The sequence below is a fragment of the Ranitomeya imitator genome, chromosome 7, assembly GCF_032444005.1.
Source record: "Ranitomeya imitator isolate aRanImi1 chromosome 7, aRanImi1.pri, whole genome shotgun sequence".
Taxonomy (NCBI): Eukaryota; Metazoa; Chordata; class Amphibia; order Anura; family Dendrobatidae; genus Ranitomeya; species Ranitomeya imitator.
Genome location: NC_091288.1, coordinates 74,581,325 through 74,725,503, shown reverse-complemented (window position 1 = coordinate 74,725,503; position 144,179 = coordinate 74,581,325). Strand labels below are relative to the sequence as shown.

The 144,179-nt window shown below is 43.9% G+C and overlaps 1 protein-coding gene across 2 annotated transcripts; it reads right to left on the bottom strand.

Annotated features, from left to right (window-relative positions):
* Positions 1-71,152: 71,152 nt before the first annotated feature.
* Positions 71,153-128,207, bottom strand: UBE2G2 (ubiquitin conjugating enzyme E2 G2). 2 transcript variants are annotated; one of them, XM_069733526.1, is made up of 7 exons: positions 128,096-128,194; positions 99,461-99,620; positions 95,190-95,225; positions 94,042-94,087; positions 79,334-79,452; positions 75,116-75,256; positions 71,153-72,115 (listed from the first exon to the last, which is right to left on the bottom strand). In XM_069733526.1, coding segments are annotated over exons 4-7 (375 nt in total). In that variant the 5' UTR covers positions 94,044-94,087; positions 95,190-95,225; positions 99,461-99,620; positions 128,096-128,194; the 3' UTR covers positions 71,153-72,002. The 2 variants fall into 2 exon arrangements, with proteins under 2 accessions (XP_069589627.1, XP_069589626.1); XM_069733525.1 differs by lacking the exon at positions 99,461-99,620 and having other exon boundaries at positions 128,096-128,207.
* Positions 128,208-144,179: the final 15,972 nt, after the last annotated feature.

The window sequence follows — 144,179 nt, the reverse complement described above, 5'->3', positions numbered from 1 at the left end:
CTAGTCGTTATTAAACAATCTGATATATTCCCCATTGGCTGCTACTGGATTCGTGGTGTGATCAGAGCTAGTGCTAGGAGGGACAAAGTGAGCAATTGCTCAAGACTCCATTCCCAAAGAAGCTCCCTGCAATACCCCACACAGCTGCAGGCTCAGTGAGCTGGTTATATTATGAGGCCACCTCCTGCCCTCAAAAACTTGAAGCTACACTATTTCAATCCGACATTATTAATGCCATTTCCAAAGTTAGAAGGGTAGAAGTACCTCAGTTGATCTCATGGTCACATGACCATAAGAATTACACTTTGAGGAAGGGTGGTGGAAATAAAGAAAAGGAAACAGACTGTTGAGCTCTCCATACTGTCCCTGTACATAGTAGAAATGGTGTGCATATAGTATAGACTGTGTGTATATAGCATAAAATGCATGTGAAATACAGAGTGGAAGACAGAGTAGTGACTGCTCTCAGTACTGTCTGTGTATGTAAGCAGATTGCGGGATGCAGTGACACAAGGGAGTCAGAGCAAGGGTTAACAAATTAACAATTTAATTGGGACAATAGAGTAACTCCTCACAGGGAGAAAACAGTTAAATTGAAAAGGAGAAATTGCAATGTAACAACAGTCCAGTAATCAAACTTATCATGTCATTAAGGTCCTCAGCTGCAGCTGATCTGTTGGGGGTTGTAGTACTGGCAACGGCGGTGGAATGTCCTGAGATGGGGTCCCACAGATTATGGTCCAACTTCTGGCGGCAGCAGGTGGTCACCGGTTTTACCCGCTGAGTCCCTAGTCCATATGCCTGTGCTGCTAAAGCAAAGCAGAGCTGCCAAAATCCCGGTGTCAAGCGTGGGCTGCTGCGCTCTGGCCGGCGGAGCAGATTGTGACTTAATGTCCTGTAGCTGTCTCCAGTTTCCCTGTGCGAGCGAGGTATCGCTTTCAGCTGGGTGGGCGGTGCCCTCCAACCTCACCATCCTGCTTGAGTGTCCAGGAGAAGTCGGCCGCAGCACGTCACGGCACTGATGCTTGAGGTGCGGAGCGCGCTGCTCACCCTGCTGCACTCTCCCTGATGGCGGGAAACTGACTGCAGCTTCGCACGCATTCGGCTCTGTTTCCGGTTTAACCACGCCCCCTCGTCCCGGGTCAAGGGGCCTGTCTAGTCCCCTATTTCTTCCCTGGGCAACATTGGACGCAGCCTGTACAGTTCTGGGCCTGGCTCAATAGAGGTACCCGCAGCTTGGTCCGCCTCCTTACATGTATATTTTATAGATTGTATATAGCGAAGAGTGTATATAACATAGTTTGTATGTAGCATCGATTGTAAGCTACACACACACACAATCTAAGCTTTATACAATCTGTGTTAGCAAAATGCTCATTTGTAGACTTGGATTGTTTAAGCTAGCATTAAAGTCATCGTTAGTAGCACATCGGCCCTTGTAGACAGGAGATGGGCTGTCGTTAACATACTATATGTGAGGACAGAATGATATTAGCCATCGTCTTTTCACAGCATTATTTGTCAGCCTTTGTGGACAGTCCAGTAAGCGAGCAAAGATCATCTTGTATGTAGTCGAGCAGCGATTGTTTAACCAAAATTCGCAGTGTAAATGCACCATGAATGTTTCTGTGTGATGGGGCATTTGGGGCCAAAATGTTTATTTTTGGCCAGGAACACACTTTGTATAAAATTGGACCTGGGGATGATATAGGAGAACCACCTTCTGTTTACTACTTATTAGAATCAGGCTCGGACTGGCCCATAGGGTAACAAGGGAATTCCTTGGTGGGCCACTGTGCAGATCTGGGCCCCCAACACAACTGTATCAGCAGTACTTGGCATAATTCACTTAGTTCACTCTGTACAGAAAAAGGCAGCATCTCATCATTCATTAACCAAACTACCCTGTTTGTTATTATATAGAGATATAGGTACATTTGTGAATGAGGGAAGTGTAATATTTGTATGCAGGTGAAAAGTGGGCCCCCGAAAATCGATGTTTCTGGTGTTCACTTGGCATCCCAGTCTGGAATGTGAACATAAGACAGGATGGATGGCGGACACAAATGTCTTCCTGCAGTTCGAGCGGTGATATATGGAAAGAGCATGAGGTCTATCTCGTTCACGTTAGCAATGCTCGTTAACACTGAGAAAATTTGCTTGGCGCTTGTATTAGGGACACACTACAGGGAAGGCCAATTAGGAAGACATACTAGAGGTGAAGTAAAGGGTATTTTTCAGCTACTGTGTAGCTCTCTGCAGCCTAGAGCTACACTGTGCAGGGGTTACTGGATGTCACTGCAGTTTATTCAGCTGCAAAAAGGATTTCATGAAATCAGCTTTCCGTGGGGTGGGGAAAGATTTTCATTCATGTTCAAAGCTACTGCCGGCTCCCTTGTGTCACCGGCCACCAAGATAGTGTGGGAAAGTCCTGGTTTGAACTTGCAGTGAGTTCCACAAAGATCACTAGAATTACTATCACCCCCAGAATACTATGTACAGCACATGTGCCTAATATTTGTTTAGGATTCTAAAAAGAGAAAAAATACCTAATGAAAGGGAATGCTTCTAATCTATTGATATTCTTCAGACCTGATGTGATCCTGAGTTGTCTTTTGTGTATGGAAAATGCGTGTTTTGTAAAGAAGAATGTGACTTGACTTTAAAAGCAGGATATGGGATATGCAATCATGTGAGGCACACTGTTGTTAGGTAGTTGGTTAGATACAAAAATATTACTTCTGCAACTGTAATAACCCACAGAAAAAAGTAAATGCAATATTTACACCTCATCAAGCATAGCAATAGAAATGAAAAAAAACAATAGCAGAATTGCTGTTTTTGTTTTCAACCTTAACCCAGTTTTTAAAAATAAACAATAACTGATAAGTACTTGGTAGTAGTTAAAAAAAATCTTTACCCTCAATGGTAAAAAATAAAGAAATTGTGGGTCTTGGAATATGCAAAACAAAAATAATTTTTTTCACTAAAATGTTTTTATCAAGCTAAATTACTAAAGGGTGACAACAATATAAATTTTGAACTTTACCAATAAAACTGAGAGAAGACGAATGTATTTTTAGTCCAAATGCCATCCGACAAAACATCAGGTCTCACTCGGACCAGTGTTAACTTATGGGGCCGTGCACATGTCCGATTTTTTTCTTCAGACCGAGTAGTCAGAGGATACAAATTGCAGAACGCACGAGTTGCATCAGCAAATCGGAAACTTTTTCTTCCATCTTCTCTTCATCTGAGAAAATAACACACTGATTAAACTCTGATCATAGTAGGATTAACATAATCAGAACAATTCTCTCAGATGAGAGAATATATGCTCGTGTGACCCTATCCTAAAGGTGCATTTACACTGGTCAACCCGCAGCTGTAAAAAGACCATCTATTGGCTATAATAAAAGATGATCTTTGGTCATTTAATGCCCTATTAAAACAGGCCAACCACACTCCAGTGGGCCGAGAACAATCATTAATACCATGATAATAGACCAAATGACAGTGCCTCACACAGTGGTGAAAAATAAGCCTTACATTTTATTCTGCCTCCTGTGGAGACATTTTGGTTCGAAGACCTTTTTCAAACAAAAGGTCTTCGGACGGAAACGTCACCACAGGAGGCAGAATAAAATGTAAGGCTTATTTTTCACCACTGTGTGAGGCTCTGTCATTTGGTCTATTATCATGGAATACGTTCCCGGGATGGACTCCCTGGTCTTGACGTGCGCCTTTTTGTCTTAATTGACTTGGACTTTTGTAGGGTGTGGTTTAACTTTTTATATTTGGATATTAGCAATCATTAATACCAGTGTTCTGTTACCAAACAATATCATAGTTCTCTGCAGTACACTTACTGTTTAAGCAGAACGATGTGCTACATAGAACAATGATTTTTATGTTTTTTAGGGATGAGCAAATGTGCTCAGTGATACCCGGATATCACTTGAGTATCTGGCTTCTCGGTTATGCACAGCATTCGATGAGCATTGGCTGATGCTCAGATTTGAAGCTCAAATCACCACCCTGCAGGTTTGGTTCCTGTTATACAGGGAAAAAGCATGCAGAGATTGCCTGTCAATCATTTTAATGCGGTAGCCATCTTGGTAGTGACATTACTGTGATTGGCTGGCCCGCAATATCTCATCAGAGGTTATAAAATGACTGGCGCCACCGCGCTTGGCTCACTGATGCCATTGCACACTTCAATAACAGTTGTTTTTGGAGGGAAAGAGCAATTTTCCAGGCCTACGTTTGCACAGTTTAACTAATCAGTCTTCTACTCTCATAGAATCATAGAATGGTAGAGTTGGATGGACCTCCTGGGTCATCTGGTCCAACCCCCTGCTCAAAGCAGGATTCACTAAATCATCCCAGAGAGATGTCTGTCCAGCCTCTGTTTGAAGACTTCCATGGAAGGAGAACTCCCCACCTCTCGTGGCAGCCTGTTCCACTCATTGATCACTCTCACTGTCACAAAGTTTTTTATAATATCTAATCTGTCTCCTCCAATTCAGTTTCATCCCATTGCTTCCAGTCTTTCCTTGTGCAAATGAGAATAAAGATGATCCTTCTACAATGTGACAGCCCTTGAGATATTTGTAGACAGCTATTAAGTCTCCACTCAGTCTTCTTTTTTGCAAGCTAAACATTCCCAAATCCTGTTACCATTCCTCATAGGACATGATTTGCAGACCGGTCACCATTCTGGTCACTCTTCTCTGAACTTGATCCAGTTTGTTGATGTCTTTTTTAAAATGTGGTGCCCAAAACCAAAGAAGAGTAGAGGGCAATAATGACTTCACGTGATCTAGACTGTATGCTTCTGTGAATACATCCCAGAATTGCATTTGCCTTTTTTGCTGCTGCATCACACTGTTGACTCATGTCCTGTTTATGATCTATGAGTATACCCAAGTCTTTTTCACATGTGCTGTTGCTTAGTCCTATTCCTCCCATTCTGTATATGTTTTTTTTTTTCATTTTTATTGCCCAGGTATAGTACTTTGCATTTTTCCCTGTTAAAAATCATTCTGTTAGTTGCTGCCCACTGCTCCAGTTTATTTATATCTTTTTGAATCCTCTCTCTCTCTTCTCTAATATTAGCTACCCCTCCTAGCTTTGTGTCATCAGCAAATTTAATCAGTGTACCCACAATTCCTTCATCTAAATCATTGATAAAGATGTTGAACAATATAGGGCCCAGGACAGAACCCTGTTCTGCAGACAGAGTTATATTCTTCTTTAGATATGCCTCCCTCTTTCCATTTGATAAACATTTCTTTCTTCCTTTTTAGCATGTGTTTAAGTTATGTGTTCATCCATCCTGATTTCCTTAAATGCTTTGTATTCTTCCCTATTTTTGGAATTGTTAATGATTGTGCTTTGAGAATCTCATTTTTCAAGAATTCCCATCCTTCCTGGACATTTTTGTCCTTAAGGATATACAGACATTGGATCCCTCCGATTCTCTTTCGAAGTCCCTTAAAATCTGCCTTTCTGAAATCTAACCTTGAAGTCTGAGTCTTCACAGGTCTTCCTCCTCTAGTTATCCAAAATTCTAAAATAGCATGGTCGCTACCTCCTAGGGTCCCAGAGCCACTCTTTCCTCCTCAACCATTACCTCCCTGTTTATAAGGATTAGATCCAAGGTAGCAGATCCCCTTGATTTCTCCCCTACCTTTTGGAAGATAAAGTTGACAGCAAGAGAGGATAAGAATTTGTTTGACCTGTTAGTTTTACCTGAGAGAGATTCCCAGCAAATGTCTGGATAGTTGAAATCTCCCATGACAACCATGTCATATTTTTTGGAGAACTTGGCCATTTGTTGCATAAAGAGTTCATCCATATCTTCAGCTTGCAGAGGCGGCCTGTAATAAATGCCTACAATGCTGTCCTTTCCATTGTTCTCTCCTTGTATTCTTACCCAAACAGTTTCCACAGAACTCCCAGTCTCTGGAGCTTCAATCTCTGTGCAGATATATGCTTTTCTAACATACAATGCGACACCTCCTCCTCATTTATCAAGTCTGTTTCTTGCAAATAAGTTGTATTCTTCTAGCCTTGTATTCTAATCATGTGTATCGTCCCACCAAGTTTCAGTGATTCCAATTACATCATATTTCTTCTCCTGTGTTAGTATTTCCAATTTTCCTTGTTTGTTGCCCATGCTTTGTGCATTTGTATAGAAACATTTTAGTTTGTGATTGGTTTCTCTTCCTCCAATATTTTTATTATTTAGATTTTTTTGTCTTTGTTCTTCCTTTCCACTCCTAATAGCAGAGTTCTCAATAGTATTTGTCAGGTGTATGGCTTTTTCTTGCCTTTTGTTTCCCTTCCCACATTGTTCTAGTTTAAAGCTCTCCTGATGAGTGGAGCAAGACGACTTCCAAATACATGCTTTCCAGTCTTTATAAGGTGAACCCCCATCTCTAGCAAGCAGTCCATCATATAGGTAATTCACTCCATGATCCAGAAATCCAAATCCTTGCTGACGGCATCATCGACGTAGCCAGTTGTTCACCTGCAGAATCTTATTCCACCTCCTTGTTCCAAGGCCATCCACTGGGAGGATGGAAGAGAAGACCACCTGCGCTCCCAGTTCTTTCACTTTCTTACCTAAGTTTTCAAAGTCACTGCAGATGGTTTCCAGGTTGTTTCTTGTGGTGTCATTTGTCCCCACATGTATTAGCAGGAATGGTTGGTCGTTTGTAGGTCTGAAAGGTCCTAATATCCTGTCAGACACATCTTTAATTTTTGCACCTGGAAGACAGTACATTTCTCTTGAGGTTATATCCGGTCTGCAGATAGCGGCCTCTGTTCCTCTCAACAGAGAATCCCCTATGACAACAACTCTCCATTTCTTCTTCACAATATTTGTCTTTCTCCATCCAGGAGATAGTGGTGATAAGGGCTAATCTTTGCTTTGCTATTTGCATCAGATACATTCTGCATTTAGTCTAGGGACAGTTGCAGGAGCAGGGAGAGTGGCAGAATACAGCATTTAGGCAGGGCTTAGGGCTTTGCAGTCCCTTGCTAAATATATAGCTGCTGCACGTGACCACAGTCTTTTTTTTTGGGGGGGGGTGAAAAAATTGACTATATTGTAATCCATAAAGTTGTTATGATCCGGTGACCTTGGAGCTGCATGAGAACTTTCACTGGAGAAAGTAGAGACTATACTGACCGCAACCCTGAACTTAACACCGCAACTAGAAGTAGCCGTGGAGTGTACCTAACACACCTAGACACCTCGTCACAGCCGGAGGACTAAATACCCCTAAAGATGGAAATCAGAATACTATCTTGCCTTAGAGAAAATCCCCAAAGGATAGACAGCCCCCCACAAATATTGGCGGTGAGTCGGAGAGGAAAAAACATACACAGGCAGAAAAAACAGGATTTAGCACAGGAGGCCACTCTAGCTAGATAGGACAGAATAGGACAGAGTTCTGTGCGGTCAGTATTAAAACCCTTCAAAAAATCCACAGCAGAATATACAAAAAACTTCCTACAACTAACTAAAGATGTAGGAGCGTATATCTGCAACTCCAGTGAAACCAACCAGACTGAGAAAACACAGACACAGTCTAATCAGGACAAAAGAAAAACAAACGAACAGTACTGAAAATAAGCACACTGCATGTGTGCCACAGGAAAAGAAGCAGACACTTATCTTTGCTGAACTGGCAGATATGCAGGAGAGTCCAGGCAGAGATCCAACACTTTCAAAGAAACATTGACAACTGGAAAGGGCTAAAGGATCCTGCACACCTAAATATCCCAGTCAGAATTGTAATTATCCGATACACCTGGCCAGGACTGCGAGCCAGAGACAACTGTATTCCCACCAACAACCACTGGAGGGAACCCAAGAGCAGAATTCACAACATAAAGTATTATGTGCTTTATGTTATATTACTGTGGTACATAATACAAACAAAAACAGTTCAAAAAATTTTCTGTATTCAATTAGTCATCCATAGAGTATTGCGTGCTTTCTATAAAATTTCAGTGATATATAATATTCAAAAAAAAGTTCAGGATTCTTTTTTTGTACAAATTTCAGATTTTTTTTCATTACCCAAAAAATAACTTTCCAAGTCTGTAATTGCTGCAATTGTACTTAATTGATGAATTATTATGCCATGTAAATGTTACTGTGCACTGAATGCTGTAAAACTCAAACTCCAATAACAATGTTGGAATCATTTTTTTCTCCATATCATTACACTTGGGTTTTTTCCTATTTTCCAGTACATTGTATGAAAATTAATGGTGTAATTCAAAACTGCAGCATGTCTCTCAAAAAGCAGGTATGTTGATGGAAAAGTAAAAAAAATATATATTGCTCTTAGAAGGGGAGGAAAAAAATGAAAGTGCAAAAATGAAAATTTGCTGGTGCGGGAAGGGGGTCTATCTTCAGGGAGAAGGAGATTTTGATCCAGAAATGTCACCAATTTGCATTGATTGGCTGCTATGGTCATGTGATGTGATATTGTTAAAGGGGTTAAAGGGGGAGAAAAAAAGTCTCACAGCAAAAAATGCAATAAAATTAAAAGAAATAGATCCAGCTCAAACCCACGCCATTCCAGCACCCGACGCTATGGTGGTCCCTGTCAGTCAATGATGACTTCCCTGCAGCAAAAATGACACATATATTCACATGACCACTGCAGTCAATCCCTGACGTCAGCATTCTCATGCCATACTGTTCCTGCTGGCGTTATAGCATGTGCGCTGTAATGACTCAAATTTGTTCCATTATTATCAGTTTATAAAAATGTGAAATTTCTCAATTAATTCTAGATTTGATCCAATGTTGGACAATCACGGGAGCCAGAAGATATTCCAAATTAGATGAGACTTTCATTACATTTACATTGTAGTAGCTCTATGGCAAGTTAAGGCTAGCACCATGGCTTCTGTACATAGTCAGGACAGCTATGATGGATGTGAAATAAAAGGGATCCCAAAATATTATAATAGAGCCCATCACATTATTACTATTCTGAAACCTCCGACGAAAAACGGACAATACAAATGTAAATAGAGTCTTAGTCAAAACTGACAAATTCAAACTGTCAGTGTTTACTGAGGAGGCCAAAGAATTCTAAATTCCATGATCCTTTTTACAGCCGGCTCCATATAACAGAATGCAAACACAATGTTCTTGTGTTCTTCTACCACTCAAACCCTGAGTGCTACTTAAAGCTTTCTTCCTTCTACTGTCTGCCTCAGTTGATGTTATTTGGTAATGAGACTTATCCAGCTTCCTTCCATCTCTCCATCTAGTTATGGATGGCCTAAGGCACCTTCCCTCCCCTGCTCTCAGACATTTCTTATCAGGACACATGGCCTCTCCCACTGTCTTGTAAGAGCGGCCAAGAACTTGAAACACTAAGGAAATTGCTTTATGTTAAGTCAGAGGCAACACCCATGCTCCTGCTCTTATTTTGGCACACATATATATTTAGTCGGGGCATAAATTGAGGCACAGTTAAAATATATCAAAGCTAATCTACATAAATAATTCATGCATAATTTCTTCATTGCTTTGGGAGTTTATCCTTAGTTTACCCTGGCAGCCATTTTTTTAAACAGTTTCCGTAACTTTCCTTGTTATAATACTACATTTATGTGAATAAACTCTTTATTGTTTATTCTTTTGTAAAGGGAGTGTGGGGTGTTTTAGGGGAACATGCACAGGGGTATGGGGTACCCTCGGTAGTTTTCCTGTGTGAGCAAGATTGTGATCCTCGATGACTGATGGTATACATGGTTAAGCCGTACATGATGCCTGTGTGCAGTGGCACTACTAGAGTCTGATGGGCCTGGGTGCAAGATTTGGACAGAGCACCCCCATACTAAATTATATATATACACGCCCTCCATCCTGGTATATATCCTTGTATATACTGTATGTCCCTTAAGCTGACCCCATCCTGGTATATGTCACCCATTCTGTTATATGTCCCTTATCTTGGGCTCCATCCTGGCATATATATTCTCCATCTTGATATATATCCTCCATCTTGGTATATGTTCCCCGTTCTCCCACCACTGTTCTTTAATGTATAGAAAAAAATAAACCACTATACTCTGTTCTACGCATAACAGAGAAAACATATAAAGAGAGGCGTATAATGAACAATAAAATATAATACTTTATTTGACATTTCTTTAAAAAAAACAAGCAAACAGCACATTGAAAAATGCCAATAGTGCAAGGTGATGAGCCAATAAAATCAAGTGGCACCACTGGAGGACAGGTAAAGCACAGGATATAAATCTACTTCACAATGTAGTTTGAAAAAATTAAAAAAATAGGTAACTGGGTGCCCACTACATATCATGGAGTAGTACCATTCATAGACTATACAAAATATATACCCAAGGTACAGTATGGCTAAAGTGCCTGTGATATATGAAGGTACAACAATAAAATGTGGGTACAAGGTTTATAATATCCTACATTGGTGTCAAAAGTATAAACAACATGTCTCATCAAACCCAGGCGATGGTGCCACTTCCCTACGTGCATTTCGGCGGCATGCTTTTTTCAGGGGCAGTCAAAACACAAAAAAAGCCAACTAAAAAGAAAAAAAGTCGGGACTCAGATGAAAGGGGCAAAACTCAATGATTAATTTAATCCATCTGGTTGTAGAGTTTGCAGGGTCCAGATCCAATGTGCTTCTTTCTGTGCCAGCAGGCGGCCAAGGTTTCCTCTACGGACATTAGAATTAATTTGATTAATTCCCTCGATCCGGAGCCCTGATGAATCATAAGAGTGGTATTGTTTAAAGGGAACCTGTCACCCCGTTTTTTGAGATTGAGATATAAATACTGTTAAATAGGGCCTGCGCTGTGTGTTACTATAGTGTATGTAGTGTACCCCGATTCCCCACCTATGCTGAGAAATAACTTACCAAAGTCGCCGTTTTCGCCTGTCAATCAGGCTGGTCAGGTCGGGAGGGCGTGTTCACAGCGCTGGTTCTTCCTCAGCTTTACGTTGGTGGCGTAGTGGTGTCCGCATGTTGAGGTGACTAATCCACTGTGGGCACGTGAACAAGCAGCGCGCGATCTGCGCTGTCATCCCTTTCGTCGGTGGGGGCGGCCATCTTCCTGGGGCCACGCGTGCGCAGATCGAGTGCTCTGCTGCACGGGGCTTCAGGAAAATGGCCGCGGGATGCCGCGCGTGCGCATTAGAGATCGCAGCGGCCATTTTCCCAAAGCCGAGATGCAAACTCGGCTTTGGGAAAATGGCCGCCGCGATCTCTAATGCGCACGCGCGGCATCCCGCGGCCATTTTCCTGAAGCCCCGTGCAGCAGAGCACTCGATCTGCGCACGCGCGGCCCCAGGAAGATGGCCGCCCCCACCGACGAAAGGGATGACAGCGCAGATCGCGCGCTGCTTGTTCACGTGCCCACAGTGGATTAGTCACCTCAACATGCGGACACCACTACGCCACCAACGTAAAGTTGAGGAAGAACCAGCGCTGTGAACACGCCCTCCCGACCTGACCAGCCTGATTGACAGGCAAAAACGGCGACTTTGGTAAGTTATTTCTCAGCATAGGTGGGGAATCGGGGTACACTACATACACTATAGTAACACACAGCGCAGGCCCTATTTAACAGTATTTATAGCTCAATCTCAAAAAACGGGGTGACAGGTTCCCTTTAAAGTGCTTTGGAATGGTCTTCAATTGTTTCAAATCTTCCTCATTTGCGGCTGCCAAGATGTAGTCCAAATTTTTGCTGTTCCACATCCTTTATTGTTATGATCTGTGTTGTGAATTCTGTGGCCAAGCTTCCTCCTGTGGTCGTGAATGGTACTTCGGCTGGTTCTGTCTATGAGCTTCCTTTGGTGGATGAGAGTGGTACTGCGGCTTCTGAGTTTCCTTCCTCAGGTGATGAGGTTAAGTTGTTAGGTGCTGCTCTATTTAACTCCACCTAGTGCTTTGATCCTGGCCTCCAGTCAATGTTCTAGTATTGGTCTTGCTTTCTCCTGAATCGTTCCTGTGGCCTGTCTCTCCTGCATAAGCTAAGTTTTGCTTGTGTTATTTTTGTTTGCTATTTTTTCTGTCCAGCTTGCTTTATTGGTTTTTCTTGCTTGCTGGAAGCTCTGGGACGCAGAGGGAGCACCTCCATACCGTTAGTCGGTGCGGGGGTCTTTTTGCCCCCTCTGCGTGGTTGTTTGTAGGGTTTTGTGTTGACCGCAAAGCAATCTTTCCTATCTTCGGTCTGTTCAGTAAGTTGGGCCTCACTTTGCTAAATCTATTTCATCTCTGCGTTTGTATTTTCATCTGTACTCACAGTCATTATATGTGGGGGCTGCCTTTTCCTTTGGGGTATTTCTCTGAGGCAAGGTAGGCTTATTTTTCTTTCTTAGGGCTAGCTAGTTTTTCAGGCTGTGCTCGAGGCGCATAGGACTGGTCAGGAGCGCTCCACGGCTACCTTTAGTGTGGTTGGATAGGATTAGGGATTGCGGTCAGCAGAGTTCCCACGTCTCAGAGCTCGTCCTATGTTTTTGGTAATTGTCAGGTCACTTTATGTGCTCTGAACTTCAAGGCCCATTGTGGTTCTGAATCTCCTGTTCATAACAGATCTGGTGGCCTAGGAGCAGCATGAGACGTACTCTGGAGAAGGTGGTACCTGTACTGACCGCAAACCCTGAACTTAGCAGCGCAACTAGAAGTAGCCGTGGGGGTTACCTAACACTCCCTAGACCCCTCGACACAGCCTAAGAACTAACTTCCCCTAATGACAGAAACGGGAAAACTATCTTGCCTCAGAGAAAATCCCCAAAGGATAGACAGCCCCTCACAAATGTTGACTGTGAGAGGAGAGGGAAATAACATACGCATACGTGAAATCAGGATTTAGCATAGGAGGCCATACTAGCTAAAAAGAAAGAATAGGACAGAGTACTATGCGGTCAGTATTAAAACACTAGAAAATATCCACCACAGAAAATACAAAACACCACATCTGACTAAAGACATGGAGGGTATATCTGCATCTCCAGAGACACAGCTTGGCTGCAATAAATCCTTCAAAGACAAAGCTGGACAAGACAAAACATGAAAATGCACTGAACTATAAGGCCCACAGCATGTGGACAGCAAAAACAAAGCCAGGACTTATCTTTGTTGAAAAGCACAGCAAACAGGAGAGACCAGAAAGGGATGTGAATCCTCCAAAAACAATGGACAACTGGCACTGACTAAAGGATCAAGCAGGACTAAATAGCTGAGTCCAAATTGCAAAAAGTGAACACACCTGATAAATGCTGCGATCCAAAGACAGCAGCACTACCACTCATAACCATCGGAGGGAGCTCAAGAGCAGAATTCACAACACTTTATAGCCTGCTGAACAAATGCCCTATCTCCGGGTGTCCATCTTGACCTGTGGCTTGTGAATCCACTTCAGCATCTAAGCCTAACACCAACATAGTCCACCCAAAAGCGTATCTGAAGACGGATGCCTCCTTATTTTCCACCATAATTTGCAAAACAAATCTTGCCAAAACAGACAAGGTGATTTTCTAGATTTGTTTTCTCATTTTGACTCTCATAGTTGTGGTCTCACAGTTGTGGTTTTTCCTCTCTGTACAAGCAGATACTTTTCCATCATACAATACCCTGAGGGAGGCATCTGATAGGCTCCAAATTAAGTATGCAGCAGGACAACGAAAACATACAGCCAATGTCATTAAGAACTATGTTCAGCATAATCAAGAACAAGGAGACCTGGAAGTGATGAGACGGCCCTACCGAGCCCTGATCTCAACATCACCAAGTCTCTTTGGGATAATATGAAGAAACTGAAGGATTTGGGTAACCTATGTCGATAGAAGATCTGTGGTTGGTCCTCCAAGCTCCCTGTTGAGATCCTTCAAAATAAACTGTGTGCAAGTGTACCTAGAAGAATTTGATGCTTTGATGCTGTTTTGAAGACAAAAGGAAGGTCACACCAAATATTGATTTGATTTTGATTTCTCTTTAGACATTCAGTTTGCATTTTGTTATTTGATGAAAAACAAACAATTAACACGTCTGTTTTTTAATGCATTCTTACATTGCAGCAGTTTTTCCACACCTGCCTAATACGTTTGCACTTTACTGCACATATACATGAGTCACCCACCAGGGCAACAGGGATACTCGCTACCGGGTCCGGTCACAATTAAAGAGGTGGTCACGGTGGCAGCGACCCAGTCCGTGGCCCTGGGCACTCAAGGAAAAGGGGAAAGGTCTTTAAAGGGGTTTTAATAAAGTTTGTGTCCGTGACGCCACCTGTGGTTCTCGATCAGAGGGAACTGACACTGCTTAAAGGGGTCCTCTGGGGCGATGTTACTGCAGCAAAGATGGTGACGCTTCCCACAGGTGAATCGGGGTCCCCAGGGCTCCCAGTGTGTTTAGCAGGGATGGTGAATGCCAGCAAATAAATGGAGGACACAGGGTTGCAGTCTTTACCTGGTTTACTGATGCTGTAGTGAGCATCAGTCCAGGGTACCAGCAACAGGTGTGGATGAAGTCCAGGTAGCCCGAAAACAAGTGGGAATACCCTTGACAGGTCAATTTGGGTGCCTTCCACTATGCGCTGGTTTCTAGTCCCTGGCTGCCTGTGGTGTCCTAACAAGGTTCTCTTGCTCTCCTGTCCTGGGACAGTGTGGAGCGCCCCCAGACACAGGGCCACAAGTCACTCGGTACCGGTCCCTTCTCCTTCGGTTCTGCGGTTGTCACGGTGGCTGGACCCAGTCGTGACCCTGCTAAGGGGCGTCCAATGAAGGTGGTGGTACAGTCTGTCAAGGGTTTGTGACGCCACCTGTGGTGTTCGGTCAGGGTGACCGACGCTGCTGTGGGGTCCGCTGGGGTGATGGAATGGTAGCTGGATGGTGTACCTTCCCACAGGTGAAGTATATCCCCAGGGCTTCCCAGTAAGGTGGATGGTGATAGTGTGAGGTGCAGGCAATAACGAGGACACAAGGTTGCAGTCTCTTTACCTTTTTACTGAAGGCTTCAATATACTCAGTCCAGAGCACGTTCAACCGGGCTATCAGAGACCGGCCGGTCCGATGGGCACATCCAGAGTTTCCCTCGCAGATGGAAATCGTTGCCTACCAATAGCGCCTGTGTGTTGTAGTCCTACCCTGCTGAGCATTCGGAATAGTCCTCACAACTGCTGCTCTCGTTCGTTCGTTCTCTACAGCTTTCTCTCTCTCTCTCTCGTTCTTTGGTTCCAGATGTTGCTAGTTTCTAACGTCCCCCAGGTATATTTTGGCTAGGACGCCACCCGTTTGACGGGAAGGCTTGGAGGTCTTCCGGGACCCTATAGATGCCCCTCTCCCAATGTTGCCCCCTATGTCTTCGTAGATGTAGAAGGTAGACAGCCAACCTACAATCAACTGTCCAGCGGAATTTGAAGTAAGGCCTGAAGTCAGTTACTCCTACGGTGATCCGGCCACCGACTACGCGCCTCAGTAAGATGTTGCCTGTCTCTCTTGGCACGACTCTTACTGGCTCTCCTTTGTGCTGATCTCATTTACACTGTTCCACAATATTCTTCCCTTCTTGTCTCTCTCTTAGGATACCGCCGCAAGGTGTGCAGGCGCGGTTCCGTTACGTTCTGTTCTGTTCGCTAGGCACCTGCCAGGTTCCCACGCCTGATAGGGACCCCCCTGTGTCTTCTCCCTGCAACACCCCCTGCCACGGGATGTTGCCTGGTTCCAACCCAGTAGGCTTCTGACTAACTTCCTCCCCAGCCCCTAGTTTTACCAGTGTGAGGAGTGGCCCTATAAATAAAGCCTTTTTCTCCCCCTAGTGGCCGGAGTGTGAAGTGTAATGTGTTCTGGTGATACCTGGTCAGGAGAACTCCTTAGTGCCATCAGACGTACCGCTACTCTCCTTAGTGGCAGAGTGCCATACTGCAACGACCAGGTCTCTGGGGCGCTGCAAGTGCCTGTATGGTAGACAGCTTGAGCCGTTTCTCTGGGGTCTATGTACAAGGTGACTCCGGGCTCTGAAATGCTCCTGTATCTCAGGTTTAATGTGGGCAAGTCACTTTTAGCTTCCTGCCCTCCAATTTTGCTGTGGGACTTGCATTACCCCACAGCCTCGGGGCTCCCGGTGCACGGTTTCTGCGCTCTACTTGGAGGGGCCCAGTAGCAGCCCTCCTCTAGCTCCTAAGTTCCTCTGTGCTCCTTCACTGTCTGCTACCAACTGTCTATTGACTCCTCCTCCAGACCAGTATGTATATATCAGGGAAGCTCCCCTTAAACCGGGTTTTGAGCTCCCCCTTCTGTCCTGGAGTCAGAATGTGTTGAATGTAAGATTACCTGCTAAAGGGATCCCTCTTGTCTCCATGCAAAGCACTACCCTCCCCAAGAGGAAGGCAGCACCAGTGTGGTACCTGAACTCCTGGGGTGCCACATACACATCTGATAGCAGATTTGCAGATGGCAGTGCAAATAAAGAATAACACAGGCTTACAGACCTAGCAGATAAAAAAATATTAGTAAAAAAAGTGTCTCTTTAGTGACCCAAATGCAACGTTTCAGCTATACCCTATACTCTCACCATTGAGCAGAGCTTCACTATTATTAGGGAAGTGACTAATGCACACTTTGGTTATCCTTTGCACTTCCTTTTCTTTATAGTGATTATTAATGTGTAGTGTTTCCTCCAAAGTAAACCACTTTGTAAATTATTACAAGTATGTTCTTTGTTTTATAGCCTGTGATGAAGAAATAATTATCAGGGGGAAACAGGAATGAGACAGAGCTAGAGCCTCTTGTCTCGTTTGTTAATTAGTATTATTATTATAATTATTATAGAGAACAGCATCAATTGACAAGGCACCTGCATCCTTCCCTTTATATAATGATGGAGGGGAATGGGCTGCTGCATGTCAGGGCTAGAGAGATAAAATTATTGTAATCTATGTAACTCTATTACTAAAGGATCTGACCATACTGATTAGCTAACTATTGTTTCAGTAGCTCATGTGTTTATGTTGTCCCCATTGACCATTAATTACACTGGTCATTATAAGATCATAAGGTCACATATTAAAATAAACCTTCGATATCATTAAAAAAAAATATATATTACAGTATATTATACAATTAGATAGAACTGGGAAATCCATGATCACACAAACAAAAAGCAGGAGGCCAACACTGTTTTCAGATGGGCCAGTTTAACCTTTAAGGGCCTATCTCAGAAGTCCTTGCAGGGTGGTAACTCAGTAGCACTAGCCAATGATTATGTCATGACTACTTATGGCAATATCATGTCAGCCTGGATCGCAGCTACAGAGGTTCTCATCTTCAGCCCTCTCTCACATGAGCATATAGATCGGATGAGTGAAAGCATGCTGCGAGTGACTCTGCAAATCGGATCACGCACACCCGTGCAAGTCTATGTGTGCGTGTGAAACATTGGGCTGCACTCGGATGACATCCTAGTGCAGACCAATTTCCGGGGATACAGACAATGGACAGAATTGAGAAATCTTGGACTCCATCTTATCTGTGCTACGATTCTCTCACATTGAGCTGACACTTACAGTTGACTTAGTGTCAATTACGTAATCGATTTGATTATCTCATATGAGAGGATAAACGCTTGGGTGATCCCGACCTCAAATTGAGACCAGAATCAACTGTGTAGTCATGTCCCAGCCTGATAAACACTGACCACTTTAACTTTCGCTGCTTATTCTGGCATTGAGCATCCCAGTGAAGAAGACGGTCAATATCCGGGGCAATTTCTAAGATCACATCAGACAACAACAGGATAGTTCAACAGGGCCTTATTCTACATGCACGGCTCCTTTTGCTGAATCAATTGCATAAAGCAGAAAGTTGCTGTTTCAATTGCAACTTTTATAGATAGGTGCGGCAACCAAAAAAAAAATCACAATTCTGACTTCTCTATTTTTTCCGCTTTACAGCGTTTACAGTTTTGGTAAATTAATTTTAGATGTTTTTTAATTCTCTATTATTAATGGGAGAAAAGGGGGTGATTTAACTTTTTATATTTTTTTCCTTCTCTTAAAACATGTTGCTTTACTTTACTTTATCCACAGCAGGGCAACGGAAATTTCTCCTCTAAAGGTGCTGTAAGCATTTTGAACCAACAAGTGATTCACATAATTTTTAACACTGGGCCATGAAAACAAAAAAAATTTCTAAAAAATATGGCGTTTACATTTTCAGAATTAGTAATAGAAAAAAATGGAGTCCACAATGTGTTATGTAATTTCTACATCAATACCCTGTATGTGGTTGTATACTACTGTTTGGGCTCATGGCAGGGTTCACAAGGGAATGAGCAACGTTTGATTTTTGGAGAAAATCATTTTTCGGAATAGATTGTAGGTGCCATTAGAACTAGCAGAACTCCCCATTATATGACCCTATTTTGAATATTACACCACTGAAGGAATTCATCTAGGGGTGTAGTGAGTATTATTAACCCAAATGTTCCTCACGTAAATTTTATAACCCTCACAGAGACCTGATCTTAACATCATCGAGTCTTTGTAAGATTATGTAAGGAGATGGACAATTGCCCTGCTCCGCCTAGATCACATCAGTGCTGTGTATAATGTGATGTGTAATCTGAATAATATCCTGCGTCTTGTGACATATTTTGTCATGTAAGGTGTAAGGCCCCTTTCACACATCAGTTTTTTGGCATCAGTCACAATCCGTCGAATTTTGAAAAAATAGATAGACTTGTATTAGCGATGAATTGCGATGGATGGCCTCACGTTTCATCCGTTGTTTGCCAGATCCGTCGAAAATTGTTTGTCCGGTGGCCGGAGACAACGGACATAGTAACGTTTTTTGTGTCCATCGTAAAAACGGACAGCGCCGTCCATCGTTTGCTAGAATGGAAGCCTATGGACGCCGGATCCGTCAGATGATGGAATCCGGAGGCGGATTCCATTTTTTTTTAACTGAGAATGCTCCGATTTTTTTAGGATCCAATTAGCCGGATCAGCTAGTCGGATCCGTCGAAAAAAACGGATCCGTCGCATCAGTTTTTCACAATCTGCGTTTTTTTCAAAATTCGACGGATTGTGACTGATGGCAGAAAACTGATTGCGTTGAGAAACACGTGATGGTGTCTCCGCGGTGTTGGATGTTTTGGTCTCCCCGAGGCCAATCATCTGTGCCTTTATAGCCTTTTTACTAGGCACTGCTCCTAATAGCCAGATTCCTACTCCACACTGATGAGGGGCAAAAACCCCGAAACAGCTGTCAGGAGTGAGGTTTTCTGGAGGAATCCAAACTCTTTTGCAGAGAATTCTGTTTTTTTTCTGTGGTAGTTTATACCGACAGCTTTGAAGATGAGTTATGTGAAGAACACCATCCGAGTGACGTTGGAGCCATCTATCCGAGCAAGGAACAGCGTGGTCTTTATCGTTCGTGACCTTATACCCCACGGTATTCACGGTGGAAAATGAAATGCTAGGTGAAATCCCAAGAAACAATGAAAACCCTATATTAAGGGTCACCAATCTAACCCAAGAAGAGGTGCGAAACCGGCTAAATAAGATTAAAATAGATAATTCTCCGGGTCCGGATGGCATACACCCACGAGTACTAAGAGAACTAAGTAATGTAATAGATAAACCATTATTTCTTATTTTTAGGGACTCTATAGCGACAGGGTCTGTTCCGCAGGATTGGCGCATAGCAAATGTGGTGCCAATATTCAAAAAGGGCTCTAAAAGTGAACCTGGAAATTATAGGCCAGTAAGTCTAACCTCTATTGTTGGTAAAATATTTGAAGGGTTTCTGAGGGATGTTATTCTGGATTATCTCAATGAGAATAACTGTTTAACTCCATATCAGCATGGGTTTATGAGAAATCGCTCCTGTCAAACCAATCTAATCAGTTTTTATGAAGAGGTAAGCTATAGGCTGGACCACGGTGAGTCATTGGACGTGGCATATCTCGATTTTTCCAAAGCGTTTGATACCGTGCCCCACAAGAGGTTGGTACACAAAATGAGAATGCTTGGTCTGGGGGAAAATGTGTGTAAATGGGTTAGTAACTGGCTTAGTGATAGAAAGCAGAGGGTGGTTATAAATGGTATAGTCTCTAACTGGGTCGCTGTGACCAGTGGGGTACCGCAGGGGTCAGTATTGGGACCTGTTCTCTTCAACATATTCATTAATGATCTGGTAGAAGGTTTACACAGTAAAATATCGATATTTGCAGATAATACAAAACTATGTAAAGCAGTTAATACAAGAGAAGATAGTATTCTGCTACAGATGGATCTGGATAAGTTGGAAACTTGGGCTGAAAGGTGGCAGATGAGGTTTAACAATGATAAATGTAAGGTTATACACATGGGAAGAAGGAATCAATATCACCATTACACACTGAATGGGAAACCACTGGGTAAATCTGACAGGGAGAAGGACTTGGGGATCCTAGTTAATGATAAACTTACCTGGAGCAGCCAGTGCCAGGCAGCAGCTGCCAAGGCAAACAGGATCATGGGGTGCATTAAAAGAGGTCTGGATACACATGATGAGAGCATTATACTGCCTCTGTACAAATCCCTAGTTAGACCGCACATGGAGTACTGTGTCCAGTTTTGGTCACCGGTGCTCAGGAAGGATATAATGGAACTAGAGAGAGTACAAAGGAGGGCAACAAAATTAATAAAGGGGATGGGAGAACTACAATACCCAGATAGATTAGCGAAATTAGGATTATTTAGTCTAGAAAAAAGACGACTGAGGGGCGATCTAATAACCATGTATAAGTATATAAGGGGACAATACAAATATCTCGCTGAGGATCTCTTTATACCAAGGAAGGTGACGGGCACAAGGGGGCATTCTTTGCGTCTGGAGGAGAGAAGGTTTTTCCACCAACATAGAAGAGGATTCTTTACTGTTAGGGCAGTGAGAATCTGGAATTGCTTGCCTGAGGAGGTGGTGATGGCGAACTAAGTCGAGGGGTTCAAGAGAGGCCTGGATGTCTTCCTGGAGCAGAACAATATTGTATCATACAATTAGGTTCTGTAGAAGGACGTAGATCTGGGGATTTATTATGATGGATTATAGGCTGAACTGGATGGACAAATGTCTTTTTTCGGCCTTACTAACTATGTTACTATGTTATTGAGAAAAAGGCTGGAGGAAAACGGGAGAACATCTATAGTATCAATGAGTTCCCTAATCAAGGTAACTACGATAGAAATGACAAAAAAAGACTCGCACATCCAAGCCAGTGTGAATAGGTGCATACCAGGAGCAGCTACCTCCATACATGAATCTACAAAAAAGGTTGCACTCTATCGTGCAAAAGCATGTCTAATATGAAATATATGAAATATGAATCGCAAAATGGCATTTGAACATTAGGAAAATATTTAAGAGACGCTTTGCACAGAATTTGATATAATCAAATAGTGTGAGCCCATCAACCAATCGTCAAGGTGGTCTCATAACTGATGGGTCCCTGACCCCCCTGTCCAAATGTGAACACTTACCAAAGACCAATGTCTGTATGCCTGGGTGAATATGGACACCTCTGTTCAGCAAAGCCTACATATGAGTTGGCCGGGTCCAAGTGTGATGAGATGCAATTAAAAACCACATGGTGATGGGAGGAGTGCGCAGTCAGTAAGCTAACATAGAAATGACAAAAAAAGACTCGCACATCCAAGCCAGTGTGAATAGGTGCATACCAGGAGCAGCTACCTCCATACATGAATCTACAAAAAAGGTTGCACTCTATCGTGCAAAAGCATGTCTAATATGAAATATATGAAATATGAATCGCAAAATGGCATTTGAACATTAGGAAAATATTTAAGAGACGCTTTGCACAGAATTTGATATAATCAAATAGTGTGAGCCCATCAACCAATCGTCAAGGTGGTCTCATAACTGATGGGTCCCTGACCCCCCTGTCCAAATGTGAACACTTACCAAAGGCCAATGTCTGTATGCCTGGGTGAATATGGACACCTCTGTTCAGCAAAGCCTACATATGAGTTGGCCGGGACCAAGTGTGATGAGATGCAATTAAAAACCATTCTGTGCAAAGCGTCTCTTAAATATTTTCCTAATGTTCAAATGCCATTTTGCGATTCATATTTCATATATTTCATATTAGACATGCTTTTGCAAGATAGAGTGCAACCTTTTTTGTAGATTCAAGGTAACTACGATGTTACTTTTATGTCGGAGCATTATTGCCTGAATGTCTATGAGTGGTTTCGGAATCATGCCGGAGATCCCTGTTTGAAGGGAGTCAAATGTGAACCACTGTTTGGTCTTCAGGAAAGGCAGGTGACTATCACTGTCTATAACCCCTTTACTGAACCTGAATTGTTGGAGAGCTTTCTCTCACAGTACTGTGACTTTGTTTCAAAGGGAGAGAAGCAAGTGAACTGCTTAGGAATCTTCAATTGTCTATACAAGTATCGTGTAAGGTTCAGAAGAGATCCTGGCAGTGTGGGTGGGTTCAGACACCCTCCGGCGAACTTCTCTGTGGCAGGGCATAGGGGTTTCCTCACGTACCCTGGGCAGCCTCTGTTTTGCAGGAGATGTTTCTCTTTTGGACCTGTCCAGGCAGACTGCCAGAAGGGGCAGTGTTGCCGAAACTGCAAGAAGGAGGGGCATATGGCTGGTGATTGCCCGATGGCTAAGACCTGTGACGTGTGTGGTAGTAATGACCACATGTATAAGGATTGTCCGCGGAGGGCGCCTAGACGCTCAGAGAGTGAATGGAGAGAGGAGGAGAGAAGGAGGAGGTTGGCGATTATCAGAAAGGAATCTGAAAGAATGGAGAGAGAGGAAAGGAGGGAGAGGGAAAGACGCTCTGTGACTCCAGATGACATTGTGCTAGCACCCCGTGGTGCTATGAGTGATGCACAGAAGGAAGATAAGGAGTTTTGGTTGGAGGCAAAAAAAGTAGAGAAGGGGTTTAATAAGGAAGAAGATCAGGAAGAAGATGAGGAAGAAGATGATGACTCTACTGTGCCTGAAATGTTTTCTCTTGAGGAAGCAATGGATGCAACGGAGGAAAACGTGCGCATTTCTGAAGCTGAGAGCCCTGTGCACCCCTCAGATCCTCAGAATATTGGAGGGCTTTCTTCAGATGAGGACAGGGGTGGGAATAAGTGTCAGAGGGAGGAGGATGGGAAAGTGATGAGGCATGCAGTAGTATGCCTAAGAGGAAAATTGGGCCAGCTAAAAAAAAATGGAGTGAGCACGAAGGGGTTAGTGGTTCAGAGACTTGCTGTTCAGTCCGAATGGCAGAGGAGGACAATGGTGATACTGGGTAAAATGAAAGCTCAGTGGATCTGTTGTTTTTTTTCCTCTCCTTTCTGTGAGTCTTGACCTTTGTCAAGGGCTTTTTGTGTAATGTGTGTAGTTTTGTGGTAATTTTTGCATTGTTTTTTGTTCTTATAGTATGGGTTTTTCTATAGTTTCTCAAAATGTGAGAGTTTTTAAGAAAGCAAGGAGGAGAGCAGCAATTTTGGATTTTTTAGCTATGCAGAGTGCATCTATTTTTTGTTTGCAAGAATGTGGGATTGTGGATGGTGTGAAAGGGGATGAGTGGTCTTATGGTGCGTCTGTGTGGTCTGGTAGTGCAAATAATAGAAATGATGGTGTGGGTATTTTAGTTAAGGGGCAGGAGGTTGTTTTGAATAATTATTTGGTGGTGGAGGTGGGGAGGTGTATCTTAGCAAATTTTGAATATAAAAATGTTAAGTTTTGTGTTATCAATATTTATCCGCCAGTAGAAAAAAATGAGCGTAAGTTATTATTTGAAAAAGTGAAGCTTTTTGTTCCAGGAAGAGTGCCTGTGGTGATTGTGGGTGATATGAATTGTGATGTGGGGGGAGTGAATGTGGATGTGTCTGGAAAAGTTTTGCTGGAGTTAGTTACTGACTTTGATTTGAGTGATATGCAGCGTGTGTGTAAGGTTAACCCTTTGTTAGATACCTTTTTTTCTGATAGTGGAAGAGCACAGTCCAGGTTGGATTATTGTTTTATTTCTAAAAATATTATTCCTGTTTGATATAAGCAGGATAGGGTCGTTTTTTTGGACCATGTTTGTGTGTTGTGCGAGTTAGATATTAATGTTAGTGGTGTGTTTGGAAGGGGTTTGTGGAAATTAAATGTGAAATTGTTGGAAAATGAAGCTGTGAGGAAGGAGTATGTGAGAAAGTATGAACAGTGGTGTAAAAGTAAGGAAAGTTTTGGGAATGTTTGTGAGTGGTGGGATTGGGTTAAGAGGCAGACAAAAAAGATTTTTAAAAGTGTGGGGTATGAATTTGCGGCAATTAAGAGGGGAAAGTTTGTTAAGTTGAATGCCCGTTTATGTTTATTGTATAAATTGAGGGAAGGAGGAATGGAGGTGGAGGAGGGGATAAAAAAGGTTAAAAAAGAAATTAAAGAGTTTTTGGAAGAGAAAGAGGAGAGTATTATTTTTAGGGCAAAAATTGATAGAATGGAGCAAGATGAAAGGTGTTCGAGGTTTTTTTTTAAAAAAGGTTTTTGGGGAAAAAGCAGAGTATGGGTGTTTTGAATACAGAGGATGGAAGAGAGGTAAGTGGGGAGGATATGTGTGAACATGTGGCTAAGTTTTATGAGGAGCTGTATGCAGTGAAGTGGAGGGATGAGGCTTTGGAGGAGGATGTACTAAGTGTATTAGAAAATAAATTGAGTGAGATGGAGAGAGAGAGAGTGATGGGTGAGGTGACAGGTGATGAGGTATGGAAGGTAATGAATAGCATGGCGTTAAATAAGACTCCAGGAGAGGATGGTCTTCCTATAGAGGGGGGGGCTGTATGGGGCGCAGCTAAAAGGAGGCCCCCACATGACTGCGTTGCCATGGGAGCAGTGCAGTAGGTTTTTTTTTAAATTAGGAGAAAAGGGGCCCAGGGATTGGAAGAGTAGGATTGGGGGTGGGGATTTATGCAAAAAGGGAGGTGGGGGCTTGGGAAAGTGCGGGAAAAGGGAGATCAGTCACCTTAGACGGGCGAAGTGAGTGGACCTGCTGCCACAGCCTCTTACCATGTCTACCGTGGACAGCCTGGTCGCTCAGCTTCGCCGGGAGGCTAGATCCAGGAGGGCCGGATGGCTGGAGGAGCAGCTCACAGGGCTGCTCGGAGACAGTGGGAGCCAGGACAGCGGAAGCCGGGGCAGCAGAACCAGGCGGTCGAGGCCGCCAGACAGGCTGTCCCCCGACACTACACCGCGCGGCAGGCGCAGGCCGCGGAGCCCCTCCCGGGACCCTGCGGGGGCTGGGGGACGCGGCAGATCACCTTGCCCGCCCCCTCCCCCGGCAGGAATCCACCTGGCGGCCCTGCCGGCGCGAGGCGGCGCGGTGCTGGACGAGCGGTGCAGACGCGGCAGGACGCCGGCGCTGCACAGGATGCCAGGGCCGCACTTCCGGTGCGGCCTGGCAGAGGGCGCGGCGGCGCCGCAGCATCGAGAACGGCTGCTTCTACCCGCCGGGGAGCATCTCCCGCGGTGGCGGCGATGCGAGCGGCGGGACGGGGCAGGAGCCCAGCGGCGGCGGCAGCATCCACGAGGCAGGAGCCGGGGAGTATCGCGGCGGGTGCAATTGCGGCGGGTGCACCCGGATCCCATCCCCCCAGTGCACCTGGCTCTGCGACAGGACGGCAGAGCAGATTATCGGGCAGGACAGCGGCGGCATCACGGCAAGGAGCGGGTCGCGGTCGCACCGTAGGAGCGGCGTCCAGAGGAGACAGTCCAGCGTCTGGAAACAGAGGACTCACGGAGCCGGACAGATCCAGATCCAGCAGGAGGTCGAGGGACCGGTCGCCTTCGCCAGTCTCGGTCCCCCCTGGTGACGTGGAGGCCAGGGGCGCGGGCCTGGGGCAGATGAGCGGCAGCGATGATTCCGGGAACGAACATCGCGACGAAATGGACCAGCAGGATTCAGGAAGCACGGCTGGTGGGGACACAGCACCTGCACAGCCACGTGAGTACATGTCCAGTATTTCCCCAGTGCCGGGTGTTTCGGGTGTAGTGGAGCGGGGTGGGGGCAGTAATGAGGTTCCGGGGGTTAGAGAGCTTTTAGCGGGTATGTCGCAGATTTTGCGTAGATTGGATGGGGGCGGGGGTAGCTCAGTTGCTAATAGTGTGGGATCGTCGCCCGCTGGTGCCTGGGTGTCGGTTGCCGGGGGCGTAGCAGGGGGTTCGAGCGAGATTGCGAGCTCGGGTAGTGGGCCGCCCGTTCCTGCGGCGGGGGTGTCGGTGTCGGTACAAACGGAAACGGGAAAAGGTGATACCGTTAAGTTAGACGACAGGGCAAAAGGCGAGGTATATGTGTGTTTTGAGGGTCCACTGGGGCCCATTTGAAGAAGGAAGTCAGGGAAAGGATTTGGAAAGATGAATACGTAGAGATTTTCTCTCTCCTTCCTTTAGAAAAATTTAACTTGGATAAAGGAAAGAAAGACGACAGCAAAAAGGAGGAGGAAGAAAAGAGGCGTTGGCGCCTCATTCCTCAGACGTTCGTTAACTGGCAGCAGGCCTTTGCCATTCTAGAGAGTGTTATAGGGGAGAAATTCCCGGAGAATTGCTCAGGCCTGTTTTGTTATTTGGATGCTATTGGAGAAGCGCATCGTACCTACGGGGGCCAGGCTTGGCTGAGATACGATGAACAGTTCAGGCAGCGAAAAGCAGTGAGGCCGGAGATAAGGTGGGACCAAAAAGACATCGGGTTGTGGTTGAAGGTGATGGCTCCGGTGCGTTATGGGCAGTCCTTTCAGGGGGGAGCGGGGGGTAGCAGTCAGCAGTCAGGACAAAGTGGAGGACACGGGTCTCAGGGTTCAAAGGAAAAATCTGGGACATGCTGGCAGTTTAATGAGGGCCAGTGCAAGTATGGCACCACTTGTAAATTTAAACACGTGTGCTCCCACTGCAACGGGGCCTCTCACGAAGCCGCTAAGTGTTTCAAGAAATCACGGGGTAAGCCATCAGTGGGTGGCGGTCAAGGGGGTGACTCCGGTGAGGTTTCAAAAGATGGCCCCCTATCTAAGTAGATACCCGGATGTTAAAAAGGCGGAGGTTATTAGGGATGGTTTTCTTGAGGGGTTTAAGATCCCTCACCCGACGCATGTTGTTCCTTTTTCTACAAAAAATTTGAGATCAGCTAGCTTGCATGCGGAGGTTGTTTCGGCTAAATTGGCAAAAGAGGTTGAAATGGGAAGAATGGCGGGGCCTTTTAGTTCATTGCCCATGGCTGGCGTAATTGTTTCCCCGCTTGGGGTGGTGCCCAAGAAGGAGCCGAACAAGTTCCGGCTAATTCAGCATCTTTCGTATCCCAAAGGATCCTCAGTTAATGATGGGATTGCGGAGGAGTTGTGCTCCGTTGTTTACAGATCGTTTGATGCGGCTGTTCGGTGGGTGCGAATTTACGGGCCTGGAGCATTGCTGGCAAAAACGGACATCGAGTCGGCCTTTAGGCTCTTGCCGGTGCATCCGCAGAGCATTCCTCTGTTAGGTTGTTGGTGGGAGGGTGGTTTTTACTTGGATAGGTGTTTGCATATGGGATGTTCGATTTCCTGTGCATTGTTTGAAACTTTCAGTACCTTTTTGGAGTGGGTAGTGAGAGACGTATCGGCCGTTCCTTCTGTCATTCACTACTTGGATGACTTTTTGTTTGATTGGTCCACCGGATTCAGCAGTGTGCGGTCATTTACTTGGGACCATGGAATGGGTGGCCGGACAGTTTGGTGTTCCTTTGGCACAGGAAAAAACGGAGGGCCCCTGCACGGTCCTGAGTTTCTTAGGAATTCTCATTGATTCTGAGAAAATGGAGTGTAGGTTGCCGGATGATAAGTTGGAGTTGCTTAAGCAAGAGGTGAGTCGGATTGGAAAATTGCGGAAGACTTCATTGAAGGAGTTGCAGTCGCTGCTGGGCCGCCTGAATTTTGCTTGTCGTATTATGCCAATGGGCAGGATATTTTGCCGCAGATTGTCCAGGGCGACGGCTGGAGTCCGGTCGGCTCATCATTTTATTCGTTTGGGTAGAGAGCATAAGGATGACCTTCTTGTTTGGCAACGTTTTTTGGAAGGCTATAATGGCAGGTCGCTTATTCAGCAGGAGGATCTGAATGCTTTTGATTGCGAGATCTACACAGACGCAGCAGGTGGAGTTGGTTATGGGGCCTACTGTGGAGGAAAATGGAGCGTCGGGGTGTGGCCAGAGGATTGGCGAAAGAAGGGGCTTACCAAGAATTTGGCATTGTTGGAGTTGTTCCCGATTGTGGTGTCAGTGTTTGTTTGGGGTGACAGCTTTCGTGACCGGCGAGTACGTTTTCATTGCGATAACTCGAGCGTGGTGTCCGTGATTAACAGCCTATCTTCTTCTTCCCCCCCAGTAATTAGGTTGGTCAGGGAGTTGGTCTTGAGATGCTTGGAGTTAAATGCATGGATTTCGGCGGTGCACGTGCCAGGAGTTCAGAACAATATAGCTGATGCTTTGTCTCGTTTGCAGTGGGACCGATTCCGGGATTTGGCTCCAGATTCGGAGGCGGCAGGAGCAGCATGTCCTTTGCATCTGTGGCAGGTGGTTACGGAAGGGGAGGCCGATTGATCCAAGCCTCGGTGTCAAACAGGACATGGTCAGATTATGCGGCGTCATGGGCCATGTGGGAAAGTTGGTTGTTTCAATGCGGCTCGGCTGAGTCAGATAGCGACAGGGCAATGGCGTTATTGGCACTGGTAGGTAAGGTCGTGGAGTGGGGTTGGTCCGTGTCTAGGTTAAACAAGTTTATAGCAGGTTTGGCTTTTGGTTTTCAGTTGCAAGAATTGAGGGACGTCACAAAGGACTTTGTTATATGCCAGGCGTTGAAAGGTTTTCGTAAGGGTAATTCGACTTTTGATAAACGTAGGCCCATTTCTTTTGGGATGTTGCAGCGGTTAGGGGAGGCCTTGGGCGTCATTTGTTCATCTCAGTTCGAGGTGGTACTGTTTCGATTGGCCTTTTCTTTAGCGTTTTTTGGTGCTTTGCGTCTGGGTGAATTGGTTTCCCCGAGCAAGGACAGGTCGGGTGGTCTTTTGGCGGAAGATGTGGTAGCGGGATGTGTCCGCAACGCTGTTTAAAGGCATATTGGAATTTGTCATCGGTCAGGTCAGGCCCTCTGTAGCAACACCAAGAAGGGGATTTCTTGTCACGTTTCCAGTTTGTAGCCATTTTGAAGAAGGGCTTGGGTTTACTGGGTGTTAACCCGGAAAATTTCGGCTCGCACTCTTTTAGGATTGGGGCCGCGTCTGAGGCCGATGGTTTGGGCCTCGGGACGGAGGTGATCAAGAAAATAGGCAGGTGGAGTTCTAATCGTTACCTGTCTTATGTGCGGCATTAAATCAACAATGCGGGGTGAAGAAGTGCGTCTTTGCGGATTGTTAATTGTGGTTGTGTTTTTTCAGGTCGTGCCCCTCTTTTGGCGTGGATTGTCGGACACTCTTTCGTATATTGGGGCGCCCTCCGGGCCGATGCGCGCGCGAATGGTAGGCAACTGGGTTTCGGCCGGGAGGCAGTGATCATCCGTTGGATGGGGACTCGTGGTATGTCGTGGCGTAGTTTCTTGCCGGAATTCTCCCGCGCCGCCCGTCTGGATCGCCCCCGGATATTCTAGTGGTTCACTTGGGGGGTAATGATTTGGGGGCAAAACCGGTGAGGGAACTCATTCGGGATATCCGTTACGACTTGTTGAGGTTGTGGGTATCTTTTCCCGGTATGATGACAGTGTGGTCGGACATTGTGCCACGGAAGACGTGGCGGGAGGCCCGTTCCCATAAAGGGATTAACAGAGCCAGGGTAAAATTGAACAGGATGGTGGCGAGTTTTGTGTCCCGGAATGGGGGTATTGCCGTGAGGCATTTCGAGCTAGATGCAGGGGTCGGGAATTTTTGGAGGGATGATGGAGTGCATCTTAACGAGATCGGGATGGATTTATGGGCGCTCGGTCTACAGGAAGGAGTAGAAAGAGCTTTGGCGGTGGTGGGGCACTCACGAGCCTGAGGTGGTCAGGGCTGTTCGTGTGTGGCGGTGGGTGGGGTTCTTGGAGTTGGTGATGATGCTGATAGGGTTGATCTGGCTTTTGGTACGGGCTCTGGACGGGGTGTTTACCTCGGGAGCTTTGTGGTTGGTTTGCCCGAAATGGGTTACATGGTGCCCTCGAGCTGGTGGTTACGGCTGAGGGTAAATACGTGTTTTTTGGTCAAAATTTTGGGTAGGCTCTCTGCCTATTATGAGCCAGATTTTTTAGCTCCAAGAGCCCCCCCTCGAGGTTTTATATTTACTGTTTACATGTTGTTATTTATGTATTTGTTTGTTAATAAAATGGCCACTGTGGCCAAATTATCCAAAAAAGAAATTAACGTGGTGGTGTGTTTTCTTGAGTAATAAATGGAGGGGTTAAGAGGGGCAAGGTAGTTGGGGGTGGGGGATGCCTTACGGAAAGGATCCTTTATTGGCCATACGCGGTCAAGAGGGGGGGCTGTATGGGGCGCAGCTAAAAGGAGGCCCCCACATGACTGCGTTGCCATGGGAGCAGTGCAGTAGGTTTTTTTTAAAGTTAGGAGAAAAGGGGCCCGGGGATTGGAAGAGTAGGATTGGGGGTGGGGATTTATGCAAAAAGGGAGGTGGGGGCTTGGGAAAGTGCGGGAAAAGGGAGATCAGTCACCTTAGACGGGCGAAGTGAGTCCCTCCCACCCTCCCTGTTTTTAGTGGTACTATGAGGCAACGTAATTTTAGTCGAGATCGGCGAGTTCGTCAATTCTTAATGTAAAAAATAGAAAGAAAAAAAAAAGAAAAGAGAGGGGGTCTTTTAAATTGTTTTCTTTTCTGTTTGATTTATTGAAGGCAAGAATTCTGTATTATTGTCACAGTGGCGTTGGCGGGGGGTGGGGTTCTTGGAGTTGGTGATGATGCTGATAGGGTTGATCTGGCTTTTGGTACGGGCTCTGGACAGGGGGGTTTACCTCGGGAGCTTTGTGGTTGGTTTGCCCGAAATGGGTTACATGGTGCCCTCGAGCTGGTGGTTATGGCTGAGGGTAAATACGTGTTTTTTGGTCAAAATTTTGGGTAGGCTCTCTGCCTATTATGAGCCAGATTTTTTAGCTCCAAGAGCCCCCCCCTCGAGGTTTTATATTTACTGTTTACATGTTGTTATTTATGTATTTGTTTGTTAATAAAATGTCCGCTGTGGCCAAATTATCCAAAAAAGAAATTAACGTGGTGGTGTGTTTTCTTGGGTAATAAATGGAGGGGTTAAGAGGGGCAAGGTAGTTGGGGGTGGGGGATGCCTTACGGAAAGGATCCTTTATTGGCCATACGCGGTCAAGAGTTTTATAGGGTGATGTGGCATGTGATTGGTAAGGATTTTGTGGATATGTGTAAGTATATGTGGTCTAGTATGGAGGTGGCTGAGAGTATGCGTGCAGGGATGGTTGTGTTAATACCTAAAAAAGGAGATTTGAAGAGTTTAAAAAATTGGAGACCGATAACGTTGTTGAATTGCGATTATAAGATCTATGCGAAAGTAATGGCGAATAGGATGCGTGATGTGATAGAGAGTGTGATTGGGGATGAACAGTGTTGTGCAGTGCCTGGGAGACGTATACATGAGTGTGTGTGTATGTTGAGAGATTGTTTGTGGGACTGTATGAGTCGGAAGAAGAGTGTATTTGTTCTGAGTTTGGACTTTGAAAAGGCGTATGATCGGTTAGCACATAGTTTTTTGTTCCGGGTATTATTGAAAATGGGGTTTCCGCCTGATTTTGTTCGGAGGGTCAGGAGCTTATATAAAGACATTTATAGTTGTGTTTTGATGAATGGTTCTGTGGGTAGAAGAGTGAATGTTTTTTCAGGTGTGCGACAAGGTTGTCCTTTGTCTCCTGTGGTTTTTATTTGTGCGATTGAACCGTTGCTTTGTATGTTGAGGAAAGATAAAGTGATTAGAGGTGTCAAGTGCAAGGAGGTGGAGGGAGGGAATGGAAGTTTAGTGCTTATATGGATGACGTGTGTGTGTGTTGTGTGATTCAGAGTATTCTGTGAGGTGGGTGAAGTTATTAGCGTCTATTTTTTGTGGTGCGTCAGCATTTAAGGTGAATTGGGAGAAGAGTGAGTGTAAGGTTTTTGGGGGAGGGGTTTTAAGCAAGAATGTAGGAGTGAATGAGGTGACTGGGTCTATTAAGGTTTTGGGTGTGAAATTTTCAGAGAGTTTGGATGGGAAAGAAAGTTGGGATGATGCGAAAGGAAAGGTTGAGCGGAAGTTATGTTTTTGGAAGATGAGAAGTCTTTCGTTTTTTGGAAAAATCTTAGTTATTAAAAGTGTGATTTTGCCTATTTTCTTATATATTGCAGTGGTCTTTCCGCCGGGGTATATGTGTATGAGAGGGTTAAATAGGATTCTGTTTGTGTTTTTGTGGAATTCTAGAATGGAGAGGGCTAGGAGGGAGGTTTTGGTGAAACGTTTAGAAAAAGGCGGGTTGGGTTTTCCAAACCTCGAGGTGTTTTTTGGTGTAAATATTGTGGTTTTTGTGTTGAGGGTGATTAGGATGGATGGCAAGTTTTCTTGTCTGTGTAGGTTTTTGTTTGGGGCATATTTATTTCGTTTGAAGTGGCGAGAGAGGGATCTGAGGTATCCGGTTGCTTTTGACGTGCCTAGATGGTATGTGTGGGTTTATAAATTTTTGGTTAAGTATGAGTTGTGTGATGTGGATGTTAGGTTGTTGAGTAATAAGAAGGCTGTGTATAGGATGATTGAATGTAGAGAGACAGAGTGTGGAATAAACATGGTTAGAGGGAATGATATAGAAAAAGTATGGAAGAAAGTGCGGTTGGACGGTATGACGAAAAGGCAGAGTGAGATTGTGTGGCAGTCTTTGCATGGAGTGTTACCAGTTAGAGAATTTCAGAAGAATCGTGGGTTGGGGAGAAGTGATATGTGTCCGAGAGGTGGGTGTGGTGGAAGGGAAAGTGTAATACATGTGTTTTGGAATTGTCATTATGCTAGGGAGGTGATTGGAAGAATGGGACCGTTGTGTAAAGAATTGTGTGGTGTGAGCTTGTTATCATTCGAGTTGTTCATGTTTGGCTTGGGAATGTGTGATGGAGTGAAGGAGAGAGTGTTGTGGTTAATAGTTGCATGTATAAAGGAAGTATTATGGGATGTGAGGAATGTGTATGTTTTTAAGAGAAAGGAAATTGTAGTAAAGAATAGTCTAAAAGTGATTTTGGGGAAGATGTATGTGTGTATTCTATGGGATAAAAGAAGAAGGGGGGAGGTGGATGCCGATGGGATTTGGAAGGTGAAGAAGTGGAGATACCTTGTAAATATGTCTTGACTTGTTTTTTCTGATGTTGTAGTAAACTGAAATTTTCCGATGATGATGGGAACAGCTTTTCTGTTTTGGATTTGACGCAGCTGTTTGGGATTTTTCTTTGGTCTTGGATTTCTGGACCGTGGATTTTCCCATCTGAGGGAAAAAAAAAAAAAGAAACAGCTGTCTGTGGATGGATACCATGCTTGGCATAGGTGGCTTTCCTTTATAGGATGCTGCCCTTCCCGTGGTTGTTCCTTCCCGGGGAAAGGCCTGGCTATTCACTTCTTGCGTCGATAAACACGTGATGGTGTCTCCGCAGCTTCTTTACATGCATCTGCATATTTCCCATAAGGGATGGGGGCAGTGTTCTGGAATCACTGCGTTGAGAAACACGTGATGGTGTCTCCGCGGTGTGGGATGTTTTGGTCTCCCCGAGGCCAATCATCTGTGCCTTTATATACAACAACATATTCCGTAGCATTTTACAATTTATCAGGAACATATACAAACCCAGAAAAATCAAAACAAATTAAGACTATTTAAACAGTTACAGGAGGAGGGAGGGCCTTGCTCAACAGCGATTGCAATCTACATGGTGCCTCCTCTTTCTATTCCGCTTCCTTCACCATCCCCTCATCCAATTGGAAAGAGCGGGCAGTGAAAGCACGCTTTTGGCATCTTTCTGCGTTGCTGTAGGCTCCCTATAGACGGTTCCACATGAATTGACACACAGTCAATATTAACTGCAAACTGAACAACTTTAATGGTTTCTTTACACAGCACATCCATTGTCTTCACAGCATTAACAACAGGCTTCATATTGCACATTTATTCCTCTTTCCCTATACTTCCTTCACTGACACACGGCACGTACCTGGGTCGGACTGTCTCATACGGTCCCTCAGAGTCCTCCATGGCCAATTCTGCTATGCTTAGGCACTCTTGAGTCTGTTTCGCCCCAGACACTAGAACTGCAGCCCCCGACATCAGCTGCCACATAGTGAGTGACCTGCCCACATGCACCGTTCTGTATTGTTCTACGGCCTCCAGTACATTACGGGGACATAGCACCTTTAACGGTAACACAGCACCCTCTCTGCTTAAACTCACTGCGGTTGGGGATATGTAAGCTGTTTCGCACTGGATCTGAAGGCATCAGCCCATGCGATAAGTTGCCACATCATGGAGTCTCCTGCATCCCTATACTCTCCTGGCCTTTCCTTCAGAATAACACCACTTCAAGACCAATGAGTGTGCCTTCTTGCAGGATGTGTGTCTTGCTGTGCTTCTTTGAGTACTCCACAAATATGGCAAGTGCAGATGACACCATCATCAACATTACTATCCCACTTCTATGCCTCCTATTAAAACAAAGCTTCAGGTGATGATGGATGAGGTGGTGGCACAGGAGAAAGATAAGGAGGAGAAACAGGAACGATTCACACCATTTTCTGGCCAGGCGTCTACACATGTCTTGGTGAATGGGTTCCTGTAACAAAAGTGGCCAGGTACACAAATGTCTGGCCAAGAATAGAGATGGGCAGACACTTGGATGTTCGTGTGTGGCCGAACAGTACCCGGACCCCATTCACTTGAATGGGGGTCCCGAACATCCAGTGTTTGCCACACAGTTTTTCTCCTGGTGCTAGCGGAGATCTCACCGAGGTCACGGCAGTTCAGCCCGGCTGGGAACGCAGCCTCAGTGACCGGAGGTAACCTCGATGACGTCACCGCCGATCACTGAATCTGCGCATGCAGCAGCTCAGTCACCAGTGGTTCTCAGCCTGGACGGTCGCATTTTGGCACCGCTACAGGGCAAGTGGGAGGAGCCAGGCAAAGCACCATAATTGGTGCATCTAATAGATGTGCTTTTTCTGGGCAGCTGCGGCATGCTATTTTTAGACTGGGGGAGGGCCAATATCCAATGGCCCCTTACCTGCCTCAGAATTCCAGCCCCCAGCTGTCTACTTTAGCAAGGCTGGTTGTCAAAAATGGGGGGGACCCCACTACATTTTTTTAAATTATTTATTTAAATAATTAAAAAATATGGCGTGGGGACCCCTCTATTCATAACCAGCCTTGTTGAAGCTGAAAGCTGAAAGTTGCAGCCCCCAACTGTGAGTTTTGCCTGGCTGGTTATCAAAAATACAGGGAAACCCACAATAGGTTTTTTTTAATTATTTATTTACAGCACAGGAACCGGCTAATGAATGCACCCATCAGACGCTCCTGCTTTTGCTGTTATTAGCAGCAGCAGGTGTCGGATAATGGGAGCTGTAGTCCCATTCGCTGACAGCAGTGACCGGAGGTAAACTTTATACCTCCAATCACAGCTGAGCACTCACGCTGTCTTTTGGCAGTGTGGAAACCGTGGCTCTCTGACCGATGGAGAGGATTTCACCGCCGATCAGAAGCAATGTTTGCCACGCTGTCTTGCACATGACAGTGTGACAAACACCCAGTGTTCGGGCAGCTGAACACGAACAGTAACATGGACTTCCTGATGAAGTGCCTGAACAGTAGGTGTTCAGTACGGATGCCGAACTTTCCTGTTTAGGTTGGCCCATCTCTGTCAGGTGACAGTCTTGGAGTAGAAGGAGGAGGAGGATGAGAAACAACCATGCTCACCACTGGGTGATACTTAAACCAGACCACAGCATCATTGGAACATGGCTTTGGGTATACAGATGATACACCGCTCACTGGGGACAGCTTGTCGTTGCCTCTGCACAGCCTAACACACATGAGCCAAGAAATGCGGCTGTGCCTGTGCAACGACCTCCGAGTTGCCCGGGTGGTAGCCAACAAAGTTTTTTATATTTTTAATTTGAGGAGGAGGCATCCAAATGAAACAAATGGCAAATAGCGTTGAATACTGGCTTAGTGCGGCTGATATAGTTGTCTAGCCATCCAAAGGTATGGACAAGTCCTGTGGGATTCACACCTCGTTCTTTTTAAGGAATGTTAGCTTGCTTCCCCATGTTGGCTGTGGACAGGCAGATGCGCCTGTCTCTGATCACAACCCCTGCCATGCAAAACACATGTTCCGACAGTACACTTGCCGCAGGACAGGACCTCCAAGGCATAAAGGGCAAGCTCAGGCCATGGGTCCAATTTGGAGACCCAGAATTTAATAGGGGCTGACCCATCATTTAGTACATAAGATGTGTGGAAGGTACTCTTCAATCATGTTGTTGTAACTCTGCCTCCTGCTAATACAGACCATATGTTGTGCCGGATGGAGTGTCGGATGTTGTGGCGTGCTCATAAAGTTTTGCCACATTTTGGTCATGCTAACCCTGCCTTCCAAGATGCTGGCGGTGCCCCAGGTGCATTGGCGACTTCCTCCTCAGCCTCTGCCTTGTTCTTCCACTGAGTCCCTGCTGTCAGATAGGTAAACCATCAGTAGTTTCTCTATCAGCATGTGCTTGTACTCACGCATTTTACGATCACGCTTCAGTGACGGAAGTAATGATGATACGTTGTCCTTGTAGTGGTGATCCAGCAGGGTGGCTACCAGCACTGGTAACAATCCGGCCAATTCGCCGGATGTTAAGCAGGCACAGTGGTTTTTAGACACAGTATTGCAAAATAACGCTGCAGAGTACAATAATTTTTTGCACACACCACTCGCAAAATACAATGCAGTGGTCCAGAAACATTATTTGTTTGGCTTATAAAACGCCATCAATGAATACACATGTAGCTTAGAGACCGCTACCTGACCTTCAGATCCCCTGATGAGTTCCTTTTCCCAGAATGAAACGCGTAGGCAGGTGGTCCTGAGCAAGAGATGGTCTATGGAGTGTGATACTGAATTTTCTGAAACCTCCTGAATGACCGAGTGGTGGCGTGCACCCTGTGTATGGCTTCTTCAAGAACGGGTGAGACTGTTCCATACTATGTGGTGCACTGTTTGTGACTTTTGCAGATGCAGTTGATGATATTGTTTTGAGGTGATACCTCTGAGCAAAAGCACACAGGTACAAAGAGCAGCATTATTGTATATACCCTCCTTCAGCTGTGTTTCTGGAGCCCTGGGTAGGGATATGCTAGCAGGAAAAGCAGTTTTTAACTTTGATTTTTTTCTGCTTTAAGTACCGTTTTTTCTTTGCGATTTTTCTTGGATAACTGTCTGACCAACTGTTGGTATTTTACATGTTTGTCTATGTGTGTCGGGTTATGTCATTTTTAACTAGTATAATAAATGTTATGTTTTAGGTCCCCTTATTTTGCTATTTATATTTATATTTTTTGGGCACCCTTGGCTTGTATAAGTATTGTGGTTGGCCTCCACCATTTTGCTTATTTTTTTTGCTTATAAATAGCAACAAGATGACTGATGACAATATTTTTTTTCCCAGACTACGAAAAACACACAACAGTTTAGAGGACTGTACTCCCACAGACAGGTTTACAGAGTACATAAAGCAGCTTAAAGGACAGTAGTGCCACAAATAAGAGGGTACAGAGTACACACAGCAGCTTACAGGAACAGTACTCCCACAGCGCGGGGGGTACTGAGTACACACAGCAGCTTAAAGGACAGTACTCCCACAGATGGTGGGTACAGAGTATACAAGGAGGCTTATAGAACAGTATTCCCACAAGGGGGGTGCAGAGTTTACACAGAAGTTTAAAGACACAGTACTCCCACAAGCGGGGGGTGCAGAGTACACACAGGAGCTTAAAGGAACAGTACTCCCACAGGTGAGGGGTGTAGAGTATACACAGAGGCTTAAAGGACAATACTCTCACAAGGGGGGTGAGCACACACAGAATCTTTGAGGAACAGTAATACCACATGCGGAGTACAGAGTACAGAGTATACACAGCTCCTTAAAGGACAGTACTCCCACAGGCAGAGGGTGCAGAGTACGCACATCAACTAAAAGGCAAGTACTCTCACAGATGGGGGGTGCAGAGTACACACAGTGGCTATTAGCACAGTAGTAGCACAGATATGGGTTGCAAAGTATACACAGAGTTTTTTTTGCAGAGTGCAAAGTCAGAATCTGGCTTTCACTCCAGCTGCCCCTACTCATGAGACAGAGTATGCACACAAAATTATCCCAAAAGAGCTATGGAGACTTTTTATGTCTAGGAGCCTGCTATAAAGCAAATCTCTGAAGTTGATGGTAGAGGGGCCAGGTAGATGACTAGCAGGGGGACTTTTGTTTTCATGCTTACAGTTTTCTTTATAGACCAAATATAGTATGATGTGAGCCTCCAAACCAGGTGTGCTTGTCCTACGCTGACAGTTTTGGATTCCACTGTGAAATTCTTTCAAAATGAGTCAAGTCATACACAAGTGACATCATAACTCCCCAGAAGTTACATTCTGAAGGCATGAAGTTACCAGTCTCTAACCTCACATGTATGGTTATTTTCACAGGTTCTATGTAATGGGTATTGCTTTTTATTTAAAGAATTGTTGTTTTTTTTTAAATATACAGTACAATAGGTGTCATGCAAGGTCAACAGTCGCACCACATATGCCAATGAGATTAGGTATAATGTGAGCTTAAAAAAGGTAAAAAATAGTGATGAGCGAATATACTCTCGTTACTCGAGATTTCCCAGCTCCCGCGATGTCTCCTCTCTCCTCTCAGTGCCGGCAGCTTCTCCTTCGTGAGCGGTCACGTGGGCCCGCTCATTACAGTGAGAAATATGTGCATATTCCTCACTGTAATGAGCGGGCCCACGTGACCGCTCACACAGGAGAAGCTGCCGGCGCTGAGAGGAGAGAGGAGACATCGCGGGAGCAGGGTGAGTATTTCTATGCAGGGGGCCGGGCGGCACACGGGGGATGGAAGGGGGGCAGTCACACGCAAACTTTATTTTTAACAAAAAATAACAAAAACTTGATCTTTCATCTCTTCTCTCCTGCGGGGGAGAAGAGATGAATGCCGGCTTCAGCACCACACAGGGGGGACAGCGCTTAGTGTAGCGCTGTCTCTCCTGCACGGTCCGTGTGGTCCTCAGGCGGCACACGGATGCCACACGTGTGCCACACTGATGTGCTACATGAGCACACGGACACACGGACACGGATAATTCCGGTACCAATTTCTCCGGTACCGGAATTATCTGGACATCTGAAAGAGGCCTTATGTAGCTAGATATCGACTAATGTATTAGACCTGGTTGCAACTCTATTTGTGCCATTTGCACTTTGAGAATTTCTTTTTATTGTTATATTGTTTTTCTCTGTATGTTCTTATTGTTTTTCTTGTATATATGTACATGGTTTTTATTCGCTTACCCTTTGTCTTTTAGTAAACCCCATTATTAAGACCCGGGAGGGTCAAAACGTCGGGTGTCTCTACTTTACTGGGTTTTGGACCAATTTTTGTAACTTGGCAGTTATCTTCTTTCTCTAAAATAATATTCCACAGATGGCTGCAAATCATTCCTTTAGAGTGTGCGGTGAATTTTTGCTATTTATTTCAGGGACCACCATGGTCCGTTCTATTAGCACCTCGCTTCTACAGTCACCTTGAGTGCACACCGATGCGGAGTACACTCTGCTGTACTGTCCCGACATGTCCTGAAATCACAACGTGCATTGCCCGAGGCCTAGCCCAACACTGCAATGGCACTGTGCAGTCACATCAGAGTCCTACTTGGATCTGGAAGCCCTGGTTAAAAGTGAAGCAGTGGAGGCGTCAGGACAGGTGAGTACCCAGGTATTTCTTTTACAATTTTGCCCTCTACATTTCAGCAAAATGGCAGCCATTTACTGAATACTGAATACTCAACGAGAAAACTACAAAAAAATTCAGGTTTTGGAAAATCCAAATTTGTGTGCATTTTTCAGAGTTTGATTCTACTCAAACAAATTTTTCCTAATCTTTCATTCCCACACCTGGCAGCCCCCCTTGTGTAGTGCTGGCTCCGCACACTGCACAATGCCTGTTCTCATGTGCTGCCATTCTACTCCTATGGCCGGGGTCACACTTGCGAGTGTGATGTGAGAAACTTGTGCGAGTCTGTCGCATCAGTACACAGCAGGAGCGCAGTGTGCGGCTGCATATAAATACAAGCAGCCGCACACTCCGGTCCCAAGTGTCGGTGGCAGCGCCAAGTAGAGAAGCGAGAGACTCATGCGAGTTTCTTGCATCACACTTGCAAGTGTAACCCCGACCTATGGAAGTGAATAGGAGCTGAGCCATGGAGAGATCATCTATATATATATATATGTCCTGGCAACCCTTCTAACACCAGGGCCTTGTAGTTTATACGCAGTTTAGTTTCTTCTTTTTCTTATATCAGTCCACCACAGACACTAATAGGCGACCTGTTGCATGGGAAGTGCCGCAGGAAAAAAGGAGCATGGGACTGACTAAACACAAAAGTGAAACGTGAGAAGCATGATATTATTGCAGTATTATTATAGTATGACCAGTGTTGGTAGAAATCTTCAGATCCTTTGTTTCATCTATTATAATCGCCTCCCCGACACGTTAACCCTTACTCAGAATTGTCTAATCCTAATTACTTTGCTATGTAATGCCTTTGCTGCAAGATATACCTTTTCTTTCCATCATCGGTCTTAACCATATCACCTAGAGGGATATTTATATACAGGAAGAAACCCTTGAGATTTGAATAGATCTGTCAGATTAATATAAACCTTCCCTCTGGTGGGTCTCCACATACCTGGAGATTAAACCCTGAAGTCTACAGAATATACAAGAGAAAGCTATATTATAGGTAATATCTGTTACTTCACTGGAAGAACTTATATTGATAAAGCTGGTATAGAGGTAATTTTCAGAAACGTGTCAATGGTCCATGTACACCCTGCGGCCTACAGTTGTGAGGCTAGGAGCAGGGAATGCATTTTCATTACAAGGACTTAGGTCAAAGGTGATCTAATATCTCCCAATATCACAAAATCAATGTAATGGTAGCTCGGTGAGAGTAGATAAAACTTAACTTTCAATGTATCTAATATATAAAGCTGAATGTGTGTGTATGTGTGTGTGTGTGTGTGTATGTATGTCCGGGATTGGCATCTGCACCGTCGCAGCTACAGCCACAAAATTTTGCACAGTCACACGTCTGGACCCCGAGAGCGTCATAGGCTATGTTGTGAGGCGAAATTTTAACCCCGCGCGTTCCAATTCACCAAACAATTTTGCCCCTATCTACATAATGGGGAAAAAAGTGAAAGGAAAAGTGTTGGAGGCGTCGCAGCTACAGCCACAAAATTTTGCACAGTCACACGTCTGGACCCTGAGAGCGTCATAGGCTATGTTGTGAGGTGAAATTTTAACCCCGTGCTTTCCAATTCACCAAACAATTTTGCCCCTATCTACATAATGGGGAAAAAGTTAAAGGAAAAGTGTTGGAGGCGTCGCAGCTACAGCCTCAAAATTTTGCACAGTCACACGTCTGGACCCCGAGAGCGTCATAGGCTATGTTGTGAGGTGAAATTTTAACCCTGCGCTTTCCAATTCACCAAACAATTTTGCCCCTATCTACATAATCTAAAAATGAAAGGAAAAGTGTAGGAGGCAAATTGACAGTTGCCAGATGTGAACAAGGGGGACTTAAAGAATGAGAGTGATGGCGCCAAAGAGTATATACCGTACAGTTGCTAAGGTGGGGACCCGACATGGGATACTCACCACACACAGGGATATGAACACACACAAAATGCGCCACACACTACCACGTGCTTGAACACATATTACCCTCAGCACACATTTCACCACAAATACACCAACCTCGCCACATAAAAGTCGAAACACAAAAGTCGCCGCTCAAAACTCGCCACGCGCAGAACTCGCCACATGCAAAAACTAGGCTCTTGCAAAACTCGCAACAAGTGCAAAACTCACCTCATGGAAAACTCGCCACACGCAAAACTTGCACACGCGGAAAAATTGCCACATGCACAAAAGTTGCAACACATGCAAAAGTTGCCTCACACAAAACTTGCACATACTCAAAAGGCACCACACATAAAACTCGCCACGCGCAAAACTCGCCATGCGCAAAACTTGCTGCACACAACTTGCTACACTAACCTGTCACATGCAACTCAACACACAAAAAGTTGCTACACGCATGTTGCCACACAAAACTCATCTCACAAAAGTCGCTACATGCATGTCGCCACACGCAACTCAACACACACAACTTGACAAACGAAACTCGCCCTAAAACACACACAAGTCTGGTATTATCCTTCAAAAATAATAATCTGATTAATAAGCAGACAAATTACAACAAATGTACCATATAGGAAATACGGCAGCTGTCAGTCACATGACCTGTCTATTATGTGTATGTGTGAGCTAATATATACTGCCAGGGGGAGGGCTTCCTGTTGGCTGGGGATTTATCAGGCTGCCAATTTAGCTTACAAATACTGAGGTAAAAATACTGAGCAAATAACGTGTGAACGAGGTCTAATACAGGAGGAGATGACACACAGGTATATACTATATACAGGGGAGATGACACACAGGTATATACTATATAGAGGAGGAGATGACATACAGGTACATATATATACAGGAGGAGATGACATACAGGTATATACTATATACAGGAGGAGATGACACACAGGTATATACTATATACAGGAGCAGATGACCTACAGGTATATACTATATACAGGAGGAGATGACATACAGGTATATGCTATATATAGAAGATGACATGCAGGTATATACTATATACAGGAGGAGATGACACACAGATATATACTATATACAGGGGAGATGACACACATATATATACTATATACAGGGGAGATGACACACAGATATATACTATATACAGGAGGAGATGACACACAGGTATATACTATATACAGGAGGAGATAACATTCAGGTATATACTATATATAGGGAGATGACACACAGCAGGTATATACTATATACAGGGGAGATGACATACAGGTATATACTATATACAGGAGATGACATACAGATGTATACTATATATAAGGGAGATGACAAACATGTATATACTGAGGTGAAAATGAGGGGTGTGAGGTGAAAATGAAAAGGTGTGATTGCAAAATGAGAGGAGTGAGGAAAAATAGTGGAGTGATCAGAAAATGACAGATGTGAGGTTGAAATGACAAGTGTTAGGGGGCAATGAGAGGAGTGAGAGAGAAAATAAGAGGTGTGAGGGAGAAAATGAGAGATGTGAGGGGGAAAATGAAAGATGTGATTGGGAAAATGAGAGGCGTGATTGGAAACTAAGAGACGTGAGGTGCTATAACTAACCACAGATATTTACTATGCCCAGGCAACGCCGGGCTCTTCAGCTAGTTAATAAATAAAATGAATAAAAGCGAAAATGTATTCTTTAAATTAGGATTAGATAACTATAATACAGCCACAGTGGTGGACTAATATATGCAGAAAGACCTGTCGATCAATACCTCACACATAAAAAAATAGAAACAAAACCTTACATAAACCCAAATGCGACAGTGGTCGCATATACAGTAGGTCTAGAAAAGGGGCATTAATCAGTACTTCACAATGGATACCTAAAAATGACAGCAGTCATATATAGTATACATAAGATGTATATGAAGTGCGTGATGAAATGTCCAATCACAGCTGTTACACCTTACAAAAAATGGAAGTGTCTCACCCAATGTTACAGTTTGCAGGGTGATCAAGGAGACCCTCATCATCCGATGCATCAAAGTAGATAATCCTCATCAGGTCTGAATAGAGTAAAGGCAGGAGCAGTCACCCTACAAGGCCATATGGGTCAGTATAATGTCCCTGAACCCCATTACTCGTGCCCTTACAAGGGCAGTCCACAGATCTCCCTCAGCTGGACTCGCCCTAAATAGCCCTGTGTGCCCCCCGATGTGTTTCTCCTCTCAGGTCATCAGGGGAGGTCATACACACACTTAGAATAAAGCGTGGACACGCCATTTTTGAGTAACAGCATGGTGGGCAGTGGACACATGGACCACCCTGACACAAGTAAGAAAAATAATTAAATTAAGCAATAGAGTATGAATTTGCAGAAACAGGAAATGCTTGGAGATATGGGAGCCGAAGCCAGCAAGTTTATCAATGTAGCTGTGCATTAGTATGGGTTAGAAGACATTTTATACTACGAAACAACAACAGGATAAATAATGCAAATGTGTGAATATGGCCTTATGCACAGCTTTCTTTTGAGCCAGTACCCGAATGCCACGTTCACGCGCTCAGTATTTGGTCAGTATTTTACCTCAGTATCTGTAAGCCAAAACCAGGAGTGGGTGATAAATACAGAAGTGGTGACGTGTTTCTATTATACTTTTCCTCTGATTGTTCCATTCTTGGTTTTGGCTTACGAATACTGAGGTAAAATACTGACTAAATACTAAACTTGCGAACGTGGTCTAAAGCAGAGAGTATCAGCACAGAGTTTTAAGCGATCAGTTGGGGTCTCAGTACCTAGATTCCCAGTCATCTAAAGAAGTTTTAAGGACTATGGTGCTTTGGAATAAAAAAAAAATGAAACTAAAGAAGCGACACACGTTAGATGACTGTAAGATGAACAATGATTTGTCCGGCAGCCATCCCGAGTGGTTGTCCCATACACAGGAACCAGCCAAGCGCTCCTGTGTTCTCTACAAGAGCGTTGTCGCCAGTCATGTCTGCCAGCGGCTTATCTCTGGAAGAAAATACAATCGGCAGCCCGACATCGGACATGCTGGATTGATAAATAAATTGTCCAGGCTCCTGTACACGTTAGATGCAAACTGTATACATAACCTTCCATGTGATACTCTAGTCACTATATGAAATTGGGAATTTGGCTTTTTCTGAACTTAGGAATACTTTATTTCCTGAAGTAAAATTCCTTCCAGTACATTTTTACCAAGGATCGGGGTGGGAATTGGAAAACAGACTATATTGTTCAATCATGCAGCAAGCTAATATATAAGCTAGGAACCATACAGTTTCACTTTCAGATTTTTACCATTCCCTATAATTAAACAATGTGGAGAGCCTTCCTTGATTAAAGGGCCAGCATTTGCAGATTACAGCGACCGATACTTGTTTGACAGAAACTAAAATTTGTCATGGCAGTCGTTAGAACTGGTTTTAGCTTTGATGCAGCTACATTTAAAACAGCTGAACAAATAAAGGGTCATGTGCATGGCAAAGCCGCATATTCTAACACTGTACACAGAGCACCTGTGCCTATAGGAGAATGACATGGACCTACACAAGGAGTACTTACACTAAAATCAGTGCTACCATGGGAGAATTCCTGTGTAAGATTGCTTAAGCAGGCTATTAATCAAATACCGATTGGGAAAGGTTTCCCGATTGGCGATCATTTAGTGCCACCAGTCAGTCAGTGTAAATGGACCCCCTACCTTTTTACAGAGCATTCTGAAAATTTTATAGGAAATCAGATCCATAATATGTAGACAAACCGATACATGATGCTCCAACACATACATTGCATTTATTGCCTTCATCGCAATGGGTTATTCCTAAGAACAGAGGATAACCTACTGGTTGGTGGGGTCCAACAGCTAGAAACTCTAGCAATGTCGAGAATGGGGCTCTGAAGTGCAAAAATAGTTTATTGAGATAGAAATAATCTGAATTTGGCTATTTCCAGCAGTCCCATGGACAATATTTGGAATGGTGTGGCCAGCACTGCATTCTAACATGCCAATTTAGAGCTAATTATCAGGATTAAGGTGAAGGTATACTAATAAAATTTGCATACGATGCAAAGCTAGGAGGCATAGCTAACACTAGAGAACACAGAAAAATGATTCAGATGCTAATAGATCACAGACTGCACATGAGTCAACAGTATGATGCAGTAGCAAAAAAAGGCTGTATTACAAGGAGCATAGAGTCTAGATCACTTGGTCAGGCCTCATCTGGAATACTGTGTCCCGTTCTAGGCACCACATTTTAAAAGTACATTGAAAAGCTGGAGCAAATTCAGAGAAGAGCTACGAGGCAGTTGAGCGGACTGCAAAGTATGTCCTACAAGGAACAATTAAAGGATCTGGGAATCTTAAGCTTGCAAAAAGAACACTAAGAGGAGATATACACAGTTAAACTCAAAAGTTTACATACCCCAGCAGAATTTTTGCTTTCTTGGCCTTTTTTTCAGAGAATATGAATGATAAAACCAAAACTTTTTCTCCACTCATGGTTAGTGGTTGGGTGAAGCCACTTAATGTCAAACTACTACTGTGTTTTCTATTTTTAAATTATAATGACAATCCAAAACATACAAAGGACCCTGATAATTTTGGCCTGATAACATGCACAGACGTTGACACAAATGTGTTTGATTGGCTACTAAAGGTAACATCCTGAACTGTTTGCTTGTAATCAGTGTGTGCATAAAAGCTGAGTGAGCTACTGGGATCCAGACAGATTCTTGCATTATTCATCTAGCCACTGATTTTTCTGGATTGTGAGTCATGGGGAAAGCAAAAGAATTGTCAATGGATCTACGGGAAAAGGAAGTTGAACTGTATAAAACAGGAAAGGGATGCAAAAAGATATCCAAGGAATTGATAATGTCAGTCAGCAGAGTTTAAACTGTGATTAACAAATGGAAAATAAGGGGCTCTGTAAAAACAAAACCACGGTCAGATAGACCAACAAAAATGTCGTCCACAACTGCCAGGAAAATTGTTCAGAATGCAAATAAAAACTTACAAATAACATCAGCCGAAATACAGAACTCTCTAAAAACTAGCGTTGTGGCTGTTTCAAGATGCACAATAAGGAGGCACTTGAAGAAAAATGGGCTGCATGGTCAAGTCGCCAGAAGAAATCCATTACTGCTCAAATGTCACAAAGTATCTACAATATGCAAAACAGCACAGAGACAAGTCTCAAAACTTCTGGAACAAGGTAATTTGGAGTAATGATGAGACCAAAATTTAACTTTTTGGCCACAACCATAAACGTTACATTTGGAGAGAGGTCAACAAGGCCTATGATGAAAGGAACACCATTCCTAGTGTAAAGCACGGAGGTGGATCACTGATGTTTTGTGAATGTGTGAGCTACAAAGGCACAGGAAACTTGGTCAAAGTTAAAGGAAAGATGAATGCAGCATGTTATCAGCAAATACTGAAGGCAAATTTGCTCTCATTAGCCCAGAAGTTGCACATGGAATGTACTTGGACGTTCCAACATGACAATGATCCAAAACACCAAGGCCAAGTCGACATGTCATTGGCTACAGCAGAACAAAGTGAAGGTTCTGGAGTGGCCATCTCAGTCTCCTGACCTCAATATCATTGAGCCTCTCTGGGGAGATCTCAAGCATGCAGTTCATGATAGACAGCTCAGTAATTTACAGAAACTGGAAGCTTTTTGCCAAGCAGAGTGGGCAGCTTTACCATCTGAGAAAATAAAGAACCTCATCCACAACTACCACAAAAGACTTCAAGCTGTCATTGATGTTAGAGGGGGCAATACACGGTATTAAGAAATGGGGTATGCAAGCTTTTGGTCAGGGTCATTTGGATGTTTTGGGTTGTCATTATGATTTAAAAAGAGAAAACAGTAGTTTGACAATAACTAACCATGAGCGGAGAAAAAGTTTTGGTATTATCATTCATATTCTCTGAAAAAAGGCCAAGACAGCAAAAATTCTGCCAGGAAATGTAAACTTTTGAGCACCACTGTCTCTGATTGGATGTCACAGTGTAGAGGGTTCATCCCTATTCTCATTTGCACATGGAAACACGAGAAACAATGGAATGAAAGTGAAAGGGAGAAGATATAGATTAGATATTCTAATTAAAGTTTTGGCAGTGATGGTGATCAATGAGGGGAACAGGCTACCACGAGAGAGGGTAAGTTCTCCTTCAATGGAAGTGGGCTGTCCCTCGCTGCCTTATTCCAACCCTTTTAATATAGGTGGGAAAACAATTTCATAATAGGGCAGAGATGAAGAGAATTTTCTTATACAAATCCCACGTTGAGTGGGGGTGCCAAAATCAATTCTTAGGGTGCCAACCTCCACAGCTTGGTAGGTGCAAACTAGGCCTAGTGTAGGGTATCTGCAGGTTAGTTTATCGTTAGGTCATGCATTTTTTGGTATATACCTTTTCCACTGGGTTGGTGGTTTTATTGAATTATTAAAGGTAAAATTTTAATGGAAATATATGTTTACACACATATGCGAGCATATAGGCTGAGACCTGTCAATCCAGTGCAGCGGGTGGGGAGAAGCCACAAGGGACCCACCTGTACGACTAGTCTACAGAGCAGTCTCGACCCCCGGTTAAGTATGTTTTTCTCTAAAATGCCACAGCATTTCAAAGTCAAACATACCTGGCTGTGATTGTACAGCCCGTGCCTGATACATGCTGCCCATGTAACGACCATGCAGAGGATTTCAATGCAGATCAGGTTCCATTCCACTATATGTGGATGAGATTTCTCGAAATCTTATCCACGTTATTGGTAATTTGAACATATTTCCGGCACACAAATACACAGTGTAAAATCTGTTTTGTATCACTCCCATATGCACCTACGCTGAAGTGCTCCTTACCTGCACTTATCCCAGGCCGACAGCTGCCAGCTGACAAGGCATACTAAACAATGTCGTACAAAACAGTTACTAACAATAAAAAAAGCTTTTAATTGGCTGCATCTAAAAGATTTTTTTTCTATTCACGCTTCTATCGTTTGCCTTTTTTCTTTTTCTTTGCAGCTGCAAAATGTATTACCAATGCGACTGCATTTCCACATTGAAAGTTCCTAATCTTTGCCACATGTGTAGACTTATCGTAGTAAGTTCTCGTGTCTACACTTTATCATCACTACAAACAATAGTTACATGTAATGGCCCAACGATACTTTGTGCACATGTTGGAACAGCAACTCTTGTAATGTTACAGTATTTTGCCCTGTGGCAACGTAATTATTCTCCATTTCACATCATGTTTCTGGAGGCCCCTTTTTGCCAAGACTGGGTGTTCCCCTGATACTTGTTTCTGTACTAATAAAAGATGGGAATCTCTGGGTGTAATAATGTTCATGCCTTTTTATGGCTTGGCCTGGCTACCTGATTTATTTGTTTATTAGGTTATTGCTTAAGCTCTTAGACTTTCTAATCAAAACCCTACACACCCTATAATTCCAACCTTCTAAGGCTCGAAGCATTATTCCTTCCATCCATCACACCTGTAGACATGGAAAGGTTACACAAGAATCACTATAATGTATAGAACGAGAAAAGAAAAAAAATGTTACCTCTGTCGTCACAAATTAGTCCACCTCATAAAGTGCCATATATTTCTATATAAGTACTCCCGGACCTAAAGGACCATAATTATTATTCTAAACCACAAATATAAACTATTAAACCTATGGATAATCGCTATCTATTATCACTTAGCAACATTTTTGTTACTTTTTACAAGTTTTGCAATCCAAGATAAGAATTTTCATTTAGGGTATGTCCACACAAATAAGAAATTAGGGAAAAGAGTCCACCATAGATCTTGTAGTGCGCCTCTGAGAGGCATGCCAGAAATGTTACTTCGGTCTCTGACGCCAGTTTTTGGAGTAAGGAATGCCGCAGCTCGTCATGAATTAGATGTGCATTTTTGGTGGAGCTGGGAGAAATTAGTGTGAAAATGCAAAACGTTGAACAATTTTTGAAAGTTTAAAAATTTTTCAAAGCAACTTATGCCAGAATTCTGGCTAAATTGCTTTGAAGAATTGGGTGATAGTCTAAGATAGTGTAACCCAACTCCAGTCCTCAAGAGCCACCAACAGATCATGTTTTAAGGAATTCCCTAGTATTACACAGATGGTGGGATTATGTCCTGTGCAGGTACTTCAATTATAACGTGGGCCATACTAATGAAATCCTGGAAACATGACCTGTCAGTGGCTCCGGAGGACTGGAGTTGTGGAACACTGCTATAAGACAATCATAAATTCAAATTATAATGCTCTCAAGCAGCGTAAAAAGGGTCATGGTTGGTCCCCTCAAGTTGTGTGATATTGTAAGTATAGGTTTACCATTTTCTTAAAGAGTGGATACATGGTGTTTTATTTCTATTATGTGACAGTGTGAAAGGCCATGCAGATCTGTGGGGGTCCGGTCATGATACCCCCTCACTGACTGATCAAAATACTTGTCATGTTTGCTCAGAAAAGTCTGCCTCTTCATGAGCACACACAGATTGGTTTATAGGCACAATAGAAAGTCTGTTGAAATGGTAAGTGTAGATTGAATAGTCCGAATGAATAAATATATTAAACCTGTACAAGAGTTAATACACAACAGTGTAAATTGGCTGCATTCCCCAAAAAGTACAAAACACAAGTCGAGTTCAATTCAATACCATCCAAGATTATAGTACGTAACGTAAACAATTTTGCAATGTTCACTGGAGCAAACACAAATTACCTGATGTATGTTATGTCAAAATAAGCTTCTGTCAAATTTTCCATATTTTTTTTATTATAGGTGTGGAAGAGTAGGGAGTGAAGTTTAATATCTCAAAATATTGACATAAAACGAAATGAATGACAATCTGTAGATGGTTGTTTGACAGCTTACCACAGTGTTATAAATGCTTGAATGACTAAGGCAGGTGAGGATAAACTCTGAGCCAACGAAGCAAGAAATAGAAACAGTTTATCGAATAGTAAAGATGGAGAGCCAACTGCATTATTAAAGGGTTATCCAGGACTCTATTATTTTTTTTTACTATGGGTATAAGGATTCACCGCCATGTAGTTGCTACCTACCTACTTGTTCTGCCCTAAGTCGAACTCTGCTGGCACAGACGGCACCTTCCAGTGATTGTGCGGCTGACATCACTTCGACAGAGCAGCGGCTTCTCTTCCACTCTGCTCTGTTGATGGAGCATGCCTGCTGATGTCATGCTGATTGACAGCCAGTTCCCCATGCCTAACTGCAGTGAGCCAGCAATCATGCCCCATCAACAGAGCACATCAGAAGAAGAGCTGCTCTGTTGATGTGAAGCAGCTGAATCTCTGGCAAGAGCGGTCAATGACCACTCTGAGCTGGTGCCGATTACAAGAGGCAGGTAGTTAGCAACTTCCTGCCTGTTAGTTTTCTGGTTCATAGTAAAAATATAATATAGTCCTGGGTAACCTCTTTAAGAAGTAAAAACTACTTTTATGGGGTTGTCCACTACAACTCCTTCTTAACTGCTAAAATGCCCCAGATAAATTAAAAATCCTCATAATAACAATGTCACTGTCTCCTGGTGGTGGTTATGTACCATTGCTACATTTGCAAGGAGTTTGTATTTTCTCTCTGGATTTGTGTGGATTTCCTCCAACACTCCAAAGACTAACTGATAGGGAATTTAGTTTGTGAGCCCCAATGGGGATAGTGATGATGATGTCTGTAAAGTCCTGTGGAATTAATGGCGCTATATAAGCAACGCATAACAAACAAATAACAATTGTTTTATCACATGACTACTACAATCATCAGCCACTGATAATAATAATAATTTTATTTCTATAGCGCCAACATATTCCGCAGCACTTTACATTTTAGAGGGGACTTGTACATACAATAGACATTACATCATAAACACATAGATCAAAACAGATACCAAGAGGAATGAGGGCCCTGCTCGCAAGCTTACAATCTATGAGGAAAAGGGGAGACACGAAAGGTGGATGGTAACAATTGCTTTCATTGTTCGGACCGGCCATAGTGTAAGTGCAGCGCCCCAGAGACCTGGTCGTTGCAGTATAGCGCTCTGCCACTAAGGGGAGCAGCGGTACGTCTGATGGCACTAAGGAGTTCTCCTGACCAGGTATCACTAGAACACATTACACTTCACACTCCGGCCACTAGGGGGAGAAAAAGGCTTTATTTATTGGGCCACTCCTCACACTGGTAAAACTAGGGGCTGGGGAGGAAGTTAGTCAGAAGCTGACTGGGTTGGAACCAGGCAACATCCCGTGGCAGGGGGTGTTGCAGGGAGAAGGCACAGGGGGGTCCCTGTCAGGCGTGGGAACCTGGCAGGTGCCTAGCGAACAGAACAGAACGTAACGGAACCGCGCCTGCACACCTTGCGGCGGTATCCTAAGAAAGAGACACGAAGGGAAGGATATTGTGGAAACGTGGAAACGAGATCAGCACAAAGGAGAGCCAGTAAGAGTCGTGCCGAGAGAGGAAGGCAACATCTTACTGAGGCGCGTAGTCGGTGGCCGGATCACCGTAGGAGTAACTGACTTCAGGCCTTACTTCAAATTCCGCTGGACAGTTGATTATAGGTTGGCTGTCTACCTTCTACACCTACGAAGACATAGGGGGCAACATTGGGAGAGGGGCGTCTCTAGGGTCCCGGAAGACCTCCAAGCCTTCCCGTCAAACGGGTGGCGTCCTAGCCATAACATATCTGGGGGACGTTAGAAACTAGCAACATCTGGAACCAAAGAACGAGAGAGAAAGCTGTAGAGAACGAACGAACGAGAACAGCAGTTGTGAGGACTATTCCGCATGCTCAGCAGGGTAGAACTACAACACACAGGCGCTATTGGTAGGCAACGATTTCCATCTGCGAAGGAAACTCTGGATGTGCCCATCGGACCGGCCGGTCTCTGATAGCCTGGTTGAACGTGCTCTGGACTGAGTATATTGAAGCTTTCAGTAAAAAGGTAAAGAGACTGCAACCTTGTGTCCTCGTTATTGCCTGCACCTCACACCATCACCATCCACCTTACTGGGAAGCCCTGGGGATATACTTCACCTGTGGGAAGGTACACCATCCAGCTGCCATTCCATCACCCCAGCGGACCCCACAGCAGCGTCGGTCACCCTGACCGAACACCACAGGTGGCGTCACGAACCCCTGATGACAGACTGTACTACCACCTTCATTGGACGCCCCTTAGCAGGGTCACGACCGGGTCCAGCCACCGTGACAACCGCAGAACCGAAGGAGAAGGGACCGGTACCGAGTGACTTGTGGCCCTGTGTCTGGGGGCGCTCCAACTTGGCGTCACGAACAGGATCGTACTTAAGCCTGAGAAGCAGGTCATGTGTGCCTTGGAATTGTGATTGAAACGTGTTGGACTGTGATTTATTGCAAAGACTGTGTACTGCTATCTGCCGCATTATTCCCGCCAAAACCTCCACCATTGCCGCACCACGATGAGCGCAGGAGAAGAAGAAGGGCATGGAAGTGGGCGTGAAAGAACTGAAGAGCGCGAAAGATAATGGCCGCCCAGTCTAAATATTTCTGCACCTTGAGGACGTGTCCGTCAGCAGCTGAGATCCGCCTCCTGATCCTCAGTGGAGGGCGGAGACAAAGAAAACGAAACCGCCCATGAAGGGGAGAGCGGGAAAAGGACAAGGAGGGAGAAGAAGTGACCCACGTGGAGGATGCCATGAAAAGCCGCCCGGGACCGGAGCGTGGGGTCGGAGCCGAGGACTCCCCCAGCTACCCAGAGATATACCGCGGCCAGGCGTCACCTGTTGGCCCCGACTTCCTGCAGGCCGGAGTGGACAAGCTCAGCGATCGACTCCGGCAGATGCAGCTGAGCCCTGAGGCCGGGTGGAAGGAGATCGTCACCGGGGTCCTCACCAGACGTCTGTCGGCAGCCTCGTCTGGTCCGGAGGAAGAAAGAAGTTCCAGCGCTCCGAAGCCAGAAAGCAAGGCCGTGCCAAAAAGTGAGATACTGCAAACAGAGATGACAACGCCACAGTGCAAGGCCCCGCGGTCTGCGTTCCAGATCCCAGCGGAGATGGAGCAGGCCGGCACCGGAGGGACCGCATCTGAAGCAGGTATGGAGAACGACCCTGCCCCAGTGACAGAAGACCTACTGATAGGCTCCGCAGCAGTGCCACCTGCTGCCATGACTAAGACTAACTCTGAACTGACAAATCCTAATACTACTACCACAGTGGGCATTATTGCCGCTACTGAACCTACTACCAAAAGTGACATTCGAACCCAGATTATACCTGAAAAACCGATCAGTGACATTGATACCGCCTCGGATGAGAAAAGAGATATGCAAAGCCATAAGGCCCCCATCTGGAGTGAGGGAGCCCCTTATGTGGCACCTGGTAGCCGCCAGTATCCAGCTGGGCTACTCCGACCGGTGCTACCCCCTGAGTTACAGCACTAAACCTCGAAGAACCGAGTATGTACATAGTTATTTAACTGTTTCCTGTTTGCTGCTTTAAACCCGTCCAGGGTTAACTCTTAAAGGGGTCCCTTTGTTTACCCGGGATCCCTATTGTCTATAGTTCTTTTTCTACTTTTGCACAGAGTTATTATTGTTCCAAAGACTGCCGGATCATGGACGGTGAATGATTCAGAACTGCTTTGTAAATAGTTTGCACCTTTTTAAAGGTGCTCCCTACTGGTTTTATAAGTCGAAGAAGACTTTACGAAGACCTGATGCAGAAGGACTTGCTGATTGCGAACTTGCTGCTGAAAGAGAGTCTGCACCAGAGACTTGGGTCCCTCTTAAAGGGAATGTTTGACGATTACTTTCATAGAGGTTGAAACGTTAATAATGTTGGAGAATTTAGATAGTTAATGATGTTGGTAAAGATTGAGGACAGGAAAGCCTGGAAGTGAACCCGTAGGGGTTAGAGAGAGGGTCCTCTTGAGAAACGTAGAAAGATGGTTGGTACAATGACAGTAGGCCCAGCCACGGAGCTAGGCGGTCCTGCATTGGGGAAGTTAGAATGGAAAGAAACGAGTTATGTAGCATTTTATAGTAGGCGTAACGGTTGGTGAGGAATATGATCCTGGCAGCAGCATTTAAGACAGATTGGAGAGGGGAGAGTTCGGTAAGAGGGAGACCAATTAGTAGAGAGTTACATTAGCCCAGACGAGAATGAATAAGAGAAACAGTAAGAGTTTTTGCAGAGTCAAAAGTAAAAAAGGGTTGAATCACTTTACCATACCAATACTGAAAGGCGGCAGCTGATCAGCAACCACTGATCAGCTGCAGCAGTCACATGACATAAGAATGTGACAATGCAGTGTCACGTGACCTCTGGTAGATGGTGTCCTGTTGTGAATTCTGTTGTCGGGCTCCCTCCTGTGGTCATGAATGGTACTTCGGCTGGTTCTGTCCATGGACTTCCTCTGGTGGGTGTTTCTGAGTTTCCTTCCACAGGTGACGAGATTAATTCGTTAGCTGCTGCTCTATTTAACTCCACTTAGATCTTTACTCCACGCCACCTGTCAATGTTCCAGTATTGATTTAGTTCACTCCTGGATCGTTCTTGTGTCCTGTCTTCCCAGCAGAAGCTAAGTTCCAGCTTGTATTTCTTTGGTTTGCTATTTTTCTGTCCAGCTTGCTATTTTGATTGTTTTCTTGCTTGCTGGAAGCTCTGGGACGCAGAGGGAGCGCCTCCGCACCGTGAGTCGGTGCGGAGGGTCTTTTTGCGCCCTCTGTGTGGTCTTTTTGTAGGTTTTTGTGCTGACCGCAAAGCTATCTTTCCTATCCTCAGTCTGTTCAGTAAGTCGGGCCTCACTTTGCTAAATCTATTTCATCTCTGTGTTTGTATTTTCATCTTTACTCACAGTCATTATATGTGGGGGGCTGCCTTTTCCTTTGGGGAATTTCTCTGAGGCAAGGTAGGCTTTATTTTTCTATCTTCAGGGCTAGCTAGTTCCTTAGGCTGTGCCGAGTTGCATAGGGAGCGTTAGGAGCAATCCACGGCTATTTCTAGTGTGTGTGATAGGATTAGGGATTGCGGTCAGCAGAGTTCCCACGTCCCAGAGCTCGTCCTTTATTATCAGTAACTATCAGGTCATTCCGTGTGCTCTTAACCACCAGGTCCATTATTGTCCTGACCACCAGGTCATAACAGTGTCCCCCCCGATCTAATATTATCTATCCCAGGTATAGGTCATCAATACTAAAGTACTAGATAACCCTCAAACATACGTATACATTAGGATGACTATTGATGTCAGAACACAAAGTAGCACTAAATAAAAAGCAATGTTTGTTGAAGTTTCTGGCAGAGAAAAATGGAAACTATTGCATCTGATCCACGCTTGAAAGTACATTTCTCTTAGTTTGGATGCATGAGATAGAAGGGTAACTTCCCGATTAATATTAAAACAGAAATGCTCCACATAATTGTTGTACAATGATTCCGTACATATTAATGAATCAGTGGGTGATGAAAATTAGACAAGACTTTCAGAAGCTAATATGCTTGGGTTTATGGATGTATTAATCAGGGACTGATGAGAAATTTACCAGTCATCAACATTTCTATTAATGAAGGCACAGTGCACTACAGAGAGGCTAAAAGGGGTCATAACTTCATATTCAAAATTACCGTATTATTCACATAAAGTTTAAACAAAAAATATATAAAGAAAAAAGCTCTTCACGGCAAAAATATCAATGAAAATACATCAAAACATTATATGGCAATGCATGTTTCAAGAGCTAGATCACCAATCTAGCTAGATCACCAGTGGGGTACCGCAGGGGTCAGTATTGGGACCTGTTCTCTTCAACATATTCATTAATGATCTGGTAGAAGGTTTACACAGTAAAATATCGATATTTGCAGATGATACAAAACTATGTAAAGCAGTTAATACAAGAGAAGATAGTATTCTGCTACAGATGGATCTGGATAAGTTGGAAACTTGGGCTGAAAGGTGGCAGATGAGGTTTAACAATGATAAATGTAAGGTTATACACATGGGAAGAAGGAATCAATATCACCATTACACACTGAACGGGAAACCACTGGGTAAATCTGACAGGGAGAAGGACTTGGGGATCCTAGTTAATGATAAACTTACCTGGAGCAGCCAGTGCCAGGCAGCAGCTGCCAAGGCAAACAGGATCATGGAGTGCATTAAAAGAGGTCTGGATACACATGATGAGAGCATTATACTGCCTCTGTACAAATCCCTAGTTAGACCGCACATGGAGTACTGTGTCCAGTTTTGGGCACCGGTGCTCAGGAAGGATATAATGGAACTAGAGAGAGTACAAAGGAGGGCAACAAAATTAATAAAGGGGATGGGAGAACTACAATACCCAGATAGATTAGCGAAATTAGGATTATTTAGTCTAGAAAAAAGACGACTGAGGGGCGATCTAATAACCATGTATAAGTATATAAGGGGACAATACAAATATCTCGCTGAGGATCTGTTTATACCAAGGAAGGTGACGGGCACAAGGGGGCATTCTTTGCGTCTGGAGGAGAGAAGGTTTTTCCACCAACATAGAAGAGGATTCTTTACTGTTAGGGCAGTGAGAATCTGGAATTGCTTGCCTGAGGAGGTGGTGATGGCGAACTCAGTCGAGGGGTTCAAGAGAGGCCTGGATGTCTTCCTGGAGCAGAACAATATTGTATCATACAATTATTAGGTTCTGTAGAAGGATGTAGATCTGGGGATTTATTATAATGGAATATAGGCTGAACTGGATGGACAAATGTCTTTTTTCGGCCTTACTAACTATGTTACTATGTTACTATGTTACCAAGGGCTACTGTTAGCCACCAGGTTAAATAGTGTGCACTTTTCATCAATATGAACATATCCAGGTATAAGTGTAATATATATACATACATGCAGTACTGTGCTAAAGTTTTTGGCATGTTAAAAACGCTTTTTTATATTAAAAAAAAGAAATGTTTACAGGTTATTTTAAACAATTATTTTTCAAACCATTGTTACTTTTGCTGCATTTTTCCACATCTGCTTAAAATTTTTGTACAACACTGAGTATTGTGCACAAGATTTAGGCAGGTGTAGAAAACAATGCAGCAAAGCAAAAATGCTTTAAAAATAAAGAAGTTAATTCATTTTTATCAATTAGCAAAATGCAAAGTTATGAATAAAAGAAAAATCTAAATCAGATCAATACTTGGTGTGACCGTCTTTTGCCTTCAAAACATCAATAATTCTTCCAACCACAGATCTTCATAATAACTATCTTCAGCATGAAGAAGAAGAAGTTCTGGGATTGATCATATGGTCCCCACAGAGTGCTGACCTCAACATGACCGTCTGGGATTACATAAAGAAACAGAAGGATTTGCACACGCCGACATCTACAGGAGATTTGTAGTCAGTTCTACAAGATGTTTGGAGCAGCTGCCCTGCTTGGTTTGTTCAAAAACTGTGTGCAAGTGAAACTAGAAGAACTGAAGGATTGATGCAGTAGCACAAAATAATGATCACATTTAGACTTGTGTTTAGTTTATCCACTTTGCACTTTGTTAATTTATAAAGCAAAACTATTAACACTTCTACTTTGAAAGCGTTTACTTAGCATTTTTTTTTCACACTCCTGCCTTTAACTTTTCCATAGTACTGTTAGCGGTAGTTGAGAGAAAGACATCCTGGGTTCTCACTTTGCATGGAGATTACAAGGGTCAGCTAGGAAAGCTGAGCAGTATGTGTGTTTAGAGAACTGTGTGGAAGCTGCAGCTTGTTCAGTGTGGACTGCATCTGAAGTTGAATACTTCTGTTTGGCGCTGGAAGCTGCTGGAGCTCAGGCTGAAGGGGATACCGAGACTTTAGGATGGTGCCTTTTCTCTGTATTAAGTTTGCTCTGGGAGAAAGACTGCAATCTATTCAGGTGAGCTTGCATTGACATATATGTACCTGCTGAACTAACTGTTTATTTGCTGAGATACCTTTTGCTGTTTTGCTTTGGAATCACTTGGGAGTTTTAGGAAAGTAATAAAACTGCACCTGTTTAGACTAAATCACATTGCCTGTGTGAACACTACCTAATGCCTACCTGAGAGAGTGGAGACCAACAATAAATTATATATATTATATATTATTTATTTATATACCACCATTAATTCCATGGTGCTGTATATGAGATGGGGCTACGTCAAAATACAAATATCACTTACAGTAAACAAACTAACAATGACAGACTGGTACACAGGGAAGAGGACCCTGCCCTTGCGGACTTACATTCTACAGGATTATGGGGAAGGAGACAGTAGGTTGGGGGTTGCAGTAGCTCCGATGGTGTTGAGGTGGCCGTGTGGTCGTTACAGGTTGTAAGCTTTATTGAAGAGGTGGGTTTTCAGGTTTCTTTTGAAGGATCCAAATGTGATGGATAACCGGATGTGTTGGGGTACAGAATTCCAGAGGATGGGGGATATTCGGAAGAAGTCTTGGAGGCGATTGGGTGAGGAGCGAATAAGCGTGGAGGAGAGAAGGAGGTCTTGGGAGGACCGGAGATTATGTGAGGGAAGATATTGAGAGATTAGTTTGAAAATATATAGAGGAGAAAGGTTATGGATGGCTTTGTAAGTCAGTGTTAGTAGTTTAAACTGGATACACTGGGAAATTTGGAGCCAGTGAAGGGATTTGCAAAAAGGGGAAGCAGGAGTGTAGCGAGGAGAAAGATTAATTAGTTGGGCAGCAGAGTTAAGGACGGACTGGAGGGGAGCGAGAGTGTTAGAAGGTAGGCCACAAAAGGGGATGTCTCAGTAGTCAAGGCGGGAGATAATTAGGGCATGCACAAGCATTTTGGTAGAGAGGGTTGAGGAAAGAACGGATTCTGGAAATATTTTTGAGCTGGAGGCGACAGGAGGTGGCGAGAGCTTGGATGTGCAGTCTGAAGGACAGGGCAGAGTCAACGGTTACTCCGAGGCAGCGGATTATAGGGACAGGGGAAAGTGTGATTTCATTTATTTTGATAGAAATATCAGGTAGGGAAGATATGCGAGATGGAGGAAAGATAATTAGTTCAGATTTGTCCACATTGAGCTTGACAAAGTGAGAGGAGAAAGAGAATTTGGCTGGTAGACACTATGGGATTCTGGAGAGCAGAGAGGTGACATCTGGGCCAGAGAGGTAGACCTGAGTGTCATCAGCATATAGATGGTACTGGAAGCCATAGGACCTTATGAGTTGTCCCAGGCTGAGTGTATAGATTGAGAAGTGTAAGAGTCCTAGGGCAGAGCCTTGAGGGACACCAACAGAGAGGGGCCAAGACGTAGAGGTAGTATGGGAGTAGGAAATGCTAAATGTGCGGTTGGTAAGGTATGAGGAGATCCAAGATAGGGCAAGGTCTTTGACACCAAAGGAAGAGAGGATCTGTAGTAGGAGGCAGTGGTCAACTGTGTCGAAGGCAGAGGACAGGTCTAGAAGGAGGCGTATAGAGAATTGTCTGTTAGCTTTGGCTGTAAGTAAGTCGTTAGTAATTTTGGTCAGGGCAGTCTCAGTGGAATGGTGGGGACGGAAGCCATATTGTAGGTTGTCGACGAGAGAGTTAGATGCAAAGTGAGAGGAAAAGTTCAGCATGGACGTGCTGCTCAAGGAGTTTGGAAGCAAATGAGAGCAAAGATATGGGGCGATAGCTGGACATAGCGCTTGGGTCAAGGGATGGCTTTTGGAGGCTGGGTGTGATTGTTGCATGTTTGAAAGCAGAGGGGAAGGTACCACAAGTTAGTGATAGGTTGAAGATAAGGGTTAGGGATGGGATTAGTGTGTTGGTGAGCTTGAGGAGGTGGGATGGGGTCAAGCGCACAAGTGGTGAGGTGTAATTTGGAGAGAAGAGCAAGTTCCCCTTCAGTGATTTTAGAGAGGGAAGTTATGGGATTAGGGCATTGGTCTGGTATTCAAAGGGGTTGTGGTGGTTTGACAACCAAAACTTAGCTTGTGTGGTCTATTTTATTTTTGAAGTGTGTGGCAAAGTCCTCAGCAACGATTAGGGAACTCGGAGGGGGCAGTGGTGGGCGGAGGAGGGAGTTAAAAGTGTTGAACAACTGTTTGGGGTTGCGGGATAAAGAACATACGAGGGATGTAAAATAGGCCTGTTTAGCAGGTGAAAGCTGATTTGAATGCGAGTGTTGCTTGTTTGAGTGCAGTGAAATCATCTTGCGAATGCGTTTTCTTCCAATGCCGTTCTGCAATTCTGGATACTTGCCAAAGCTTTTTAGTGATGTTATTGTGCCAGGGGTGTATATTGATTTGTCTCACTCCGCTATGCATGACAGGGGCGACCGAGTTGATGGCTGACACAAGAGTGGCATAGTAGAAACTAGTGGCAGTGTCTGTGTTGTGGAGTGAGGGTATGGATGCTAGTGGTAGGATAGAATCAGAGAGCGTGTGGGTGTCAAGGTGTGCGAGGTTTCTGAGGGGGTGCGCATGTTGCTGGACATGGGTGACAAGTGAGGAGGACAGGGATGAGAAAGTGAGTAGATGGTGGTCAGATAGAGGGAGAGGGGAGGTTGTGAAGTTAGGGAGCAGAGACGGATGAAGACCAGGTCCAATGTATGTTCATCTGTGTGGGTGGCTGAGGAGGACCACTGAGTAAGTTCAAAAGATGAAGTAAGGGACAGGAGTTTGGAGGCTGCTGACTGGTGGGTGTCAATGGGGACGTTGAAGTCACCCATGATGATGGTGGGAATGTCAGCAGACAGAAAGTGAAGGAGCCAGGTGAATTGATCAATAAAGACAGTGGTCGTTCCCGGAGGTCAGTATATGATGGCCATTTGGAGGTTGTAGGGGGAGTAGATGCGGACAGAGTGGATTTCAAAAGAGGGGGGGATAAGGGAGTGTAGAGGTGGGATTGGGTTAAAGGTACAGTTGGAAGAAAGGAGAAGGCCCACTCCTCCACCATGTTTGTTGCCAGGGCGAGGAGTGTGGGTGAAGTGGAAGCGACCGTAACATAGTACATCTGGGGAGGCTGTGTCAGACGGTGTCAGCCAATTTTCGGTGATGCCCAGAAGGGAAAGATTTCGAGAGGTAAAGAGATCATGAATCACGTGGAGTTTAATGCAGATGGAGCAGGCATTCCAAAGTGCTCCAAAGAGAGAGGGTGCAGGGGGGTGGGCATCATGGGCATGGATCTGAGATGGGCAATATTTTGGGTGTTTATATTTGGTCGGGAGCGATAGGAGTGGGTAGTAATGGGAGGTATGAGCTGTGGGGGTCCAGGATTGGGAGATATGTCGCCAGCAGTGAGGAGGAGCTGAGAGAAACAGAGCAGGTGGGAGGAGTGTGGGCGGCTTGTTTTGTGTTTTATTAGGAGAGATCTGAGGTTGAGGAGTAGTTCAGTGGAGGAGGTTAGGTGGGGAGGCAAGAGGGAAAGAGAGAATATTACTTGGTTATAGGGTGCTGGGGTTTGGGGATAGCGAAGGAGAGTAATGGAGCCAAAACTGTTAGAGCGTATGTCAGCATGATGAGAGTAAGTGTGGTGGAAAGGGAAAGAGAAAGAAAATATATACTGCTCAAAAAAATAAAGGGACACTAAAATCCCACATCCTAGATATCACTGAATGAAATATTCCAGTTGTAAATCTTTATTCATTACATAGTGGAATGTATTGAGAACAATAAAACCTTAAAATTATCAACGTAAATCACAACTAATATCCCACAGAGGTCTGGAGTTGGAATGATTCTCAAAATCAAAGTGGAACATGAAGTTACAGGCTGATCCAACTTCAGTGGAAATGCCTCAAGACAAGGAAATGATGCTCAGTAGTGTGTGTGGCCTCCACGTGCCTGTATGACCTCCCTACAATGCCTAGGCATGCTCCTGATGAGGTGGCGGATGGTCTCCTGAGGGATCTCTTCCCAGACCTGGACAGTCTGTGGTGCAACGTGACGTTGGTGGATGGTGCGAGACATGATGTCCCAGATGTGTTCAATCGGATTCAGGTCTGGGAAACGGGCGGACCAGTCCATAGCTTCAATGCCTTCATCTTGCAGGAACTGCTGACACACTCCAGCCACATGAGGCCTGGCATTGTCCTGTATTAGGAGGAACCCAGGGCCAACCGCACCAGCATATGGTCTTACAAGGGGTCTGAGGACCTCATTTCGGTACCTAATGGCAGTCAGGCTACCTCTGGTGAGCACATGGAGGGCTGTGCAGCTCTCCAAAGAAATGCCACCCCGCACCATTACAGACCCACTGCCAAACTGGTCATGCTGAAGGATGTTGCAGGCAGCAGATCACTCTCCATGGCGTCATCAGACTCTGTTACGTCTGTCATATGTGCTCAGTGTGAACCTGCTTTCATCTGTGAATAGCACAGGGCACCAGTGGCGAATTTGCCAATCCTGGTGTTCTGTGGCAAATTTGTGATTGCAATCATTTTCAGGAAGAAACTGAGTATTATCTGTTAGAATCGCAGGGGTGTCAATACTTTTGGCCACAACTGTAAAAAGGCACCAGTGTTGCAACAGTCTTATAAATGCAGACTGACAGTTGCTGGAGACTTATTTCTTTGTGGTGATGCACTAGCCAACAATTCAGTAAATATCCAGAAAAGAGAACGTGAAAAGCATCCATCTAGCAGTGGTGCGGTGTGCAGGGGGCGACATGCAGGGGAATAGGTGTCCAAATTTAACTTTGTTGCCATCAAAGTAAATGCAATGTCTGGCATCAAACCAACACAGCTGATCACCCCAAGAGCACCATCCCCACAGTGGCACATGGTGGTGGTAGCATCATGCTGGAGATGTTTTTGGCGGCACAGACAGGGAAGATGGTCCAAGTCAAGGGGAAATGGATGGTGCGAAATACAGGGAAATTCTTGAGCAAATCCTGTTTCAGTCTGTCAGTGAGTTGAAACTGGGATGGAGGTTCACCTTCCAAGAAGACAATGACCTAAAACATACTGCTATAGCAATACTAGAGTCATTTAAAGGGAAGGTACCGCGTTTGTAGGTCGTTAATAAATCACTGTAATGTAGCATAACATGCTACTATAAGCAAGTTTGAAATGCATGTGAAACAGATTTCATGTGTTATATGAGTTTAAAGAATGCACTGGGGGCTGACATCTTGGTTTTGCAGCAGTAGCAGGGCACTATCAGTGTCAGATTACGGCACCCCATGGACATAGGAGATAATAGACCGGCGCTGACCCTATCTGTAACATTGCAGCAGCATTAGCAGTGAGCTGGGCACGCCTCTGTGGGCTGCACAACTCACTGCTGTAGGTGTGACTAGCTGCCATTTTATTATAGCCCTGTGCTATCTGCCGAGCTCCACTTACTCTCTATCGCAGGACAGAAGAAGCACTCACTGCTCCTCTGTACTCCAAGCAGGCACGTCTCTGCTCCTCACACGCTGCCCTGTGTGCTTCTCCTGCTGTGTCTCCCCCTCACACACAGTCCCTGTGATCTCCGGTAAGCTGCAGAGAGGGAGGTGACACCTGGAGAGAGAGAGCAGGGCAGCTGACAGGACAGGGATTAAGGTGGGGGAAGGGGGATGGCAAGAATGTTATTCACAAAAAATGCTGCTGAGTCCACTGTGTTCTGCTCCTCTGTAAACAAGATGTGCTTCTGATGCAGTAACTGCTGGTGATAGCAGGTCACAGGGCAGTCACACACAAAATGGCTCTGCCCTGTGATGCTACTCTTCATTCTGCCCCAGGGATATTAGACCACCCAAAAGGGGAGGGAAGTGGTGATGTCAGCAGTTACTGCCCCAATTTTGCTGCTAACAGGAAAGCTGGTAAATCTTACTATAGCTGCTTGAGGTCTAAAACGGAAAATGCTCCCCCTAGTGGTAAATATGTATATTTGTAGAAAAATATATAATATTTTTCATATAGAAATGTTTGCAAACAGTGCAAACATTGCATTAATACATTTTAATTACTATTTTAAGTTTAATTTCACAAAAAAACTAAATACAAGAAAACTGGTGGCACCTTCCCTTTAAGGGGAAATATGTAAATGTTTCAAAGTGGCTTAGTCAAAGCCCAGACCTTAATCTAACTGAGAATCTGTGGTCAGACTTGAAGATTGCTGTTCACCAGAGGAAACCATCTAACTTGAAGGAGCTGGACAAATTTTGCCCTGAATGGGCAAAAATCCCAGGGAAAAGATGTGAAAAGCGCCTAGAGACTTATCCAAAGCGACTTGCTGCTGTAATTTCCACTAAAGGAGGCTCTACTTTAGGGGGGTGAATAATTATGCACACTTAAGTTTTGATTTTTTTTTGTCCAATTTATTGTTTGCTTCACAAAGAAAAACGAAACCCAAATGTTCACAGACGTAGGCATGTTCTTTACATGAACTGATGTAAACTCTCAAAAAACTGTGAAATTCTAGGTTGTGAGGTAACAAAACAAAAAAGCCAAGGGGGTGAATACTTTTGCAAGTCACTGTATCCCAAATAGCCAGCACTGTGCAAAAGTCAGGTGTGTAAAAAAAAAAGTGCTGCTAAATAAGAGCTTGCAAAAATAGAAGTATTAATAGTTTTTTTTTTATTAACAAAATGAAAAGTGAATGAATTAAAGACAAATCTAAACTCAGCAGGGAGGTTCCTTCTCGGAGAACCACAGATATTCTGCGGGTGTAGACTTGCACAAATCCTTCTGTTTCTACATGTAATCCCAGACAGACTTGATAATGTTGGATCAGAGAGAGCTCTGCGGGGTCCATACCTTTACTTTCATGACACTTCTGTACGCTGGAGATAGTTATTATGAAGATGGTTGGAAGATGCTTTGATTCTGTTTTGAAGGCAAATATATACAGTAGAGAAAATAAATATTTGATATACTAACGATTTTACCACTTTTCCCACTTACAAAGAATGGAGAGGTCTGTAATTTGTATTGTAGGCACACTTCACCTGTGAGAAACAGAATCTTAAAAAAATCCAGAAAATCACATTGTATGATTCTTACATAATCAATTTGCATTTTACTGCATGAAATAAGTATTTTATACAATATAAAAACAGAACTTAATATTTGCTACAGAAACCTTTGTTTGCAATTACAGAGGTCAGACATTTCGTGTAGTTATTGAGCAAGTTTGCACACACTGCAGCAGGGATTTTGGCCCACTCCTCCATACAGATCTTCTTCAGATCTTTCAGGTTTCAGGGCTGTCGCTGGGCAACATTGAATTTCAGCTCCCTCCAAAGATTTTCTATTGGGTTCAGGTCTGGAGACTGGCTAGGCCACTCCAGGACCTTGAAATGCTTCTTATAGAGCTACTCCTTAGTTGCCCTGGCTCTGTGTTTCGGGTCAGTGTCATGCTGGAAGTGAAACAACACCGTGAGCACAGCTACTAAGTGGTGCTATAGTTAGGCTCCCACGCCATATACTAAATTAACATAGAACTTAGCACTCAACTTGGGATGCTTGAACAGAAGAATTTTATTTTGCAGTATACTCAAAATGTTTCGGTTCAACATGAACCTTCTTCAGTTACGTATACGGGATTCATATGATGGATGTGCCCGGAAGTCAACGGGCTCGAATAAATCTATGAAGGGGAGATGCAGTCGTGATATGCGGAGAGGTACTTTAGGAGAATAAGGTGCAGGCGTGTATACCACCAGACGCGGAGTCTACCGCTTGTCTCAACATAGATTTATTCGAGCCCGTTGACTTCCGGGCACATCCATCATATGAATCCCGTATACGTAACTGAAGAAGGTTCATGTTGAACCGAAACGTTTTGAGTATACTGAAAAATAAAATTCTTCTGTTCAAGCATCCCAAGTTGAGTGCTAAGTTCTATGTTAATTTAGTGTCATGCTGGAAGACACAACCACGACCCATCTTCACTGCTCTTACTGAGGGAAAGAGGCTGTTGGCCAAAATCTCAAGATACATGAACCCATCCATCCTCCCTTCAATGTGGCAGTCATCCTGTCCCCTTTGCAGAAAAGCACCCTGAAAGTATGAGGTTATGCCCACAATGCTTCATGATAGGGATGGTGTTCTTGGGGTTGTACTCCTCCTTCTTCCTCCTCCAAATATGGCGAGTGGAGTCTGTACCAAAAAGTTCTATTTTGCTCTCATCTGTCCACATGACCTTCTCCCATGCCTCCTCTGAATCTCCGAATCATCCAGTCATTGGTTAACTTCAAATGGGTTCTGGTGTGAGCAAAGGGACCTTGTGTGCTGTGCAGGATTTTAATCCATGATGGCGTAGTGTGTTACTAACGTAATGTTTGAGACTGTGGTCCCAGATCTCTTCAGGTCATTGTAGTTCTGGGCTGATTCCTGCCTTTTCTTAGTATCATCCTTACCCCACGAGGAGAGATCTTGCATGGAGCCCCAGACCAAGGAAGATTGACAGTCATCTTGTGTCTCTTCCATAAACTAATAATTGTGCCAACAGTTGTCTTCGCACCAAGCTTCTTGCCTATTGTCCGGTAGCCCATCGCAGATTTGTGCAGGCCTACGATTTTGTCCCTGGTGTCCTTAGACAGCTCTTTGGTCTTGGCCCTGGTGGAGGGGTTGGAGTGTGATTGTGTGGACAGGTGTCTTTTATACAAGTAACGAGTTCAAACTATTGTTTTCACTGTCTTCCTGATGGTCAACTGATGAACATTAACATTAGCTAAATGTGAGAGAGGCCTTAAGTTGCTTAGAGGTTACCTTGGGTTCCTTTGTGATCTCACAGACTATTATATAACTTGCTCTGGATTTTATCTTTGCTGGTCAACCAACCTGGGCAGGGTAATAGTTGTCTTGAATTTCCTCCATTTGTACACAATCTGTTTGCTGCACATAATTTGGTTTTAAACAGTTCTGTAAATATATTTCATGTAATAAACCTTTAGATCATATATAAAATTACATATTTTTTTTATAAACAATAAGAAAACTATTCAACTGTTCCCCCCAACAACCTATGGGGGTCCAAGCCCACATATTATTTTAATAATTTCTTGGCACGATTGTATGATAACCTTGTGCAAGCTCTGCATTATAGAAGGGTGTAAGAATGCAGTCTACAAAATATTCACAGATTATTTTTGTGTCCAATTCATGCAAAATACTTCTATGTGAGAATCCCTCCAAAACTTAGTGTCCTATGGATGTGGATCAACATGTGCTGCAATAAAGGTTCCTTGACGATTCCTTTGATGAATGCATGATCCTTAATAAAAGGAAAAAACTAATTATACTTCTTTCGGTGAAAGCTACACGGCGACGAGTTGCGTGACCAAAAACTTGTGTGACCTATCTGCGACTTGCTGGCGGCGTCTGTTTTAAGTTTGCTATAAAAAAAAGCAAAAATATTAAAATGATGGATCAGGTTTTATTAGCCTTGATTTATGGGTTAGGAAATTAAACAGCAATTCCATTACATGCTTACGTGAATTGTGCAGTATATTGAGTGGAGCACCTGGATAACAGAGGCAACAATAGCAAAAAGTAGCACAAGAGAAGTCATGTTTGTAAAATTCCAATATAAGAAGTATGTCACAGGGAATTCTTGTTAATTCTGTCCCAAAGGGGAATATACATTTCAGAGTGTCTGCTCTATTAGTGCATCCTAAAAATATACAAATATTGCAAAGCAAGTGGTATAATGACAGGTCTTACAGCCTACAGGGTTCGTATAGCTAATTCTCCAGAGGTCACCCGTCTTCCTGACATTTGAAGCTTTGGTAGCCATTTAGTAGATGTCATTGCATCCATTAGCACTATTAATGCACTAGCTTAGGGGGGAGATTCAGCCTCTCATTGAAGGGAAAGTGTATATGATGACTTCTTGACAGGCAAAGCTCCATGGGAAAAAAATTGTGCAAATCAGGAGAAAAAAATACTGTCTTATACCAGAAAAACCTTCAAATGGGAAAATCCATCTTCATACACGTGTTCCGGGGCTCTTGCCTCTAAAGCAGTGCAGCTAGGCCCCTTTCACATTTTTTTGCATGTTAGAATTACGGTATATTTGTTTCCAATTTCCAACTATTTTTGGTCAGTTTGTTAGTGTACCATACTTTAATTCTCTCTATCTCTCTCTCTCTCTCTATATATAGTTTTGAAAATGCTTTGAAGTGACCGCTTAAACCTGCTACTCTTAAACGCTATTAACGTGCCGATATGGGGTTAACCTGCAGGTTAATTGTGTTCTGAACATGTGCTCCTCCGCACTGAGAGCCCCAGTGCCAGGAAGAAATTAACTTTATACCTCCTGGCAGAATTCAGATTTTAGTCAGGGGGGTGGCACCATACACAGAATCAGCCACCGCTCAATGCATAGAGAGCAGCAGTTGTATCCATGCCTCCAGCAATGACTGACAGCCACCCTAATGCTGAGCTGCTGTCAGTCAGGGTCGGACACACAGAGTGACGACTGAACCCGCGCCGACGCTGCCCCGTGACTGAAACCTGAATGCTGCTTAGAGGAATAAAGTTAATTTCCTCCTGGCAGCGAGGCTCAAAGTGCTGCCGTCGGGAACGCTATGAGCCTACAGATTAACCCCAAATCTGCAGATTAATAGGGTTCTCTCACTTTACAGGTTCCCTTTAACACTCAATAGTATGCAGTATAAATGGGTTTCAACTCACAAACATCAGTGATCAGATGGTTTCCAAGATGTATTCCCCAAAAAGGTTATAACTTGTACTTTATTGCTGTCTATAAATTAAAACAGCTCTCCATGGTGTGATAAAATAAAAACATAATTATACTCACAAAAAAGTGAGGAAAAAGTCATGTAATGCATTTCCTCGGTGGCACGCTCAGCACTCAGCCTGACCCATGGTTTCACCTTACTAGCTTTTTCAAGGCGAAATTTGTTCCACAAAGAGGATTTTTCGGACTTTATATAATGCTTATGGAATTTTTATTCTGAACTTTTGCTGATTGTTCTTATTTTCCCCCCCTTTTGTGTCCAGTTTTAACATTTTTAATTTTCTTAAGAAAAAATAAAATTTAAGTGTATATAGCTAGCATCAGAGTTCTGTTATTTTTATTGACCGATTGACTCAAATAGGTGCTTTAAATCCTGGATCAAAATGACAGAACACGTTCAGGAAACACAGACTTGAGAATGGAGCCTTATATGCAGCTCAGGGGGGTACTAGTTTCTTTCGAAGGAGTCTCTAGTTTGGCTGATGTGAAAATGCTCCAGAAAAATGAATAAAAAAAAAACCCAAAGCAACAGCAGCTGGTGAATGAATTCACCTACGGTAATTAAATGGTTCCTGTCATTTCAATTAACGTTGCCAGATATCAGAGACATATACCCCTTTGTCCACACTCCTCCACACCCCTGTACTTGTCACCTAACAGATCCAATCCATCTTAGGTCCATTTTTGCAGCATATGTGGCATACGTTTTTTTCACGGATCCCACACCTACCCATTATAATGTATGATGCTGCACACATGGACCGTGTGTCAGTGCAAACCACACATTTCTTACCAGCAGCACGGAAGACTATGGGTCCACAAGTCTATGGGTCTGTGTAAAAAATATACAAGCAAATGGATGGCATCATAGCAACATCGCAAAGTATAGGAGCAGCTTTGGAATTGACTTTTCTTGAGCCATAACGGGGAAAAAAAGGATGGCGCACTGATCCAAAACACTGATGACACCGGTACTGTTTTTTGCAGGCAAAAGGTATTTTATCAGCGTATGACGGGGGGCCGTAGTCAAACGGAGGTGGACTCCCAGTAGTGAGGTATCAGGTTACTGCTCCTAATAAAATCTAGGAAGAGGGGATGGAGGAACAGCGTGAGAAAGCAAAGCCAGGCAAAAATAGGCAGATTTTCTGAAGCTAGTAAGCGATTTTCCTTATGTTAAATCTGGATTCACAGTCACACAGCTCAGTACTGCGATATATTGCCTTCCATGCCGTTTTATTCTGAGCATGTGCTAAACAGAGAAAGAAGCCGGAGTTTATCTTTTCATCTTTCTGTTTGTACTGTGTATGAAGACATTATAGCAGCAAAGCTAAACCCACTAGCTCAGTGAGAACTGAAAACACAGAGCCTGTCTGTGTCCAGCATGTTCACTAGAGACCAGAAATGATGTAATTCTTCATAGACACACGTCAGATTATTCAGAAAAGTTTGGTGAAATAACAGGTGGGTTTTAATTCCTTGGATTTCCAGAGTCTTTACTGTTACATTAATTAAAAAAAACTGCAGCAATATAAAAGTGATAACGTTTTTAGGTTGCCATAAATTGTTTGGCACTCACATACACAAAAATATGTTTCATTGAACTCATTTATTACAGAAAGAAGAGTCAGAACATAACAACACAGCTGTTCAGAGCTCCCACATGAATGCGGAGCACAAACAGCAAAACTTGCCACCAACACTATATGGAAGGTTGTGGACCCTTTATATGAAGCTGGAAGCCTGATAAGGTGTTTTACAGGATTTTGCTGAATACATAAGATGGCAAGGAGTATCAAGTGTATAGAAATGTTACCTACTATACCCACCCACAGGGCATTATCCTTCATGAATAACAAAGTTCTCCAAAGTGTGTCCATATGCAAAAATCAATATATCATTGCCGCAGATGATCACCTACAACGCCTTATTTCTGTGTGCCATAAAACACTTCCCAATACATTGAGATGCTGATGTGCTGCAGAATACTGCTATGAATAGTAATGAATTTAAGGGCCCAATGTTCATGTATTGGTAAAGACACCCAAGTGTTCTGCATTTTTTTTTTACTGATTTTGATACATACATGACCCGCAGGATAACCAATACAAATTCTCCAATAAACACCCAGAAATGTGCAGACACGGAGCATTTAATTGGAAGCAAAGTCAAGAGGAACCTCCAAGTCAAATCCGAAAGATGTGGTGATCCCAGAATGGCGAGGAATATGTGACAGTATCTGTTAGGTAGTAATACGACAGAATCCTCGTCCTGGGTGTGCAATACTGACGTATCTCATCACAATCCCAGCGACTTCTGCACAGTCTGCCGGGCTATCTTGTTAAACTGCTCCCTGTCTTCTCGCCACATCTTTGAGGCATCCACATTAGCACCACTTTCATCATTGGGTTCTGCAAAGTAAAGAAAAATAATGTATTTTTAGAACTTAAATAGGATCAAACTAGCATATAACAGCCATATTATCCAACCAGATCTATGGCCAGTGTACCCCTAGTGTAACGAGTCCCATGTCCAGCCTTGGGGGAATGAAAGCAAATACAAGCTACACCAGACCCATATGACTATTGAGTGATCATTTTTGGACATCAGCTGAAGAGGAAAATTAACTCTATTCCTCCCGCCGGCTTACAGTCATACAGGCGTGCACGGAGCGGCTACAGTCACCGGCAGCCTTAACCACACTTCAGCACTTTGATTGACAGCTCATTCTGTAGCCTATCTGTGCATAGTGAGCTGTCAATCATAGCGCAAGGGAGTGATTACCGCCGCTGCCCAGAAATCTGCGAGTGGTAACTGTAGCCGCTCTGTGCAAGAATCCATGACTGAAAGCCGACGGCTCCCAAGAGGAAGAACGTTTTTAAGGTTCATTTTCTCATGGTAAACATATATATATCTGCAGGTTAACAGCATTTTACAGGCTCCTGTTAAAAGTTGGCTACCGACCATTTAGGCATTGAGATTTATTTCATAGTACATTTCGTTATTCCCTAGAAAACAGATCAGATTTGTACCCAGTGAAGCGACATTAGTAGACTTGTTGTGGGTAGTAGGTGTTGTCCTGCTAACACAAACTGAATGAACTAAAAAATCAACTTATACATCTTAGTAATATACTTTATATATGAAAGGTGTACTGATCTTCAAGTCTCAGTCCCAGCAGGTCCCTTCTAGTTCCTTTCTGTGTTGCAAATCACTCGAGCCGTGTATGAAGGGGGCTGGCTGACTGCTCACTTCAATATGAAGGAGATGGTCAGCCCTGCGCCTTTTACATACAGCTGTAGTAAAGTACTGACACACAAAGTAGACTGTCCATGTCAGACACAAATTGGAGAAAGACCTGCCAGGTCTCAGAATCAGACCTTGTAAGAGCATCGAGGCACATTTCAGATGTACACCTTATTAGTAGGTTGAGTGACTTACTAATTTAAGGTCGTTTAACCACAATATCTTTTAGCTGGGTAACCCTTTTAAAAAAACAATTTTATAGCATTTCTTCGGTGCCGGATAGCTTCCAGAAAGAAAAAAACCATATAATACTGAATATCTGGGCCCAAAGTCAGACTTCTGCTCATTCACAACCTTATATAATACTACACTGGGTATGGTTAAATGAATGAGATGTTTATACATAGAGAATCATATGATTTATACCAAGCACAGCTGATATAGGAGGCTTATGTGGGAAATTCACCTGTCCACCTGTGAGCCAGTCAGAGCCTTATTCTTAGGCCCCTTTCATACGTCTGTTTTTCTAAGTCCATATGTGGTACGTTTTTTTTAAGGATCTCAAATACGGACACACACACACCCATTGTATTCAATGATGGTACGCACAGCAGGTATTTTATATGGACCCTGTGTCCGTGAGAAAAACCTGCAGACGTGTCCTTTTCTTTCCAGTAGCATGGAGGAAATACGCACCACACACGTGAACACTGATGACATCAGTGTGACATGTACCCAAATGAAATGCTCCAGTGTATGGGAAGAGTACAGTTAGCTCTATTCCTAGGCACTGACTACATCGGTCACCATCCTTGCCCTGTCTCCCTGAAATCAGCGAGACCAGGCGACGCTGATGACAGTTAAATACATTTAAAAACCAGCGTGGGGTCCCCCCTATGTTTTAAATCCAGCACAGAAAAAGCAGACGGCTGTGGGCTTCTAGTATCAAGCTGAGACAGTCCATGGTCAATGGCCTATCCCCAGCCAAAGAATAGAAGCCCCCAGCCGCCCCAGAATTGGCAAATCACACTAAATGCACCAATTCTGGCACTTTACCTGGCTCATCCCAATGCCCTGGTGCGGTGGCATTCGGGGTAATATATGGGATTGATGACAGCTGTGAATTGTCAAAAGTCAGAGTAAGGTGTAAATCCGGCTGCTGTGACGAGGGGTCGCATCATTAAACTTACTGCCGGTCACAGCCAGCAGTTCTCACTGCAACCTCTGTGTGAGCCACCAGCTAAGAACTGCCGTGAACTCCGTAAGGTTAATGTAGTTCACATATGGCTGAAGGTTAGTAATGGGGGTGTCAGACACCTCTCCATTATTAACCCATGGGCTTGATGTCAGGGGACATTACACAGCCGACATCAACCCCAAAACCATTACCCTGACTACCAAAGCAGGGCAATCAGGAAGAGCTGAGGCTAAGCACCAGAATTGGCACATCTAATGTATGCACCATTTCTGGGGAGGCTGAAAGCTGGTGTTATTAGTTTGGGAAGGGGCCAATATCCATGACCCTTCCCTGCCTATTAATATCAGCCCACAGCTGTCTGCTTTACTTAGCTAGTTATTAAAAATAGGGGGGACCCCATGTAATTTTTTTGTATCCACCACATTTTTAATAACCAGCAAAGGCAAAGTAGAACAGCTGTGAGTTAATATGAATAAGCTTGGAAACTCCATAGATATTGGTCCCTTCCCAGACTAATAAACCCAGCTCCCAGCTGTCTGCTTCCCCTTAGTTGGTTATTAAAATAGGGGAGAACCTACACCATTTCTTTTTTACAATGATTCCTAGAAAGCTGTCGGATAAGCTACACAGAGCTTATTAAATATCTTGACGGTTATCTCTCTCTCTCATCTATCTTTCTATCATCTATGTTCCTCTCCGCTATCTAATCTCTATCTTTGAACATCTTTAATATGTAGCACTCTTTAATTTCTATGCTGCTTTTTATTTCATATATGTCACATGACCGCACAAGAGTACACATGGATGGGACATAGACCACAGATCTCATCATTACTGTTTTCTCCAGTACTGGAAACACCAAAAAGTAAAATAGGGACCTTAGGCTGCTTTTTAATTGGATCTAAAGTCTATATGGTTCAATCTAGAAAAATAACTTTTAATGGAGACAGAAACAAAATTGCCATACCTGCCAACATGCTTACAACTGAAAGCAGGATTTTCTCAACACTTTGCACAGGACTCCACCTCTCAGCACTGCTCTCGTAGCCCATGGGGTCATCTCCGGGCGCATGTAGAATGGAGATGCACACCCTGCCATCTGGGTATACTGCAAGGAAAAAGCAGAGTTCATAAGTAACAGCATGGCAAAGAACTGTTTTCACCAATGAAAGTAGAAAGCGTCTTTATATTGTAATTATATTTTTTATGGCAGTCAACCAAAATGGATCACATATTTAATGGTAACTGGTGTTAGTGCAATGAGCTAAGGATAATGAGGTGATTTTCTGAGTATGTATAATTAAAGCTTAAATGAACCTTTGTCAGGTCCCCTACAGTGTAAGTGACATAAAACTCATGATCAGATTGAAGATATCTGCTATTGTAGCTGTCGGGGAACAGTTAGGGGACCTGCAAGGTTCCCTTTAAAGGGGGTATTCCCCCTGAGATGCAGTCTGTATTATTCCTCTAGTTTCTGACCTTTTTTATTGTGCTCCTCCCAGTAACATATATTGGATGTGAAGTCTCTGTGTGAGGGATGCTGCTATCTTCATTAGAGATCATGCACCAGCACAGCTTCATTCCTATACGGTTTTCTCCTTCTACACCTCAATTATCATCTATTCTCCCTTGTGCTGACAGACACAACACTGGAGGGAGTGTGTGATCCCTGTGGAGCCTGCCATGGATTTTCTCTTCTTGCTACACATACACAATGTGTGTGATTCATGCCTCCCCTCCAGCCTTGCCTTTTGCATGCTGTTCTTCCGATCTACACAGCCATATCGTACAGATTGTGTGTTCTGCCTCTCTGGAAAACTTTGATAACGCCCCTCCTCTCCAGTCTCTGACCTGCTAGGACAACTATGACCCCCTCTGCTTCTATCTTTGGCACTGTGATTAAGGAAAGTTGAGTAGAAGCAGTGTTCTGTTGCACCCGTATCGGAGGCATCAAGGCTGCGAGCATGATGAAAAGACCACACACCTTGCATCTCCACAACGCTAGGAAATGTTTTACAGAAAACTATTTAGAAATTTGCATTTATGAAGCAAAATAAAAAAAATCAGTGTGAAGGAAACCATATCCTTAAAGGGAACCTGTGACCAGGTTTGTCCCATATGAGGTAAGGCCAGTATCTGTAAGCCTATGCTGTATATATGTATATACACTAATATGCTGCGTATCTGCCCCCAATCCAGCCTGCAAGACAAGAAAGACCTTTTATTATATTCACCAACAGGGCGGTCCGATGGGCGCTAGTCTTGATCCTGCGCCTCCTCTCTTCTTGTGACCGCCGTTCTCCTCCTCTGCTTTGCGTGGATGATGTGTCCTACGTTATGCACACAGTGTCCAGCATCGCGTGCTTCCGCGTGGACGATGTGTCCTACGTTATGCACACAGTGTCCAGCATCGCGTTCTTCCGCGTGGACGATGTGTCCTACGTCATGCACACAGTGTCCAGCATCGCGCTCTTCCGCGTGGACGATGTGTTCTACGTTATGCACAGTGTCCAGCATCACGCTCTTCTGCGTGGACGATGTGTCCTACGTTATGCACACAGTGTCCAGCATCGCGTGCTTCCGCGTGGACGATGTGTCCTACGTTATGCACACAGTGTCCAGCATCGCGTTCTTCCGCGTGGACGATGTGTCCTACGTCATGCACACAGTGTCCAGCATCGCGCTCTTCCGCGTGGACGATGTGTTCTACGTTATGCAGTGTCCAGCATCGCGCTCTTCCGCGTGGACGATGTGTCCTACGTTATGCACACAGTGTCCAGCATCGCGCTCTTCCGCGTGGACGATGTGTCCTACGTTATGCACACAGTGTCCAGCATCGCGCTCTTCCGCGTGGACGATGTGTCCTACGTTATGCACACAGTGTCCAGCATCGCGCTCTTCCGCGTGGACGATGTGTCCTACGTTATGCACACAGTGTCCAGCATCGCGCTCTTCTGCATGGACGATGTGTCCTACTTTATGCACACAGTGTCCAGCATCGCGCTCTTCCGCAGGCGTACTTCTCTCTGCCCTGTTGAGGGCAGAGTAAAGTCGTTCAGTGCCCATGCGCTGGCGCTCTGAGGACATTCCCTGGGCACTCTAGTGCTTTGTCAGACAGACGTACGATGCTGGACACTGTGTGGATGACCTAGGATGTGTCTTCCATGGGAAGCAGAGAAGACCCAAATCACAAGGAGAGGAGGCGCCGAATCAAGACCAGCGAAGCACATCAAACAGGACCAACTCATAGGGAGAATAGTAAAATCTCATTTTCTTGTCTTGGCGGTCAGTTTGGGGGCAGATATACAGCATAATAGAATGCAGCATATGAGGGCTTAGAGGTACTTTTCTTACCTCATATGGGAAAAGCCAGGTGACAGGTTCCCTTTGAAGCAGGTATTGCCATTACTTAATGGCCGGTGGAGGTCTGGTCTCTGGAACTCCCATGGAGCTGCAGTTCCCTGTACAGTTAAATAAGCCAAGGTGCCTGACTTTGCAAGGAAACCCTAAAGCATCATTCTTTATATACAGTTGTGCTCAAAAGTTTACATACCACTGCAGAAGTTTTGCTTTCTTGGCCTTTTTTCAGAGAACATGAATGATAACACCAAAACTTTTTCTCCACTCGTGGTTAGTGGTTGGGTGTGTTTTCTCTTTTTAAATCATAACGACAACCCAAAACATCCAAATGACCCTGATCAAAAGTTCACACACCCCATTTCTTAGTACTGTGTAGGGTCCCTCTAACATCATTACAGCTTGAAGTCTTTGTGGTAGTTGTGGATGAGGTTCTTTATTTTCTCACATGGTAAAGCTGCTCACTCTTCTTGGCAAAAAGCCTCCAGTTCCTGTAAATTCCTGGGCTGTCTAGCATGAACTGCGCGCTTGAGATCTCCCCAGAGTGGCTCAATGATAGTGAGGTCAAGAGACTAAGATGGCCACTCCAGAACCTTCATTGTGTTCTGCTGTAGCCAATGACATGTTGACTTAGCCTTGTGTTTTGGATCGTTGTTATGTTGGAACGTCCAAGTACGTCCCATGCGTAGCTTCCGGGCTCATGATTGCAAATCTGCCTCCAGTATTTGCTGATAACGTGCTGCATTCATCTTTCCTTCAAAATTGAACAAGTTTCCTGCTCCTTTGAAGCTCACACATACCCAAAACATCAGTGATCCAGCTCCGTGCTTTACAGTAGGAATGGTGTTCCTTTCATCATAAGCCTTGCTGACCTCTCTCTAAATGTAACATTTATGGTTGTGGCCAACAAGTTAAATTATGGTCTCATCATCACTCCAAATTACCTTGTTCCAGAAGTTTTGAGGCTTGTCTCTGTGCTGTTTTGCGTATTGTAGGCGAGATACTTTGTAGCATTTGCGCAGTAATGGCTTTCTTTCGGCGACTCGACCATGCAGCACATTTTTCTTCCAGTGCCTCCTTATTGTGCATCTTGTAACAGCCACACCGCTAGTTTTCAGAGATTCCTGTATTTCAGCTGATGTTATTTGTGGGTCTTTCTTTGCATACCAAACAATTTTCTTGGCAGTTGTGGACGACATTTTTGTTGGTCTACTTGACCTTGGTTTTATTTTTACAGAGCCCCCGATTTTCCGTTTGTTAATCACAGTTTGAACGCTGCTGACTGGCATTATCAATTCCTTGGATATCTTTTTGTATCTCTTTCCTGTTTTATACAGTTCCCATATGTTTTCCTATAGATCCATTGACAATTATTTTGCTTTCCCCATGACTTACAATCCAGAAACGTCAGTGGCTGGATGAAAGATGCAAGAGTCTGTCTGGATCCCAGAAACTCACTCAGCTTTTATGCACACACACTGATTATAAGCAAACAGGTCACAGGTGTGGATGTTACCTTTAGTAGCCATTCAGATCCATTTCTGTCAACTTTTGTGTATGGTATGAGACCAAAATCACCAGGGTATGTGAACTTTTGATCAGGGTCATTTGGAGGTTTTGGGTTATTATGATTTAAAAAGAGAAAACACAGTAGTTTGACAATAAATGGCTTCACCCAACCACTAACCGTGAGTGGAGAAAAAGTTTTGGTGTTATCATCATATTCTCTGAATAAAGGCCAAGAAAGCAAAAATACTGCCGGGGTATGTAAACTTTTGAGCATAACTGTAGTAAGATGTAAAAGATAGAAGGTTTGTACTGTACTTACTGTTTGGATGAAACATCTCACAGGTAAACCTCATTTTAGGAGGACTCAGAGGATAATCCAGAGGGAAGCTGAGAATTGCTGGAAATACTCCACACTCAAAACATGTGTCTTCCGGGCCCCTGTGCAGAGATGATAAATGTCACACTTAATATGTATGCAGAAAACATTCACAGTTACTGTATAATTTAATGAAAGTTAAAAAAAAAGTACAGACAAAAGCCTTCAAAACCCAAAACGAAGTTAAAAGACAATGTGAAGTTATAAAACAACCACATTACTTTTCGATTTGTCATCAAAGTATAATGTAGGTTGGGTCAGCTGTAGATGCAAATATCCACAAACTACTGTAGAACAGAATTTCTGTTCAATGGTGAATCATAAGAAACTGTATTTTATTTTTTTAGACATACAGATTTTAAGAAATTCTATTGTAAAGTGACGTTAATGGGAATCTGTCAGCATGGTTCTGCTAGCTCATCTGAGATAAGTGTAATGTAGGTAAAGAGAAGGTGAATCCAACAATGTATCACTTAGATTACTGGGTGCAGCCATTCTGACACAATCAGGGCTTTTAGCTTTAAAAAGAAGCAGAGCTGAGAAAGCTAGCCCCGCCCACACCACAGCTAACCACGCCCACACGACAAATAACGCAGCCCACATCAGGCTCTCCAGGTACAAAGTCCATAGACAGTGAGGTGCAGGTCCAGGCAATGTAGTCCAGCAATGTTAATCTCTTAGTGATAAATCCTTCATAGTTAGTAAACAACAGCACGCACTGTGACAAGTGACACATCCCTGAATTCTGTGTTTCAGTCTCTATCTCCTGCTGTCTTCAGATTGCAAAAACCAGAAATAAAAGGATAAAATACCCTACAGTAAATAAATAGCATAGTGCACGAAAATAATGTATGGTATTTAGTTTTTTTGATTTAAAAAAAATGTGAAAGCCATCCCGCCTCGTCACGGCAATCGTAACTGAGATGGTCCTAACTCTAATATTAAAAACCTGACCGTTTGTCAAGTGACATGCATGTAGATAAGGGATGAGGGACTGCGACAAACTGGTGGATGCACAGCCGAGGGAGGCCACATGAATCATGCCCAGCTCAATACAAAGGCAGGCCATACCTTTATATGCACATCATGCCCACAGACAGAAAAAAACCAAAGGTATGAACTGGGATATAAACTGGTGTGCATGCAGCGTGTAAGCGCACGTTCACACTGGCCACAAAACAGAAAAACACAAAGACAGAAACATAATGATAAAATACCCTACAGCAAATAAATAGCATTGTGCATTGCACTTGACAAACGGTAAGGTTTTTAATATTAGAGTTAGGACCGTCCTAATTACGGTCACCGTGGAGTGGCGGGATGGCTTTCACATTTTTTTTAATCAAAAAACATGTCAACTAAGTACCGTATATTATTTTCATGCACTATGCTATTTAATTTTTTTTTAACTGCAGGGTACTTAATCATTATGGCTTCTGTCTTTGTTTTTTTCTCCCTAGTGGCCAGTGTGAACATGCGCTTACATTGCTGCATGCACACCAGTTTACATCCCAGTTCATACCTTTGCGTTTTTGTCTTCAGATTGCATAGCAAAAGCCTGCGGACAGCTTCCCTATCAGGAAAACATATTTGAAAATACTAAATAAGTACCAGGTTAATACCACAACGCAGGGTTCTTGAGACAAAAAAAAGTGTAATATATTTACATTTATTAAAGGGAATCTGTTACCAGATTTTTGTGACTTTGTCTGACAGCAGCATAATGTAGGGGCAGAGACCCTGATTCCAGGGATGTGCCACTTACTTCGAGTGAAGAGAAATGTTAATGTTAGTTGTTAACACCTACCTGCCTGTTAGTTCTTATGCCCACAGTAAAAAAATAAACTAGTCCCAGATAACCCCTTTGATATAAACAGTGAATATAGGATTAAACATTATGATATACATGTGAATACAGAAACTTTTCCAAAATTCTTTGTACTTAATGTTTTCCGTTTTTTTACTCTTATATCAAATGCAAGAAATACGGTATTTCTTCACATACTTTTTTCAGGTTGTCTATCTGAAGATTTTTTTTTTTTACTTAAATGCAAATAATTGGGGCTAAAAATCAATCTTTTACGTTTCATTAACCCCTTCACGCCGCGGCCCTTTTTCGTTTTTGCGTTTTCGTCTTTCGCTCCCCTCCTTCCCAGAGCCATAACTTTTTTATTTTTCCGTCAATATGGTCATGTGAGGGCTTATTTTTTGTGGGACGAGTTGTACTTTCGAACGACACCGTTGGTTTTACCATGTCTTGTACTAGAAAACGGGAAAATAATTCTAAGTGTGGTGAAATTGCAAATAAAAGTGCAATCCCACACTTTTTTTTTTGTTTGGCTTTTTTGTTAGGTTCACTAAATGCTAAAACTGACCTGATATTATGATTCTCCAGGTAATTACGAATTCATAGACACCAAACATGACTAGGTTATTTTTTATCTAAGTGGTGAAAAAATTTTCAAAATTTTGCTAAAAAAAAAATAAATAAAAAAAATGCGCCATTTTCCGATACCCGTAGTGTCTCCATTTTTTGTGATCTGGGGTCAGGTGAGGGCTTATTTTTTTGCGTGCCGAGCTGACGTTTTTAATGATACCACTTTTGTGCAGATATGTTCTTTTGATCGCCCGTTATTGCATTTTAACGCAATGTCGCGGCGACCAAAAAAACGTAATTCTGGCGTTTCAATTTTTTTTTCTCGCTACGCAGTTTAGCGATCAGGTTAATGCTTTTTTTTATTGATAGATCGGGCAATTCTGAATGCGGCGATACCAAATATGTGTAGGTTTGATTTTTTTTTTATTGTTTTATTTTGGATGGGGCCAAAGGGGGGTGATTTAAAGTTTTACATTTTTTTTTTTTTTCATATTTTTAAAAACTTTTTTTTAAACTTTTGCCATGCTTCAATAGCCTCCATGGGAGGCTAGAAGCTGGCACCACTCGATCGGCTCAGCTACATAGCAGCGATCATCAGATTGCTGCTATGTAGCTGAAAAGCAGGCTTGCTATGAGCTCCGACCACAGGGTGGCGCTCACAGCAGGCCGGCATCAGTAACCATAGAGGTCTCAAGGACCTCTATGGTTACCATTCTGACGCATCGCCGACCCCCGATCATGTGACGAGGTTCGGCGATGCGCTCATTTCCGGCTGCACGGCCGGAAGCGGTAGTTAAATGCCGCTGTCAGCGCTTGACAGCGGCATTTAACAGGTTAATAGCGGTGGGTGAATCGCGATATCACCCGCCGCTATTGCGTGCACATGTCAGTTGTACAAAACAGCTGGAGCCCACATCAAAGGGGGAGACATGACATGCGCCGTACTAGTACGGGGCATGTCGTGAAGGGGTTAATAGTTTGGTATCATTTGGGAGTGATAATATCTGTTGCTGGCTGCAGAATGAGGTAACTGGGAATCCGTCAGTCAGCTGTGAAGGTCTGATGGGGAGGTTTTAACTCTTATCGGTCTTTTTCTCCTCTCTGCTGATTTATGACCACATCAAAGTTGAATGTGCAGGGAAACAAATAAACTATAAAAGCAAAGCAGTGGAGAACATTTAATGAAAACCAATGGCAAAAATTAACTTTTTTAGCCCGAAATACATGTATTTAACAAAAAGAAAAAAAAGGACGATCCATTTGGGGTAGAGATTTTCAGCCTTGGTATTGATCTGTAAGGTGGCGCTCACACATGATCATTACATAACCTGTAACTTGCATAATAGACAGAGCATCATCCCCCCAACAAGGGGAAATACAACCCCTGATCAGTAAGGTGGCCCTGTCAGACAGAGGCTGAGGGGACAGCCATGTTACCTGACCTCCAACCTTACAGATACGTCTTACTGTACACAGAGTGAATGATGCACACCTCACCATCTGCGCCTCTGCTTTCAGGAGCCATGGCAGGTGACTGAAGTGTGTACAGGGAGGGTATATCCCCGGATACATTGTGTGCATGCACTGACTTCTTAGTGAGCGGATAATATTCAGCTATGAAGCTTTGGTCTCGTCCTACCAGACCCCTCTTATAAGTGAGCCCCGTCCCCACGCTACAATCCTCTGCTAATACAGGGCTTCTCCCATTCACACACCCTCCTGGAGCAGATGTGAAGGGCTTGTCCCCATACAAAACCACAACCAGAAAAACACAGAGTGAAAATGTCAAAATGTGAAAGAAACTTTTTAATAACTTTGCTGGTGCATAAATGTTTGAAGTTAGGCTTTGTTCCACTAGTACAATACTCCGACATTGGGCCACATCATTGTCCCCGAGACGTAGTCAAGAAGTGCGCCCTTAAGTGTAATGAGACAAGGCTAGGTCTCCATTTGTTAGACACAAAAGCCTCATGAAGTGGCTCCTCTGTCCCTATGACAACACTTCCTGCCTTACCTAGCGGCAAGTTCAATGTTAGCTGCAGCTTGGCTCTCCATAGTGTCCCCTTAGGAGTGGTTATATGCCGGCACTGACGGATTTTGGCTAATGCAATTACTATTGACATCAACATCTTAGCTTGTGATAAGGAACGGGGGAGCTAAATGCGTCATACGTAGAAAAGCAGTAAGGGTCTTGTATCCAGCACACAGGGAAGTGAGGTGGAAACAAATGTCAGGCGTCCGTAGTGGACGACGCCTCACCTTACAGGCGTGTTTGCAGTGTGTACTAGCGAGCAGCTATTCCTAGATCTGGAGACCTCGGATTCATGCACTAGCCGCAGCGAGACGTCTTCCATGTCACTGATAGTCTTAGCACAGTATAAAAATGGAGATATATTCTGATGTAATAAATACAATGAATTGATTTATACTTGACTTGTTCTAGTCCTGTTTACCTAGAAGGCAAGTTGTCACATCTGTGTCTTCACGATATTATAGGCGGTACGTCTGCCCCCTCAGGGGTTATCATTTTTTTTTATTTAACTGATAAATGGCACATTTGTCATATAAAATTGTCACACATCTATATCCGTGCCAAGCGACAGACTACGAGCTCATTCAGACCAGCGTATTATGCGGCCATGTGTGGTCGGAGTGATCGGCCAGCACACCGACCAATGTCATCCTATAGGGCTGCTCGCACGGGTTTTTCCATACAGACACTTAAGGTACCGTCACACTGAACGATATTGCTAGCGATCCGTCACGTTGCAGCGTCCTGGCTAGCGATATCGTTCAGTTTGACAGGCAGCAGCGATCAGGATCCTGCTGTGCCATCGTTGGTCGGAGCAGAAAGTCCAGAACTTTATTTCGTCGCTGGATCTCCCGCAGACATCGCTGAATCGGCGTGTGTGACGCCGATTTAGCGTGTGTGACGCCGATTCAGCGATGTCTTCACTGGTAACCAAAGTAAACATCGGGTTACTAAGCGCAGGGCCGTGCTTAATAACCCGATGTTTACCCTGGTTACCAGCGTAAACGTAAAAAAAAAAACACTACATACTTACATTCCGGTGTCTGTCCTCCGGCGCTCTGCTTCTCTGCACTGACTGTGAGCGCCAGCCGGAAAGCACAGCAGTGACGTCACCGCTGTGCTCTGCTTTCCGGCCGCCCGGCGCTCACAGTGCAGAGAAGCACAGCGCCGGGGGACAGACACCGGAATGTAAGTATGTAGTGTTTGTTTTTTTTACGTTTACGCTGGTAACCAGGGTAAACATCTGGTTACTAAGCACGGCCCTGCGCTTAGTTACCCGATGTTTACCCTGGTTACCAGTGAAGACATCGCTGAATCGGCGTCACACACGCCGATTCAGCGATGTCTGCGGGAGGTCCAGCGACGAAATAAAGTTCTGGACTTTCTGCTCCGACCAACGACATCACAGCAGGATCCTGATCGCTGCTGCCTGTCAAACTGAACGATATCGCTAGCCAGGACCCTGCAACGTCACGGATCGCTAGCGATATCGTTCAGTGTGACGGTACCTTAAATGTGACGGTACCTTTAGTGTGTGTGATAAAAAAATTAATAAAGCAGCATGTTTCGGATGAGAATCGCCCATTCAAGCCTATGGGTGGGCAAAAAAAAATAAAAATTGGATCTTCTACGTATCACCTGTATTGCATTCAACTTTTATGGATACACTGCCATTACTAATCTAGGAAACTCCATCATTTGATACATAAATACGGACGTACATTACACACACGGATGACATTATGGATGAAAATCAGACGATTTCTCACTGACTTGTCAGACTCAAGCCTTGGGCCAAGTTCACATTTGCACATCCGTCTGCATGCAAAACTTTTTCTGCTCTAAAAGTGAAACCAGACAGGCCCACGTAATAAATCAGTGAGACCCGTCTGCTCCTGTTCACATTACTTGTGCAACAAATCCGTTTTACACATAAACTTAGTTTGCTCCTAAAATAAACATAAAAACAAATGTAAATGTACAAACAGATAGGTGCACTTTGCCTTACCATTCAGAACCCAAGAAAAGCTGGGCGATCAACCATGTTGAAACTATAATGGGCACTAACCCACCATTACCCAGACAGGGCTACAGCTAACGTTGGTAGAGGTTTGCCAGGGACAGACATGTTGGTACTATTCTCCCAGTAAACCGATCCACTGCGTATTACAGAATCTCATTGAATACACCAGCCAGTTTCACTCATTACAAATGAAAGAGAGAAAAATAAAACAGTTTCAGTTAAGAACCCTCACACTTCAAAGTGCTTTCTTGTTAGCTTGGGCCTTAATGGAGAGAGAAAAAACCTTCGCACATAGAAAACAAGGCATCATAGGAAATCAAAGCATGCTCTAATGGCAAGGACACGGCGCTCCTGTTAATAGGCAGGGTGTGTGAGGCTATAATTGTACGATGTGCCTGCCAGGCATGTCTTAAAGGATACACGCCATGTTAGACAGAGGCAGCTGCTCGGAAAAGCTGGCACAATCGTTTCAAGTGGACGGAGGTGCCACATCACAACCCGTCAAAGATTAACACCTCTCAGAACCACATTGGCCTACAGAGGGGTAAGGGAATGGAAGGAGACGGATTCTCCAAAGAATATATAAAATGATGGCAAAATATGAGAAAATGAGGCCTAAAAGAAGGAAAACAAACTTTAGGCCTCCTTTCAACCATCATTTTTGCCATGCTTTCTATCCATGTGTTTCACTGATAGGGAAATGTGAACGGCACCATAGACTATCTTTTTGCAGATTGTGATACATTTATTTTTGGGGGTTTATCGTGGACACACAGACATGTCCATTTTTGATTCGAGTAATGGATCAAAATTACTCATATAAGTCTTTGAGTCAGTGCTGTCCATTTTAACAAAATATATGTGTAGGAGAAGCTTTACAAATATGTACTTTTTTTTGGCAGAATCCATTGCCCCTCCTTGGCCAAGATGTCACAGGGGGGCAGCGCTCACTGCTTCTATCACAGCCCCCTGCAGACATAATATCAGAGGGTTGTGCTAGAAGCAGTGAGTGACCGCAGTGCCGCCCCGCATGACGATTTGTTTGAGTGTGGTGCATGAAGCTGTGGGATGACGCTGGTGTCACTCAATGTTTCGCTCTCCACCCCTGCTGATGACTTTCACAGCTAGAAGTTACGGTGTTGGCGGTGATAGAAGAATTGTTCTGGTGCTGCACTCGGCTCTCCCACAGAGAGACATACACCTTCCAAAAAGCTCAACTTCTGTCTCATCAGTCCACAGAGTAATTTCCCCAAAGTCTTGAGGATCATCAAGATGTTTTCAGACAAAACTAAGATGAGCCTTCATGTTCTTATTGCTCAGCAGTGATTTTCATCTTGGCGCTCTGCCATGCAGGCCATTTTTGCCCATTCTCTTTCGTATGGTGGAGTCATGAGCACTGACCTTCACTGAGACAAGTGAGGCCTGCAGTTCTTTGGATGTTGTTGTGCGGTCTTTTGTGACCTCTTGGATGTGTCATTGCTGCACTCTTGGGGTAATTTTTGTCAGCCGGCAACTCCTGGGAAGGTTCACCACTGTTTCATGTTTTCGCCATTTCTGGATAATGATACGCACTGTGGTTCACTGGAGTCCCAAAGCTTTAGAAATAGCTTTATATCATTTTCCAGACTGATAGATCTCAATTACTTTGGTTCTCATTTGTTCCAGAGTTTCTTTGGATTGCGGCATGATATCTAGCCTTTGAGGATCTTTTGGTCTACTTCACTTTGCCAGGCAGGTCCTATTTAAGTGATTTCTCGATTGAGAACAGGTGTGGCAGTAATCAGGCATGAGTGTGACTATGGAATTTGAACTCAGCTTCCCAAAGATGTGATAAACCACAGTTAATTTATGTTTTAAGGGTGGCGGGGCAATCGGTTTTTCACACAGGGCCCTGTAGTTTTGGATTACTTTTTTCTTTTTAAGACCTTCATTTAAAAACAAACTGCATTTTGTGATTACTTGTTTTATCTTTGTCTAATATTTAAATTTGTTTGGTGATTTGACATGTAAGTGTGACAAACCCGCAAAAGAATAGGACATCAGGAAGGGGCAAACACATTTTCACACAGTTGTATACCTGGGAGGAGTGGCAAACACAGAACAGCTGAAGTAATTCAGGACAGAGAGCTCCAGGAGATAGACAGACGTGATTAACCCTTGCAATAATAGAGTAAGGAAGCCATGCACTGCTAAAAAGGAAGGTGAAGCATATATAATACATGCAGGGGTTTGTGTAACCAGATCTTCTGACCCCTCTTTGTCGCGGTATCCCCGTGTCAGCCATACTTTGGTCCTTCTGGCCAGGAAGGGGAATTTTTTTATTTCTGTCTGGAAGGTCTGGTCAGTATTGCCCTGTAGCTACCTTCACTATTTATTTTGTCACTGTGTTCCCTTTTTTACGAGTATCTTCTCACTAAGACGTTTCAGGATGCAAATCCCTTTAGAGTTCCCTCTGGATCCAGTCTGGGGGTGGCTACTAGGTACCGCACTCGCCTATAACACCCTGGCTCTCCTCTTTTTGGAGAAGCGGCTATCTATACTGGTTCTCAGTTTCACTGGGGCGACAGGCCAATGAATGCTGGGAGCAAGACAGGTTTTCCCCAAGTTTTGGTGAGCTGACACTGAGCCAGCAGGGAACACTGGAACATTTCAGCTCAGCAGCCTGCAGAATTGTGGATGAGATTATACTATAGGATGTGCTCTTGCTCGGTCTTCCACAACTGAGTATACATGTGGGGCCGCTGCAGTCTGATCATTCTAATTCATAAATGTCATTTATATTCTTCAAGTGGAAGCTTAAAAACGCTGAAACAAATTAAAAACATACTAAAAAGATTGTAATGTGAATTAACACCCCGGTGTATAAATCTATTTATTATGTGGAATGGTTAAATTGTAGAAACAGATGGTGAAAGATTATAGATGATGCACGTAATATAATGGTTGTTTTAAAGATATTAAAGCTGTTTTTATTTCCCCTCCCAAGTGTTTTGAAAAGATTTTGGAGAATCACCAGCAGCAATCGGAATATACAATTGCAGCAAAGGGGATTTCCTAAGTGAGAAAGAAAAACATGAAGATAATTATTCCAACCTCCAGAAGAGCAGAGGAGAAGGGCACATAACCGCCGATCCCACAGTGCTGAACCGCTCCCTATTAGGTCCACATGCATGGTGATTGACTCAGGGGCCCAAAGTCTGTGTCCACCTTCATTTTATCTATTCTATAGCCTTCATCTGCTTAAAAAAATAATAAAATATTACCCTCTGTCCCTGCTGTGTGTTTATATTGGTGCAGTGGTGACGACTGCTGCAGTTAATCACTGGGCTCAGCATTCTAGACCTGTCTGTCACCACTGAGCACAGTCACCAGCTTCAGCGGTCAGCTGTCGTAGTCAAGATGTTAATGCAATAATTATACAGAGGCACAGCTGGAGTGGCAGGAATTAAGTTAAAGCACCACTCCAGCATTTTTTTTTATTTCACGGCTGGAATGGTGCTTTAAATGTAAGTCCCATGCCCCGTCTCATACTCGCCTTCTGACGTTTTCATCCGTTTTTACTGGTGCTCCAGTCGGTGTCCGGCAAGAAGTGACCTGCTCGCAGCTCCAGTGTTTCATGGAGCATTGCGGAGGTCACTTTTACAATACAAGTCTATGAGAGTCTCATTCTGGCTCTCAGAGACTTGCATTGCGCTCTATGCCCATTTTACCCTTTCTAATGCAGAGAGTGAACTATGAGGTCATGTTCACACGTTCAGTATCTGATCAGTATATCACATCAGTATTTGTAAGCCAAGAGTGGATGATAAATGCAGAAGTGGTGCATACAGTTAGGGCCAGAAATATTTGGACAGTGACACAATTTTCGCGAGTTGGGCTCTGCATGCCACCACATTGGATTTGAAATGAAACCTCTACAACAGAATTCAAGTGCAGATTGTAACGTTTAATTTGAAGGGTTGAACAAAAATATCTGATAGAAAATGTAGGAATTGTACACATTTCTTTACAAACACTCCACATTTTAGGAGGTCAAAAGTAATTGGACAAATAAACATAACCCAAACAAAATATTTTTATTTTCAATATTTTGTTGCAAATCCTTTGGAGGCAATCACTGCCTTAAGTCTGGAACCCATGGACATCACCAAACGCTGGGTTTCCTCCTTCTTAATGCTTTGCCAGGCCTTTACAGCCGCAGCCTTCAGGTCTTGCTTGTTTGTGGGTCTTTCCGTCTTAAGTCTGGATTTGAGCAAGTGAAATGCATGCTCAATTGGGTTTAGATCTGGAGATTGACTTGGCCATTGCAGAATGTTCCACTTTTTGGCACTCATGAACTCCTGGGTAGCTTTGGCTGTATGCTTGGGGTCATTGTCCATCTGTACTATGAAGCGCCGTCCAATCAACTTTGCAGCATTTGGCTGAATCTGGGCTGAAAGTATATCCCGGTACAGTTCAGAATTCATCCGGCTACTCTTGTCTGCTCTTATGTCATCAATAAACACAAGTGACCCAGTGCCATTGAAAGCCATGCATGCCCATGCCATCACGTTGCCTCCACCATGTTTTACAGAGGATGTGGTGTGCTTTGGATCATGTGCCATTCCCTTTCTTCTCCAAACTTTTTTCTTCCCATCATTCTGGTACAGGTTGATCTTTGTCTCATCTGTCCATAGAATACTTTTCCAGAACTGAGCTGGCTTCTTGAGGTGTTTTTCTGCAAATTTAACTCTGGCCTGTCTATTTTTGGTATTGATGAATGGTTTGCATCTAGATGTGAACCCTTTGTATTTACTGTCATGGAGTCTTCTCTTTACTGTTGACTTAGAGACAGATACACCTACTTCACTGAGAGTGTTCTGGACTTCAGTTGATGTTGTGAACGGGTTTTTCTTCACCAAATTAAGTATGTGGCGATCATCCACCACTGTTGTCATCCGTGGACGCCCAGGCCTTTTTGAGTTCCCAAGCTCACCAGTCAATTCCTTTTTTCTCAGAATGTACCCAACTGTTGATTTTGCTACTCCAAGCATGTCTGCTATCTTTCTGATGGATTTTTTCTTTTTTTCAGCCTCAGGATGTTCTGCTTCACCTCAATTGAGAGTTCCTTTGACCGCATGTTGTCTGCTCACAGCAACAGCTTCCAAATGCAAAACCACACACCTGGAATCCACCCCTGACCTTTTAACTACTTCATTGATTACAGGTTAACGAGGGAGACGCCTTCAGAGTTAATTGCAGCCCTTAGAGTCCATTGTCCAATTACTTTTGGTCCCTTGAAAAAGAGGACGCTATGCATTACAGAGCTATGATTCCTAAACCCTTTCTCCGATTTGGATGTGGAAACTATCATATTGCAGCTGGGAGTGTGCACTTTCAGCCTATATTATATATATACCGTATATACTCGAGTATAAGCCGAGATTTTCAGCCCAAATTTTTGGGCTGAAAGTGCCCCTCTCGGCTTATACTCGAGTCAATGTGGGTGGCAGGGTCGGCGGGTGAGGGGGTGAGGGCGCTGAGGTATACTTACCTAGTCCCAGCGATCCTCGCGCTGTCCCTGCCGTCCCACGGGCTTCTGTGCTGCAGCTTCTTCCCCTCTTCAGCGGTCACGTGGGACCGCTCATTAGAGATATGAATAAGCGGCTCCACCTCCCATAGGGGCGGAGCCGCCTATTCATTCCTCTAATCAGCGGTGCCGGTGACCGCTGACAGGAAGAGCTGCGGCACCGAAGACCAGGCAGAGGGACAGCGCGAGGATCGCCAGGACTAGGTAAGTATAGCATATTCACCTGTCCTCGTTCCAGCCGCCGGGCGCCGCTCCATCTTCCCGGCCGGCGCCTCCATCTTCCCGGCGTCTGCGCTCTGACTGTTCAGGCAGAGGGCGCGATGACGCATACAGTGTGCGCGGCGCCCTCTGCCTGATCAGTCAGAGCAGAGACGCCGGGAAGATGGAGGCGCCGGAACGAGACGCCGGGAGCTGCAATCAAGGGAGGTGAGTATGTGTTTTTTTTTTTTATTGCAGCAGCGGCGGCAGAGATTTCTATGGGGCACAATGAACGGTGCAGAGCACCGTATATGGCACAGCAATGGGGCACAATGAACGGTGCAAAGCACCGTATATGGCACAGCAATGGGGCACAATGAACGGTGCAAAGCACCGTATATGGCACAGCAATGGGGCACAATGAACGGTGCAGAGCACCGTATATGGGCACAGATATGGGGCACAATGAACGGTGCAGAGCACCGTATATGGCACAGCAATGGGGCACAATGAACGGTGCAGAGCACTGTATATGGCACAGCAATGGGGCACAATGAACGGTGCAGAGCACCGTATATGGCACAGCTATGGGGCACAATGAACGGTGCAGAGCACCGTATATGGGCACAGATATGGGGCACAATGAACGGTGCAGAGCACCGTATATGGCACAGCAATGGGGCACAATGAACGGTGCAGAGCACTGTATATGGCACAGCAATGGGGCACAATGAACGGTGCAGAGCACCGTATATGGCACAGCTATGGGGCACAATGAACGGTGCAGAGCACCGTATATGGGCACAGATATGGGGCACAATGAACGGTGCAGAGCACCGTATATGGCACAGCAATGGGGCACAATGAACGGTGCAGAGCACTGTATATGGCACAGCAATGGGGCACAATGAACGGTGCAGAGCACCGTATATGGCACAGCTATGGGGCACAATGAACGGTGCAGAGCACTATATGGGGCACAGCTATGGGGAAATAATGAACGGTGCAGAGCACTATATGGGGCACAGCTATGGGGAAATAATGAACGGTGCAGAGCACTATATGGCACAGCTATGGGGAAATAATGATCTATTTTTATTTTTGAAATTCACCGGTAAATGCTGCATTTCCACCCTAGGCTTATACTCGAGTCAATAAGTTTTCCCAGTTTTTTGTGGCAAAATTAGGGGGGTCGGCTTATACTCGGGTCGGCTTATACTCGAGTATATACGGTAATTGTATTTCTGAACATGTTTTTGTAAACAGCTAAAATAACAAAACTTGTGTCACTGTCCAAATATTTCTGGCCCTAACTGTATGTTTCTATGATACCTTTTCTCTAATTGTTCCTCTCCTGTATTTGGCTTACAAATACTGATGTGAAATACTGACCAAAATACTGAAGTGCGAATGTGGCCTTAGGAAAATCCACAGCGTTTCCGCAACTTAATCCACAGCTTTATTTTTCTTCCTGAAGAAGCTCCGTCTGGACATACGCAAATGATCCAGCCTTGTTTTTCACCTACAAACACTGATGTCCTACAGAGGCCTTATTCACGTCACTATTGCAGCAATTTTTACCAAATCGAAAGAATACCACAGTGGTTACCCATGATTATGGACAAACTGTGGCAGAAGCCGTGACATGTGATTAAACCTTAGGAATTTGTTTGAAAAAGGGGATCCGTAATATATCATGTGAAAGTGAACATATTAAAGGGAACCTGTCACCCCGAAAATCGCGGGTGAGGTAAGCCCACCGGCATCAGGGGCTTATCTACAGCATTCGGTAATGCTGTAGATAAGCCCCCGATGTTACCTGAAAGAGGAGAAAAAGACGTTATATTATACTCACCCAGGGGCGGTCCCGCTGCTGGTCCGGTCGGATGGGTGTCTCTGGTCCGCTGCGGCGCCTCCCATCTTCATTCCAAGACGTCCTCTTCTGATCTTCAGCCACGGCTCCGGCGCAGGCGTACTTTGTCTGCCCTGTTGAGGGCAGAACAAAATACTGCAGTGCGCCGGCGCCGGAAAGGTCAGAGAGGCCCGGCGCCGCAGCGGACCAGAGACACCCATCTGACCGGACCAGCAGCGAGACCGCCCCTGGGTGAGTATAATCTAACGTCTTTTTCTCCTCTTTCAGGTAACATCGGGGGCTTATCTACAGCATTACAGAATGCTGTAGATAAGCCCCTGATGCCGGTGGGCTTACCTCACCCGCGATTTTCGGGGTGACAGGTTCCCTTTAATTTCACAAAGCCATAAACAGATGAATGGCCACATAAAACCATGCAAGAAAGCACTTTTTTGGACTATCTTCATGAAACTCTAAACTTGTAAGACATTTTCTAAAGTGTTACATAATCTAGAAGGTCAGAAGATTCTTCAACTTTTAAGTATTAGTGCTTGACATAAACAAAAGTCTGCGGTATATTGACAGATGTGTTTTACTCACATGATCAGGGCTTCCCATTCAAAGAAATTTTCTTCATTTATGGGGCCTGCAAAATAAAAAAAACATAAATGTTTTGGAATCAAAGTACATATAGAGAATTACATTACAGCTTCCTAAATGACAATCAACCAATAAATGCATCAAAAGTCTTTCTTGCAAAAATACATCACAAACCGTTTGATTATATGGTATAATTCGCATTTTTCCACTTCAACATCACTGTTAAGTATAAACTAAAATTACTCAATATATTCTTAAAATCCCAATACACATTAAGCACATTTTGGCTAAAATTTACAATTTTGGCAGGAGAAACAGACCATCTCTGGTGGAAGAAGTGGCAGGAAAGAAGACCAAACAACCATTAGCGCCCTGGGATTGCGCAGCGGGGAGCAGATAGTGTGACAGAGGGAGCAATCTCCATCTGCTGAATTTAAACATACCTATCATTTGTCTGGAACCTAGTTATATAACTTTCTACATAAAGGGTAGAAAAGTGATATGTCTGCCTGCTGGTGGTCTCAAATCTGTATCCTCCACTGTTCATGAGAAAGGATCCAATGTCCTACTTGAATGAACACACATGCTCAATCACTACACAGTCCAAAGAGGGAACACTGTACCCTAGTGCTCATGAATGGCGGGGGCCCAGCTGGGAAGCCCATCTATCAGACTAGCATTCTCTAGCCAATGGGTTTCTGATAAGTGTCCAATTGCCGGCGGCCTCACTGTTGGGACCTTCACCATTGACTTGTACAAGGGTCCCTTGTGCCCTGTTTGAATGGAGCGCGCTAGTCAAGTGTGAATGCTGCTGCTTTATTTCCAGTACTATAGTTTAAGAAACTAGACAAGCACATGGCCCGGCTATCTCCAGCAGTTGCATAGACTTTGAATGTTTGAACCCCTATTTACACAGGGTGCACGGACCCCAGTGCTTCTGACCGGCGAGGTCCCAGTGCTGGAAACCTCATTGGGTAATCGCCTACTCCATAGCCAATAGATATGTTTTCAGTCTGGGAGTACCCTTTTAATACTAATAGATGAGTAGCCACATTGTAACATCACTAAATTCACTTTGTAAAAAGTTGTGATGAGGAGCACAGATTACCCAGGAATCACTGCCACATGGATATCTCAGGAGAACATACCTGCCACAATTCCTTCTGGTGGATTGAGTGTTAGCTCTGAAATAAAAACAGAAAAAAACAAAGTTAGATCACAATAGCAACAGAGAAAAAATAAAATAAAAAAGAGGAGTCAGGATTTTATATGAAGGTTCTAGATGTGCTCGTGGACAGGTTTAACTGGCAGCCAAACATTACACTGTTTTGTCCAAACTGTCTCTTCAGAGAGACAGGCTAGAACTCTAGCGCCACCTATAGAAAATAGCAATCCTAAAAGTCAATATCAACCCTCTAACGAGCCTTGTTACATGACTTAGGATAAAAGCCAAAACCAAAATCTCAATTTGCAGACACCGTGTTTCAGGGTACTGCCCCTCATCAGTGCAAAGTGTGAGATCTGGTTTGGCTAGGTGACAGGCATCCGACTGGGGTTCAAGGGATAACTTTTCTCCTAGCGGAGAGTGACATGTCAAGCCTGACATGCCAAGGTGAGAAGACTTAAGCCTTACAATGCTCCTCTGGGAATTATGCACTTGGTCTCTTCAGAGAGGAAGAGGACTAGAACTCTAGCGCCACCTATAGGAAGTAGCAATCCTAAAATCCAAGATCAACCCTCTAATGAGCCTTGCCACATGACTTAGTATAAAAGCCAAAATCAAAATCTCAATATGCAGCACACTATTGCTATCCTTGCTTGTATGTAGTTCATGGCAATTCTCTATAAAGAAACAGCTTTAGGGTCATGTGCCCAGCAGATGGAAAGTGGGAACCCGTGGCACACAGATAGTCCATCCACTGCTTACTTATACATGGGAATTCCAAGCAAGTCCCACTGACAGCTACGTGCTTCACTGTCCTGTTCTCATCGGTAGGACCCACATACATGTACCCTATACTTATGGCATATCTTGTCCATATATGTGCAGTTAGGGTGATCACCACTTTATGGAGCAGATCGCCGCACACTGCAATCACACATGAACTGGATGTCCACAATTCAGTCCCTTATGGTGGGAGAAAGCAGGGCTGTGGAGTCGGAGCCCATTTTGGTGGAGTCGGAGTCATGGAGATTTCGGAGTCAGAGGTCTGGCTTACCGACTCCACCGCCCTGGGAGAGAGTAACACTATTTTCTTATGAAGAAATATCAGACCACAGACACCAATGCACATATTACAGTGAGGCATCAGATTCAGCATCCCATAGAGGTTAATGTCCTCCTCAAAGCAAGTGGTTCCGGACCAGTTTCCTGCCAAACGTCAGAAATAGGAATGAAGATAAAGGAGGCTATGGCATGTGTTCTCTGCCCATGTGAATATAGAAATATATGTGAATAATTGGACGGGATAAAATGAATGACCATGTTCTATTCATACTGCAGTACCTTTCCCTACATAGAAGCGCAGGTACAGGACTGCTGTCATACAATGTCTCTGGGTCACGAGCTGGGAGGGAATGGACGGATTTCAAAGCCTTGTGTCTACTCTCCAAACCACATCCCATTTGTAATTACTATCCTGAAGTGCCTTGTTTACATGCATTATTAGCCGAGAGCTCTTTGTGTTTCTGCGGTTTCTTGCGTTCAGACCTTTAGCCAGCTTCTTTGAAGTTCGGCTTTTCGTGACTTAATGGCCAAGGAGCTGAGCAGGGAATGGATACACAGGCAGGGTGAGGAGCCGTACAGTCAGCTGTTTGTCAGCCAGCTGCAGGACATGAGTGCCAGACCGCTGACTCAGAGGTGCCCAATAACAAGGCTGGACACTGATGTGCTGCAGCAGATGGGGGCTCTTCAGATATGGAGCAGCAGTCCGTAGCAGACCACCGACATGAGTCAGCCTCTTCATCACAATCCTGTCCCATGCTGCACCCTCCACACAACTGACACACTCACAAACACGACAACGTGGAAATCACTGCAGATTCTTTAAGCAGGCTGTACAAAAAATGACATTTATTATCCCACTTAAAAGCGTAAAGCCGAATATACATGAAGATGTCTAAAAATCTATAGTTACATAGTTCTGCCATTACCTTGTATTAAAAAAAAGAAGCTTTAAAAAATTAGTTTAAAAAAGTGTGGGGTGGAAATGTGAGACGACCGACCAAGTGTAATGCCCAAAAGGACAACCCTTGCCCACTACACGTATGGGCACAGTCATATATATGTCATTGTACATCGCTTTATCTGTTAATTTAATGAGAGAATTCCCAATAATCCATTGTGAGCAAATAATAATCTGTATCTTGTCCATAGCTCCTGTCACCTGATACATATATTTAGGGCATGTTTTTGCTACATTTGTCACATAGTTGGGTACGAGGCACAATAGGTCTCTGTAAACCATACTGACTGGATGCACCCCACCACAGCTGTCCATAGGGGCTGCAGTCCCACGTAGAGTTTGGCGCACAGGTACAGCGCGTCCGCGGTGCAGCGGCCGTGTGGTCGCTACATCAGAGTTACAGGGACCTTCTGCTGCCTGCTGACAGTCCACATTGGTATGAAGTTTCTGGCTAAGAAGCATAGTTTTCACAATAGGTTCCCGTACTGCACATTATTTAGTAAGCCTACTGCCATGTTCCATAATCATTAAATAGACAGCCTATTAAATTTAGGTCATGCAGTCAAAAAGTTAACTGTCTAAAGCAGGGGTCTTTCCTGTGGCTCCGGGGTCCACGATGTGGGACTCGCGGCTGTCTGCCGGCTCAGTGCATTAGCGCCAAGTCTCGGAAACAGCTATGTAGAGCAGGTCTCCAGGTGGTGACTTTTGTAAGTAGCCCCGCACCGAAGAGCAGATCTGGATGTGTGTACACTGGCACAGGGTAAATATGGTACGCGGGAAATATGAGGACACTGCCAGTTAGAGGGCTGCTGAAAGGGAACCCGTCAGCAGGATTGTGCACAGTAACCTACAGACAGTGTCAGGTCAGCATCATTATACTGATTACAATGGTACCTGGTGATGAAATCCGACTTGTGGTTGTTAGTCTTTATTTTCAGTTTTGAGTTAATGATATGCTCATGCCTCGTACATATATTCAGTATGTAACCTAGGGGGCAGGTCAGTGAGGGATCAGTGACCTATCAGCAGTGTGCATTATGGATACCTAATCAGAGCACCATATGAACCCCCCACAGGCCGCCCCGGGGCACGGGCATATCATTAACTCAAAACTGAAAATAAAAATTACACAACAACCACAAGACGGATTTCATCACCAGGTACCATTGTAATCAGTATAACGGCGCCGACCTGACACTGTGTGTAGGTTACTGTGCACAATCCTGCTGACAGGTTCCCTTTAAAAGTGGATGCGAGTGTTGTGAGTGTACTTGATGTGAAAATACCAAATGGGGGAAAGGATGAAACCCATTGATGTATGTATACTGTGTATAAGGCCCTCCTATATAGGCAGTATATGGATATTGAGGCGTTCTCGGGGTGCCTTTGGCTACTATAACTATAATGGGGGACTCTAAGTGTCATTACTGAGGGGTGGGAAGATAGGGTGGGCCCTGGACATGGCTCACGACCCTCTGTGGCTCTCAAGGTAAGGAAGGTTGGGGACCAGTGGTCTAAAGCATGTTTGATCATACAACAAGTGCACACAGTTAACTAGACTGAGCAAATGTGTGTCACAGATGTACTAAGACAAAAATACGCAAAATTGTCAATTTTTCACTCAGAAAAAAAACAAATGATGCTTCATCCTTATTGGTATTCGCATGACGTACAGTCTTTACATGAACAATGGAATAAATAGTAAAGGGCCACATACTATTTCCTATCTTAATAACTGCAATGGATCCCAGAAAAACTCATGACATAAGGATGGTGACCCATGTGTGATGTTTTAGTTCCGCTCCTATTGACATATAATGGGCGAGTCTGATCTGACACAGAGATCTATGTAGTGCATGCTGTGATCTTCTACAAACCATCAGCCTGCAGGTAGAAACCCTCATGTAATCTCAGGGAAGAACACTGACAGAGGAGGTGCCATTAGCCAGATCAATACATGGGCCCTTGGCTGGCCAATAGCTCATCATAATCGCACCCACTCTGGAGGCGGGCCCCGTCACCTCTTGGGCCCTTGTGCAGTTGCACAGTTTGCACCAATAGTATGTCCGCCACTGTGGGAACTACAAATCACTTGTGTTGGTTAATTGTATGCCGTCCGTTTTGCATACGGACCGTAAACGGACTGATTATAAGCTCATCTGAATGAACGCTTCCAATGGTACGCGGAGAGCAGACTTATGCAAAGTTCTGATAAAGAAAACATGGCAACTTACGAGGTTCTACTCCAAAGCTGACACGTCCTAAGCTCCAAGGCTTCACACATCTGCTTAAAGTCTGCTAATCCATGGACAGGAAGGTTCTTTGTGACTGTAAGCCCCCCAATCCCATGATTCTTTCCGCCCACCCCGACTTTCCTACAGTCAAACTTTCACCCTAGGCAGAAGTAAGAAAAAGAAAAAAAATCATCAATGAAATATTCAGAATAAGAAACTTACCAAAAACCCCTGTTTCATTAACACCTAACACATCGCTGCTCATCTAATATACTGAGCTGCCATTTTATGTAGTCACAGACCATTTTTAACATACATCTGCTTTTTGGCAAGAGGGGTGACCAATACAACACCCCTCAAGTGCACATCATCCGGTGTCCTAGTCAAGCCTGGTAACGTAGCAAAATGCAAGTGTGGGGGATGTACTGCCACATAACCATGCGCACTTGTCATCCATGACCCTGGAAGAGCTGGGTGCACATTGCTGGTGGAATCGTAATGATTGCTGTATGTACCAGGAAATTCTCGAAACAGATAAAACCAAGAAAATAACCTACACGGGCTGTCCTGTTCACAAAAACATCCCAGAGGCTGAATCTGCAATAAAATGACACAAGTGCTGCCTCTCTGCCAGGGATTCTGTGACATCCTAAACATGACGCGTACAGCACATGACCAATACAGCCATTCACTAGGCTCAGTGGTGAAGCCACAGTGGTCGGCAGAAGACACCTGAGCTCAGTGATTGGCTGCACTGGTCAAGAGTTGTAGACAAAACATCACTGCCTCGGCCATGTCCATAAAGACAGTAGTGTAAAGGTGGTGTGTGCAGAAGACACCTGAGCTCAGTGATTGGCTGCACTGGTCACGAGTTGTAGACAAGACATCACTGCCTCGGCCATGTCCATAAAGACAGTAGTGTAAAGGTGGTGTGTGCAGAAGACACCTGAGCTCAGTGATTGGCTGCACTGGTCACGAGTTGTAGACAAGACATCACTGCCTCGGCCATGTCCATAAAGACAGTAGTGTAAAGGTGGTGTGTGCAGAAGACTGCTGAGCTCAGTGATTGGCTGCACTGGTCACGAGTTGTAGACAAGACATCACTGCCTCAGCCATGTCCATAAAGACAGTAGTGTAAAGATGGCGCGTGGAGAAGACTGCTGAGCTCAGTGATTGGCTGCACTGGTCACAAGTTGTAGACATCACTACCTCAGCCATGTCCATAAAGACAGTAGTGTAAAGATGGCGCGTGCAGAAGCCTGCTGAGCTCAGTGATTGGCTGCACTGGTCACAAGTTGTAGACATCACTACCTCAGCCATGTCCATAAAGACAGTAGTGTAAAGATGGCGCGTGCAGAAGCCTGCTGAGCTCAGTGATTGGCTGCACTGGTCACAAGTTGTAGACATCACTACCTCAGCCATGTCCATAAAGACAGTAGTGTAAAGATGGCGCGTGCAGAAGCCTGCTGAGCTCAGTGATTGGCTGCACTGGTCACAAGTTGTAGACATCACTACCTCAGTCATGTCCATAAAGACAGTAGTGTAAAGATGGCGCGTGCAGAAGCCTGCTGAGCTCAGTGATTGGCTGCACTGGTCACAAGTTGTAGACATCACTACCTCAGCCATGTCCATAAAGACAGTAGTGTAAAGATGGCGCGTGCAGAAGCCTGCTGAGCTCAGTGATTGGCTGCACTGGTCACAAGTTGTAGACATCACTACCTCAGTCATGTCCATAAAGACAGTAGTGTAAAGATGGCGCGTGGAGAAGACTGCTGAGCTCAGTGATTGGCTGCACTGGTCACGAGTTGTAGACATCACTGCCTCAGCCATGTCCATAAAGACAGTAGTGTAAAGATGGCGCGTGCAGAAGCCTGCTGAGCTCAGTGATTGGCTGCACTGGTCACAAGTTGTAGACATCACTACCTCAGTCATGTCCATAAAGACAGTAGTGTAAAGATGGCGCGTGGAGAAGACTGCTGAGCTCAGTGATTTCCTGCAATGGTCACAAGTTGTAGACATCACTACCTCAGTCATGTCCATAAAGACAGTAGTGTAAAGGTGGTGTGTGCAGAAGCCTGCTGAGCTCAGTGATTGGCTGCACTGGTCACAAGTTGTAGACATCACTACCTCAGTCATGTCCATAAAGACAGTAGTGTAAAGATGGCGCGTGGAGAAGACTGCTGAGCTCAGTGATTGGCTGCACTGGTCACGAGTTGTAGACATCACTGCCTCGGCCATGTCCATAAAGACAGTAGTGTAAAGGTGGTGTGTGCAGAAGACTGCTGAGCTCAGTGATTGGCTGCACTGGTCACAAGTTGTAGACATCACTACCTCAGCCATGTCCATAAAGACAGTAGTGTAAAGATGGCGCGTGGAGAAGACTGCTGAGCTCAGTGATTTCCTGCACTGGTCACAAGTTGTAGACATCACTACCTCAGCCATGTCCATAAAGACAGTAGTGTAAAGATGGCGCGTGGAGAAGACTGCTGAGCTCAGTGATTTCCTGCAATGGTCACAAGTTGTAGACATCACTACCTCAGCCATGTCCATAAAGACAGTAGTGTAAAGGTGGTGTGTGCAGAAGACACCTGAGCTCAGTGATTGGCTGCAATGGTCACAAGTTGTAGACATCACTGCCTCAGCCATGTCCATAAAGACAGTAGTGTAAAGATGGCGCGTGCAGAAGCCTGCTGAGCTCAGTGATTGGCTGCACTGGTCACAAGTTGTAGACATCACTACCTCAGTCATGTCCATAAAGACAGTAGTGTAAAGATGGCGCGTGCAGAAGACTGCTGAGCTCAGTGATTGGCTGCAATGGTCACAAGTTGTAGACATCACTACCTCAGCCATGTCCATAAAGACAGTAGTGTAAAGATGGCGCGTGGAGAAGACTGCTGAGCTCAGTGATTTCCTGCAATGGTCACAAGTTGTAGACATCACTACCTCAGCCATGTCCATAAAGACAGTAGTGTAAAGGTGGTGTGTGCAGAAGACACCTGAGCTCAGTGATTGGCTGCAATGGTCACAAGTTGTAGACATCACTACCTCAGCCATGTCCATAAAGACAGTAGTGTAAAGATGGCGCGTGCAGAAGACTGCTGAGCTCAGCGATTGGCTGCACTGGTCACAAGTTGTAGACAAAACGTCACTGCCTCAGCCATGTCCATAAAGACAGTAGCGTAAAGGTGGTGTTGGAGAGGTAGGAACTGCAGTACACAAGCAACAAGTGTTATTAGCAGATCCAGCGCGTGGGACATTTCTTTTTAGAACAGGACAACCCCTTTAAACAGTCATTTTCTTGGATGTCTGTTTACAGGACAACATTTGACCTCCTAAGCTGGACTAAGCTATTGTGTCCCAAAAGTCCAAAGGTTCGTGTTTTGGACTCCACTTGCCTCACTGCAGTGAATGGACACATCAGGGGGCAGGTTTGATCGTAACCTTATCATTATAAGCCCACGTGTATTAATATTCTACTACAAGAAACACTTCTAGAATGTATAGATCAATATCAATGTGGACCTGAAGATATGTCCACATGGTGACCTTCAGTGGAATTCATAAGTGTTGAGAGATGGTGACATTTATTAAGAGGTGTTATGCCACGCATACGGTACGGTGTATAGAGATGGACACATACAGCCAGATTCATCATTAGCAGGGTTTTTTTATTTTTATAAAGTTACTTTTCTTGTTTTATCGTTTTATCTACAGGTATTGAGTGATTATTATTTTTTGTGCCAATTCTGCAAAATGGAGCGTGTGGTTTATGATTTTTCTGCAAAATTAAAAATGGTTGTTTTTTTTTTTATCATTAACCTTTTTTGGTGACTTTTTGCAGCCAAAAAAGTTGCAAAATTTGAGCAAAAATTTCAAACTAACATAAAATCACTCAGCGAGGAGACTGGAGTAGATTCCTGCAAACATATGGAAACCCCAAATCCTCGATCACAATAAAGAACAATTAACAAAGAAAATGTGAATACATAAAACAGACTTTAAAAAAAGCTCAAAGCAAAAGAAAAGGAAAACATAAGAAAGACGCCAAAAACTAGACAGGAAAAATAGAGCACAAATGCATTAATGAAATGGGCCCATAGATTTGTAGGAAATACAGTCAGGTACAGATTTATTTGGACAAATTAAATGTCATTATTTAGCCCCTAAAAAATAGACGAACTGTGCAAAAAATGTGGCAAACTGCTAATGCTAATGAAATCCGAATGTCTATAGTTTGGATTGTCATGGATTTGAGTCCAATCTTTTGTACAGGAGTATGAAGGTGACATTCTGGAGATATGGTCACTGTCCTAATACTTCTGGACCCACCTAGAAGTCAGTAGGGCTGGAGGTCCGAGCCTTGTGCTGAGCAGCAGCCGCCTTCTCTAGAACAAGCTGTGGGGGGTAATGGACGCCGGTGACTCACAACACAGTGATAATCAATACCAGGCGGCCTACTGAGCACTTGTTTTTCCTTTGAGGTTTATATTAAACTTGTGACCCAGAAGACATGGGGCGAGACACTGCGTTATATCACATTACGCAGGAATAGGAATGGATGGGTCTGGGACTCAGGAACACAGGAAAACACTGCAATGGTGAGCATTTCTGGGGAGTCAGAGAAAAGCAGAACAGGCAGCGTCACCGCACGCACTATGCAAGACTGTAACTGTGTTATGGCGCCCCCTTTAGGTGATGCATATACATATATCTCATGGATACACAGTATTTAAAGAGATAGGGTATGTGCACACGATGCGTTTTTGCCCTGCAGATTTATCAAATCTGCTGTGGAAAAATCCGCAGTGGCCAAGAATACGTGTGCACATAGCCAGAAAGTTGTAATCATGAGCTAGTAACACCAACACATTTGGCAGCATGCAAAATAATTTCCACATTCTTCTGCAGCTTCAGGATTTAGCAAGATTTTAGGTCACGTTCAGTATTGGGTTACTATTTTACATCAGTATTTGTATTAAGCCACGTTCATATGTTCAGTATTGGGTTACTATTTTACATCAGTATTTGTATTAAGCCACGTTCATACGTTCAGTATTGGGTCACTATTTTACCTCAGTATTTGTATTAAGCCACGTTCATATGTTCAGTATTGGGTTACTATTTTACCTCAGTATTTGTATTAAGCCACGTTCATACGTTCAGTATTGGGTCACTATTTTACATCAGTATTTGTATTAAGCCACGTTCATACGTTCAGTATTGGGTCACTATTTTACATCAGTATTTGTAATAAGCTACGTTCATACGTTCAGTATTGGGTCACTATTTTACATCAGTATTTGTATTAAGCCACGTTCATATGTTCAGTATTGGGTTACTATTTTACCTCAGTATTTGTATTAAGCCACGTTCATACGTTCAGTATTGGGTTACTATTTTACCTCAGTATTTGTATTAAGCCACGTTCATACGTTCAGTATTGGGTCACTATTTTACCTCAGTATTTGTATTAAGCCACGTTCATACGTTCAGTATTGGGTCACTATTTTACATCAGTATTTGTATTAAGCCACGTTCATACGTTCAGTATTGGGTTACTATTTTACCTCAGTATTTGTATTAAGCCACGTTCATACGTTCAGTATTGGGTCACTATTTTACATCAGTATTTGTATTAAGCCACGTTCATATGTTCAGTATTGGGTTACTATTTTACCTCAGTATTTGTATTAAGCCACGTTCATACGTTCAGTATTGGGTCACTATTTTACATCAGTATTTGTATTAAGCCACGTTCATATGTTCAGTATTGGGTTACTATTTTACCTCAGTATTTGTATTAAGCCACGTTCATACGTTCAGTATTGGGTCACTATTTTACATCAGTATTTGTATTAAGCCACGTTCATACGTTCAGTATTGGGTCACTATTTTACCTCAGTATTTGTATTAAGCCACGTTCATACGTTCAGTATTGGGTTACTATTTTACCTCAGTATTTGTATTAAGCCACGTTCATACGTTCAGTATTGGGTCACTATTTTACATCAGTATTTGTATTAAGCCACGTTCATACGTTCAGTATTGGGTCACTATTTTACATCAGTATTTGTATTAAGCCACGTTCATACGTTCAGTATTGGGTTACTATTTTACCTCAGTATTTGTATTAAGCCACGTTCATACGTTCAGTATTGGGTCACTATTTTACATCAGTATTTGTATTAAGCCACGTTCATACGTTCAGTATTGGGTCACTATTTTACCTCAGTATTTGTATTAAGCCACGTTCATATGTTCAGTATTGGGTTACTATTTTACCTCAGTATTTGTATTAAGCCACGTTCATACGTTCAGTATTGGGTCACTATTTTACCTCAGTATTTGTATTAAGCCACGTTCATATGTTCAGTATTGGGTTACTATTTTACCTCAGTATTTGTATTAAGCCACGTTCATACGTTCAGTATTGGGTCACTATTTTACATCAGTATTTGTATTAAGCCACGTTCATACGTTCAGTATTGGGTCACTATTTTACATCAGTATTTGTAATAAGCCACGTTCATACGTTCAGTATTGGGTCACTATTTTACATCAGTATTTGTATTAAGCCACGTTCATACGTTCAGTATTGGGTTACTATTTTACCTCAGTATTTGTATTAAGCCACGTTCATACGTTCAGTATTGGGTCACTATTTTACCTCAGTATTTGTATTAAGCCACGTTCATACGTTCAGTATTGGGTCCCTATTTTACCTCAGTATTTGTATTAAGCCACGTTCATACGTTCAGTATTGGGTCACTATTTTACCTCAGTATTTGTATTAAGCCACGTTCATACGTTCAGTATTGGGTCACTATTTTACATCAGTATTTGTATTAAGCCACGTTCATACGTTCAGTATTGGGTTACTATTTTACCTCAGTATTTGTATTAAGCCACGTTCATACGTTCAGTATTGGGTCACTATTTTACCTCAGTATTTGTATTAAGCCACGTTCATACGTTCAGTATTGGGTCACTATTTTACATCAGTATTTGTATTAAGCCACGTTCATACGTTCAGTATTGGGTTACTATTTTACCTCAGTATTTGTATTAAGCCACGTTCATACGTTCAGTATTGGGTCACTATTTTACATCAGTATTTGTATTAAGCCACGTTCATACGTTCAGTATTGGGTCACTATTTTACATCAGTATTTGTATTAAGCCACGTTCATACGTTCAGTATTGGGTTACTATTTTACCTCAGTATTTGTATTAAGCCACGTTCATACGTTCAGTATTGGGTCACTATTTTACCTCAGTATTTGTATTAAGCCACGTTCATACGTTCAGTATTGGGTCACTATTTTACATCAGTATTTGTATTAAGCCACGTTCATATGTTCAGTATTGGGTTACTATTTTACATCAGTATTTGTATTAAGCCACGTTCATACGTTCAGTATTGGGTTACTATTTTACATCAGTATTTGTATTAAGCCACGTTCATACGTTCAGTATTGGGTTACTATTTTACATCAGTATTTGTATTAAGCCACGTTCATACGTTCAGTATTGGGTTACTATTTTACCTCAGTATTTGTATTAAGCCACGTTCATACGTTCAGTATTGGGTCACTATTTTACCTCAGTATTTGTATTAAGCCACGTTCATACGTTCAGTATTGGGTCACTATTTTACATCAGTATTTGTATTAAGCCACGTTCATATGTTCAGTATTGGGTTACTATTTTACCTCAGTATTTGTATTAAGCCACGTTCATATGTTCAGTATTGGGTTACTATTTTACCTCAGTATTTGTATTAAGCCACGTTCATATGTTCAGTATTGGGTCTCTATTTTACCTCAGTATTTGTATTAAGCCACGTTCATACGTTCAGTATTGGGTCACTATTTTACATCAGTATTTGTATTAAGCCACGTTCATATGTTCAGTATTGGGTTACTATTTTACCTCAGTATTTGTATTAAGCCACGTTCATACGTTCAGTATTGGGTCACTATTTTACATCAGTATTTGTATTAAGCCACGTTCATATGTTCAGTATTGGGTCACTATTTTACATCAGTATTTGTATTAAGCCACGTTCATATGTTCAGTATTGGGTTACTATTTTACATCAGTATTTGTATTAAGCCACGTTCATATGTTCAGTATTGGGTTACTATTTTACATCAGTATTTGTATTAAGCCACGTTCATACGTTCAGTATTGGGTTACTATTTTACATCAGTATTTGTATTAAGCCACATTCATACGTTCAGTATTGGGTTACTATTTTACATCAGTATTTGTATTAAGCCACGTTCATATGTTCAGTATTGGGTTACTATTTTACATCAGTATTTGTATTAAGCCACGTTCATATGTTCAGTATTGGGTTACTATTTTACATCAGTATTTGTATTAAGCCACGTTCATACGTTCAGTATTGGGTTACTATTTTACATCAGTATTTGTATTAAGCCACGTTCATACGTTCAGTATTGGGTTACTATTTTACATCAGTATTTGTATTAAGCCACGTTCATATGTTCAGTATTGGGTTACTATTTTACATCAGTATTTGTATTAAGCCACGTTCATACGTTCAGTATTGGGTTACTATTTTACATCAGTATTTGTATTAAGCCACATTCATACGTTCAGTATTGGGTTACTATTTTACATCAGTATTTGTATTAAGCCACGTTCATATGTTCAGTATTGGGTTACTATTTTACATCAGTATTTGTATTAAGCCACGTTCATATGTTCAGTATTGGGTTACTATTTTACATCAGTATTTGTATTAAGCCACGTTCATATGTTCAGTATTGGGTCACTATTTTACATCAGTATTTGTATTAAGCCACGTTCATACGTTCAGTATTGGGTCACTATTTTACATCAGTATTTGTATTAAGCCACGTTCATATGTTCAGTATTGGGTTACTATTTTACCTCAGTATTTGTAAGCCAAAACCAGGAGTGGAACAATCAGAGGAAAAGTATAATAGAAACATATGCACCACTTCTCCATTATTCACCCACTCCTGGTTTTGGCTTATAAATACTGATGAAAAATACCAACCAATACTGAACATGTGAATGGAGCCTATGGGAAATGACACCCAGATGCATGGTTATTGTTGTTTCTGACAACCCAACATTATTGCCCATTCTTAACCCACTACTCCCCACCTCCCTGGTCTGGCACTGCCTGAACACTGACTGCATCACATCACAGCTGGGGAGAGCAGCTGCAATCTGCCCATCATACCGGAGAGGATACTCCTCAGCCAATATTTCGCATGGTTTAGGAATGGGTTATACTACTCTTGGCTTTAGGGTAGCAATACTTCTTAAACTTCTGCTGTGGCTTTATTTTGTGGGTTGCTTTCTGTTCAATCTACCTGGATAACTGAGTGATCTAATGAGCAATTAAAGTATACAATCACGGCTCTATACTGTGCTCAGGCTTCGTTCACATATGTGATAAGGCTTCCATCACAGGTTCTGGCATATTCCAAGAGACAAATAGTGCAGTATTTTCTTCCACAACAGAAACCAAACGTGATGAATTCAGCTCCGCATCATGGCTTCTATTTGTAATGCAAAACTGAACAGTCTCAGCAATCTTAGGCCCCTTTCACACATCATTTTTTTGCCGTCAGTCACAATCCATTAGCTTGACGGATCCGACAGATTGTGAAAACCTGATGCGACGGATTTGTTTTTTTGACGGCCCATAGACTTCCATTCGAGCAAACGACGGACAGCGACGGTTCCGTCACTGTCCGATTTTTCGACACACACAAAAAACGTTAGGCCCTTTTAACACATCAGTTTTTTGCCATTAGTCGCAATCCGTCGAATTTTGAAAAAAACGAATCCAGCGATTGATGCCGCCAGATCCGTTTTTTCTCATAGACTTGCATTAGCGATGGATTGCAATGGATGGCCTCATGTTTCATCCGTCGTTTGCCGGATCCGTAGAAAATTGTTTGTCCGGCGGCCGGAGACAACGGACAAAGTTTTTTGTGTACATCAAAAAATCGAGACAGCAATGGACATTGTGCAATTTGATCACTGTTTACTCAGAATCTGCACATCAGATTTGGTCTGAATGTTCTTGGTCTTGTGACCTTCACCAGTCTGACGGCCAAGCTTGCAGAATGTAGGACTAGTCTGGAACAGCTTAGTGTATGGCCATGTAATTGGAAATGGTAACACAACCTAAATCTAAAGCACTATATGGCCATACACTGGACTGTTCAGACTAGTCCTATATTCTGAAAGCTTGGCCATCAGATTGTAATGAATTCTGAAGACAGTAGCAAGACCGGACACGTGCACGGAAACGCTGATGTGCCGCTTGCAAATAAAAGACTCATCAAATTCAACTGTGCACAGAGCATTACATTGTAGATGTGAGAAGTCGATTACATACAAGTCTAGGTTTTTCTACATTCTGTAGCTAAGTCACTGGCAAAGAATTTGAGGGGAGGTATGTGTCACCGAGGTTATTAGCTTCAGTGATATGAACCTAGAAAAATGCTCCAGCACACTAAGTGTTGAGAGGGGTTAATCGGCCATGTTTAGGGCTAGGTTTGATGAACAGCTGTAGAATGGGTAGGATGATGTTCACCATAATCTCCACCCCAGGGTGGAGTCCAGAGGATAAATACACAGCCTTCTGGCTCATTTAGTGTTTGGTGTGCCTGGAGATGGGAGCTCCAGAGCGATGTATGTGGGTTAGGAAAGTGGAACCATTTTTCCTGTTTGTTTCTGGAGAAGGCGGATCACCGTAGCAACACGGACTATGTCATTTGTTTTCCTGTTCGGCAAGAAAAGCTGAGTTTGTGTTGCTAACCCTGCCCTGGCTTATTACGTACTTCAATAAACCAGTGTAAAGTTCCTGTATCAACCTCTATGAGCGGCAGGCTAAGCCAATCAACCACAATTCTTAGATGAATGTAGCCAGGTAACTTAATATTTGATCCACAATCAGAAAATAACAGATTGGGCGTCATACACAGGGCAGTGAGATAATAGCTTACATTGTGACAATGACCCATTGCTGGGACTACCAAGAGACTGATACTTTCAATTGCACCACATACAGTGTGTACGGAAAGTATTCAGACCCCTTTAAATTTTTCACTCTTTGTTTCATTGCAGCCATTTGGTAAATTCAAAAAAGTTCATTTTTTCACATTAATGTACACTCTGCACCCCATCTTGACTGAGAAAAAAACAGAAATGTAGTAATTTTTACAAATTTAATAAAAAAGATGGGGTACAGAGTGTAAATTAATGAGATAAAATGAACTTTTTTGAATTTACCAAATGGCTGCAATGAAACTAAGAATGAAAAATGTAAAGGGGTCTGAATACTTTCCGTATCCACTGTATATGCTCCTTATGTAAGATGCAGGCCCTGTGCCCCCTGACGATAGGAGTTTTGCTCCCTCTCCTGCTGTTCTGGATGCCCTCCTCCATCATGAGATGGATCCTGTTCCGTCACCATGAAGAAGAGGGGCGCTGCTTCTGGAACAAAAAGAAGATCCCTTTTCCTGGGAAGATGAAAATTGCCTACGCATTTACTGAAAGTCTCGTTATCATAGAACATAATATTCTGACCGTGGCAGCTTTGTGTCTTGTTACCAAAGCTCAGATGTAGTTATCAGTAACTTGTCCAGTTCCTTCCATTCTGCATATCTCTGAATAGCACAAGTGCCTGAAATACTAAACTACCATTGAATTGAATTTGGCTTTAACACTGAATTATCCTTGAAGTCTCTTCTTTCACACAAGATGGTCCTGTTAAGATTGCCCTCTAAGCAGCTCATGATTCTTGGCACATGGGAAAGGATATGAGGGCAGCCCTCGCATTCATAGTTGGGTGAGGTCGCCATCTAGTGGCAGAACACTGGGAATCTAGGACGCTGGTTTATTTCAATTTCTGATGTTTCTGTGTTACAGACTCAATTGAGTTGAGCGCAAATATGAATTATTGAGCAAGTCAAATAGCTAATATGACCGTCTTAAAAAAGCTCTCCCAGGAAAATGTTTTAGCCCTACACCTTACTAAATACAGTGGGTGAAATATGTATCGAACACATCACCAATTTTCTAGATAAATTTATTTCTATTAATTTTTACCGCATCAGTGACAAGCCATCCAATCCACACAGGCAAAGAAATCAAACCATAGATGTCCGTGTGAAAAAAAAAAAGAATATGGGTGGCACTCACCGTCCCATAAAATCCAGTTTAATGAAACTGTCTAAAACATCCTCGGTAGGGGAGTCACGTGTGGAGTGAAATGGACGACGGACGTTTTGTGCAACTGCGCTTCTACGGGTCCTGGAGGAGAGAGGAAGTGACGAGGTCCATATACCCGGAACAGCTAAAGTCCCTAAAAGAGGGACTCCCCTACTGAGGATGTTGTAGATGGTTCAATAAGCTGGATTAATGGGACGGTGAGTGCCACCCTTATTCTTTGGTATTGTTTTTTTCTAGGTTGGCACCCGAGAGCCCGTGTACGGAGGTTTACAGGAACTTTGACCCCGGAATTGGGCATTTTGGCACAGGTGCAGATTGCTTTTCTCTTTGCATATGGACTTATACAAACCATAGATGTGCCTAAATTAAGTAATCGTATTCTGCGGACTATTAGACGTACTGGATAGTGATGAGCGGACGTGCTCGGATAACGTGTGATCAGAGCATGCTCATGTAATATGTTCGAGACCCCGCGGCTGCATGATTCGGGGCTGTTAGACCACCGCAACACATTCAGGGATGGCCTGTTTGTTAGGGAATCCCCACATGTGTTGCGGCTGTTGAAAAGACTCAAAACATGAAGCGAGGGAACATATTAATCAATGCTTAGGCACATCAGGGGTTCTCCAAAAGGATCATGGCGTCCGCTCTCGATTCCAGCCAATTTTGCATTCAAAAAGTCAAGTATTTCTCCTTCCCTGCTATCTGTCCAAACAGTGGTTCACCCCCACATATCACGTACTGACATGCTCAGGAGAAACTGCACAACACATTTTGTGGTCCACTTTCTCCTGATACCCGTGGGAAAATAAAAAAAAACTGGGTCTAAAGTAAAATTTTTGTGAAAAAAAGTTAAAAGTTTATTTTTTCCTTCCACATTGCTTCAGTTCCTGGGAGGCACCTGAAGAGCTTATGAACTTCTTGTATGTGGATTTGATCAGCTTGAGGGGTGCAGTTTTTAGAATGGTGTCACTTTTTGGTGTTTTCTGTCATACGGGCCCCTCAAAGTGACGTCAAATATAATGTGGTGCCTAAAACAAATTGTTTGGTAGATTTGATTGGGAAAATGAGAAATCGCTGGTCAACTTTTAACCCTTGTAACTTCCTAATTAAAAAACAAATTATGTTTTCAAAATTGTGCTGATGTAAAGTAGACATGTGGGAAATGTTATTTATTAACTATTTTGTGTGACAGATCTCTCTGGTTTAAAAGCATAAAAATGAAAGTTTAGGCTATGTGCACACACTGTGGATTTTGCTGCGGATCCGCAGCAGTTTCCCATGAGTTTACAGTTCAATGTAAACCTATGGAAAACAAAAAAAGCAGTGCACATGCTGCGGAAAAAACGCATGGAAACGCAGCGGTTTACATTCCGCAGCATGTCACTTCTTTCTGTGGATTCCACAGCGGTTTTACACCTGCTCCTATAGAAAACCGCAGTTGTAAAACCGCAGAAAAACCACAGTAAATCCGCAATAAATCTGCAGCAAAAACGCAGCGTTTTTGCCCTGCAGACTTATCAAATCTGCTGCGGAAATATCCGCAGTGGACCATTCTACGTGTGCACATAGCCTTAAAAATTGCTACATTTTTGCCAAATTTCCGATATATTTACAAATAAACACAAGTCATATCGAACACATTTTACCGCTATCATGAAGCACAATATGTCATGAAAAAACAATCTCAGAACCACCGGGATCCGTTGAAGCGTTCCAGAGTTATAACCTCATAAAGTGACAGTGGTTAGAATTGAAAAAATTGGCTTGGTCATGAAAATGAAAACGGGCTTGGGGATGAAGGGGTTAAAGGAAGTCTTTGTTCAGGATTTGGCTATGTAATCTGAGTACAGCATGATGTAGGGGCAGAGACCCTGATTCTAGGGATGTGTCACTTAATGGTCTCCATGCTATGATTTTGATAAAATCACTTATTTATCTGCTGCAGAACTAGCAGTGCTCTGAATGCTGAGCTCTGTATAACCCTGCCCCCACCACTGACTGGCAGCTGTCTGGATACACTGTATATATACACAGAAAGCCGTCAGTCAGTTGTGGGGGTGGGGTTGCACAGAGCAGGATAACTACATGACACAATGTAGCTTGTCCTGTAGTGATAATATCCTGCTGATAAAACACTGATTAGATTGCAAAAGCAAAACACAGCTCAGTAACTGGCACATCACTGGATCTCAGCCCTACATCATGCTGCACTCAGATAACATAGCAAAACAATACTGAAAGAGTCCCTTTATTTTTATTTATTGATTTTAGTCACTTACATAGAGTCATTAATTCCACAGCACTTTACGGACATTATCATCACTGTCCCTGATGGGGCTCCCAATCTATATACCCTATCAGTATGCTTTTGGAGTGTGGGATGAAACTTGAGAGTCCGGAAGATACCCACACAAACATGGAGAGAAAATACAAACTCTTTGAAGATGTTGCCTCGCGGCCGGAAGCGGTAGTTAAATGCCGCTGTCAGCTTTTGACAGCGGCATTTAACAGGTTAATAGTGGCGGGTGAATTGCGATTTCACCCGCCTCTATTGCGCGCACATTTCAGCTGTACAAAACAGCGGACATGTCGCGACTTTGATGTGCGCTCACTGCCGGAGCCCACATCAAAGGGGGAGACACGACATGTCGTGAAGGGGTTAAAGGGAATCTGTCACCCCAAAATTCGCCTATAAGCTAAGGCCACCGGCATCAGGGGCTATCTACAGCATTCTGTAATGCTATAGATAAGCCCCCGATGTATCCTGAAAGACGAGAAAAAGACGTTAGATTATACTCACCCAGGGACGGTCCCGGTGCCTTCCGTCTTCTTACGATAACGTCCTCTTCTTTGCTTCCTGTCGCGGCTCCGGCACAGGCGTACATTATCTGCCCTGTTGAGGGCAGAGCAAAGTACTGCAGTGCGCAGGCACCGGGAAATGTCAGAGAGGCCCAGTGTGGGGCAGGGAAACAGGGCAGAGAAATTACGCCTGTGCAGGAGCCGTGGCAGGAGCAAAGAAGAGGACGACATCCTATGAAGATGGGAGGCGCTGGACCCGGATCGCGACATCCATCAGACCGGACCGCAGCGGGACCGCCCCTGGGTGAGTATAATCTAGCTTGTTTTTCTTATCTTTCAGGATACATCGGGTGAGCCCCTGATGCCAGTGACCTTAGCTTATAGGCGAATTTTGGGGTGACAGATTCCCTTTAAGCATCATTCACATGGCGTCATGTGAGATTGTGGCCAATTATGGGCCTGTACTATATTTGGGCCGTATAAGAACACACGAATACAGAAGGACCCACATTGTGCAGAGCTGTATCGGATGAGGCCTCAGAACATGCTAAAGAAGTCCGCTTACAAAATAAAGTGGGAGAAGCACTGGATACCAGGGATCTTACAATATAATAGAGTATATTACTGCACTTACATAGGTTCAGGCAATACAACTTTTGGTGGGGGTGTTTCTCTAATAAGGTAAAGATAAGTGTAATCTGCAATCAACAGTGTCTGTGCTTGTGGCTGGACTGTAAAGCAGCATCCTCACAGCTTCCTTACTTAAGCTTTGCACTTCTCCACATATTTTTATTGCTCCTATGCATGCAAAGAAGATGCAGATCCATCCCTATTTATTCACACAGTGGTGGAGGTGCAGTTCCCGACTGTGGCCACTATATAGTTTATTGTGAAATGCAGCTCCACAACTCATCACATCTGGTCGCTGTTGTCAACAAGAACAGCTTATTAGCAGGAATACCGGGTGTCGCACCCCCACCATTCTGATATGGATTACCTATCATAAAGATAAAACAATGTAAAAATACTGGACAATCCCTTTAATTATTTGAATAGACTAATATGTTCCAAATACAGCTCTGAAGCTCTTACTACAGTGAACTTCCTAACGGCTGACATGCTCAGCAGAGGAAAATCTCCAACGTGGCAGATCTTCTAGAGATGTCAAAGTCTACTCTACCTACAGACCAGAATGCAGCAGCACACCGTGTGCGACAACATATATGCAAATAATGAAAATGTCAAATTTAAATGGCATTACTGCTCTAAAGAATATACTTCTAAAAGGAAAGTACTTAGCCACCAGATTTAACAAGATGACTTTCTTTGTAGGGAGCCCAACAAAGGCCAAAAGCCGTTCTGTGCATCACAGCGGGCCGATCATTTACATACACCTTCCCACCTGCTTGGTGTCCATCCATCTCCTCCCTTCTCAGGCTCTATGAAACCAGAGCTGTCAATCAAAGAAGGGGGGGGGGGGGAGATAGATGGAAAACAAGCAGGTGGGAAGGTGTATGTAAAGGATTGGCCCCGCCGTGAAGCACCAAGCGCAGGGACTTTGAACACTCACCCTGTGCTGACAGGAGTCCCTTTAACTGTGTCAAACTTCAAAAAACATGAAGTGGTTAAAAGCCGTAGCAGGTCACCTCTCTGGGCAGCTTGTGGTAGGAAGCTGCTTGCTAATCATAGTTTCCATAACAGAGAAAAGATGCAGGTGGTGGAGCCACTGCAAAAACATAGGCAAAATCTTCGCCAAAGCTAGGCCTTCCTTGGAAGCCCCAATGAGTCCATCAGCATCTTAGGCCGGCGTCACACTTGCGAGTTTTACGGACGTAAGAGTGCAAAAACTACGTCCGTAAAACTCGCAAAACATACGGCACAATTATTCTCTATGCCCCTGCTCCTATCTGCCGTATTAAACTGATCAGTATTATACGGCTTTCTACGGCCGTAGAAAATCGCAGCATGCTGCGTTTGTCACCGTACTGCGCAAGAAATACGCCAATGAAAGTCTATGGAAGCGTGAAAAATACGGATTACACACGGACCAGCAGTGTGACTTGGGAGGAATACGCAGCGGTGTTAGAGAGAAAAGCCGGTAATTCAGTGCGGTGTACAGTAAAATCACACTGACAGCTTACAATAGAATAGGTAGAATAAATGTGTACACATAGTATAGGTATATATATATATATATGTCATTGAGACACATATATGTATATATATTAATATTTCATCCAGCGCGATATAGCAGAAAGCCGGTAATTCAATTACCAGCTTTTGCTTTCTCCTTCCTAAACCCGACATGATATGAGACATGGTTTACATACAGTAAACCATCTCATATCCCCATTTTTTTGCATATTCCACACTACTAATGTTAGTAGTGTGTCTATGCAAAATTTGGCCGTTCTAGCTAGTAAATTAAAGGGTTAAATGGCGGAAAAAATTGGCGTGGGCTCCCACACAATTTTCTCCACCAGAGTGGTAAAGCCAGTGACTGAGGGCAGATATTAATAGCCTGGAGAGGGTCCATGGTTATTGCCCCCCCCCCCCCCCTGGCTAAAAACATCTCCCCCAGCCACCCCAGAACAAGCACATCTGGAAGATGCGCCTATTCTGGCACTTGGCCACTCTCTTCCCATTCCCGTGTAGCGGTGGGATATGGGGTAATGAAGGGTTAATGCCACCTTGCTATTGTAAGGTGACATTAAGCCTGATTAATAATGGAGAGGCGTCAATTCTGACACCTATCCATTATTAATCCAATACTAGTAAAGGGTTAAAAAACACACACACACACACACACACATTATTAAAAATTAATTTAATGAAAAAATCACAAAGGTTGTTGTATTAATTTATTCTACTCTCAATCCACTCACTGTAGACCCTTGATCTGTAAATAAAAAAAAATAATAAACCAAGAATATACATACCTTCCGAGGATCTGTCACGTCCAACGATGTAAATCCATCTGAAGGGGTTAAAATATTTTGCAGCCACGAGCTTTGCTAATGCAACTAGGGTTGAGCGACCTTGACTTTTTTAGGGTCGAGCCGGGTTTCGCGAAACCCGACTATCTCAAAAGTCGAGTCGAGTGAAATCGGCCGATTATGGCGAAAAGTCGAGGATCGACCGAAACACGAAACCCAATGCAAAGCCAATGGGAATTTTTTTTTCTTCTCTCTCTCTCTCTTTTCCGTCCGTCCCTGAACTGAAAAGCTGGTGTTACACAGTGCAAATCGCTACAGCGCACAAGCGACAACATGGCGATAGGCGTCCACGCCCCTAAGACCTATGTCATCACTCTGCCCACGCCCCTTCATTGGCTGAAAAAAATGGCGCCAAGCGCGTCATACGAAGCGCGACTTTGGCGCGAAAGTCGCGTACCGCATGGCCGACCCCACACAGGGATCGGGTCGGGTTTCATGAAACCCGACTTTGCCAAAAGTCGGCGACTTTTGAAAATGAACGATCCGTTTCGCTCAACCCTAAATGCAACTGCTCATGTCTGCAAAACCCCGGAGAATGTAGGTAAAGTAGGTCATTGACCTATATTTACCTGCATTTGCGGTGAGGCGCCCTCTGCTGGCTGTTCCTAGATCGTGGGAACTTTCCTAGAAAGCTCCCTGGCTCGAGTTCATATGAGGACAACCAGCAGAGGGCGCCCTCTTATGATCTCGAGCCTGGGAGCTTTCTAGGAAAGTTCCCACGATCTAGGAACAGCCAGCAGAGGGCGCCTCACCGCAAATGCAGGTAAATATAGGTCATTGACCTACTTTACCTACATTCTCCGGGGTTTTGCAGACATGAGCAGCTGCATTAGCGGAGCTCGTGGCTGCAAAATATTTTAACCCCTTCAGATGGATTTACATCGTTGGACGTGACAGATCCTCGGAAGGTATGCATCTTGTTGGTTTATTAATTTTTTTTTATTTACAGATCGAGGGTCTTCAGTGAGTGGATTGAGAGTAGAATAAATTAATACAACAACCTTTGTGATTTTTTCATTAAATTAATTTTTAATAATGTGTGTGTGTTTTTTTTTAACCCTTTACTAGTATTGGATTAATAATGGATAGGTGTCAGAATTGACGCCTCTCCATTATTAATCAGGCTTAATGTCACCTTACAATAGCAAGGTGGCATTAACCCTTCATTACCCCATATCCCACCGCTACACGGGAATGGGAAGAGAGTGGCCAAGTGCCAGAATAGGCGCATCTTCCAGATGTGCCTTTTCTGGAGTGGCTGGGGGCAGATGTTTTTAGCCGGGGGGGGGGGCAATAACCGTGGACCCTCTCCAGGCTATTAATATCTGCCCTCAGTCACTGGCTTTACTACTCTGGCGGAGAAAATTGTGCGGGAGCCCACGCCAATTTTTTCCGCCATTTAACCCTTTAATTTACTAGCTAGAACGGCCAAATTTTGCATAGACACACTAACATTAGTAGTGTGGAATATGCAAAAAAAATGGAGAGAAGACATGGTTTACTGTATGTAAACCATGTCTCATATCATGTCGGGTTTAGGAAGGAGAAAGCAAAAGCTGGTAATTGAATTACCGGCTTTCTGCTATATCGCGCTGGATGAAATATTAATATATATACATATATGTGTCTACTGACATATACATATATACATATATATATATATATATATATATACAGTATATATGTTTTTTTACACATGGATCCCTTGTATAGCCGTATGTTGGTTTTGCAAGCCTGCGATAAAAACACGCAGTACGGATGCCATACGAATTACATACGGAGGATGCCATGCGCAAAAAACTCTGAAACACCCTGCCTACGGAGGAGCTACGGACCACTATTTTCGGGACTTTTCAGCGTATTGCGGCCGTAATATACGGACCGTATTTTCATACGCTGTGTGTGACGCCGGCCTTACAGGTGCACGTACCCTCTGGTTATTTTCACACATCCGTGTGACACGTCCTAGTGCTGTCTGTTTTTACCTGCCTGTTAGTGCTTAGGCGCTTTTTTTTTTAACAAAATCCTGGATATCCCCTTTAAAAAAAAAACTATGTATGTTTGGTATTGCAGTAATAGTACTGACTTGGAGAATCATATTTCTAGGTCATTTTTTTTTTACTGTATAATGAATTCATTACATTAAAAAAAAACACATTTGCAGAATTGCGGGGTCCTTTGGCTACTTTTCCACACTTTAATAAATTTTTCCCGCTTTCCAGTACATCACCAGGTAAAATGGATAGTGTAATTGTAAAGTACAACTTGCCTTGCAAAAAAAAAAACAAGCCCTCGCATGGCTAAATTGACACAATAAAAAGCTATGGCTCTTGGATAGATAAGAAGAAAAAACAAAAGAGCAAAAACAAAAAATCTAATAGTAAGAAAGGGGTTAATGAGTCGGGCCCTTAGTGTTTTAATAATTGTTTCCATTCTGCAGAGTCTAACATTTAATCGAATGTGCTAATTGCAGTGCTTGGAGCACCCTGGGTTTTGGCCACAGATCCGCCTGCCTCACTGGTGACTGACAGCGCTGGCTTGCATGATCCGATAAAACATTGGATTGTATTCGGACTAATGTTATTCTATGGGGCAGTGAACAAGTCTGATTTTTGCCTTGGACCAAGTCTATCCAAGAAAAAAATGGCAGCATGCATGATTTGGATCCAATATTCTTACTGGACTTCACCCCATGCAAGTCAATGAGTCCATGGGAAAAAAAATAAAATCTGACAGAATGGAGAAATGTTTTTTTCCCCATTTTCTCTTCATCAGATAAAATCCAATCAGAGTGTGGTTACCATAATCAGACCGATTTGCCAGGAGGAGAGAATCTACAGTCATGCCTAAGAGGTTGTTATTCACCTGCAGCCTTACACCCTACAGCTTCTCCATCACTTAGAGGTTTGCTGTGCCATCTAGTGGGGAAACTTTGCATTCCCCAGATAAGAACTTTTATGTTTTAGTATTTTGTTTTTCACTAATTTAACACAATAATGGTACATTCTACAGAAAAAAACAGCTTTTACATACACAGTGAACAATAACTTATTTGTCCTCTAGATGATAAAGCCAAAAGTGTGTTTTTGTTTGGAATGATGTTATTTTATTTTGTTGAGAACCTTTTCAGAGTAGATACAGGTGCTTCTCACCAAATTAGAATATCATCAAAAAGTTAAATTTATTTCAGTTCTTCAATACAAAAATGAAACTCATTATACAGAGTCGCTACAAACAGAGTGATCTATTTCAAGTGTTTATTTCTGTTAATGTTGATGATTATGGCTTACAGCCAATGAAAACCCAGAAGTCATTATCTCAGTAAATTAGAATTAACAAAAAAACACCTGCAAAGGCTTCCTAAGTTTTTAAAAAGGTCTCTTAGTCTGTTTCAGTAGGCTCCACAATCATGGGGAAGACTGCTGACTTGACAGGTGTCCAGAAGGCAGTCATTGACACACTCCACAAGGAGGGTAAGCCACAAAAGGTCATGGCAAAAGAAGCTGGCAGTTCACAGAGCGTTGTATCCAAGCATATTAATGGAAAGTTGAGTGGAAGGAAACAGTGTGATAGAAAAAGGTGCACAAGCAACCGGGATAACCGCAGCCTTGAAAGGATTGTTAAGAAAAGGCCATTCAAAAATTTAGGAGGAGATTCAAAAGGGCTGGATTGCTGCTGGAATCATTGCTTCAAGAGCCATCACACAGACGTATCCAGGACATGGTCTACAAGTGTCACATTCCTTGTGTCAAGCCACTCATGATCAATAGATAACGCCAGAAGCGTCTTACCTGGCCAAGGAGAAAAAGGACTGGACTGTTGCTCAGTGATCCAAGGTGTTTTCAGCTGAAAGTAAATTTTGCATTTCACTTGGAAATCAAGGTCCAAGAGTCTGGAGGAAGAGAGGAGAGGCCACAATCCAAGCTGCTGGAGGTCTTGTGTGAAGTTTCCACAATCAGTGATGGTTTGAGGAGCCAGTCATCTGCAGGCATGAGAACACTGTTTTTTGTCAAGACCAATGTCAGTGCAGCCGTCTACCAGGAAATGTTAGAGCACTTCATGCTTCCCTCTGCCAACAAGCTTTTTGGAGATAGAAATTTCATTCTCCAGCAGGACTTGGCACCGGTCCACACTGCCAAAAGTACCAATACCTGGTATAAAACAAACAGTACCACTGTGCTTGATTGGCCAGAAGACTCACCTGACCTTAAAGGGAATCTGACACCTCAAATTGGCGGGCTATGTAAATGTCCTGTGTCCGGTCAGATGGGCGGTGTTTCATCTTCTTTCCTCCACCCCATCCTTCCCCGATGTCCGCAAAATTTTCGTGAATTTGAGTAGGTGTCCTCCATAGTTCGAGCGTGCTCAGTATGTTTTGCCCAACTGTGGACAAAGCCGAAAAGCATTACTGCGCATGCGCCGGCGCACTATGTCCCGGAAGTATTTCACTGTGTTCCGGGACATAGACCCCAGACCCAACAATGCAGACAAACTGAAGGCTGCTATCAAAGCAACCTGGGCTTTCATAACACCTCAGCAGTGCCACAGGCTGATTGCCTCCATACCACGCCTCATTGATGCAGTAATTGATGCAAAAGGAGCCCGGACCAAGTATTGAGGGTACTTACTGAACATACATTTCAGTAGGCCAACATTTCAGATTTTAAAATCATTTTTCAAGCTGGTGTTGTAAAGTATTCTAATTTACCGAGATAATGACTGTTGGGTTTTCATTGGCTGTAAGCAATAATCATCAACATTAACAGAAACAAAAAACACTTGAAATAGATCACTCTGTTTGTAATGAATCTATAGAATATATAAGTTTCACTTTTTGTATCGAAAAACTGAAATAAATTAACTTTTTGATGGTATTCTAATTTTGTGAGAAGCACCAGTATGTGATCTGTATACATGTGGTCACGTGCCGACTAGACGTAAATGGCCTCAATCAATGCACTTGTGCCTGGTGTCACCCTCTTATCTCACCATCTTCTATTGCCCTGATCTCTTACATGGGGATGCTACCTTGGAGGCCTGGTATATTCTGTCAGGTAGTATAAGACGCCCTATGATCTGGCTTTTTCTAGCCACGGGGGGTCTCTCATTTCTTGATCCCTTAGGTAGTCTTTAGGGTGACACTGTGGTTTGACCTTATCATTGGTCTGGTCTTTATTCTGTTTGCTATGTTTATGCAAATTTTAATTGTTTTTAATTGCTCTGTGTAGTGTTCGTTATATGTGGTTTAATAAAATTGTTATATTTTAGTATACCTTTGTGGTGATCCCTTCAATATGCATGCTACCCTTTTTTCTTTGTTTTTTTACTGTGCCTTCTTGTAGCATGCTATAGGTGATCCCTGGCGGTTGTGCCTGCCTCTACTTCATTGCTTATATTGAGTGAGGCAGGACACGTCTAGTCAGAATGTGGCTGGCAGTATGCAAATCACATACTTGCGGTCTCATGACCATCAGAACCGGATGCTGGCACCGGAGAATAAAGACAGCAAGAAGTAACTGCAGACTTGTATAACAGACAACCCCTTTAACTATTACTTTTGGAGGGGAAAGGTGTAGTAAAAAAGCCTTTTGCAAACTTTTTAACCCCTTTACCCCCAAGGGTGGTTTGCACGTTAATGACCGTGCCAATTTTTACAATTCTGACCACTGTCCCTTTGTGAGGTTATAACTCTGGAACGCTTCAACGGATCCCAGTGATTCTGACATTGTTTTCTCGTGACATATTGTACATCATGACAATGGTAAAAATTCTTTGATAGTACCTGCGTATATTTGTGAAAAAAACGGAAATTTGGCGAAAATTATGAAAATTTCGCAATTTTCCAACTTTGAATTTTTATGCAATTAAATCACAGAGATATGTCACACAAAATACTTAATAAGTAACATTTCCCACATGTCTACTTTACATCAGCACAATTTTGGAACCAAAATTTTTTTTTGTTAGGGAGTTATAAGGGTTAAAAGTTGACCAGCAATTTCTCATTTCTACAACACCATTTTATTTTAGGGACCACATCTCATTTGAAGTCATTTTGAGGGGTCTATATGATAGAAAATACCCAAGTGTGACACCATTCTAAAAACTACACCCCTCAAGGTGCTCAAAACCATATTCAAGAAGTTTATTAACCCTTCTGGTGCTTCACAGGAATTTTTTGAATGTTTAAATAAAAATGAACATTTAACTTTTTTTCACGAAAAATGTAATTCAGCTCCAATTTGTTTAATTTTACCAAGGGTAACAGGAGAAAATAGACCCCAAACATTGTTGTACAATTTGTCCTGAGCACGACAATACCCCACATGTGGGGGTAAACCACTGTTTGGGCGCATGGCAGAGCTCGGAAGCGAAGGAGCGCCATTTGACTTTTCAATGCAAAATTGACTGGAATTGAGATGGGACGCCATGTTTCGTTTGGAGAGCCCCTGATGTGCCTAAACATTGAAACCCCCCACAAGTGACACCATTTTGGAAAGTAGACCCCTTAAGGAACTTATCTAGATGTGTGGTGAGCACTTTGACCCACCAAGTGCTTCACAGAAGTTTATAATGTAGAACCGTAAAAATAAAAAATCATATTTTTTCACAAAAATTAACTTTCCGCCCCCAATTTTTTATTTTCCCAAGGGTAAGAGAAGAAATTGGACCCCAAAAGTTGTTGTACAATTTGTCCTGAGTACGCTGATACCCCATATGTGGGGGTAAACCACTGTTTGGGCGGATGGGAGAGCTCGGAAGGGAAGGAGCGCCGTTTGACTTTTCAATGCAAAATTGACAGGAATTGAGATGGGACGCCATGTTGCGTTTGGAGAGCCACTGATGTGCCTAAACATTGAAACCCCCCACAAGTGACACCATTTTGGAAAGTAGACCCCCTAAGGAACTTATCTAGATGTGTGGTGAGCACTTTGACCCACCAAGTGCTTCACAGAAGTTTATAATGCAGAGCCGTAAAAATAAAACAAAAAACATTTCCCACAAAAATTATTTTTTTAGCCCCCAGTTTTGTATTTTCCCGAGGGTAACAGGAGAAAGTGGACCCCAAAATTTGTTGCCCAATTTGTCCTGAGTGCGATTATACACCATATGTGGGGGGAACCACTGTTTGGGCGCATGGGAGGGCTCGGAAGGGAGGGAGCTCCATTTGGAATGCAGGCTTAGATGGAATGGTCTGCAGGTGTCACATTGCATTTGCAGAGCCCCTAATGTACCGAAACAGTAGAAACCCCCCACAAGTGACACCATTTTGGAAACTAGACCCCCTAAGGAACTCATCTAGATGTGTTGTGAGAGCTTTGAACCCCCAAGTGTTTCACTACAGTTTGTAACGCAGAGCCGTGAAAATTGAAAAAAAAAAATCTTTCTCCCCAAAATTATTTTTTAGCCCCCAGTTTTGTATTTTCCCGAGGGTAAGAGAAATTTGACCCCAAAAGTTGTTGTCCAATTTGTCCTGAGTACGCTGATACCCCATATGTTGGGGGGAACCACCGTTTGGGCGCATGGGAGGGCTCGGAAGGGAAGGAGTGCCATTTGGAATGCAGACTTAGATGGAATGGTCTGCAGGCGTCACATTGCGTTTGCAGAACCCCTAATGTACCTAAACAGTAGAAATCCCCAAGTGACCCCATATTGGAAACTAGACCCCCATGGAACTTATCTAGATGTGTTGTGAGAACTTTGAACCCCCAAGTGTTTCACTACAGTTTATAACGCAGAGCCGCAAAAATAAAAAATCTTTTTTTTTCCCACAAAAATTATTTTTTAGCCCCCAGTTTTGTATTTTCCCAAGGGTAACAGGAGAAATTGGACCCCAAAAGTTGTTGTCCTATTTGTCCTGAGTACGCTGATACCCCATATGTTGGGGTAAACCCCTGTTTGGGCACACGGGAGAGCTCGGAAGGGAAGGAGCACTGTTTTACTTTTTCAACGCAGAATTGGCTGGAATTGAGATCGGACGCCATGTCGCGTTTGGAGAGCCCCTGATGTGCCTAAACAGTGGAAACCCCCCAATTATAACTGAAACCCTAATCCAAACACACCCCTAACCCTAATCCCAACAGTAACCCTAACCACACCTCTAACCCTGACACACCCCTAACCCTAATCCCAACCCTATTCCCAACTGTAAATGTAATCTAAACCCTAACCGTAACTTTAGCCCCAACCCAAACTGTAGCCCTAACCCTAACTTTAGCCCCAACCCTAACTGTAGCCTTAACCATAGCCCTAACCCTAGCCCTAACCCTAGCCCTAGCCCTAACCCTAGCCCTAATGGAAAAATGGAAATAAATACATTTTTTTAATTTTTCCCTAACTAAGGGGGTGATGAAGGGGGGTTTGATTTACTTTTATAGCGGGTTTTTTAGCGGATTTTTATGATTGGCAGCCGTCACACACTGAAAGACGCTTTTTATTGCAAAAAATATTTTTTGCGTTACCACATTTTGAGAGCTATAATTTTTCCATATTTTGGTTCACAGAGTCATGTGAGGTCTTGTTTTTTGCGGGACGAGTTGACGTTTTTATTGGTAACATTTTCGGGCACGTTACATTTTTTGATCGCTTTTTATTCCGATTTTTGCGAGGCAGAATGACCAAAAACCAGCTATTCATGAATTTCTTTTGGGGGAGGCGTTTATACCGTTCCGCGTTTGGTAAAATTGATAAAGCAGTTTTATTCTTCGGGTCAGTACGATTACAGCGACACCTCATTTATATCATTTTTTTATGTTTTGGCGCTTTTATACAATAAAAACTATTTTACAGAAAAAATAATTATTTTTGCATCGCTTTATTCTCAGGACTATAACTTTTTTTTTTTTTGCTGATGATGCTGTATGGCGGCTCGTTTTTTGCGGGACAAGATGACGCTTTCAGCGGTATCATGGTTATTTATATCTGTCTTTTTGATCGCGTGTTATTCCACTCTTTGTTCGGCGGTATGATAATAAAGCGTTTTTTTGCCTCGTTTCTTTTTTTTTTTTTCTTACGCTGTTTACTGAAGGGGTTAACTAGTGGGACAGTTTTATAGGTCGGGCCGTTACGGACGCGGCGATACTAAATAAGTGTACTTTTATTGTTTTTTTTTTTTATTTAGATAAAGAAATGTATTTAGGGGAATAATATATATTTTTTTTTTTCATTATTTAGGAATATTTTTTTTTTACACATTTTGAAAATTTTTTTTTAACTTTTTTACATTGTCCCAGGGGGGGACATCACAGATCAGAGATCTGACAGTGTGCACAGCACTCTGTCAGATCACTGATCTGACATGCAGCGCTGCAGCCTTCACAGTGCCTGCTCTGAGCAGGGTCTGTGAAGCCACCTCCCTCCCTGCAGGACCCGGATCCGCGGCCATCTTGGATCCGGGGCTGGAGGAAGCAGGGAGGGAGGTGAGACCCTCGCAGCAATGCGATCACATCGCGTTGCTGTGGGGGGCTCAGGGAAGCCCGCAGGGAGCCCCCTCCCTGCGGGAAGCTTCCCTCTACCGCCGGCACATCGCGATCATCTTTGATCGCGGTGTGCCAGGGGTTAATGTGCCGGGGGCGGTCCGTGACCGCTCCTGGCACATAGTGCCGGATGTCAGCTGCGATAAACAGCTGACACCCGGCCGCGATCGGCGGCGCTCCCCCCGTGAGCGCCGCCGATCGCGCTGGACGTACTATCCCGTCCGTGGTCATGGGGGCCCACCCCACCTCGACGGGATAGTACGTCCCATGTCAGAAAGGGGTTAAAGAAAAAGTACAATGAACACTTTTTTTTAGATACAGGGGTTACTCTCTTCTAGTAACAATGCCACCCATGACTGAGGATTGTGTCTGGTGTTGCAACTCAGCCCTACAGTAGTACTGAATGGAGGTTCCTCCTGGTTCTTCGGATTCCCTCCACACTCCAAAGACATACTGATAGGGAATCTAGATTGTGAGCCCCAATGGGGACAGTGATGATGTCTGTAAAGCGCTGTGGAATTAATGGCGCTATATAAAGGGATAAACTAGGTATATAGCCGTGGTATGCAGGGGGCATCTGTTAAACCACTGGTTGCCATGGCACCCGTTGGCACTCCAAGTTCATTCTGCTGTTTGTGTGAACGTGGCATTTAGGTGGTTATCAGTAACCATGCTTGATCCCGGCAGGAAGGAGCATAGTCATCATCATGGGCAAAGCTTATGAGTGTGTGCGATCCCCAGGATGTAATAAAAGGTACATTATGGTACACACACTACCGCTGAGACATGCTGCTATGTGAAGATGATGGCAGAACATGGAGGAGCAGAGGGAACCTGCAGAGAGGGGAGAAGTGGGGGCCAGGAGAGGAGACCAATGGATGAGTGAGGCCAGGAGAGGAGATAAGGAGAGGAGTGGTGGCCAGGGGGCGCCATACTGCTGGCTGGCTATCCTCCGCATGGAATGGCAGCTCACAGGCTGCAGTAACTGCGCAGTACATGTATAGCCCAATGCTGTACCATAGGGTGTATGTACCAGTGTCCTGGCCGTGCTGCCCACGTGTGTACACAGAACTAAGAGCTCTGGCTGCACCTAGTTTTCCTACACGACTCACGTTTATACTCGGCCATCAGCCGTTTCAGAGCCGTCCCAGCCATCACCGGACCAAGGAGGCCGCCACCGCTGTTTGTTTACGGAAATCCTTAGAACCACTTCCGGTACACGTCAAACAACGGTAGTCTACGCGCATGCGCTTAGAAACTGAACTGCGCTGGCGCCGCGGCCATAGCTCAATGGCTTGCAAGTTGTAGCGCAACTGCGCATGCGGCAATGTGAGTTCGGGATTCAGGGTTGCGCGTTCTTACCGGATGTGTCCTGTAATAACGATCAGCAGCGGCCCCGCTCTGTGCTGTGGTGCGCTGTAGTGAGGACATGAGCTAAGCCGGAGAAGGCCTGTATACAACACAGCCATCAGGTCTCCTCTGCCAGAGTGCTATCACTATAATCTGAGAGCTAATGAGCAAGCTACTGACTGTACCCCGGCATGGCGGCTGACAGTATTCCGGCGTGGCGGCTGATTGTATCCCAGCGTGACAGCTGACAGTATTCCGGCGTGGCGGCTGATTGTATACCGGCATTGCGGCTGACAGTATTCCGGCGTGGCGGCTGATTGTATACCGGCATTGCGGCTGACTGTATCCCGGCATGGCAGCTGACTGGAGTTGGCGTGGCTACAGTTGTCCCTCACTGTGCTTCCTGCACAAAATGTCTCCCCACACTGCACCTCTCTATAATATCCCCCACACTCTGCCCTTTTCCGTAATTTCCCCAATCCCCTCATACTGCGTCTCTCTAAACCCCCCCCACACACTGCCCCTCTATATTACACACTGCCCCTCTATATACCACACACTGCCCCTCTACATTACACACACACTACCCCTCTATATTACACACACTGCCCCTCTTTATTACACACACACTGCCCCTCTATATTACACACACTGCCCCTCTTTATTACACACACACTGCCCCTCTACATTACACACACACTACCCCTCTATATTACACACACTGCCCCTCTTTATTACACACACACTGCCCCTCTATTACACATACACTGCCCCTCTATTACACATACACTGCCCCTCTATTTTACACAAACACTGCCCCTCTATTTTACACACACACTGCCCCTCTATATTACACACACGCTACCCCTCTATATTACACACACGCTACCCCTCTATATTACACACACACTACCTCTCTATATTACACACACACTACCCCCTCTGCATTACACACACTACCCCTCTATATTACACACACTACCCCTCTACATTACACACACTACCCCTCTACATTACACACACTACCCCTCTACATTACACACACTACCCCTCTACATTACACACACACTGCCCCTCTACATTACACACACACTGTCCCTCTGTATTACACACACACTGCCCCTCTATATTACACACCTTGCCCCTGTATATTACGCACACTTCCCCTCTATATTACACACACACTGCCCCTCTATATTACACACACACACTACCCCTCTATATTACACACAATACTCCTCTATATTACACACACGCTACCCCTCTATATTACACACACGCTGCCCCTCTATATTACACACACTACCCCTCTATATTACACACACGCTACCCCTCTATATTACACACACACTACCTCTCTATATTACACACACACTACCCCCTCTGCATTACACACACTACCCCTCTATATTACACACACTACCCCTCTACATTACACACACTACCCCTCTACATTACACACACTACCCCTCTACATTACACACACTACCCCTCTACATTACACACACTACCCCTCTACATTACACACACACTGCCCCTCTATATTACACACACACTGTCCCTCTGTATTACACACACACTGCCCCTCTATATTACACACCTTGCCCCTGTATATTACGCACACTTCCCCTCTATATTACACACACACTGCCCCTCTATATTACACACACACACTACCCCTCTATATTACACACAATACTCCTCTATATTACACACACGCTACCCCTCTATATTACACACACGCTGCCCCTCTATATTACACACACTACCCCTCTATATTACACATGCACTACCCCTCTGTATTACACACACACACTGCCTTTCTATATTACACACACACACACTGCCCCTCTATATTACACACATAACCCCTCTATATTACACACACACTGCCCCTCTATATTACACATGCACTACCCCTCTGTATTACACACACACACTGCCTTTCTATATTACACACACACTGCCCCTCTATATTACACACATAACCCCTCTATATTACACACACACTGCCCCTCTATATTACACATGCACTACCCCTCTGTATTACACACACACACTGCCTTTCTATATTACACCCACACGCTGCCCCTCTATATTACACCCGCACTACCCCTCTGTATTACACACGCACTACCCCTTTGTATTACACACGCACTGCCCCTCTACACACACACTGCCCCTCTGTATTACACACACACTACCCCTCTACATTACACACACACACACACTGTCCCCTGCTATACTGTACCTCCTTTAACAATTTTCCTCCAATTGCCCCTTAAAGGGAACCTGTCACCCCCAAAAGTCGTATACGAGCTAAGCCCACCAGCATCGGGCTTATCTACAGCATTCTGGAATGCTGTAGATAAGCCCCTGATGTATCCTGAATGATGAGAAAAATAGGTTAGATTATACTCACCCACAGGCGGTCCCGCTGCGGTCCGATCTGATGGGCGTTGTCGTCCGCGCCTCCCATCTTCATACGATGATGTCCTCTTCTTTTCTTCTTGTCGCGGTTCCGGCGCAGGCGTACTGATTTGCCCTGTTGAGGACTGCAGTGCGCAGGTGCTGGGCCTCTCTGACCTTTCCCACATCTGTACGCTGCAGTACTTTGCTCTGCCCTCAACAGGGCAAATCAGTACGCCTGCGCAGGAGCCATGGCAGGAAGACAACAGGACGATTTTTGGGGTGACATTCCCTTTGATATGGCAATTTAGTACCAAAATGCCCCAAACCCTCTTATCTCCCCTCCAAGCTACAGTAAGTGTCAGGACATGTAATCTTTGCCTCTTCCATGACTCGCTTACCATTTGCCACCTCTACGCTGCACGACGTTGCCAGCAGCAGTGCCGAGTAGAGCATCACAGCGCTGGGTGTCGGATGGGGGCTGATGAGCGCTTCCCTTCCGCTCATGTATTCAAATATCTTTGCATATCAAAAACGCAAATACATTTAGATGTAGGAAGATGAGGACAGGAGTCTCCTATCTCTCTGGGCTGCAAGGAAAACTTTGGCTGCATGCGGCCCATGTGTTGTGCGGCCCAGATGTAATCTCATCTTAAGGCTATGTGCACACGTCCGGAATTGTAGCGGAAATTTCCGCTGCAATTCTGGAACTCCGTACCGCGGGAAAAACGCATGCGGAATCGGCATGCGTTTTCCTGTTAAACTAGCGTTTTACAAGCGTAATTAGCATAGTGTTTGACAAGTGTGACCAACTTTTTACTATTGATGCTGCCTATGCAGCATCAATAGTAAAAAGATCTTATGTTAAAAATAATAAAATAAATAATCATGACATTCTCACCTTCCGGCGTCCCCGGCAGTCTTCCCGCTCCTCGTGATGCTCCCGTTCCCAGTAATGCATTGCGCGAATGACCTGTGATGACGTAGCAGATTTTTTATTTTAATTCTTTTTTTTTTTTACAATTTTTTTTTGGTTCCCAGAGCCTGTAGGAGAGTCTCCTCCACCCTGGGTACCAACTGCACATGATCCGCTTACTTCCCGCATGGTGGACATAGCCACATGCGGGAAATAAGCGGATCAATGCATTCCTATGTGTGCGGAATCCCCGCGATTCCGCACAAAGAATGAACATGCTGCTTATTTTTCCGGAATGTGATTTTGCCGTGGAAAAAAACGCAGCATGTGCACAAAAAATGCAGATTGCATTCTAACAATAGGATGCTTAACCCCTTTCTGACCTTAGACGTACTATCCCGTCGAGGTGCCCTGGGCCTATCTGACCCTGGACGGGATAGTACGTCATATGCGATCGGCAGCGCTCACAGGGGGAGCGCCGCCGATCGCAGCCGGGTGTCAGCTGCTTATCGCAGCTGACATCCGGCACTATGTGCCAGGAGCGGTCACGGACCGCCCCCAGCACACCGCGATCAAAGATGATCGTGATGTGCCGGCGGTGCAGGGAAGCATCGCGCAGGGAGGAGGCTCCCTGCGGGCTTCCCTGAGCCCCCCGCAGCAACGCGATGTGATCGCGTTGCTGCTAGGGTCTTACCTCCCTGCCTGCCTGCTCCAGGCCCGGATCCAAGTTGGCCGCGGATCCGGGTCCTGCAGGGAGGGAGGTGGCTTCACAGAACCTGCTCAGAGCAGGCACTGTGAAGCCTGCAGTGCTCTGAGACAGATCAGTGATCTGACAGAGTGCTGTGCAAACTGTCAGATCACCGATCTGTGATCTGTGATGTCCCCACCTGGGACAAAGTAAAAAATAAAATTTCCAAATGTGTAAAAAAATAAAAAAAAAACATATTCCTAAATAATGAAAAAAATATATATATATTATTCCCATAAATACATTTCTTCATCTAAATAAAAAAAAAAACAATAAAAGTACACATATTTAGTATCGCCGCGTCCGTAACGAGATGACCTATAAAACTGGCCCACTAGTTAACCCCTTCAGTAAACACCGTAAGAAAAAAAAAAAAAGCAAAAAACAACGCTTTATTATCATACCGCCGAACAAAAAGTGGAATAACACGCGATCAAAAAGATAGATATAAATAACCATGGTACCACTGAAAACGTCATCTTGTCCCACAAAAAATGAGCCGCAATACAGCATCATCAGCAAAAAAATAAAAAAGTTATAGTCCTGAGAATAAAGCGATGCAAAAATAATTATTTTTTCTGTAAAATAGTTTTTATCGTATAAAAGCGCCAAAACATAAAAAAAGATATAAATGAGGTGTCGCTGTAATCGTACTGACCCGAAGAATAAAACTGCTTTATCAATTTTACCAAACGCGGAACGGTATAAACGCTTTCCCCAAAAGAAATTCATGAATAGCTGTTTTTTGGTCATTCTTCCTCACAAAAATCGGAATAAAAAGCGATCAAAAAATGTCACGTGCCCGAAAATGTTACCAATAAAAACGTCAACTCGTCCCGCAAGAAAAATTATAGCTCTCAAAATGTGGTAACGCAAAAAATATTTTTTGCAATAAAAAGCGTCTTTCAGTGTGTGACGGCTGCCAATCATAAAAATCCGCTAAAAAACTCGCTATAAAAGTAAATCAAACCCCCCTTCATCACCCCCTTAGTTAGGGAAAAATTAAAAAAATGTATTTCCATTTTCCCATTAGGGCTAGGGTTGGGGATACAGTTAGGGTTGGGGCTAAAGTTAGGGTTAGGGTTTAGATTACATTTATAGCTGGGAATAGGGTTGGGATTAGGGTTAGGGGTGTGTCTGGGTTAGAGGTGTGGTTAGGGTTACCGTTGGAATTAGGGTTAGGGGTGTATTTGGATTAGGGTTTCAGTTATAATTGGGGGGTTTCCACTGTTTAGGCACATCAGGGGCTCTCCAAACACGACATGGCGTCCGATTTCAATTCCAGCCAATTCTGCGTTGAAAAAGTAAAACAGTTCTCCTTCCCTTCCGAGCTCTCCCGTATGCCCAAACAGGGGTTTACCCCAACATATGGGGTATCAGCGTACTCAGGACAAATAGGACAACTTTTGGGGTTCAATTTCTCCTGTCACCCTTGGGAAAATACAAAACTGGGGGCTAAAAAATAATTTTGGGGGGAAAGTTTTTTTTTTTTTTTTTCACGGCTCTGCGTTACAAACTGTAGTGAAACACTTGGGGGTTCAAAGCTCTAACAACACATTTAAATGAGTTCCTTAGGGTGTCTAGTTTCCAAAATGGTGTCACTTGTGGGGGGGTTTGTACTGTTTAGGTACATTAGGGGCTCTGCAAACGCAATGTGACACCTGCAGACCATTCCATCTAAGTCTGCATTCCAAATGGAGCTCCTTCCCTTCCGAGCCCTCCCATGCGCCCAAACAGTGGTTCCCCCCCACTTATGGGGTATCAGCGCACTCAGGACAAATTGGACAACAAATTTTGGGGTCCAATTTCTCCTGTTACCCTCGGGAAAATACAAAACTGGGGGCTATTTTTGTGGGAAAAAATTTTTGTTTTATTTTTACGGCTCTCCATTATAAACTTCTGTGAAGCCCTTGGTGGGTCAAAGCGCTCACCACACATCTAGATAAGTTCCTTAGGGGGTCTACTTTTCAAAATGGTGTCACTTGTGGGGGGTTTCTACTGTTTAGGTACATTAGAGGCTCTGCAAACGCAATATGACACCTGCAGACCATTCCATCTAAGTCTGCATTCCAAATGGCGCTCCTTCCCTTCCGAGCCCTCCCATGCGCCCAAACAGTGGTTCCCCCCACATATTGTGTATAATCGCACTCAGGACAAATTGGGCAACAAATTTTGGGGTCCAATTTCTCCTGTTACCCTCGGGAAAATATAAAACTGAGGGCTAAAAAAATAATTTTTGTGGGAAAAAATTTTTGTTTTATTTTTACGGCTCTGCATTATAAACTTCTGTGAAGCCCTTGGTGGGTCAAAGCGCTCACCACACATCTAGATAAGTTCCTTAGGGGGTCTACTTTCCAAAATGGTGTCACTTGTGGGGGGTTTCAATGTTTAGGCACATCAGTGGCTCTCTAAACGCAACATGGCGTCCCATCTCAATTCCTGTCAATTTTGCATTGAAAAGTCAAACGGCGCTCCTTCCCTTCTGAGCTCTCCCATGCGCCCAAACAGTGGTTTACCCCCACATATGGGGTATCAGCGTACTCAGGACAAATTGTACAACAAGTTTTGGGATCCAATTTCTTCTCTTACCCTTGGGAAAATAAAAATTTGGGGGCGAAAAGATAATTTTTGTGAAAAAATATGATTTTTTATTTTTACGGTTCTGCATTATAAACTTCTGTGAAGCACTTGGTGGGTCAAAGTGCTCACCACACCTCTAGATAAGTTCCTTAGGGGGTCTGCTTTCCAAAATGGTGTCACTTGTGGGGGGTTTCAATGTTTAGGCACATCAGTGGCTCTCCAAACGCAACATGGTGTCCCATCTCAAATGGCGCTCCTTCGCTTCCGAGCTCTGTCATGTGCCTAAACAGTGGTTTTCCCCCACATATGGGGTATCGGTGTACTCAGGACAAATTGTACAACAACTTTTGGGGTCCATTTTCTCCTGTTACCCTTGGTAAAATAAAACAAATTGGAGCTGAAGTAAATTTTTTGTGAAAAAAAGTTAAATGTTCATTTTTATTTAAACATTCCAAAAATTCCTGTGAAGCACCAGAAGGGTTAATAAACTTCTTGAATATGGTTTTGAGCACCATGAGGGGTGCGGTTTTTAGAATGGTGTCACACTTGGGTATTTTCTATCATATAGACCCCTCAAAATGACTTCAAATGAGATGTGGTCCCTAAAAAAAATGGTGTTGTAAAAATGAGAAATTGCTGGTCAACTTTTAACCCTTATAACTCCCTAACACAAAAAAATTTTCGTTCCAAAATTGTGCTGATGTAAAGTAGACATGTGAGAAATGTTACTTATTAAGTATTTTGTGTAACATATCTCTGTGATTTAATTGCATACAAATTCAAAGTTGGAAAATTGCGAAATTTTCATAATTTTCGCCAAATTTCCGTTTTTTTCGCAGGTACTATCAAAGAATTTTTACCACTATCATGAAGTACAATATGTCACGAGAAAACATTGTCAGAATCACTGGGATCCATTGAAGCGTTCCAGAGTTATAACCTCATAAAGGGACAGTGGTCAGAATTGTGAAAATTGGCCCGGTCATTAACGTGCAAACCACCCTTGGGGGTAAAGGGGTTAATGTATGCGGTTTTTTTATAGCGAAAAAAACGCGAAAATTCCTGAACGTGTGCACATAGCCTAAATCCCATTCTCCCCATCTATTTATCCAATCTATCAAATATGCACCACATCTATCTGTGATTGCAGAGCTGATTCCAGGGCCTAGGAGGTGAAGCAAAAAGACATGAAATTTAGCAGAAAAGGTATACGGGGATCATTAGGGGCATTATCCTTAAGCATTCATTGTAAAACCAGTAACTAAAACAGTGTAGTGGACAACTTCTTTAATTATCTTTTATGAAATAGGAGTGCAAAGAAGTTGATGATGGAGGCCTATAGTAGGCCCCTAGCTGTCATTGCAACCCATCGGTAAAACCCCCTGCCAGCAACCATCACTTACGTGCAACTGTCAAAGATTGACCGAGGCATTGAAGTGGTTAAACAGTAACCATCAGTGCTAGCAATAGTCTTTGGTGTTATGACAAGGTGCTGGCTGCATAGCACAGACACCACCTGTCTTGTATGATGGGAGCTTAGTGCAGGTTACATAGGTACCTCATATCTCAGAGGGGAATGGGTTATCCTTCAAATATCACATATCTACTTACTTTACTAACTTTTTCAGGTCATAATATGTGAGTCCAATACTATACTCTAAAACCATTTTGGCCATAGCTTTTCCTCTCATTACTTGATACCCACATTCCCAGATGTGTGATTGGACAACAGGGCACAAGAGATTTCAGGATTTGCTGGTTTTGGGGTAGTTAAGGTGAGGTATGGGAGATGTGTTGACTTTTCTAGGAACCACCTGGACATTTTGTGTACACATACCAAATTGTTGGTACCCTTCTGTTAACCCCTTTACCCCCCAAGGTGGTTTGCAAGTTAAAGGGCCACTGTCACCCCCTCCAGCCGTTATAAACTAAAAGAGCCACCTTGTGCAGCAGTAATGCTGCATTCTAACAAGGTGGCTCTTTTAGTTTTTGTTTCTGTTATTCCCACAATAAATGTATTTATAATTCTGCTGAAATACCTGTCTTTGTCCATGGAGGCGGGTCTGAAGCCTCCTCTTAGAAGCGCCCAACTGCCGTCAGTCATCTCTTGTGTAGATTTTCGCCGCTCCCTCAGCGCTGTTATTGTGTGAATTCCAGCGCCTGCGCTCTACTCTTCTGCCTTGCGCAGGCGCATAGAGCATTTGCCGTCCTAGCGCTGGTGCCGGGTTCCGTTCTGCGCCTGTGCGGGCAGTGCGGCCACCCTGTTACTGAATCCCCGCCCCGCACTGTGTCATGCAGTATGCACAGAGCGGGGCTGGGATTCCTGGGCATGCGCACTGCGCTTGTCAGACGCTCCACAGGTCCCCCGCCTTCTAGCGTTGTTCTGTGCGGCTGTTCCAAACGCCGGCAAGGATACCTGTATATTCCGGCAACGCTGAAAGGCGGGGGACCTGGGGAGCGTCTGAGAAGCGCAGTGCGCATGCCCAGGAATCCCAGCCCCGCACTGTGCATAATGCATGACACAGTGCGGGGCGGGGATTCAGTAACAGGATGGCCGCACTGCCCGCACAGGCGCAGAACGGAACCCGGCACCAGCGCTAGGACAGCAATTGCTCTATGCGCCTGCGCAAGGCAGAAGAGCAGAGCGCAGGCGCCGGAATTCACACAATAACAGCGCTGAGGGAGCGGCGAAAATCTACACAAGAGATGACTGACGGCAGTTGGGCGCTTCTAAGAGGAGGCTTCAGTCCCGCCTCCATGGACAAAGACAGGTATTTCAGCAGAATTATAAATACATTTATTGTGGGAATAACAGAAACAAAAACTAAAAGAGCCACCTTGTTAGAATGCAGCATTACTGCTGCACAAGGTGGCTCTTTTAGTTTATAACGGCTGGAGGGGGTGACAGTGGCCCTTTAATGACCTGGCCAGTTTTTACAATTCTGACCACTGTTCCTTTATGAGGTAATAACTCTGGATCTCTGTGATTCTGGGATTGTTTTTTCATGACATACTGTACTTGATGATAGTGATATTTGTGAAAAAAAATGGAAATTTGACAAATTTTGCAGTTTTCAAACTTTAAATTCTTGTGCCCTTAAATCAGTCATTTCACACAAAATACTTAATAACACTTTCCACATGTCTACTTTACATCAGCACAATTTTTGAAACAAATTTTTTTTTTTGTTAGGAAGTTATGAGTTAAAAGTTGACCAGAAATTTTTATTTATTTATTTTCAACAAAAACAAAATTTACAGAACCATTTTTTAGGGACCACCTCACATTTTAAGTGACTTTGAGGGGTCTATATGATAGAAAATACCCAAAAGTGACACCATTCTAAAAACTGCACCCTGCAAGGTGCTCAAAGCCACATTCAAGAAGTTTATTTACACTTTCAATGCTTCACAGGAACTTTTGGAATGTGGGACAAAAAAAAAACATTTAACTTTTATTCAAAAAAAAATACTTTAGTCCCCATTTTTTTATTTTCACAAGGGTAACAGGGAATAATGGACCCCAAAATTTCTTGTTCAATTTCTCCTGAGCATGTTGATACCCCATATGTGGGGGAAAACCATTGTTTGAGCGCACAGCAGAGCTCGAAAGGAAAGGGGCACCATTTGACTTTTTGAATGCACAATTTGCTGGAACAATTGGCAGACGCCATGACTCATTTAGAGAGCCTCTGATGTGCCTAAACAATGAAACTTCCCCCACAAGTTACAACATTTTGGAAACTAGATGCCTCAACTAATCTAGATGTGTGTTGAGAACATTGAACCCTCACGTACTTCACAGAAGTTTGTAACGTTGAGCTGTGAAAATAATTGAAAAAAAATCATTTTCCCCACAAAAATGTATTTTTAGCTGCAAATGTTGCATTTTCATAAATGTAACTGGAGAAATTGCACCATACAATTTGTAATGCAATTTATCCTGAGTACACGGATACCCCATATGAAGGAGAAAACTGCTGTTTGGGCTTGTGGGGCTCTGAAGGGAAAGTGTGTCATTTGACTTTTTGAATGTAAAATTTGCTGGAATCATTAGCGGACGTCATGTCCCATTTGGAGAGCCCCTGATATGCCTAAACAGTAGAAACGACTGAAAACTGACCCCATTTTGGAAACTAGACTCCTTAAGGAATGTATGTGTTTGGTGAGCACCTTGAACCTCCAGGTGCTTCACAGAAGTTTATAACGTTGAGACGTGAAAATAAAATAATCACATTTTCCACATAGAAATGTTATTTTAGCCCCATTTTTTTATTTTCACAAGGGTAACTGGAGAAGTTGCACCATACAATGTCTTCTGAGTACACTGATAGCCCAAATGTGGGGGAGATACCGTATTTTTCGGACTACAAGATGCACTTTTTCCCCCCTAAAAAAGGGGGGAAAATGGGGGATGCGTCTAATAGTCGCAATGCAGGCTTACCATGGCGGCAGAGGTGTGGCAGCAGAGGAGGCGCAGTAAGCGGGGTCCCTTTCTCCGGTGAGGTGATGCAGCAGCCCGGTAAGCAGCAGAGCCGGGTGAATCCTGTTGTTATCGGTGGTGGCGGCCATTTTCCTGAGGCCGCGCGTGCGCAGATGGAGCGCTCTGCTTCCCGGGGCTTCAGGAAAATGGCCGCCACGTTGTCCATCTGCGCACGCGCGGCCTCCCGCGGCCATTTTCCTGAAGCCCCGGGAAGCAGAGCGCTTCATCTGCACACGTGCGGCCTCAGGAAGATGGCCGCCCCCACCGATAACAACAGGATTCACCCGGCTCTGCTGCTTACCGGGCTGCTGCATCACCTCACCGGAGAAAGGGACCCCGCTTACTGCGCCTCCTCTGCCGCCACACCTCTGCCACCGCAGGATTCAACCGGCTCTGCTGCTTACCGGACTGCTGCATCACCATACCGGGGAAAGGGACCCCTCTCACGCCATACCTCTCACTGCGCCTCCTCATCCCAGCACCTCCTCATCCCAGCACCTCCCCACCTCTGCCGACACCATGCCTCCTGTGACCCTGCTCTGTCACCGCCAGCCCTCAGGTAAGATACTGTACATTCGGACAATAAGACGAACCCCCATCTTATAAAAAATCTTTTTTTCTGCAATTTTCACCACAAATTTGGGGTGCGTTTTATGGTCCGGTGCGTCTTCTAGTCCGAAAAATACGGTACTACTTTTGAGGCGCAGTGCAAAGCTCAGAAGAGGAGAGGCACCATATTGGAGTTCAGATTTTGCTGTAATGGTTTGAGGGTGCCATGTCACATTGGCAGAGGCCCTAAGCTGCCAGAACAACAGAAACTCCCCAGATATTTAGTGATTTTACAAACTACACTCCCCAATGAATTCATTCTGGGGTGCAGTGATCATATTGACACCACATGTGCCTCACAGAATTTTATGCCATTGAGCGGTGAAGAAAGAATAAATTACATTTTTACGACTAAAATGTTTTTAGCCCCAAGTTTTTAATTTTTCTAAGGGCTCATAGGATTTTTTTTACAACAAACTATTGTCCATATTTTCCTGAGTGAGCCCATACCCTACATGTAATCAGGAAATATTTTTCAGGCACAGTGCAAATTTCAGAAGAGAAAGAGTGCCATACTATAGTGCAGATTTTACTGTTATGGTTTGCGGATACCATGACCCACTGGGAGAGCCCATGAGGTGCTAGAACAGCAGAACCCCGCATAAGTAACCCCATTTTACAAACTACTCTCATCGAATTCATCTAGGGGTGCACTAGTCCTATTGACACCACGGGTATGTCACAGAATTTTATACCATTGGGCAATGAAGAAAAAAATAACATTTTTTTCCCACCAAAAATTTGTTATAGCTCCATAAGTGGTTAAAAATGACATCACAATTTGTCCCACAATTTCTACTGGACGTGGCAATACCCTATATGTGGCTGTACAGTACTGCTTAGCTACACAGAGAGACTCGGGAGGAATGGAGAGCTACAGTGGGGGAAATAAGTATTTGATCCCTTGTTGATTTTGTAAGTTAGCCCACTGACAAAGACATGAACAGTCTATAGTTTTAAGGGTAAGTTAATTTTAACATTGAGAGATAGAATATCAAAAATAAATTCCAGAAAATCACATTGTATAAATTAATTTGCATTTTGCAGTGAGAAATAAGTATTTGATCCTCTACCAACCATTAAGAGTTCTGACTCCTACAGACCAGTTAGACGCTCCTAATCAACTCGTTACCTGCATTAAAGACTGCTGTCTTACATAGTCATCCGATTCTTACACTATGGCCGGTCCGAACAATGAAAGCAATTGTTACCCTCCACCTCTCGTGTCTCCCCTTTTTCCTCATAGATTGTAAGCTTGCGAGCAGGGCCCTCACTCCTCTTGGTATCTGTTTTGATCTGTGTTTGTTATGCTGTAATGTCTATTGTCTGTACAAGTCCCCTCTATAATTTAAAGTGCTGCGGAATATGTTGGCGCTATATAAATAAAAATTATTTTTTATTATTACTATTATTATAAAAAACTCCTGTCCACAGACTCAATTAATCAGTCAGACTCTTACCTCTACAACTTGGGCAAGGCCAAAGAGCTTTATAAGGATGTCAGGGACAAGATCATAGACCTTCACAAAAGCTGGAATGGGCTACAAAACTGTAAGTAAGGCGCTGGGTAAGGAGGAGACAACTGTTGGTGCAATGGTAAGAAAATGGAAGAAATACAAAATGACTGTCAATCGATATCGATCTGGGGCACCATGCAAAATCTCACCTTGTGGGGTATCCTTGATCATGAGGAAGGTGAGAAATCAGCCTAAAACTACATGGGGGAACTTGTTAATAATCTCAAGGCAGCTGGGAGCACAGTCACCAAGAAAACCATTGGTAACACATTACGTCGTAAAGGTTTAAAATCCTGCAGTGCCCGCAAGGTGCCCTTGCTGAAGAAGGCACATGTGCAGGCCCCTCTAAGGTTTTCCAATGAACTCCTGGATGATTCTGTGAGTGATTGGGAGAAGGTGCTTTGGTCAGATGAGAGAAAAATTGAGCTCTTTGGTATTAACTCATCTCGCCGTGTTTTGAGAAAGAAAAATGCTGACTCTGATCCAAAGAACACCATCCTCACTGTCAAGCATGGAGGTGGAATCATGTTTTGAGGGTGTTTCTCTGCCAAGGGCACAGGACTACTTCACTGCATCAATGGGAGAATGGATGGAGCCATGTACCCTAAAAATCCTGAATGACAACCCTCCTCCAGGACATTAAAAATGGGTTGTGACTGGGTCTTCCAGCAAGACAATGACGCAAAACATACAGCCACAGCAACAAAGGAGTGGCTCAAAAAGAAGAACATTAAGCTCATGGAGTGGCCCAGCCAGTCTACAGGCCTTAATCCCATAGAAAACTTATGGAGGGAGTTGAAGCTCCGAGTTGCCAAACGACAGCCTCAAAATCTTAACGATCTAGAGATGATCTGCAAAGAGGAGTGGACCAAAATTCCTCCTGACATGTGAGCAAATCTCATCATCACCTACAAAAAAAGTCTGACTGCTGTGCTTGCCAGCAAGGGTTTTGCAACCAAGTATTAAGTCTTGTTTGCCAGAGGGATCAAATACTTATTTATTCAGTCGCCATGACAGCACTAACGAGAGAGAGGATCCGCCCTTCAGGGACAGGAAACCTACAGAGATAAAAGAGCGGCCCCTCTCTCCGACATCAGTTGGTTTCCTGTCCCTGACAGGGGACCCGGCAGACATACCTTAAGAAGAAAGGTGAAAATGGAAGACTATACCCGGGTCCGGCAGACCGGTTCAGGAAGCGGGAGCTCCCTTTCCTCAGTATTGTGCGGAGTCTTGGAGGTGCCACTCCACAGAGGGCTGTGGGTGTAGGCAGCAGCAGGGAAAAGCAGCCTTCAGGGGGAGTGCTGACTTTGAGGTGTCCCATCGCCGCAGGTACAGGTCTGTCTATTATGGGAGGCCCTGTCTTCCAGAGCCCTGCGGCGGAGCTGGCGTCCTATTCCATTCGGACCGGGGGTGTATCGTACATATGGCGGTGCGGTCGGTGTTCCGGTCACAGCGGGGGTGATGTACGGAAGGGGCGGGCCTGGTGATTGTCGGCGCATGCGCAGTTGGGCCTTGGCGGTGATTATGGCGGCGCCCTGTAGATTGTGGCCGGCGAGGAATGATGACGCATGGCGCATGCGCAGTGGGGCTGCGGCGGTGAATATGGCAGCGCCCTGCAGTACACAGCGTGGGAATGCGGACGCGATGCGTGGCACAGCTGGTGGGGATGTTTCCGATAAGGGGGAGGGCTAGTGGGGGAAGGGCCTCCCCTATGCTATGTACCATGCAGTTCACCTGGATTGGCCTGCTGACCCCATCCGGGGAGGTACCTGAAAGGGACCAGGCTATTTAAGAGATCCCTTTGGGGCTAATACGGGCTCCTTATCCTTATTGGAAAATGGAGTCTCAGGAGCATGGTGCAATTCAGCAATCTCCAGAACAGCAGTCTCGTTCCTTGGAGGGGCCTCAAGTGTCAGCTATTCAGCGAAGGTCCAGTGGCAGTAGTCACCTGGGAAGGGAAAGAACCAGCCAGAATCTTTAAGCCTGGTAGATCTTCAAGCCGTAAAGATGATGCATCGGCTGTGAAGGATCCCCTGCAGTCTACGGTACCACTCAATTACTTTCTAGGGGTAAGTGATCTCCGAGAAAGTTCACTTGGTGATGTCTCCCCTTATGTTCCCTCTCTCCTTTTTTATCAGGGAAAGAAACGGTCCACTAAAACTAAGCATAGAGAATGTGCTGAATGTGGAGTCCCTTTACCACATAAAGAAGCTATGCGGACCTTGTATTCAGCATTTGATAGCGGAGGAGAGGTCAGACTTTGTAACCAGCCTGAGACAGATGGTCAGGCAGGAGGTCAGAGGTTCGGTCAAATCCTTTTCTCAGGATAGAGATATTAGGGGAAGAGAACCCAGATCCCCAGTTTCATTTGAGGACAGTGACTCAGGGGAGCTAAGATCAGAGTCTCCTCATTCTTCATCATCTTCTTCAGAGACTGAGTCTGGTCATTCATGTTTTTCTTTTGACCGGATAAACCGGCTGGTTAAGGCGGTAAATAATACTATGGGGATTGAAGAGACCCCGTCAGAGAAATCTATGCAGGATGTCATGTTTAAAGGGCTAGAACGGAAATCTCTTAGATGTT

Coding starts and splice junctions, on each gene's coding strand:
- UBE2G2 (XM_069733525.1), bottom strand. CDS start 128,138: ATGGCTGGGACGGCTCTGAAACGGCTGATGGCCGAGTATAAAC. Junction 95,226..128,095: donor GCTGATGGCCGAGTATAAAC/GTGAGTCGTGTA, acceptor TTTTTATTTCAG/AGCTAACACTCAATCCACCA. Junction 75,257..79,333: donor TGAGATGTTTCATCCAAACA/GTAAGTACAGTA, acceptor TTTTCCTTGCAG/TATACCCAGATGGCAGGGTG.